At 43.1% G+C, this 144,179-nt stretch overlaps 1 protein-coding gene across 3 annotated transcripts; it reads left to right on the forward strand.

Annotated features, from left to right (window-relative positions):
* Positions 1-6,473: 6,473 nt before the first annotated feature.
* FAM135A (family with sequence similarity 135 member A) lies at positions 6,474-110,891 on the forward strand. Of its 3 annotated transcripts, XM_073675508.1 has the most exons (23): positions 6,474-6,626; positions 29,379-29,452; positions 35,565-35,670; positions 44,841-44,920; positions 57,796-57,935; positions 58,020-58,090; positions 61,578-61,751; positions 63,658-63,784; positions 64,293-64,446; positions 66,756-66,833; positions 73,435-73,484; positions 73,636-73,791; positions 76,447-76,520; positions 76,871-77,025; positions 82,354-82,482; positions 82,936-84,664; positions 92,105-92,265; positions 92,632-92,723; positions 94,166-94,263; positions 103,753-103,904; positions 106,622-106,732; positions 107,608-107,721; positions 110,599-110,891. In XM_073675508.1, exons 2-23 carry the CDS (start codon positions 29,422-29,424, stop codon positions 110,802-110,804), a joined length of 4,188 nt encoding a protein of 1,395 aa, XP_073531609.1. In that variant the 5' UTR covers positions 6,474-6,626; positions 29,379-29,421; the 3' UTR covers positions 110,805-110,891. The 3 variants fall into 3 exon arrangements, with proteins under 3 accessions (XP_073531609.1, XP_073531607.1, XP_073531608.1); XM_073675506.1 differs by having other exon boundaries at positions 82,354-84,664; XM_073675507.1 differs by lacking the exon at positions 66,756-66,833 and having other exon boundaries at positions 82,354-84,664.
* The last annotated feature ends 33,288 nt before the right edge of the window (positions 110,892-144,179 follow it).

The raw sequence follows: 144,179 nt of genomic DNA on the forward strand, positions 1-144,179 counted from the left end.
ATAATAAAAGTTACTTTTTGTACTATGCAGAGGGAATTGGGGACTTACAGCTTACAAGAATGCTGTAAAGAGGCCTTAAAGGTGGTAGCTGTACTTTATACTGGGTAAACCTGGTGACCTGAAACCCGACCACCACTGATCAAGACACAAGTTGAAATGTCAAGACTGAGCCAAGAAATATGTGAAGACAGATTTTTCAAAGGTTTTATGGACTGATGAGATGAGGGTGACTCTTAATGGACCAGATGGATAGGCTCGTGGCTGGATTAGTAACAGACACAAACCTCCACTTCGATTTAGACGCCTGCACGGTTGAGGTAGGATACTGATATAGGCTGGTATTATTAAGGATGAGCTAGTTGGACCTTTTAGGGTTCAAGATGAACTTAAAATCAACTCCTAAAATACTGCTAGGTTTTAAAAAATACTTTCTTCAAGCAGTGGTACAGGAAAAAGTCTGCATCTTTCAAGAAAACCATGAAAAATTGAAACATTTTGGCGCAAATCAGAGTTGTGTAAAATTTTGTACCTTTTTCGTTTTCACACCAATTTCTCCCAGTTACGTCAAAATGGGAGAAGCTGGGGTGTGACACCACAGCTTGTCTAATTCATCACGAGAAGTGGAGTTACTTATGCTACTTATAGCGGCTGGTGTAAAATTTCTTTTGTGGAGCATAGAGGCGCCCACCACTCGTTAGACGCTTTTGATTTATGAACAGGCTTGCACCTTTTCATAAATCAAGAGCATCTAACTCCACCATGGCCTCTCATGAAGACCGACGAGAAAATCGACAGTCTTGATGAATCAGGGCCTTTTAGTTTTTTCGTTATTAACAGATGAAAATAAGTTATTGAGAAAATTTACGCTATTTAATTAGTTGCATAATAATTCTGCACACTAATAGTTGCCCAATAATTATGCACATACAGTTGAAACCAGAAGTTTACATACGCTATATAAAAAGACACATATACATGTTTTTTTCAATATCTGACATGCAATCAGGATAAACCTTTCCCGTTTTAGGTCAATTAGGATTACAATAATTTTTAATATTTGCCAAATGCCAGAATAATGAGAGAGAATGTTTAAAGGAATTTTTACTACATACTGCAAAGTCAAAAGTTTACATATACTAAGATTACTATGCCTTTAAAGCACACCTGTCAGCAGGATTGTGCTTAGTAAACCACATGCACTGTCAGGTGGGCGACATTACACTGTGTAAAATGATACCTTTGTTGATGAAATCCGTCCAGTGGTTCTTTCATAATCTTTATTTTCAGTTCTGCCATAATGAGATGCTCGTGCTCTGGGGCGGGACTTTACGGAGGGGCTGTAACTGGTGCTCTCATTATGTATTCCTATCTCTGGCCTCTGACAGGTCACTGTGCTTTCAGTGACCACCCTACTATTTTAAATATTGCCTGTGTAATTTCTGTGGCAAAGTGAAAATTTACATCCCACAAAATGGCCGCCGCCCGCGCATACACAGTAGCATCTTTCGGTTGCCAAAAGATGCTACTTGGCATGCGCCATTTTGATTTTGGAAAAAGAATTTGGGTGCAGCAATATGGCGCCGCGCATCTCCTGTGTATAATGCTCCTGCACTGTGTGCCAACTCCTGTGTATAATTCTCCTGCACTGTGTGCCATCTTCTGTATATAAAGCCCATGCATTTTGTGGGTGCCACCTCCTGTGTATAATGCCCCTGAACTGTATGCCACCTCCTGTATATGACACTGCACTGTGTGTTTGCGTCAGATCCTGTATATCTTCCCCTGCACTGTGTGCCAGTTCCTGTGTATAATGCTCCTGCACTGTCTGCCACCTCCTGTGTATAATGCAATAGCACTGTGTGCCACCACCTGTGTATAATGCCCTGGCACAGTGTGCTACAATCTTTGTATAAGACTCCTGCATTGTGTGCCACCTTCTGTGTATTATGCCCCTGCACTGTGTGCCACCTACTGTATACAATGCCCATGCACTTTATACCACCTGCTATGTGTAATGTCCCTGCACTGTGTTCCATCTCCTGTGTATAATGCCCCTGAACTGTGTGCCACCACCAGTATATAATGCCCTTGCACTGCGTGACACCTTCTTTGTATAATGCCCCTGCACTATGTGCCATTTCCTGTGTACAATGCTCCGGCACTGTGTGCCACCTTCTTTGTATAATGCCTCTGCGCTATGTGCCACCTCCTGTGCATCATGCCCCTGCACTGTTTGCCACCTCCAGTGCATGCCACTGCACGGTGTGCCACCTTCTTTGTCTAATGCCCCTGCACTGGGTGCCAAATCCTATATGTAATTCCCTGCACTGTGTACCACCTCTTACGTATAATGCCCCTGCACTGTGTGTGTGCGCCAGATCATGTATGTAGTGCCTCTGCACTGTGTGCCACCTCCTGTGTATAATGCTCCTACACTGTCTGCCACCTTCTGTGTATAATGCCCCTTCACTGTGTGCCACAATCTTTGTATAATGCCCCTGTACTGTCTGCCACCTTCTGTGTATAATGCCCCTGCACTGTGTGCCACCTACTGTGTACAATGTCACTGCACTTTGTGTCACCTACTGTGTACTGTGTATAATGCCCCTGCACTGTGTGTGCCACCTGTATATAATGCCCATGCACTGTATACCACCTATGTGTAATGCCCCTTAACTGTATGCCACCTCCTGTGAGTAATTCCCCTGCACTGTATGCCACCTCCTGTGTGTAATTCCCCTGCACCGTGTGCCACCTCTTACATATAATGTCCCTGCACTGTGTGTGCCACATCACGTAATCCCTCCACAGAGTGCCACCTCTAGTATATAAAGCCCCTGCACTATGTGTGTGCCAAATTCGGTATATAAAGCCCTGCAATTTGTGTGTGCCACCTTCTTTGTATCATGCCCCTGCACTGTGTGTTGCATCTCCTGTGTATAATGCCCCTGAACTGTATACCACCTCCTATGTATAATACCCTGCACTGTGTGCCACCTACTGTGCATAATGTCCCTGCAGTATGTGCCACCTCCTGTGTATAATGCTCCTGCACTATGTGCCACCTCCTGTGTATAATGCCCCTGTACTGTATACCACCTTCTGTGTATAGTGCCCCTGCACTGTATACCACCTCCTGTGTATAATGCCCCTGCACTGTATACAACCTCCTGTGTATAATGCCCCTGCACTGTATACCACCTCCTGTGTATAATGCCCCTGCACTGTATACCACCTCCTGTGTATAGTGCCCCTGCACCGTATACAACCTCCTGTGTATAATGCCTCTGCACCGTATACCACCTCCTGTGTATAATACCACTGCACCGTATACCACCTCTTTTGTATAATGCCCCTGCACCGTATACCACCTCCTGTGTATAGTGCCCCTGCACCGTATACCACCTCCTGTGTATAGTGCCTCTGCACCGTATACCACCTCCTGTGTATAATACCACTGCACCGTATACCACCTCCTGTGTATAATGCCCCTGCACCGTATACCACCTCCTGTGTATAATGCCCCTGCACCGTATACCACCTCCTGTGTATAATGCCCCTGCACCGTATACAACCTCCTGTGTATAATGCCCCTGCACCGTATACCACCTCCTGTGTATAATGCCCCTGCACCGTATACCACCTCCTGTGTATAATGCCCCTGCACCGTATACCACCTCCTGTGTATAATGCCCCTGCACCGTATACCACCTCCTGTGTATAATGCCCCTGCACAGTATACCACCTCCTGTGTATAATGCCCCTGCACCGTATACCACCTCCTGTGTATAATGCCCCTGCACCGTATACCACCTCCTGTGTATAGTGCCTCTGCACCGTATACCACCTCCTGTGTATAGTGCCCCTGCACCGTATACCACCTCCTGTGTATAATGCCTCTGCACCGTATACCACCTCCTGTGTATAATGCCACTGCACCGTATACCACCTCCTGTGTATAATGCCCCTGCACCGTACACCACCTCCTGTGTATAATGCCCCAGCACCGTATACCACCTCCTGTGTATAGTGCCCCTGCACCGTATACCACCTCCTGTGTATAATGCCCCTGCACCGTATACCACCTCCTGTGTATAATGCCCCTGCACCGTATACAACCTCCTGTGTATAATGTCCCTGCACCGTATACCACCTCCTGTGTATAATGCCCCTGCACCGTATACCACCTCCTGTGTATAATGCCCCTGCACCGTATACCACCTCCTGTGTATAATGCCCCTACACCGTATACCACCTCCTGTGTATAGTGCCCCTGCACCGTATACCACCTCCTGTGTATAATGCCCCTACACCGTATACCACCTCCTGTGTATAATGCCCCTGCACCGTATACCACCTTCTGTGTATAGTGCCCCTGCACCGTATACCACCTCCTGTGTATAATGCCCCTGCACTGTATACAACCTCCTGTGTATAATGCCCCTGCACTGTATACCACCTCCTGTGTATAATGCCCCTGCACTGTATACCACCTCCTGTGTATAATGCCCCTGCACCGTACACCACCTTCTGTGTATAATGCCCCTGCACCGTATACCACCTCCTGTGTATAATGCCCCTGCACCGTATACCACCTCCTGTGTATAATGCCCCTGCACCGTATACCACCTCCTGTGTATAGTGCCCCTGCACCGTATACCACCTCCTGTGTATAATGCCTCTGCACCGTATACCACCTCCTGTGTATAATACCACTGCACCGTATACCACCTCCTGTGTATAATGCCCCTGCACCGTATACCACCTCCTGTGTATAATGCCCCTGCACTGTATACCACCTCCTGTGTATAATGCCCCTGCACTGTATACCACCTCCTGTGTATAGTGCCCCTGCACTGTATACCACCTCCTGTGTATAATGCACCTGCACTGTATACCACCTCCTGTGTATAGTGCCCCTGCACTGTATACCACCTCCTGTGTATAATGCCCCTGCACTGTATACCACCTCCTGTGTATAATGCCCCTGCACTGTATACCACCTCCAGTGTATAATGCCCCTGCACTGTGTACCACCTCCAGTGTATAATGCCCCTGCACTGTGTACCACCTCCTGTGTATAATGCCCCTGCACTGTGTACCACCTCCTGTGTATAATGCCCCTGCACAGTGTACCACCTCCAGTGTATAGTTCCCCTGCACCGTATACCACCTCCAGTGTATAATGCCCCTGCACTGTGTACCACCTCCTGTGTATAATGCCCCTGCACCGTATACCACCTCCTGTGTATAATGCCCCTGCACCGTATACCACCTCCTGTGTATAATGCCCCTGCACCGTATACCACCTCCTGTGTATAATGCCCCTGCACCGTATACCACCTCCAGTGTATAATGCCCCTGCACTGTGTACCACCTCCTGTGTATAATGCCCCTGCACCGTATACCACCTCCTGTGTATAATGCCCCTGCACTGTATACCACCTCCAGTGTATAATGCCCCTGCACTGTGTACCACCTCCTGTGTATAATGCCCCTGCACTGTGTACCACCTCCTGTGTATAATGCCCCTGTACTGTATACCACCTCCTGTGTATAATGCCCCTGCACTGTGTACCACCTCCTGTGTATAATGCCCCTGTACTGTATACCACCTCCTGTGTATAATGCCCCTGCACTGTGTACCACCTCCTGTGTATAATGCCCCTGTACTGTATACCACCTCCTGTGTATAATGCCCCTGCACTGTATACCACCTCCTGTGTATAATGCCCCTGTACTGTATACCACCTCCTGTGTATAATGCCCCTGCACTGTATACCACCTCCAGTGTATAATGCCCCTGCACTGTATACCACCTCCAGTGTATAATGCCCCTGCACTGTATACCACCTCCTGTGTATAATGCCCCTGCACCGTATACCACCTCCAGTGTATAATGCCCCTGCACTGTGTACCACCTCCTGTGTATAATGCCCCTGCACTGTATACCACCTCCAGTGTATAATGCCCCTGCACTGTGTACCACCTCCTGTGTATAATGCCCCTGCACTGTATACCACCTCCTGTGTATAATGCCCCTGCACTGTATACCACCTCCAGTGTATAATGCCCCTGCACTGTATACCACCTCCAGTGTATAATGCCCCTGCACTGTGTACCACCTCCTGTGTATAATGCCCCTGCACTGTATACCACCTCCAGTGTATAATGCCCCTGCACTGTATACCACCTCCAGTGTATAATGCCCCTGCACTGTGTACCACCTCCTGTGTATAATGCCCCTGCACTGTATACCACCTCCAGTGTATAATGCCCCTGCACTGTGTACCACCTCCAGTGTATAATGCCCCTGCACTGTGTACCACCTCCTGTGTATAGTGCCCCTGCACTGTATACCACCTCCAGTGTATAATGCCCCTGCACTGTGTACCACCTCCTGTGTATAATACCCCTGCACAGTGTGGGCGCCTGTGTCTCCGGTGACAGCTCCGGTGCGGGTCACTGTGGCGCTGTCCCCTCCTCCCGGCTGTCATTCAGAGGCGGAGCTCGGCGCTTCTCTCCTCCCCTCCGTGTGTCCGTGGCCGGCCGGATGGCTGTCCTACTCCAGGCCGGGGCTTTGGCCGGGTGTCAGCGGCTGGTGTATTCCTCCTCAGCGGCGGCCGGTAAGGGCGGTGTGTGCGGGTGTATGAGGCTGCGGCTCAGCAGGCCCCTACCAGGCCCAGCGGGACGGACGTAGCTGTGCGGTGTGTGCAGGGTGTGACAGTGTGCCCTGTGCCAGCAGTCTGTGTGCCTGGGTGTCAGCCCTGTGTGCCTGGCACGGGTCTGTGAGGGGTGTGTGGGTATATTCTGCTGTGTGGTGCCCCATTGTACCCTCCGCTTTGGTAAGCGATGTAGGACAGTGGCCATTGTGGCAGAGGGTGGTGAATTGTCGGGTGTAAGCATGACTTAGTGTAGGAGTGGTGCCCACCTGAAAGAGAAGGGGCAGTGCCGGGCACAGAGCTCCAGTGGTGGCACCTGCTCACATGGAGAGAAAAAAATCTTTCTTATTATAGCATCTGAATACCCAGCACCTGAGCGTGTGGGAGACATCCAACTCTTCCAGGGCCCGGAATGGCGTATAGGAGCTAAGACTGTCTCAGCTTATAGGTAGTGCAGGAGTCCTGTCCTTGTAACTTGTCACTGATAATGGGTAACCATAGTAATAATGGATCACTGACAGTGGGTAACCAGAGTAATAATGGATCACTGACAGTGGGTAACCAGAGTAATAATGGATCACTGACAGTGGGTAACCATAGTAATAATAAATCACTGACAGTGGGTAACCATAGTAATAATGGATCACTGACAGTGGGTAACCATAGTAGTAATAATGGATCACTGACCGTGGGTAACCATAGTAATAATAAATCACTCACAGTGGGTAACCATAGTAATAATAGATCACTGACAGTGGGTAACCATAGTAATAATGGATCACTGATAGGGGGTAACTATAGTAATAATAGATCACTGACCGTGGATAACCATAGTAATAATAAATCACTGACAGTGGGTAACTATAGTAATAATGGATACCTGACAGTGGGTAACCATAGTAATAATGGATCACTGACAGTGGGTAACCAGAGCAATAATGGATCACTGACAGTGGGTAACCAGAGTAATAATAGATCACTGACAGTGGGTAACCATAGTAATAATAGATCACTGACAGTGGGTAACCAGAGTAATAATGGATCACTGACAGTGGGTAGCCAGAGTAATAATGGATCACTGACAGTGGGTAACCAGAGTAATAATGGATCACTAACAGTGGGTAGCCAGAGTGATAATGGATCACTGACAGTGGGTAACCAGAGTGATAATGGATCACTGACAGTGGGTAACCAGAGTTATAATGGATCACTGACAGTGGGTAACCAGAGTAATAATGGATCACTGACAGTGGGTAACCAGAGTAATAATGGATCACTGACAGTGGGTAGCCAGAGTGATAATGGATCACTGACAGTCGGTAACCAGAGTGATAATGGATCACTGACAGTGGGTAACCAGAGTGATAATGGATCACTGACAGTGGGTAACCAGAGTGATAATGGATCACTGACAGTGGGTAACCATAGTAATAATGGATCACTGACAGTGGGTAACCAAAGTAATAATAAAAGATCACTAACAATAGGTAATCAAGTTAGTATTAGTAATTGTTATAATAACTACAGATTAATAATAGATCACTAATAATGGTAGTAATAAAAATAGCAGATCACCAATATTGGGTATATCCAAGCAGAAGCGGTCTGTAGGGGCTCGGATCGCTGTACACTCCAGTACTAGCCATCATGTGCTGTGTGGCCTCTTGGAAACATTGCATTGGTGGGTGTCACACGTGCGCTATAGCTCCTTTCACATGGCTACTCGGGAATCCCCCTTTTTCAGGACCCCCAATGATCATACATTGATCACCTATACTGTGGACAGATGATAAATGTTTCTGAGAAAACCCCTTTAAAAATGAATCTCCCCTAAGTTGTGACAATCCTATAGGATGGGTTCCGGATTGATTGTCATGGCTGACAGGGTTATTTGTTATTTGAAGGCAATCTGTCTCCTGGTTTTATGCTGCTTTGTCTGAGGGAAGTGACAGGCGCTCTGAGACGAATAGGAGCTTATTCACAGAGTATTTGGAGTGATCTTTTCCAGTGGATTTTGGAGCAGAACCTATTCACATTAAAAACTATGTGTTATCTTCCCTTAATAAAACCACAGTTCACTAGCGGCAGTGCTGGAGTGCTCACGTGCACACGCTGGAGAGTCCTGGATATTTTGGATCTTTAGTTCTGCCCACTATTGGGCTTCTTCCCTAAGCGCTGTGTAGTGAAAAGCTGTATATCTGCGGCTGGTGGGACTCCACAGCGTACAGCACAAATCCGGGGATACATTCCCCTTAGGCCTGGTACGGACACAGCCATATTTCAGGGTCCATATACTAACCACAATGCCTGGACTGTCTGCAGGTCTGGTCTGAACTCACAACCACTCTATATTCCCATGAGGCTATAAGTTTGGGTCTGGATACCCATGGTCAGGGCATTGTGGTCCATATATGGAGCATGACATAAAACTGTGTGAACATGGCCTTAAAGGTGTTGTCCACTACTTGGACAACCCCTTCTTGATCTAAATATTTAACCCCGATAAAATAAAAAAGCTTATTCTCACCCACCGTGGTGACATCTCTGGAACGACGCCTCCACGGGAGGTGAGTTTAGGCTTTTTTATTTTATCGGGCCAAGCGTGGGGCATGAGAAGAGGTTGTCCTAGTAGTGGAGATCTTCTTTCAGGTGCTAACAGGGCTCAGTCCTTTCTCTTTTTACCTTTCTACATCAATGAGAGCAGAGGGCAGTGTGAGCGGTGAGCCTGCGGTCCTAGTAATATATGTACTCCAGCCTATGGCTTGGTGGACATCTGCTTCTTACTCTATATGACTGATCCTCCTTCCGTGTCGCATTCTTCGGCCACTCTCACATGACAGTATTTGTACCAACATTTTACATCAGTATTTGAAAGCCAAAACCAGGATAAGATAAAAAGCTATATTGCCCAAATGTCTTGGGGTATGTTCACACAATGTCATGATAAGGCAGGTTCCTCCTGAAAAAGCGCTAAAAAACACCAAAAAGAATTAACTTAAGCACAGCATTGTCAAAACGACTTGCATATGTCCTGTCTTTTGTCACTTTTTTAACCGCTTCAGGCCCTCGAAAGCCGTAAAGCGGCAAAAAGAAATGACCTGTCCATCCTTCAGGCGGCTTCTGCATGGTAGCTGCTAATATGTTATATATGAAATAGAAAAGCAAAACTGCCGGTGGCACAACCGCCGCAAAAGTGACGCCGAGGGCCTCAAAGAAGACGCTACAGGAAAAACCACTGGCATTTTCCCGAAGCAACTTCTGTGTCTAAAACAATGTGGATATACCTGGGTCTAAAAGACGTGGTGTGCACATGCTCTTCTGGATCCATAAAAGTGATGGACTGTCTTCAAGAGAGGCAGAGGAAAGGAATTAAAGTAGGTTATGCTGCATCGAACATGTGAATATTTTATAAGACCACACAAAAAGACCCATGGGTCGGTCCCATCGAAAATAAATAGCTTATTATGCTAGGGATAGCCTGCAAGGACTCAGATAAGGAGTTAGCTCCTCTTTGTACTCGATCATAGACGAGATCCTGAGCTGAGGACCCCCTTATGATGTCCATATTCCCTGATAGACTGATTGTATTCATTAAATAATTATTGTAAAGTGCTCTTATTGATACAGATACTTGGGATAAGAATACCTATATATGAGTGCATTTACTATTATATGTACATATACCTATTTATATAGTGCTGTGCAAATTTAGGCAGGGGTGGTAAAAATTCAATTTTGATAAAATCACAGTTTTCTCTGAGCAGATCTAGCAGTTCTCTGAATGCTGAGCTCTGTGTAACCCCGTACACCACTGACTGGCAGCTTTCTATGCACACTGTGTAGAGGCTGAAAGCTGGTAATCAATGGTGGGGTTATAGAGAGCTCATGCATTTGGAGGACTACCTGGCTGAAGGTTTACTAGTCCTCTAGTGATAATCTGATAATTTTATCAATACTACAGTAAGCAGCACGGAAAGTGACACATCACTGTAATCGGGGTATGTACCCCAACATTATACTGCTTTCAGTTTAAGTAGGAAAAAAACTGGTGACAGATTCTCTTTAAGAACTATCTTCAGTGTAACGTACAATGAGTCTTAGAGGTGATGATATGGCCCCCACAGAGCATCAGCATAATCACGATTGTCTGGGATTGCATGAAGTGACAGAAGAATTTGCAAAAGCCTACATCCATAGAAGATCTGTGATTAGCTCTCCAAGATGTCTGGAACAGCCTTCCTGCCAAGCTGCAGTTGATCATGGGCACTGCCATCCCATTCATTCTTAATGGGACCTCCAGAGATAGCGGAACGCTACGCTGGACTGGTCTTCAGCACTCCCATAAGAATGAATGGAGTGGCAGTGCACTTGATCCACTACCACCTCATTTACACTGCCCGGTTCTCGGGATTGGGGCTTCCTTCAACAACTGTCTGCACATGTACCCAGAAGAATTGATGCTGTTTTGAAGGCAAAGGGTGGTCATACCAAATAGTGATTTAGATTACTCTTTTTCTTTCAATTTTGTTAATTGATAAAAAAAACAACTAACACCTCTATTTATGAAAGCATTCTGACTTTGCAGCTTTTTTCCACGCGTGCCTATAACTTTTGCACAGTATTGTATTTATATATACCCACACAAACTTCTGCTGCCACTGATCCATCTGCTGAATGTACAGGCCGTTCCTCCAGACCTGTCACAATGCCGTCACTCACCAGCACCTCCGAGTTATTGTTGGGAAGTCATCCCTGTGTAAGTAGTGAAACTGGATTTGTGGCTTCTATCCCTCAGACGTGAGACAATCTCATAAACCCGTCTCCCATGTGATGTCACCTGTGCACAGTCATCTGTTCAGCATTCTTCTTGGCGTGTTTTGGGGCGTCCATGATCCAGCATGTGTTACCTGACTGACGGGTTGGATCCCGGTAAGACTTTGTAGGATTTGGATGTACCCTTGTTATGTATGATGCACTGCGGACGTTTTCCTGCTACCAGTCATTTCGTTCTTGCGGTCTTCATGGTTAAATACTGTTTATTTTGCTTGCACATATCTTATTACTCAGTGTGTGCACCTTCCTCTGTAACCTGGTGAAATAATAGGTGTCTGGGGGCTTAAAATGGGTAATTCTACCGCCAAGCCTGCAGTTACTGTGACACTAGAGAATACTCGGAGGTTTATATGTCTGTGCAGAGCATGGCTTCCTATAATGTTGGGCTTTGTATACTGTTCAGTTACCGAATCGTAGAATAACAAACCTGCTTTATGCCCTGTTCACACTCTTGTCATGGCTTCCATGTGTAAGATTCTAGAAGGATATGATGATCCATTAGAATACACTTTATACTTGTGAAACAAAGCTGATCTGTATAATATTGGGTCAGGTACGCACCCTGTGCCATTAATTGGCCTTAATTATAGCCATATAAGATGGGCTGAAGTAGATATGCTTTTCTGGCATGCGGACAGGCACAGACACAACATGGTAAATAAGAGGTCTATGGTGGGGAGTGCACTCTCTTTCTGAATACACTTGACTCCTATGTTATGTGGCTTGTCATTTTTCTTTTTTTTCTGGATTAAACATTGCAGCATAGTATACGATATTCTAATAGTCAAATAGCAATGGACGCCTAGCGGGAAAGAACTCCCACAAGTGTGAGCGCAGCATGTGTGAGGCCATGTTCCCACGTAATGATGCATCTTTTTTGCTACTTTTTCTACCCTGATTATTGTGTCTTTGGTGCACATTTGATGCAGCATTTTTTAATGCATTTTTAGTATAAGAACACTGGGATTCTGCACTTAAAAAAAGCCAAATGCGTTTTACATGTGCATTTAAAGGTGCTGCATGACAAAATGCACTAAAATCTTAGAGCTCCCAGCGTTTTTAAATGCACAGACGGAATTAATTTTTATGAAATCACATCCCCTTTACTTGAGCTTTTTTAAATGGCAGCAAGGAGTATTGTAAAGTTTTACAGTTATCACTTATCTGTCAGATGGGGGATGACATCCCGATTGCTGGAGATCCTAACACTGGGACTCGATCCCGAGAACTGAGACTCTGAAGAACCCCATGTGTATAGAGCGATGGTCCATCATGTACATTGCTACTCCATTCATTCATAGCTGAGCACAGCGCCTGACTATCTCCGGCTTTCGCATTGGAGTGGCACTGCGCATTCCCACCACGGTGCCCTTTCAAACTTGAGAATACCCCTTCAGTCTATGTGCTAATATATCTTAAATGTGAATACTCTTAACTCTGCCTCTTAGATTGTATTCACACAATACATTTGTGCAGTTTTTTGCCATGATTTTCCAAAAGCTGAGCTTCAAGAGGTAGTCACCGGAAATGGTCTTCCAACAATCTTGAAGGAGTTCCCAGAGATGCTTAGCACTTGTTGGCCCCTTTGCCTTCACTCTGCGGTCCAGCTCACCCCAAACCATCTTGATTGGGTTCAGGTTTGGTGACTGTGGAGGCCAGGTCATCTGGCGTAGCACCCCATCACTCTCCTTCTTGGTCAAATAGCCCTTACACAGCCTGGAAGTGTGTTTGGGGTCATTGTCCTATTGAAAAATAAATGATGGTCCAACTTAACGCAAACCGGATGGAATAGCATGCCGCTGCAAGATGCTGTGGTAGCCATGCTGGTTCAGTATGCCTTCAATTTTGAATAAATCCTCAACAGTGTCACCAGTAAAGTACTCCCACACCATCACACCTCCTCCTCCATGCTTCACGGTGGGAACCAGGCATGTAGAGTCCATCCGTTCACCTTTTCTGCATCGCACAAAGACACGGTGGTTGGAACCAAAGATCTCAAATTTGGACTCATCAGACCAAAGCACAGATTTCCACTGGTCTAATGTCCATTCCTTGTGTTCTTTAGCCCAAACAAGTCTCTTCTGCTTGTTACCTGTCCTTAGCAGTGGTTTTCTAGCAGCTATTTTACCATGAAGGCCTGCTGCACAAAGTCTCCTCTTAACAGTTGTTGTAGAGATGTGTCTGCTGCTAGAACTCTGTGTGGCATTGACCTGATCTCTAATCTGAGCTGCTGTTAACCTGTGATTTCTGAGGCTGGTGACTTGGATAAACTTATCCTCAGAAGCAGAGGTGACTCTTGGTCTTCCTTTCCTGGGGCGGTCCTCATGTGAGCCAGTTTCTTTGTAGCACTTGATGGTTTTTGCAACTGCACTTGGGGACACATTCAAAGTTTGCCCAATTTTTCGGAGTGACTGACCTTCATTTCTTAAAGTAATGATGGCCACTTATTTTTCTTTACTTAGCTGCTTTTTTCTTGCCACAATACAAATTCTAACAGTCTATTCAGTAGGACTATCAGCTGTGTATCCACCAGACTTCTGCACAACACAACTGATAGTCCCAACCCCATTTATAAGGCAAGAAATCCCACTTATTAAACCTGACAGGGCACACCTGTGAAGTGAAAACCATTTCCGGTGACTACCTCTTGAAGCTCATCAAGAGAATGCCAAGAGTGTGCAAAGCAGTCATCAAAGCAAAAGGTGGCTACTTTGAAGAACCTAGAATATAAGACATATTTTCAGTTGTTTCACACTTTTTTGTTAAGTATATAATTCCACATGTGTTAATTCATAGTTTTGATGCCTTCATTGTGAATGTACAATTTTCAAAGTTATGAAAATACAGAAAAATCTTTAAATGAGAAGGTGTGTCCAAACTTTTGGTCTGTACTGTATGTTAAAATTTATAGGGAAATATTGGCGTTTTCATAGCATGTAGCCTCCGCGCATACACACTTATTGTTGATATTCAGTTTGCCCAATTTTTCTTTCAGCCGGCATTGTATGTTGGGGAGAGCCAAGAGGTGCCATCTACTTGGATTAGTTTGCCCGTCCTGGATGTAGACTAGCTAGCCAGATAAAAGAAACATAGACCTTCGCACTGGAGGGGCATCTGGAGAGAGGGTCTATTCTTATACATTTGAGCGTGTTTAAGGAAGAAGATAAGGAGGGGTCACATCCCTTCTGTGCAGGGTCCCGTGCCCCCGGTCGCTGTGCTCACCCGCTTCCTCTTCCTATTACCGGTATCCTGTGCTCAGTGTCACAGTATTATACCAGTAGCTGACTTAGCATGAATATTTCATTGCCAGATGTGTGACTTCCGGAACTCCGAGGAGGCTGTAGTTTGTATTATTTGTGACTTTAATTATATATATATATATATATATATATATATATATATATATATATATACACACACATATATTTTTTAGCCTCTATAGCAAAAAGTAAAAGAAAAAAATCTGAGCTTGTTATGTGAATCCAGGAGACAATCTGTAATGCACTAACAAGACTGAAATGTGCTGAAATTGGTAGTTGCTGATTCTTAGGAAAGGAAAGCTGCATTTTATACATGTAGGTTACCTACATTCAAGTTTTCTTTGTGCCAACACGTGCGGCTTTCCTCGTGCTAATACATGCTGATACTTTTTGTCCTAATACATGCTGTTATGCTACAATCATAGTTGCAGTTTCTATTAAATTAGAATGTAGTCGTAGGAAGTGATCCAACAACTGTTTCTTTGAAGAAACCACATGATAATACTTCAATAAAAATTCAATTAAAATTGTGGTTTCCCCATTAATGGAAGAACACCACATATAGAATATGCCACTGGTTATAAAAACTGCAGCATGCCCTGAAGAATATGCTGTTTTCAGCCTCACAATAAGAATGAAAATTCCCCAAAATCCCACCCCTAAATGCTGCAAAAATGCTGAAAGAATTGGAAGGCTGCAGTTTTTAAAACAATGCTTTGAAGGTTCAAAGCTGCTATGAAAAAATAAGCACCGTGTACATAAGATTTCAGAAATCTCATTCGCTTTGTTGGTTCTGTAAAATATTGCTTTTTTTTTCCACAGGGAATTGTGGCACCCTTTTGGGGCCTTAGATTGCCAATATACAGTTAGGTCCATATATATTTGGACAGAGACAACATTTTTCTAATTTTGGTTCTAGACATTACCACAATGAATTTTAAACAAAACAATTCAGATGCAGTTGAAGTTCAGACTTTCAGCTTTCATTTGAGGGTATCCACATTAAAATTGGATGAAGGGTTTAGGAGTTTCAGCTCCTTAACATGTGCCACCCTGTTTTTAAAGGGACCAAAAGTAATTGGACAGATTAAATAATTGTAAATAAAATGTTCATTTCTAGTACTTGGTTGAAAACCCTTTGTCGGCAATGACTGCCTGAAGTCTTGAACTCATGGACATCACCAGACGCTGTGTTTCCTCCTTTTTGATGCTCTGCCAGGCCTTCACTGCGGTGGTTTTCAGTTGCTGTTTGTTTGTGGGCCTTTCTGTCTGAAGTTTAGTCTTTAACAAGTGAAATGCATCAATTGGGTTGAGATCAGGTGACTGACTTGGCCATTCAAGAATATTCCACTTCTTTGCTTTAATAAACTCCTGGGTTGCTTTGGCTTTATGTTTTGGGTCATTGTCCATCTGTAGTATGAAACGACGACCAATCAGTTTGGCTGCATTTGGCTGGATCTGAGCACACAGTATGGCTCTGAATACATCAGAATTCATTCGGCTGCTTCTGTCCAGTGTCACATCATCAATAAACACTAGTGACCCAGTGCCACTGGCAGCCATGCATGCCAAAGCCATCACACTGCCTCCGCCGTGTTTTACAGATGATGTGGTATGCTTTGGATCATGAGCTGTACCACGCCTTCGCCATACTTTTCTCTTTCCATCATTCTGGTAGAGGTTGATCTTGGTTTCATCTGTCCAAAGAATGTTCTTCCAGAACTGTGCTGGCTTTTTTAGATGTTTTTTTAGCAAAGTCCAGTCTAGCCTTTTTATTCTTGATGCTTATGAGTGGCTTGCACCGTGCAGTGAACCCTCTGTATTTACTTTCATGCAGTCTTCTCTTTATGGTAGATTTGGATATTGATACGCCTACCTCCTGGATAGTGTTGTTCACTTGGTTGGCTGTTGTGAAGGGGTTTCTCTTCACCATTGAGATTATTCTGCGATCATTCACCACTGTTGTCTTCCGTGGGCGCCCAGGTCTTTTTGCATTGATGAGTTCACCAGTGCTTTCTTTCTTTCTCAGGATGTACCAAACTGTAGATTTTGCCCCTCCTAATATTGTAGCAACTTCTCGGATGGGTTTTTTCTGTTTTTGCAGGTTAAGGATGGCTTGTTTCATCTGCATGGAGAACTCCTTTGACCGCATGTTTACTTCACAGCAAAACCTTCCAAATGCAAGCACCACACCTCAAATCAACTCCAGGCCTTTTATCTGCTTAATTGAGAATGACATAATGAAGGGATTGCCCACACCTGTCCATGAAATAGCCTTGGAGTCAATTGTCCAATTACTTTTGGTCCCTTTAAAAACAGGGTGGCACATGTTAAGGAGCTGAAACTCCTAAACCCTTCATCCAATTTTAATGTGGATACCCTCAAATGAAAGCTGAAAGTCTGAACTTCAACTGCATCTGAATTGTTTTGTTTAAAATTCATTGTGGTAATGTCTAGAACCAAAATTAGAAAAATGTTGTCTCTGTCTAAATATATATGGACCTAACTGTATTACTTAAACTGCTTTGAGAAACCTGCAGAGCTGAGTGATTTGCTTTGGTGGGCATGTGAGCTGTAGTCGTATTGTCACTGCAGCAGCTTGTCACCAGAGATCGTGGCAGCGGTGTACAGGTAGCACTGGAGCGGGGTAACTATATGGGGATTGGTGCAGAGTTATTCCTGGATTTCCACTTTAGGCTATGTGCGCACGTTCAGGAATTGCTTGTAGAAATTTCTGCGTTTCTTCACCTCTTGGCATCAAAAACGCTGCGGATTTTCCCTTCTTTTCCCTTCCTGCCGTACACCCTACAACTGGCCCGTGGTCCAAATCTGGTCTGCAGAGTGGTTTTATTTAGCCCACAACACCAGAACCACCACCCCTATGTGGAGCCCATTATTCTGTATGGAGGACTATGTGGGGCCCATTATTCTGTATGGAGGACTATGTGGGGCCCATTATTCTGTATGGAGGACTATGTGGGGCCCATTATTCTGTATGGAGGACTATGTGGGGCCCATTATTCTGTATGGAGGACTATGTGGGGCCCATTATTCTGTATGGAGGACTATGTGGGGCCCATTATTCTGTATGGAGGACTATGTGGGGCCCATTATTCTGTATGGAGGACTATGTGGGGCCCATTATTCTGTATGGAGGACTATGTGGGGCCCATTATTCTGTATGGAGGACTATGTGGGGCCCATTATTCTGTATGGAGGACTATGTGGGGCCCATTATTCTGTATGGAGGACTATGTGGGGCCCATTATTCTGTATGGAGGGCTATGTGGGGCCCATTATTCTGTATGGAGGGCTATGTGGGGCCCATTATTCTGTATGGAGGACTATGTGGGGCCCATTATTCTGTATGGAGGACTATGTGGGGCCCATTATTCTGTATGGAGGACTATGTGGGGCCCATTATTCTGTATGGAGGACTATGTGGGGCCCATTATTCTGTATGGAGGACTATGTGGGGCCCATTATTCTGTATGGAGGACTATGTGGGGCCCATTATTCTGTATGGAGGACTATGTGGGGCCCATTATTCTGTATGGAGGACTATGTGGGGCCCATTATTCTGTATGGAGGACTATGTGGGGCCCATTATTCTGTATGGAGGACTATGTGGGGCCCATTATTCTGTATGGAGGACTATGTGGGGCCCATTATTCTGTATGGAGGACTATGTGGGGCCCATTATTCTGTATGGAGGACTATGTGGGGCCCATTATTCTGTACGGAGGACTATGTGGGGCCCATTATTCTGTACGGAGGACTATGTGGGGCCCATTATTCTGTACGGAGGACTATGTGGGGCCCATTATTCTGTATGGAGGACTATGTGGGGCCCATTATTCTGTACGGAGGACTATGTGGGGCCCATTATTCTGTACGGAGGACTATGTGGGGCCCATTATTCTGTACGGAGGACTATGTGGGGCCGATTATTCTGTACGGAGGACTATGTGGGGCCCATTATTCTGTACGGAGGACTATGTGGGGCCCATTATTCTGTATGGAGGACTATGTGGAGCCCATTATACTGTATGGAGGACTATGCGGGGCCCATTATACTGTATGGAGGACTATGTGAGGCCCATTATACTGTATACTGATTGGCCCATGACTTTGTCCAAGTTTTTAATTTTGCCCCTCTGTGTTTCAGTTTGACATCCCTGTCCTACAATATTGTTTTATAGGAGAGGATGAGCTGCTGACCAACAATGCCCCCATGCAAGACGTGGTGTATTTCATTGATCTGACTAGTCGGTGGGTAATACATGTAAGGCTGGCTGCAGATTCTCTAGGAATTATTCTCTACTACTGTGCCAGGAGCTGGCAGCCTGTTAGTAGATGTATTGTGTGTGCAGAGGGTTAAGCCGATTGTCACACTGGAGAATACATAGAGGGGACCTATTATATGAGTGGTGATCACATGAATAACAGCATGATCATTTTCTAGAAGGAGTCTTATATAAACAACATATGCTCAGTTTCCTTTCGCTGTCTTGATGTGGTTGAGGCAAGGACTGCGATCACATGCATGAATCGTCCATTACTTCTCACACTAAGGCCTTGTGCAGACAACCGACAAAACATCGGATCACACTCAGACCAATGTTCTACTATGGGGCTGTGCACGTCAGATTTTTTCCCACACACCGAGCCAGTCCAAGGAAAAGAATCACAGCATGGCCATATTTGATCTGATATTCGGATCGCACTCAGCCATGCAAGTGAATGAGTCCATGGAAAACATTGGACTACACTCGGATGACATCTGAGTGCTGTACGAATTCCACAGACTGACAAAAGGGAGAAGATGGAGAACTGACGCTTGCTCGGCTGTTCCCATCAGTCACATAAACTTCTGTATCTTTGACCTTCATTCAAACTCCTACCTCATTGCAGTCCTGAATGAGCAACAGTGGGGTTCAGGACCCCTGATCTAGTAATCAGAGGATCACAGCCGTGCACCCCCCCCAAAAAAAAACTAGATCTTTATCCTCTCTCCTGTTGATAGATGATACATGTCATTACAGTGATTAGTCACTTACTGGGCTGTTTTCTGTACTTTTGATAAAATCAGTGTTTTCTCTGGTGCAGATCTGCCAGTTCCCTGAATGCTGAGCTCTGTATAACCCCGCCTACAACACTGATTAGCAGCTTTTTGTGTACACTGTGCATAGGCAGAAAGCTGCCAGTCAGGGGTGGAGTTGTAGAGAGCTCTTGAATATGTAGGACTACATGGCAGCAGGTTTACTAGTCCTCTAGTGATAATCTCCTGCTGATAAACCATGCTTTTATCAATACTAAAGGCCAGTAAGTGACACATTGCAGGAATCAGATTCTCTGTCGCTACATTATGCTGCTCTCAGATTAGGTGGCAAAAACCTGGTGACACATTCCTTCTTAGCGTAGGCAATGATCATGACCTAGGCAGGACTTGTTAGTAGATATTTGGAGTTATTATAAAATACCAGTCTTGGAACATCTTTTTCTATGACTGAGTTGTGCAGCTCCTCGGTTATTCTTCCTGGAAATGTGTTTCTAAGATGGTGAGCAATTTTCCTTGTTAATTGGCACTATCAACACTTATTGGATGGCATTAGAATATGTAGGGGCACACCCCAACTGGGAACACCCAGCTATAAACGTGTTCATAGATTTCCCGGAGGAAGAACAGAGGAGTGGTGCAATGCAGAGTTAAAAAAGAAAAGGGGGATGCAGAATAATTTCTGGTAGAATAGAAGAATTTAGTACAATAGGCATGTCAGGAGAGCTGACCCTCTGTCATCCAAAATCTGTGAGTGTGAGGAGTTGTAGACTCGCCCGATCCCACCTGTCCATTTGTAATTCTATCTGCGTGCAGTAGAAAGTACATGTGCACGGTACAGAACACAGTGTCCTGCTACATTACATTACAGGTCATAGCGTCCAAAATGCCAGCGTGTCAGCAGTTACTGTTCTGTAAGGTCTTATTCAGACGGCTGAGATTTCTCACATACACAGAAATCAGTGTTTGGGGTCCGTGTCTCATCAGTGTTTGGCCAGTGTCAGTTTTTACCATCTGTGCTACATCAGTATTACAAGAGGGCATGCAAAATAAACGACAAAGCTTCTATAATGCTTATAGTGTTAGAAGCAATCTGAGAGCAGCGTAATGTAGGGGAAGAGACCCTGATTCCAGCAAAATCCCTTCCTGGGCTTCTTGCTTCATTTTTAATAATGTTTTCTCTGCTGCAGATCTACCAGCTCTGTATAACCCCACCAACTGATTGGAAGCTTTCTGTGGACACTGCATAGGCAGAAAGTTGCCAATCAGTGGTGTGGACGGAGTTATACAGAGCTCAACATGTGGAGGATTACAAGGCACTAAGTTTACTAATCCTCCAGTGATAATCGCCTGATAAAACAGTGATTTTATCAAAACTACAGCAAGCAGTCCAGTAAGCGTCAAATCACTGGAATCGGGGTCTCTGTCTCTACATTGTGTGGGCTCAGATTTGGTGGCAGATTCACTTTATTCACAGATACCATGCAGATTTTACACTGATGCAATCCGTGTGCTGTCTGCGATTTCACAGTCCTATAGTATGGGTAAATATGATTCATTACTATGGACGTGTCTGTGCTTTTTTTTACAGTCACAGTTCACAAAAAAACACAGCCCTGTGAATAGCACTATATATCATAATGGGTACATGTTTTATCCTTGGAAAACACGGATAGAACACGTACATGAAAACTGGATGTCTGAATGAGGCCTAATGAGGCGTAGAACAGAGCTATATGGGATAGGCAGGAAACAGAAGAAAGCTAACGCGAGATTTTCTGGATTCGGAAACGTGTCCAGGCGCATTTTGTTGTTAAAAAAAAAAAAAAAAACCTTTTCTTTACTCACCGGGGCCTCTGATTTTTGCAGCACTGATGTCACTTCCATAGTTCTGCACCCAATGACTGAGCTCAGCTGTTCATGCTGTCTACTCAGGAAGAAGCTCTGGACTCCCTAATTGGCTGCAGCGCTGTTGCTGTAACTTCAGCGCTGCGGACAAACTGAAATTAGAGCAGCGAACGAGACCCTGTACTGGACCTGATGATGGTGACTGAAGAAAAGTTTTATTTTATTTTTTTGTGTCTGGGGACACAACTTCTGGACAATCCCTTTTAGAAAACAAAACCTGTTTACCAGCCTTCTGTAAATCTGTGGGGCTTTACATCTTGACTTACAGACTGGACAAGGTTGGTTTAGGCAATGTTCTGCCACTTTCAATACATTTTCTTACGCAAACAAGCCTGATGGATGCCGTTCAGCCGATGGCGGACATCTGTTGGTAAACTGATCTGCAGTGTTGGGATTTTTCATCCGGATGCTGTTGTTGCAAAGTGGTTCATGCCAAATGGCAGATCTGTATCCCAACAGTGGGAGCTGAGCGTAGGCAAAGACTACAGCAGAGACTGACCGGTCACTATCTCTGCACTCTGCCTCAACCTACACAACCTTCAGGCTATGTTCACATGAGGAATATTTGCTGAGTTTTTGGTGTTGCAGATTTTTGAAAAAATACAAGTAACCTATTTTACCTAATGGGTGCAGAAAACATCAAAAGCTCATTGTGGGAACGTAGCCTTACACTTCCATGAGTACGGACTGAACACTACAGCTGGCGAAAAACAAGCCCTCATACAGCCCTATGGACGGAAAAGAAAACACTTCTGGGTCTCAGATAATTAACACAGAAACTGTTTTTTTCACCTCTAAAATATATATTAAAAAACTATCCAAGTTTGGTATTGCCTTAATTGTACTGACTTGAATCATGTTACCAGTTGAGCTTCTTAAAAATGAGACCCAAAAAAAACGTATTGCCTTTTCACTATTTCACCCCAATTTGATTTTGTTTCCCGTTTCTCAGTACATTATATGGTAAAATGAATGGCGTCATTCACACTACAATTCGTCCCACAAGAAGCATGGCAATGGAACATGTAAAAAAGTTAATGACCCTTGGAAGAGGAGGAGGTTAAAAGCAAATGCACAAAAATGAAAAATGGCCCCGTCAGGAAGGGGTTTAACCTCTTGACGCCAAGGGCCGTACACTTACATCCTATTGCTGCTCCCTGAATTTAATGTGGGTTCATAATACAAGCCCACGTCTTTCCCGGCAGACTATGGCTGTGATATTCAGCCATCAACTGCCTTTAACAGCCGCGGGTGGAGCACAGCATTGGCATTTAACAAGTTCAACTGTTAACCTGTTAAATGCCATTGTCAATCTCAAACAGCGGCATTAACAGCGCAACATGCTGTTCTAATATCCCATCAGTGACGTCGTTGCGGGGAGCCAATAGGCTGCTGAAGAAACCCCTACCTGTCATGACTCCTGTGAACAGCAGATTCTGGTTGGTGTTCATAGGAGACCATGATTTTTGCTGCACATATAGGAATAATGCGGTTTTGCTGTGTACAGTACAAGTGATCGAATGATCGCAGGTTCACGTCCCCTTGAAATTAATTAACCCGATCTGTAAACTCTGTAATGACAAAAAATATCAAATGCCAGAATTGCTGTTTTTTGGCTACTGCAATGTCACAAAAAAATGCAATAAGAGGCGATCAAAACATCGTATCAATCTCAAAATGGTAGGCTCACATAGCTCCAGCGACTGACAATTGAAAATGTTACTGGTTTCAGAAGATGTTGACACAAGAAAATAAATTTTCACCACTTAAATAAAAGATGCGTTTTTGGTGTCCCTGTTACCGTACTAACCTGGAGAATCCTATTGGCAGGCAACTTTTACCGTTTAATGAATGCTGTAAATAAAAACCCCCACTTGCACTTGTTTTGCCGCACTTGGAGGTTTTTTCCCGCTTTCCAGGACATCACATAAAGTGAAAGATGTCATTCAAAAGGACACCTCTTCTCACAAAAACCAAGCCCTCATACGGCTATGTTGGTGGAAAGATAAAAAAAACAACTAAGTTATGGCTCTTAGAAGGAGAGGAAAAAATGAGAACGCAAAAAATGGAAAATAGCCATGACATGAAGATATTAAAGCTGGACTCTGTATATTTCTTCTGACTTCACCCCAAACTAGGTCTGACTCCGAGGCCATTGCCATGTATACAATAGCAGGATTGTGTAATAGGACCTTCTCTTATTCCTCATTTAGACGTCCATGATTATTCTCGTATGCAAAAAAAAACCAGTCTGTTTTGGATTTGAGTGTTAACAGCGCTTGGTCCGCGTGCCATCAGCGCTTGGTCCGCGTGCCATCAGCGCTCGGGCCGTGTGTCAGATTTTACCATCAATGATTTTCATGTATCCAAAATTAAACGAGGAGAAACGTTACCCCTTAGACCTCAGTCCACAGCCTCTCACCTAGCCAAATCCAATCTCATACTTTGCACTGATGAGAGGCAATAACCCGAAACACCGTGTCAGCAAATTGAGATTCTGAATTAGCTTTTATCCGACGTCATATTACACGACTCGTTAAAGGGTCGATAGTGGCTTGTAGGATTGCTGCTTCCAACAGGTGGCGCTATAGAGTTCTAGTCCTTTTCATCTCCGAAGAAGAAAACTGCAAAGCTTCTATCCACTGCAGTTTAATCACGGCCTGCGCACTGATGCCATCTCTGATTTTCACAGACCCATACAATTATACGGGTAATTTTGATCTGTAACTCCTATCAAATACGGACATGTTTCTGTGATTTTATTTCTTGCTGACACTCAGAACACAGAGCTATGAATATCACTATAGACTTTAATGGGTAAGTGTTGTATCCATGAAAAACACAAAGGGCACACGTCCATGAAGTCCAGGCGTCTGATGAGGCCTTAGTTGCACTCTGGCTGTTCATTAGCGCTGCCTGTAGCAGATTGTGTGCGGTACACTGGAATTACCTCTGTTTTCAGAGGAGTCATTTCCAGTCATACAACACATAATTTATCCGGCACAGTTACCATTTCTAGCCTTGTTTCACAGTCTGCTTTGCCTTGACAGCTGCATAGATTATAATAATTGTGTTGGCAAATTGAGTGCGCCTGGCTTCATCAGAGGAGCTTTAAATACTTCTCCATTCTTCCATTTGTCACATATTCCAAGCTGAAATGCCGGCGTTGTGTTTTCAGTGAAGCGCATGTGTTTGTAGCTCCTGTAAATACATGTACTGTCCAGACTGCTCGCTTGTGGTGCACTCCACCGTCTACACTAACACACTGACCACACAACGCGTTTCACTGCTGCAGTGTGTAATATGAAAGAGCGGCCAGATGTTACAGGTAAAGCACTGGGGAATATCCCTTCCCTTTCTGGCCATGTAGCTGTGCGCTATGCAATATTGAGATCTTGCGGCATTGTCTTGACTTTGTGCAGATGTGCATTTTATACGCTAGAAAGAATTATTAAGCTTTTTTCTTTTTTAGAATAGTTTTTGGACATAACACATTTTCAGCAAAATAACCCTGAGAAATAAAAAAAAAAAAAGCAAGGGCGATAATTTCATACTGATTCTTACTCATTTTAGATGACAGATAGCTGGAGGGTTTGTGCTGTAGTGATTCATTGGGAAAGGGTTGCAAAATCTCAAATACTGTTTGCCTCTTGGTTAGGCCACATTCACACATCAGTATGTGGTCAGTATTTTACATCGGTATTTGTAATTCAAAATCAGGAGTGGGACAATCAGAGGAAAAGTATAATAGAATCACTTCACCGTATTTTTTACCCATTTCCGCTGCCCGCCTCAGCTAAGTGTAGACGTCTGAAAACGATGTACGACAGAGCACACAGTGACCTCATCATTATAGTCAATGGCCCCATCAGCGCATACGCCCGAAATCCATTTTGCGAGGGTTTGGACATAAGCCCCCCCGATGGAGCCACCGAAATAGAGGCAAACATGATATGAATCCTGCCTTACTTTACAGTTACTATATATTAATGAGCCCTAAATTTCTGTGTGTGTCTATATATGTATGTATGTATGTATGTATGTGTGTGTGTGTGTGTGTGTGTGTGTGTGTATATATATTTCTGTATCTAAATAAACACACATTATAACAGTCTGCCTAGTATTGTTAGTAAGTGCTGACTAATTGTATGTTCATTGGTCATGTGCTTACAAAACCCACAGGTATGTACCGTAGGTGCGTGTGTGACTAATTCTCATGAAATGCCTGAGCAGCTCCTTAATTTTTATTTTTTTTAGCTGAGCTTCATAAGAAAACCAGCTGGTGAATGCTATAGCTGTAATTACACCATGCATAGAAAATAACTTTTTAGAAGGTCTACTGTGAGTATTTCTACATGAGCTAATGCATGTTGCTAGGTTCTGTAAGGTGAACATTTAATCTTAAAGAAGCACTCCTCCCATCAAAGTTTTTACCCTATTAATATTTTGCAGTCATCATGTTATACAGCACTGTTTACTTACAATTCCTCATTTTGCCTTTCTACCCAGCTAATTCTTCTCTTTTCCATTAGGTCTATGACGTCACGTGATTAAAAACTGAGTAGATGAATCCTTCTAAGCTCTATGTAGAAACAGGAGGTCAGTTTTCTCTATATGAGTCGCTACAAAAGTCCCTGGCGGGGGGAAGGAGGGACGTCAGGAGTTGAAGAGGGGAATGATTTCTGCAGGGAAAAGAGACTTCCTGTTTCTACATGGAAAAGAGAAGAATTTGCTGGGTAGAAAGGCAAAATGAGCAATTGTAAGTACACAGTGCTATATAATATGATGACTGCAATATATTAAAAGGGTAAAAACTTTGATGGGAGGTGTGCTTCTCTAACTTCTTTGTTAGATGTTTTTGCTTTTCTCATAATGTTCTTTGAATGTGGATGAGATTGGTAATTGAATCTGTCATCAAAATGCAACTATAGGTGCAATGTGGTCCACAGGATAGGTGAAACATATCTGATCGCCAGCAGTCCCACCTCTGGGACCCACACCAATCACTGCACAAAGGGGACCAATTCCCAGTTTATCTTCACTGCAGTCAGAATTGAATAGACACTGTTGGTCATATATATGAGCGCTGCCACTCCATTCAGTGTCCATGGGACAGATTGAGCAATTTGCATTAGTGGAAAGGCCCTTTGAAAAAATTGAAAATTAATATTTTCAGAATTGCTTTCCTTGTGGTCCTCTAACAGTCTACATGTCCTTGCCCAGTTTTGATTGACAGTTCTGATTGTCTGCTGTAATACATTCGATGAGAAAAAACTCCAACCTCAGGTGTGCAGTGCACTTCTTAGATGCAGTCCTGCTGTAATACTTATGATGAGATAAAGCTCCAACCTCAGGTGTGCACCTCGTAGGCCACGTCCCCACTATCAGTATTTGGTCAGTATTCGGTCAGTATTTTTTCTCAGGAGTCAGAGCCAAAACCAGGTGAGGAACAATCAGAGAAAAGGTATAATAGAAACAAGTCACCAATTCTGCCTTTATCACCCACTCCTGGTTTTGGCTCCCACTCCTGAGAAAAAATATTGACCAAATACTGATGGTGGGGTCGTGACCTTAGATGGATTCCTGCTGTAATACTTATGATGAGATAAAGCTCCCGACTCGGGTGTGCACCTGTTAGATGGGGTTCTGCTGTAATATCTGCGATCAGTGAAAGCTCCAGCCTCGGGTGTGTACCTCTTAGGCTGTGGGCCCACGATGCGTTTTTTAAGCTTTTCTGCAGCAGCAAAAACGCTGCAGAAACGCTTAAAAAACGCATGGTAGAAGGCCTGCCATGTTCCCCAATGATAATCCGCATGTGCTGTGCACATGCTGCTTAAATTTCTGGTGCGGGTTATCATTGCGGAAAAAAACGCAGCACTACCAATTATTTTGCGGAAGTGCTGCGTTTTCGCCGCCATTGACTTGCATTGGAACGCATGGATTACGCATCACTGAATCTGTACATGCGGAATCCATGCGGTTCAATGTGCAAATGATACCCGGGTGTGGAGGACAGGAGACTCTCCTCCAGACCCGGGTACCATAGAACCTGTAAAAAAAAGAATAAAATAAATATTATACTTACCTTCTGATGGCCCCCGATGCGCTTGTCTTCGCTTGCCGGCAGATCGCGGTGGACTGAAGGACCTGCGCTGACGTCATTTAGTAATGTGACGGCGGGTCCTTCAGTGTAGTGTACCGCGAGCTGCCAGCAAGCCAGGACGGAGCGAATAAAGACTCCGGGGGCCATCAGAAAGTAAGTATAGATTTATTTTTTATTTTTTACCATTCTTACGGTCACAGTATATAAATGCATGCCAGTTGCATGGATTTATATAGTGTGACCAAGTTGTCAAGCACTCTCCAAGTGATGCTAAAATCGCTTGGAAAGCGCTTCTCAACCCGCATGCAGAAATGCATGTGAAGAACGCTTCACTTCCGCATGTCCCTGGCAGGAAAAACACATGTACAATCCGCATGTACAATCCGCATGCGTTTTTTCTGCCAGGGAGATGCAGAAACGCTCAGGAAAAAATCCGGAGCATTTCTGCATCGTGGGCACATAGCCTTAGATGGGGTTCTGCTGTAATATCTGCACCTCTTAGATTTCGGGGCCAATAATGTGTCCGGCATCTAATGAGGTTGCCAGGAGTAGATGGCCATCTCTGCCAGTTCATCTGCACTGAGCTCTGACCCTATGTTAAGTCTATTGTGTGTAAAGTATGTCATCTTAAGGGCTGATTACAGGCAGTCTATGATTTGCATTTCCATATGTCAATGACTTTTATCCGTCTCCTTATTTTAACTTTCGCTAAAGTAAATTTCAGATTTTGGCACCTCTTAAGGAGTTTGTCGTGTCTTACATTGACTTCTTTTCAAGACTGGTCAAGAAACATAAGAAATGCCAGTTTTGATGACTCAAGCCCTAAAGAGTTTTCTCAAGATCAATCTTCAGGAAAAAAACTCTCCCTTGCCAGCTAGCGTCCTTCTTACCAGCATTCTTAAGTTCCTGAAGATTGACAGTTCTCGCTGGCGGCATAGTTGAGCTGCTGGTCTGAACTATGTGCTTTCCAATGCCGCTAGCATAAGCAGTTTTTCCTCTGCAGCAGGAGAAAAGCATCGGTACTGAAGATGTCTGGATTCGGACAGATTCAGACCAGCAGTTGCAAGCGTTGCGCTCCTTGTCTAGGAGATTGACCACCGCTAGTAGACTGCAGAGTAGACCGTTAACCTAGGCAATGAGCAATAAAGTCTAGTAAGTGAACGGAGAGAATTTTTGATAAAAGGTAAATTGGAAAGTTTCTTGTTCTTACAAGCAGTTTTGTAATTTTGACTTTTTATCATTGAGACAATCCGTTTAATTCCTACCTAATGGAATACTATATCTCTGAGTGTTTTGTGCAGAAAAGTGAACATTCTCCTTAACACTACTACTAGCAATAAATCTTTCATGGTCTCGGGGGTTTCGGTCATTTGGGGCTGTTTGGAGCGTATATTATAGACACAGATCACTTAGTGAACCTCGAGTGCCCGGGTGGGAATGGCAGGAAGCAAAAGCTTTTAGTGTTCATTGATTAGTGTGTGTGCATGCGTCCTTACAGGAGCACAGAGGGAATGAAATATTAATAGTAAGGAATTCCTGTTTTTCTTTCAAAGGTGCAGACAATGTGCTTATGACAGCGAGCATGGATAATTGGAAATGAGCTCCAATGGAAACTCCTTCGTCAGAGGTAAGGCCTGCTTAATAATGTAGATTTTGTGTGACTTCCATGAGCTTGAAGGACTGCATCCATGCGGTTCAACAATGATTCATACAATTTATTAATGAAGTCATCAGGAATAGCAGAGAATGCAGTCTTACATGCCAGAGTTCATCTAGATTCTTTGGTTTTGTCTTCCAAGCTTCCTCTTTCATCCTACCCCCACATGTTCAATGATGTTCATGTCTGGTGACTGGGCTGGCCAGTCCTTGAGCACCTTGATCTTTTTTGCCTGGAGGAACTTTGTTGTAGAGATGGATGTATGAGATGGAGCACCATCCTGCTGCAGAATTTGACCCCTTTTATGATTTGGAATGTAAGAGGTAGCTAATACTTCTTTATATTTTAGGCTATTGATATTGCCTTCCACCTTGCAAATGTTTCGCACACCCCCATAGTGAATGTAACCCCAGACCATGATCTTTCCACCACCAAATGTAACTGTTTTCTGGGTGTATTTTGGATCCATTCGGGCTCCAGTAGGTCTCCTGCAGTATTTGCGGCGGCTGTGGTGTGATTCTACTGAAGATTCATCAGAGAAATCCACCTTCTGCCACTTTTCCAGCGGCCATCTGTTTAGCAGGCTGTGGGACTTTGCAAATGCCACACTTTTTTTATTTGCCTTTTGTTTAGTGCTCACTTCTGGGCACTGATTCGACCATGGAGGCCATTTCAAGACAGAATCCTACAAACTGTTCTAGTTGACACAGGGACTTGAGGTGACCAGGCCTGTTGGGGCTCTTCTGCAGTGGAAGAGGGGCTTGCTTTGGATTTTCTAACAAACAAACGTTCCTCCTGAGCAGTTGTCTTGGGGGTCTGCCGGACCTGGGCTTGTCAAACATCTCCAGTGTCTTCAAATCTTTTTTTAATTCTTTGTACTTGACGCTGAGACACATTAAAGGTGCCAGCCACCTCTGCAGTGGATCTGGTCTTCAGCCTCTTGGTAATCAAGGCTTTGGTCGCAGGGTGGATTTTTGGCATGTTGTCAGAGCTCAAGTTGCAGTTCAAGTGAAGGTCTGGGGTGCTGGGTTTCTTTTTATACACACCCACTAATTAACCGATCATTTACTGAGCACTGGTGAGGATGTAAACTAGGATTGGGTGCATTATATGACCAGGCGACAAAACTTTCGTCTTGCCAAAATCTGACCATTCTGTGTTCATTAAATGATCAATATTTCAGCATTGATGCCAATTTATTTTCTTAACCTAAACCAAATTTGGGAGGGTTTCAGCTTTCAAAAGAGTAATTTATAAAACCAATGGATGAATTTAACGTCAGGTTATAAGCTTTCATTTACATAACATGGATAAGCGACATAACTTCTGTCAGGGAGTGTAAGACTAGTGCTCAGAGATAAAAATGATAATTAACTATATTATCTTTTTTCTTTTTTACTATATATTTTTTTACAAAGTCAGCTCTTTACCCTGAGATAGTATAAGAAGCCCAATTTGCAAATCACATTGCAAAACTTGAGCAAGGCTATATATAAATATAAATAAATATAAGTATATCTATCTTAGTAATTTTATAAAAATGTATCTCAGACTATATTATGAAAAGAGTATATCCTATATGTTTTAATACATTTATATGTTTTGTTCTTGTTTTCTTCATTGAAATAAACAGCAGTTTTACAAGGATTTCTTCTGAGAATTAAATGCAGTCCTACAAATCCTTTAGGGTAGACTATTAGTAAAAATTGACCATTGGTATATCCGCAGAATTACAAAGACGCAGCAGTTTTTCCTTACATCTGGCTGTGCCTGGTTCTGTAACTCAGCCCAATTTACCTGCTGATAAGCGATCATAAAGTATGTCTGTTAGTTTATACAATGAATTGCCACCTTTTTATGCTTTATGAAGGCCTGAAGCAACACAATAGAGCTATCAATTATCAAGTTTCCATCCTTCTGATGAAAAAGAAATTACTCTGCCACCTACACCAGTCTATACAGCAAGGCTAAAAAGTGAGCTACAGGAAATGTAAGCTTATTGTGTATGCTCCAGTAGTGAGTGTGATAATATATTGAAAATAAAATCAGGAGTTACATAGTTAATAACTTTTTTTCATAACTCATCAGTACAAATGAAGATAAGAAATTGTGTAATATATCTTTGTGGAGAAATATCCTTTTTTCGCCACTTATCAGTCACTTTTTTCCTTCCCTGCACTGATCATTCTCACTCAAAAACTGCACAAATCTGTCAACGGATCTGTCTTCAGTGAGGGATCAAATTACACCCGCTGTCTAAAGTCTATGGAGAGGAATCAAGCTGAAGTTTGAAACAGGTGACGCGCCCCCTGGGCCAGTGTTGTTTGGGGGATACCCGGAGCCGGATCAGATGGGGGTTGTAGTCTCCGAGTGGCGGTGACCCGGTCCGTGCCCAGGGTGTCAAGCTCAGTGTGTGGCAGTCCTACAGATGTTACTGGATGTTCTTTAGTGTCGACTACGCCACCCGTTGATTTGCGGTCACTACGGCCGCCGCTGCAGCAGGGTCCGCTGAGGCTGGTGGTGTGTGTGCAGCTCAGGTAGTATAACCCCCAACGGGAGGGGTATAGCCTCAGGGGGTCAGTTGCAGAGGATGGTGGTTGTGGAGGTGCAGTGAGGATGGTAATGAAACTCAGAGTCGGGCTGTGCAGTTCAGGGTTTTTACTTACTGCTTTTGTGTTGGTCACTCCGGCCTTGAGTGACCACCCGAGCCGTGTTGCGTCCACCAGGTCCTGGACTCGGCCAACCCCCAGGTGATTCTGGAGCGTGTTCCTGAGCTCCCTTTCTGACTTGTCCTTCTCTCTGGCCTTCCCCACCAGGGATCCACCTAAGTCCGGCTCCCTCGGGCCTCTTGTTGGTAAAACCCTTGTCTCTGGGTTCCCTGACCCTATTCTTGGTTTGCCTTCCGGGTGGATTTAGTGGGTGGTCGTGGCAGATCCTGCCCACGACCTCCGGTCTCTGGCTAAGGATTAGTGCCCTCCACCAGCTTGGGATCCGGTACCCTTGTGCCAACTCTTCACCCTCTGGTCTAATTTTGGGTTCTTGGAGTTCCCTCTTCTCCCCCTCTGGGTCCTTCTTTTCTCCTCTCTCTCACTCTCTTGGCCTTGGAGCTGGCTGAGCTGCTCTGCTTGTCTGACCAAACCTCTACAAAAGACCCTGTTCTAAGATGGTTCCCACCTTATATACTCCCTCTATGTGTGAGCTCAGGTGACCAGCACCCAATGAGCTCCTAGCATTACCCAGACTGCTCCCCCTATCTGCCCCTACACTACTGGGATGTTCCACCCCCCTCCCACTCCAGCCAGGGACAGACGCTGTCGTACCTGCACATTTCTCTAGTGGGAGTACCATTGGTCTGTCCCCCGGAAATAGGATGTATGTAGTGCATGCAGCCTACTGAGCTCAGGTCCACACTCCATCCTTACCCGGGAGTGGAATACCACACCTCTGGCTTGAGGTGTAATACCCCTGTAGCAGCCGAATCCTCAGGGTGCTACACAGGCAAAGACCCAAAGAGAAACCGCTGAGGCTTCTAGTGCCCAGAGGCTGCAGGCACAGAGTGAAGAACTGCTAAAAAATGTAGATATCGTATAATGACTAGAAACAGTGTAATTCTTCATGTGCACACCCTAAGGCCATGTTCACATGTTCAGTATTTGGTCAGTATTTTACATCGGTATTTGTAAGCCAAAATCAGGAGTGGAACAATCAGAGGAAAAGTATAATAGAAACACGTCACCACTTCTGTATTTATCACCCACTCCTGGTTTTGGTTTACAAATACTGATGTAAAATACTGACAAAATACTGAACGTGTGAACGTGATCTTATACTGAAAAGTTACTTGAAATGGCAATTATACATTAAGTAATGTATTGTTTTTGGGGGCACATAACTAGTGATGAGCACAAGTGCTCGTTACTTGAGTTTGCTTGCCTAGGGTGCTCGGGTATACACCGGGTATCGCGGGTGCTCGAGTGACACGCTCAAATCCCCGCGGCCACATGTTTCAAATAGCGAGCAAGCGCTCATCACTACACACTACCATTAAACTAAAATAAGTGTTTTAGAATTGTTTTTGTGAGTTTTTCAAAATTTCAAATAATTAGTACAACTTTTATACTCATTCATGAAGAAAAAAAATACATTTAGACTATACTGACATGAGAGGGGGGTGATATAAAAGCCCCTTTCCTTCCTGGCATATTCATCACTACATGAAGGAAAGCTGGTCCATGCAGGCGGCTGCCAGCTGGTGAGTGATCCTTCAGGTTCCATAATGGAGAGCAGAGTGTTTAGCTTCTGCTTGTACACTTATGTGTTAGACTTGTGTTTGTTAACCAGAAGGGTGCAAATTAGCTTCTTTGATCCTGGGGAGGATTCCAGATACATATTTTAATTGCTGTGGTTTATTAAAGTCGACAGTAATGGTAATCTACATGCATGGTTTGTTTCTGCGTGTGGTTGGAGCATAATTAGGATTTTATTCTTTTAGTTTCTTTGGCACAAAATATGGTTAAAAGCCACATTGCTTCAGGTTAAGTACAAATGTGCACTGAGGAATTTGGATGAAGTCACATGTGGTGGATTTTCGCAGGTAAAATCCACAGCTAACATACAGTACAGGCAAATGAATGAAATCGTATAAATGTCATTCACAAGTTGTGAACTTTTTCCAAGTGAGCAAAATAGCACATTTGGGATCTTTAAATCCTTTTCATGCTCAGTCTGTTGCAGAAATGCTTTGGAGTTCAGTTTAGCAAAATCTGTATTTAAGCCATTTCAGGATTTAACTTCCATTCTGCTTTGGATGCCACAATCAAAACAACAAAAATGGGCATGGGAATCCATCAGAGAATCCAACTATCTGACAGATGCCTGATCAGACAAGGCTTGGTGTGCAAGTTCAGGTAGAGCAGTGCTGTAGGTAGTTGTCTTACTGCCAGAGGCCGGTGTGATCTAAGGTTTGTCAGTGGGAGATCATCCCTTACTGTGCATAGAATAATTATGTATTTATTTTTACAGTTTTGATTGATAAGGGAGGAGAATTCAGTTCTGTATATTTTTCACATATCCAACCTCTTAAATTTGATGGGTGTGACTTTAGGAACCTTGGTGTGTTAAAAAACTGTGATGCCTGTTGAGCTCTGCAGCCTCTTCAATGTGTTCTTTAGGTGCAGGCTGGTTTGTACTCGCATGCGCCATCCAGTTCTAGTGTTGGGGCATGGAACTGCATCATTGGTATAGTGCTGCACTACCTAGCACTACCACTGGAAGTATCAGACTACAACCCGACCTGAACCATAAAGGGGCCACAACGCTTGCACAAGCGCCTTTCTAAAATGGTTGGAGATTTTATGATTGATGCGAATACTATAGTGCTTTATTATTGATAAAGGGCTATTATGAAGATAAGGCACATTGCTAGGACATGGCATCTCATGCTGATGTGTGGGCCAAAAGAACAAAGTTGTGTCCCTCTTGCACTTTGCACAGTGATGTTCTGGACCAGGCAATGTGCAGGGAACTAGTAGAGCCAACATCAGGTACGTAGTGCTGAGCAGGGACGAAGTCTGAGTAGGCGCTTTATTCTAATGCTTGGTGGAGGTCACAGCGGTTGGGCCCATATCGTTGATGAATGTCATAGCATTTCCTAATGGTATGCAATATCTACAGATAGTCTGAATAAGGCAGGGTCCACATCACTATTTTGATCTCCACTTATTGTGAATGATGGTAAAAGCTTGTAAACTTACCCATAGGCCTTAGTCAGCCTGAAGAAGGTTATTTTGGTCTCCATCTGGCCAATATAAGTTGATATAATGCATATATAAAAAGGTATGTAGACTTCTGTAGTTCTTATAAAGGTACCCAGTAAAGAAAACTTTGTCCACTTTGTATATTTTTTAAATGAGACCCTATAGGTGGCGGATGACACAGTATATGGGCGTCTAAGTATACACCAGGAAGCTTTTGCAGCATAAATGTCACATAGAGGCCATAAATGTCACGTGCACATAGGCTTAGATTTTCATGGTATTCTAGTCTTATTCATTTCTATTTTCTCGCTTTCCTTCCTGTTTAGTAAATAGTGAATCTTCATCTGGAATCAAAATGAGTGATGTTCAGGCAACTGTGGAATTTTCAGTGGAGCTCCAGAAGTTTTACAATGTGGACCTCTTCCAGCGAGGGTGAGTGTCACATTCTGCCGTGTGCTATTTCCTTCCAGTGATTCTTTGTGTTGCTTTAGTTGTCCTGTTGACCTAGCGGTAGACAGCGGCCTTCCTCCAGAGTGTCATGGTGCTTCTAATAATATTGTGTAAGGTTAAGTTCCCACAATGAATTTCTGGTGAGTTTTTGACGCTGCTGAGCCAAAAAAAAACCTGCTGCATCTTAAGCTATGTTCACACATCATGTTTTTTTCAGCTTTTTTTGCTGCAGATTTTTATACAAATTTTCTGCTGCCTTTTGCAGTACCAGCAAAGTCTATGAGAAATCAGAATTCTCTGTTCACACATCAACACACAAAAATTTGCATCAGTGTTCTTGATGGCAAAATAGAATGGGGATCTTTTTTTTCCACAAAACTTTTATGTACATGCATAAATAGAGACAAAAGGACAGTGGAAAAAACGCACCAAAATTGCACGAAAAATACTGAAAAAAATGCCCCTGAAGATAAAGTTTTGCTGCAGATTTGTGACGCAAAAAAAACCATGTGACGATAATGTATGTAAAGCGCTGCGGAATATGTTAGCGCTATATAAAAATAAAGATGATTATTATTATTATGTGTGAACATAGCCTTACAGTTCTGACATTGTGCTTTTTTTTTTACACTTAATGAACTGACCCGCGGTGCGTTTTTAAATCCACAACATCCAAATAACAAGAAGTATCAAAAACAAAGTAGCTTTATTTAAAACGTGACATGCCGAAAAGAGGTATGAAAACACAACGAACATGCATGTAAAAAATTGCAATGAGAAACAAGTAACCTAATTTAGCCCTTGGGTGCAGAAATGCTGCATAAAATCTGTGACCTCAAATAGTCATTGTGGTAACACAGCCTACAACTGAACTGTGTGTGCTACCAGCGGGGGGAGATTGTGGCCCCTCACATATGTACTGATGGAAGGCATGGTGCCACTAGTACAACTTGGGACTGTTGCTGCCACTGATCGGTTTCAGTAGCCATCTGGTCCCCGCTGAAGTGCCCGTGCTCGACCACCGGGGAATAAAATGAATGAGTAGGTCTTCTTCTGTTTTATAACATCTACTGCTTTAGAAAAATACTGTCAAGGATGTAAAACCCCTTTATTTGGCTAGAGAGAAATGATTGCCCATACTAGCATCATACCGTCATACTGTGATATTTATAGCAAATGCTGTACTCCATGTCTGTCATAATATGTATATACTCTGTCGGATTATCACTATAGTACATTTATCACCCTATCAGAACTATATAGGCACAAATATGGCTTTATTTATTGGACTGTCCTTTAGTGACTTGATTGTGCTCAATGCCAACAGCATCATTAGTATGATTATATTGTGGTATTCATAGTGATATTACCTGATCTTTAAAAGGGTATTCCCATCTCCAAGATCCTATCCCAATATGTAGTAGGTGTAATAATAATAATATTAGCAAATACCTCCAATTAGAAATGTAGTATAGGTTTTCTGATTCGCTATGTCTCTTTCCTCATGTGCAGGCATTGCAGGACCTTAAGTATCCATGGTAACGACCACTAGCAACTAACTGTCACTATATCAGTGGTCATAACCATGGATACCTATGGGGCTGCAGTGCCTGCACATAAGGAAAGAGACATAGTGAATCAGACAAACTATACTACATTTCTAATTGGAGATATTTGCTAATATTATTATTATTACACCTACTACATATTGGGGGATAGGATCTTGGAGATGGGAATACCCCTTTAATGCTAGATTTAGATTTCAGTGTGTATATGTTATTATGTGGGTTTGTAAGCATTGATTTATACTTTTGTGTAGGAATTAAAATTATCTTAAAGGGGTTTTCCCACAAACAAAGTACATTTGAATCAATAGATCTTGGAATAAAAATAATTTCCACAAGTGAATGTGTTAAAAAAAATATGCTCCTGTGCTGAGATAATCTTATACATGTGCCCCTGCTGTGTACTGTGTAATGACTGTGTCTCACCATGCAGGAACATGGTCTGATCATACCACATCTCCTGGCAGGGGAGGATGCAAAAGAGTATACAGACAGGACAGCAGGGAATCACAACTGCTGGTTTCTGCAAGAAAAAACACTTCCTCCCTATTTAAGAACTTGTTTTGCCTCACAAAAAGAATCAGCTGTGATCCCGTGCTGTAATATCTGTATAGTCTTTAGCTTCCTCCCTGCCCAGGAGATGTGGTATGATCAGACCATGTTCCTGTATGGTCAGACACAGCCATTACACAGGGGAACATTTATAAGATTCTCGGGACAGGAACATTTTTTTAACACCTGGAACTTATTATATCAAGATCTATTAATTAAAATGAACTTTGTTCCTGGGACACCCCCCTTTAAGGCATTTCCTGGGATTTTCTTAAATATGGCATAGAGTAGGGCATGTTCTAAATGATAAAACTAGCTATTACTTACCAATTTAATCTCCTGATTATGATTAAGATCCTGATTACTGGGCTGCTTGGTGCAGTTTTTATATAATCTCTATTTTCTCTGCTATAATTGTAACAGTGGTCACATTGCTAAACTGTGTATAACCCCACCCACACCCCTGATTGGCAGCTTCCTGTGTACACTGTATATTGTCATCAAGCTGCTAATCAGTGATGGGGGCGGGGTTACAGAGATTAACCTGACTGGCCCACATGTGAGGCCTAGTCCTGTAATGATAATCTCCTGCTGATTAAACACTGATTGTATTGATGCTACAATACACAACTTAATAAGTGACACATCCCTAGAGTCATGGTCTCTGCCCCCACCTCATTCTGCTCTCAGATTAAATAGCAAAAACCTGCAGCCAGATTCCCTTTAAGTGACCGATATGACTTATCTCTGACCCTTACGGTGACGTTTGTCTGCACAACATAGACTGCTGCAGCCAGTGATTGGCTGCAGTGGTCTTCTGAATGATACATCATGGCTCTCTTGGACCACTGGGAGGTGGTACTGGAGCACAAGCGAATTCAATAGGTAAGTAATGTTTTTTCTTAACTTAATCACATTCTCTACTCTAGGAGACTGCTTAAAATCTTAAGTGTTCATAAAAAATAGAAACCCCAAATGGACCGGATGTGCCTTGTTCCTTTATTTCCAAATCAGTACAAGTTCCTCATACAAGTGAAAATGAAATCTGCAGTTTGTTAACTTGACTTCTGGGGAGAAAATCTTTGTTACAGCAGAAGGACAAATGCAGTTTCCCATTGCGTTTTAATCCTTTCCCGGACTTGTCCCGCAGACAGCCATGTATACATTTGTTTAATTCTTCCTTTGTAAGATATTGACTTTATTTAGTAACTGGAAAATATAATGAGCCATATATAGTACAGTCTAAATGGGGAAAACCTCCCGCAGCTCACCGCACCGCTGTGCTTGTTTCTCGGCTTCCCTTTTTTCTTTTCTACTTTTTGTATATACACATTTTATATAATTCCATAAAACATCCTGGATATTACCAATTACTAATGGTAACAATACTCCAGATAATTGTCTCGGAATACACTGTAGGATTGCAGAAGATAATTATTGTAATATTCTTTGAATACTTTTTCCTAATAATAAGTTTTTCCCTTGCAGTAATAGAATGAAGTGAGCAGCGTTAGGTCGGGTCCACACAGTGGCAATTTGTCTAAAAGTATACTCTTCCTTACCATTTTCCTGACATTTTCCAGCTACTATGTCTCACTACGGATTTTCCCTGAGCAAATTGGCACAGAAAAGCAGCAGCGTTTCCGTCCTGTGTGAACCTACCCTTAGGCCATGTTCCCACGTGCAAAAAAAACATTTCATACATTGCACTTTTCTGCAGATCTTTGCAGCAAACGGTGCAATAGAACTCTGCCCTGAGTACTCAGTTTTTCTGATACAATTTTCCTTTTTTTTATGCTTTGATTGTGCAGATGTCACACAGCTGGGTTTTTTGGGGGGGTTTTTTAACGCAAAAATAATGGGATTCTACAATTAAAAACGCACTTGTATTCTTTTACATGCATTTTTCCAGGCTCATTATTGGAAAGAAATGCACTAAAAACCACGTAGTTCTTTAAAAACACACAATAGACATTATTTTTCAGAAATCCCATCCACTTTGTTTGAACTATTAAAGGCAGCAGATTTCTGCAAAAAAATGCAGGGTTTACATGATCGGATGGATCTACAGCTATCCTCCATGCTAGAACAGTGTATGTAGTGGATCAGGTTACATTTTAGACAAGGTGTGAAGAAGGTGAGATACATGGTGTCCTTAGTGACTTTCCATGAATGTGCCCAACATAGATGGAGTAAGCTGCCGCTGTGTAGCTGGCAGAAGTCAGGGAGGTTGGTTACTATGCCTGAGCTCTCATGGCTTCCTGCAATCTGTTCTTTTATTCTTCCATTTAATAGGACAAGCGGTTTTAGTTCAGTTCTGCTAATTCAGAAGGTTTATTTTACTAAGTAAATACCAATGTGTGATCACAAGCAAACCATCTGCATCCTCTAGCAAACAGTGTGCTAGAAAGTGTCTGAGAGCCGTCCGGAATGCACAAAACTTTTATTTTTCAGCAGTATTCCATCCCCCCATCCTCAAAGTTTGATAGTAACTGAGCCATGTAAAAGTATTGCAATACCTTTACGTGGCCAGTCCGATCCCCATTTACTGAGAGGTCAGTGTTTGAATTGAAATGCAAATGAGGCTGAAGAGCTATGGTAGATCTGAAGGCTCGGTCACTCCAGCTCTATTCCCTGCCCAGAAACGCTTTCTCTTGCTTGACTGACAGCTTGTTTGCCTGAAGTCACACAACATAGGTGTTGTCACTCAAGCAGGAGGAAGCGGTGCTGGGTGTTAAGTAGACCTGGAGTGACAGAGGCTTCAGATCTACCATAGCTTTTCAGCCACACGTTTTATCCACATGTTCAAAAATTTGCTTGGAATCTGTGCATAAATTCACTTGTGGTGCACATTTTTGACACTGATTTCACCTTTTGCCATTCGCAAAAAGAAATATTTTTATCTTAAGGCTAAGTGCCCACGATGCAGAAATGCTGCAGATTTTTTCCTCTTCTCCCTGGCAGGAAAAACGCATGCTTATTTTACTTGCGTTTTTCCTGCCAGGTAGAAGCGTTTGTCAAGCGTTTTTGCATGCATTTCTGCATGCGGGTTATGAAGCGCTTTTAGCATCACTTGGAAAAGTGCTTGACCACTTGGTCACACTATATAAATCCATGCAACCGGCATGGATTTATATAGTGTGACCAAGTTAATAGTTAAAAAAAGAATAAAAATGGTAAAAAACAAACAAACAACCATTATACTCACCTTCCAATGGCCTTTTCTCCGGTGCGTCCGGTCTCTTGTATGGCTCGCGGTGGTGTAAAAGGACATTTCATGACTTCATTTAGTCATGTGACAGGTCACGCGACCGCCGACGTCAGCAGTCGCGTGACCTGTCACATGACTAAATGACGTCATGGAAGGTCCTTTTATACCATTGTGAGCCACCGGGGAGCCAGGACACATCATACAGGAGACCGGGGGACATCAAAAGGTAAGTATAATGTTTATTTTTTATTTTAAATTCTCTTTTTTTCAGGTACTATTGTACCCGGGTATGGATGAGAGTCTCCTCTTCTCCAGACCCGGGTACCATCCGCACATAGAATCGCTTAATATCCGGATGTGCACATGTAGTCATGCGGATATTAAGCGATTCAATGCAAGTCAATGGCGGCGATTACGCTGCGTGTCCGCAAAATTAATGGACATGCTGCGGATTTTTCTGCAGTGATAATCCGCTGCGGAAATTTCCGCAGCATGTGCATAGCACACGCGGATTATCATTGGGGACCATGGGGCACGTATTACCAAGCGTTTTTTTTAAGCGTTTTCGCTGCTGAAATTCCACGTTAAAGACGCTTGAAAAATGCATAGTGGGCACGCAGACTAAGTCATATTGCAAGGCTCGTTAAAGGGTTGATATAGACTTTTAGGATTGCTCCTTCCAGTAGGTGGCGCTAGAGTTCTAGTCCTCTTCCAATTTGCATACTATGTATTCACAAGATGAAGATCTGCAGTTTTTTTTTACAGATAATATAAGTCATGGACTGTACCTAACTAGAACAGTAGTAATTGGTATCCAAACCCTCAATATGTCACCTGAAAAAAATGAAAATGAAGTAGATAGCTCATACAGATAAAGTAGTACTTTCATATAACGCTTGGATATGTATGCTGTGCGCTGTAAATGACTTTTTACGGAGAGGAGCTTCTGACCTCCAGTTTTAAAGCCCCAGGTGACCCCCTGTAAATCTGACCGAGCCCAAACAGTTGTCCGTGAAGTCATTTTCAGCAGATTGTTTCCGGCTGTTACTTCAGCTACTAATTGTAAATGATGAAACAACTGTTAAATGTCAGGAGAGGTGTAATGTTACAGAGCAGCTTCATTCTACATATCATGTGGGAGCTGGAAAGACTCTTGGCAATGATCGCTATTTGTCTTCTTGTCGTATCCGCTTTCATCTTAACAGGCTGCACGCTATGTTGTGCCGTTTTATTTGGTCTGGAAGGAAAAGATAGAATTACAGATAAAATTTATAATTCAGTCGTTCAACATTTGTCGTGGACGTAAATGAAAAATCATCTGATAGAAATCCTGCAGCTTAATATTTTGCGTACAGACAAATATGGTCGACAAATATCTAATTCTTCACTTTGTAAACTGAGTATAATCATGGTAAGAAAGCCTTCACTACGCCCCTCTTCCCTTGTGAGAAGGAATACCTAATAATTAAAGGGGTTATCCAAGATTTCATTATTTTTCTATGGAGCTAAGCACTTAGCGGCCGGCAGTTGCTTACTTTCTGCCTTTTCTGCCGTGCGACGATCTCTCCTGTCTCAGAGCGGTCACGGACCCCTCTTGGCGGGGATTCCCCTGTTTCCTGTGACGACATCATGTCGACAAAGCAGTTCCTTCTTTTCCTGTTCTGCTCAGTCAACGGGCGTCACTGCCGACATCAGGTTGATTGACAGCCGGCTCCCCGCTGTGTTAGGCTGAGCCAGCTGTCAATCAACATGACATCGGCAGTGACATCAGGAAAAATGACATTTTTAAATTGAGAACATTTAAAAAAAATAAGAAAAACCTGCTCCTGTTATGTTGCTTGCCCCCTGATTCCCCCTGAAACGTTCAGCTAATGTGTCCAGTGACAGTGGTAACCAGCTGGTACACAGGTGCCATACTGATAGTGGTATTCCCACAATTTCCCTGCGCTGAATGGTATGCTAATTTCCACCATTTTTCTGTGTCTCTTATTCCTTAGGCAATCCATATATCTATTGACTGACTGAGGTGCCAAGAGCCCACCAGTAACCAACTCCAGGGCCACACTTTCCAGCTAAATGCAAATGTGATCCTCAATCACAGATTTATATAACAATAAACTGGGTAGATTGTTAGATGAATAAGATGCTGCCTCTGTCTGTACATAGTGATTCAAGTATATTGTGCCAAGTACTGCTCATATAAGAGGGTGTTTTTTTTCTGCAGCCAAAACCTGCTCACTCAGCATTCAAAACACCCGTTTTTGTAGCATTTTTTTGCAGCGGTTTTTTGGTTGCGGATTACATGTGCTTTGTCATACATGTTTTAATAAGGTTAGCTTTACTCACCAAAAATGCTACAAGAACGCAGCAAAAACATTTGCTGTTTTTTTTTTTCCAATGTTTTTTCAGTTTATCATAGTTTTCTATGTGTTAACAAATGCTGCGAAAATGCTGAAAGAATTGACATGCCGCAGTTTTCAAATTTGGGTACATGAAATTTCTGTAATCTCATAGGTTTTGCTGGTACTGTATAAAGCAATTTTTAAATTTCATAAAAACACTGTGCAAAAAATGCATTGTATGAACACAGCCTTACAGTATACTCTGGTTGTAATATTTCTCTCTCGATTAGTTTTGCTAATAAAACAGTGCATAATAGATAAATGCTGTCTACTGTACTGGTTCCTGCTTTCTGGTGTGTATCATCCCGGTCCCATATATTGGCGGTGCATGGGAATAGTCGCCTCCCTGCATCCGCACGTTCCCTGCCTGTGGCCTCTTGTGCCGAAACTCTTCACTTAGCAAAAATCTGTCTAGTGAATGTTGTATACTGTTTTTTTTCTAGTTTATTTTCTAGTAACTTGATATATTAAAATATGATTAGTGTGGAGGCAGTAAAGATGTCATTTATTGGACCCACTGATCTCTTCAATAACCAACGTATTTTTCTAAGCTTACATTACTGCTATAAGCAGCTAATATGTGCTACGTGACGGTGCCATTATCACCATAGGTGCCTACTGCTATGGGCATGACGTGCATCAGTAACATTAGTTGTCACATGTATATTAGAGAATCTGCCTCCAGTTCTATGGTAAATGTATAAGTACGCAGGCTAGTTTGTGAATGCAGCCATGGTGCACATGTTGTCTCATTCACTTCTATGAGACTGACGGCAGGCTACTCTCTGCTGAGTGTGCATGGGTTCTTAAAGGTAGAGACCTCATTCAGACATGCATTTTTCACATACATGTTCTATCTCTGTTTTTCACAGATAGAACATATACCTTATGTGTTTAGGGCTGTTCCCATGTCTGTGAGCTTTTTATTTTGTGTACAGTATGTCCACCAAAAAATCACAAAGACATCCATTTTGATCCAAGGATCCGTGAAAATCACAGGAATCACACGGATGCCATCCTTGTGCCGTCCGTTTTTAACATTGTAATTTAAATATTCCTTTTTTTTTTGGCATGCTGGAAAATCACTGATGGTAAAAACGGACTCACTGGACAAACAGTGATGAAATCGGCTCCAGTACACTGATGAAAATGGTTCCGTCTTTTTCACAGAAGTGGAAATGGATGACTGAATGAGTCATCAGGAGTTCAGGTGGTTCTGTGGGGCGGTCTGTCGCTGGGCTTAGTGATTGGCTGCAGCAGTCACAGCTCTGTAGTCACGATGTCACTCTTGCAGCCTGTCAACACAAAGGCTTTGCTGCAGAGGGCAAGTGACTCTGATTTGATTATTTGTCTCTAGCTCAAGTTAACAAGCATAAAAAATGTAAACTCTTGACCCCTTTTAACCTTTTTGTCTTCTTATAGATTCTACCAGCTCCGAGCATCTATGAAAATTCCACCACGAATTCCACACAAAATCGAAGCAAGTCTTCTGCGTGTCACAGGTTCGGACATGTTACGCTATGTACTAATTCTTCAGCATTTCTGCTATTTACCTGTGTTAATGTCAAACATAATAAGTGCTTATAGCATTCCTGATGATCAGAGTCGAGCCTGTTATCTACGTTACTGCTGTAAAGGTGAAGATCTGAGCTTGTGGGTTGTAATAGTCACCCAGGCAGGTTAACTATGCAACAATATTTTATTCCTTACATCAAGGTTTTACAACAACTCCAGGTAAAATGGCCAAAATACAATGCTCTCAGTCCACAAGTTCCCCAACCTGAGATCGGTAGTTCCACTGCCCCTGTACCAGGCGATACTCACTGGCTTCCAACTTTTGATTTGCCCACAGATTTCATATCTCCCGCCAGTGTAGTCTGTAGCCAAAGTCCACGCTCCTCCAGACGACAGATAACACGACTGAAGCTCATGTATCCTGCAGCAATAGTCCTTAAGAAAGTTCATCAAATCCAGACAATAGATCCCACAATTGTAGCACGTGTGTCCAGCCCAGTCAGCAACCGATTTCCAAATTCCATAGGCCATCCAACCATGGCTCCGGGACCTCAGCCTAGATCCTCTCCCTTCAACTTCACTCTCCCAAATCCTTGACTAAAATATTTGGCTTCTTCCTCCCTCCCTTGGATCAGCTCCCTGAATGGGCAGAAGTGTTCACACCCTCCCCCTCAACCAATTGCTTTTAGCTCAAAGAATGAAGAATATTCCAGAAGCCCATCACCTGGGATTGCATGTGAGACCCCGTGTGGTGATGGCTCCCCTGGGTCTACTATCCCCATACACACAATGAGCCTAGTGGCTTGGAGAACAATGGCTTGTGGCCCCTGAGATATTGATGAGATTAAATGGCATGATTTCTTTACTTACATTTAGCAATCTCCTGTCTGGCCTTATGTATACATAAGATCCAGCCTGCACATCTTCCTCTGCTTACTGTCACTGAATGGAAACATTGATTCCTGAGGCTGAACTGACCAGAAAGCGAATGTCTAATAAAGCACAGCAATCAGATTGACGTAAGCGGTGCTCCATGCTGGAAAAAGTCTGCATCCTTTAGAGCCGCGGATTTCGCTCTACGTTCATTTGTCCAATCTTTAGAACAAGGCCATCTCCTCATATATATGCTAACATGAGTTAGCGTAGATAGCACTGAGCTTTTTTAAAGACTAAGGACACATTTACACATCCAGTTTCTATCTAGTCAGAACAATATCTATTTAAATTGATGTGGAAACAGCTACTTGGTCTGATTGAAATTTGTCTCATCTGCCAAAAAAACGATCTGATGTGCTTTAGGGTATGGCCAAAAGGTGCGGCGGTAAGGCAGCTGATAACCTGATGAGTTTGTGCACATGGCCGGTTGCACCGTCTGGCTGTACCCTTAAAGTGCTGTACCCTTAAAGTCGGTCTAACAATTACGACTATTGCAGTGTGTAAACTGCATCTGAGAAAAGTCCTCTTCATTATGAGGAACAGGTCAATTCAGTGTTAGGTCTTGGGGTCCATGCACATGTTGCAGTTTTGTTGTGCTTTTTTTTTTTTCGCACATATTTGTCAATAACCCTGAAGGATTTCCTAGTGCCACTACAGTGAATGAGAATCATGAAGCCTAATGCACACATTGCTTATTTGCGACCTGCAGATTTGGTGCGGATTTAAATCTGCACCATGTCAATCCTTTCAGCGTTTTTGCTGCAGAAAAATATTCAAAAAAAACGTGACAAAGACGTGCCTATTTTACAGTGTTTTTTCTGCAAGAAATGCAGAAATGATGTAGAAATTTCTGCTGCGAATATTTAACTTGTGCACATACCCTTACATCATGACAAACTCCCTGTAATGAGCGACAATCAGCGCTCATTTAATTCACTTTTAATATAACATTGATGGTGAGAAGATTCATACAAACGATCGTTACTCCCCATCACTTCCATTATGGACTTAGTGTGAATGCTGCAGCCTATTTGCGGCCACCGATTGGCTGCAGCGTTCACGTGACACTTCCGCCAGATGTTGATTCCAGGAAACCTGTGGAGAAGACAACGCTAAATATTTTTTTTCACCTTCCAGGGCCCAATAAAAAGTTGGTTGGACCAGCCCTTTAAGAACAGAATTAAATCTATGTTAACAACATATCTGTCGCTGGAAATGAATTAACTCCAATTTCCCCTTAACTTATCTACAGTTTACTCCTGTATTTCTGCATGATCTGTCACAGGAGGTACAGATAAGCTTCATAAAGTACAATTGTTGAGTTCAATTCTAAATTGATGTAAAAACATAGGCAGCTTTGTCCCAGATTAAGGAGTAACTAAATGGAGTTGTTTGCTCACAAAGGATCTTTATACAATACGAGAGGTGTTTTTTTGGCAGTGGGTACATGTAATGGCACAGTTTGTATGCGGCATACAATCACCTTACATTTAGCTAGTCTATTATGAAACCCATTTTTTCTGTAAAATTGGATAACAGCTATTTGTTCTATTTGTCTCTTGCTGCTTAGAATCGGTTTATAATATCTTTATACAGTTCCCCGACCTAGTAAAAGATTACATATACAATGCCGCAGGGCTGCAGGATTGTTAGTCACTCCAAGCATTAACCAACTTTATCTCCCAGTAACCGTGGAGCTTTTTGCTTGCCATTGTGAGTGCAAAGATTGTTTTTCCATAGCTGATTTATTTTTTTAAATGAAAGTGTCCCATGTCATTTTGGCTATATACAAATACAGTACCCATCTGTTTACTGTAAGGTATATAGCAGAAAATATTGTATCTCTTATTATCCCCGTGTACCTAAAGGGAACAGAAATCTCTACTCCAACAAATATATTGATATGTATACAATATATGTTGTTTAGTAAGTTGCTGTTTTACCGCATATGAATATCGCTGGTCCCCATGGCACACACTAAAGATTCTGCCGACATAACACCTTTCTGAATGAGTTAATGTTACACTGTTGTATAAAATAAGATGCATTCACATTTTTAGGTTAGAAAAGGCTAACAAAACAATTTTAATAATCTCTGGATATATCTATTGTTTAATGAGTTCAGGACCAGGCTATTTACCCCTTTTCTTGACCTGGCACATCATTTTGTGGTTTCACCGTACATGCGCTTTTAATGGAATTAAATAATTTAGTGTCCTTTTTTTCGCGATACTTGGGGTTTCATTTTTGTGTCAATTCTCGATTACTTTTTTTTTAAATAAACTTTTACAGACATTGGTGGAAAATGTAGACAAAGATCAAATGTGTGTTCTTGTCACATATAATATATAACATATGTGACAAACACATATATATAACACACATGTACGTGTACGGTGGTGGTGGTGTCTTAAATTTGTATGTGTGTGTGTATGGCAGTGTCTCATTGATTTATTTTGTTTAATTTTCATTTGATTTTCGCTTTTACGGTGTTTTTTCTTGCTCTCTTTATTTATTCATTTATATCACACATTGTGCCCCACCAGGTCTTTTTTTACATATTAATACATTCTTTTTATTACTGATGTCTCCTGTAACTGGGTTTGGTATATTGGCCCCAGTTACAGGGGAAATTAAGGCACTTGGCTGCATAGCAGAGCTGACTGTGTCTCCCTCTCTACACCCAGCAATCACTTGACCGTTGGATCTGGAAGAGGAAGCTCAATCAGTGCCTCCTTGTCTATATATACAGTACAGACCAAAAGTTTGGACACACCTTCTCATTTAAAGATTTTTCTGTATTTTCATGACTATGAAAATTGTACATTCACACTGAAGGCATCAAAACTATGAATTAACATATGTGGAATTATATACTTAACAAAAAAGTGTGAAACAACTGAAAATATGTCTTATATTCTAGGTTCTTCAAAGTAGCCACCTTTTGCTTTGATGACTGCTTTGCACACTCTTGGCATTCTCTTGATGAGCTTCAAGAGGTAGTCACCGGAAATGGTCTTCCAACAATCCTGAAGGAGTTACCAGAGATGCTTAACACTTGTTGGCCCTTTTGCCTTCACTCTGCGGTCCAGCTCACCCCAAACCATCTCGATTGGGTTCTGGTCTGGTGACTGTGGAGGACAGGTCATCTGGCGTAGCACCCCATCACTCTTCTTCTTGGTCAAATATCCCTTACACAGCCTGGAGGTGTGTTTTGGGTCATTGTCCTGTTGAAAAATAAATGATGGTCCAACTAAACGCAAAGCGGATGGAATAGCATGTCGCTGCAAGATGCTGTGGTAGCCATGCTGGTTCAGTATGCCTTCAATTTTGAATAAATCCCCAACAGTGTCACCAGCAAAGCACCCCCACACCATCACCCCTCCTCCTCCATGCTTCACGGTGGGAACCAGGCATGTAGAGTCCATCCGTTCACCTTTTCTGCGTCGCACAAAGACACGGTGGTTGGAACCAAAGATCTCAAATTTGGACTCATCAGACCAAAGCACAGATTTCCACTGATCTAATGTTCATTCCTTGTGTTCTTTAGCCCAAACAAGTCTCTTCTGCTTGTTGCCTGTCCTTAGCAGTGGTTTCCTAGCAGCTATTTTACCATGAAGGCCTGCTGCACAAAGTCTCCTCTTAACAGTTGTTGTAGAGATGTGTCTCCTGCTAGAACTCTGTGTGGCATTGACCTGGTCTCTAATCTGAGCTGCTGTTAACCTGCGATTTCTGAGGCTGGTGACTTGGATAAACTTATCCTCAGAAGCAGAGGTGACTCTTGGTCTTCCTTTCCTGGGGCGATCCTCATGTGAGCCAGTTTCTTTGTAGCGCTTGATGGTTTTTCCAACTGCACTTGGGGACACTTTAAAAGTTTTCCCAATTTTTTGCACTGACTGACCTTCATTTCATAAGGTAATGATGGCCACTTGTTTTTCTTTACTTAGCTGCTTTTTTCTTGCCATAATACAAATTATAACAGTCTATTCAGTAGGACTATCAGCTGTGTATCCACCTGACTAATGCACAACACAACTGATGGTCCCAACCCCATTTATAAGGCAAGAAATCCCACTTATTAAACCTGACAGGGCACACCTGTGAAGTGAAAACCATTTCCGGTGACTACCACTTGAAGCTCATCAAGAGAATGCCAAGAGTGTGCAAAGCAGTCATCAAAGCAAAAGGTGGCTACTTTGAAGAACCTAGAATATAAGACAAATTTTCAGTTGTTTCACACTTTTTTGTTAAGTATATAATTCCACAGGTGTTAATTCATAGTTTTGATGCCTTCAGTGTGAATGTACAATTTTCAAAGTCATGAAAATACAGAAAAATCTTTAAATGAGAAGGTGTGTCCAAACTTTTGGTCTGTACTGTATACAGTGCTGGGTATACAGCAATCCAGAAGGTAGAGATGGCTGTGTCTGTGTCGATGTGCCGTGTAGAACACTAGTGCAGACCGATATTACATATAAAGTCTATGAGCGGTGCAGACCTAGTTTTCTGCTCTGGGAGAAACCAACCTTTAGAACTGCACACTCACATTTCCCCCACTTAGTTGTATCTTCCAGCTTCTATGTGTCTTATTTAAGCTGATGGTGTATTTTAGTGAGTCCATATTAGGCCCCAAAATCCCAAAAATCATTGTAGCTAAGCTATAGGGACGAAATAATAATTGTGTTCTAGAAAAATCTAGAACTACTATATAACCACAGTGCTATTGGACCTAACATGTTTTTTATGCATGATCTTTAAAAGTCTTTCTGACAGGGGTCGGCCGCATTTGGCTATTATGTTGGGTTTTACGTGCATCCTCTCTTCCTTGACAAGGCTATGCTAATATTGTGCTAGATTGGCGCCAAGCAAATGTGGTACCAATATTCAAAAAGGGGTCTAAAAGTGACCCTGGGAACTATAGACCAGTCAGCTTAACGTCTGTTGTGGGTAAATTGTTTGAAGGATTTCTTAGAGATGCTATTGTACAATATCTTAATGATAATAACTATCTAACTCCATATCAACATGGATTCATGAGGGATCGCTCCTGCCAAACAAACCTGATCGCCTTCTACGAGGAGGTGAGCTCACAGCTGGACCGGGGAGAGTCAGTGGATGTTGTATACCTTGACTTCTCCAAAGCGTTTGATACCGTGCCACACAAAAGGTTGGTATATAAAATGAGAATGCTTGGTCTGGGGGATAATGTGTGCAAGTGGGTAAATAGCTGGCTGAGTGATAGAAAGCAGAGGGTGGTTATCAATGGAGTAAGCTCAGGGTGTGTCAGGGTTACTAGCGGGGTGCTTCAAGGGTCTGTCTTGGGCCCTATATTATTTAATATATTTATTAATGATCTAGTGGAAGGGTTGCATAGTAAAATAGCAATATTTGCAGATGATACTAAACTTTGTAAAGTAGTTAATACAGATGAGGATATGGCACAGCTATAGGAGGATTTAGATAAATTGGGGAGTTGGGCCAAAAAATGGCAAATAGGGTTCAATGTCGATAAATGTAAGGTCATGCACATGGGAAAGAAAAACAGCAGTCACCCATACATATTAAATGGGAAACCGTTGGGGAAATCTGACATGGAGAAGGACCTGGGCGTCTTGGTTAACAGCAAATTAAATTGGAGTGCCCAGTGTCAGGCAGCTGCTGCGAAGGCAAATAGAGTCATGGCATGCATCAGAAGAGGAATAGGGGCATATGATGAGAACATTGTTCTTCCTCTGTATAAAGCGCTGGTAAGGCTGCACTTAGAATATTGTGCACAGTTCTGGGCTCCGGGGCTTAGGAAAGACATATTGGAGCTAGAGAGGGTACAAAGGAGGGCGACTAAGGTAATAAAGGGAATGGAGGGACTAGAATATCCAGAGAGGTTGTCAAAATTAGGCCTATTTACGTTGGAAAAGAGAAGGCTTAGGGGAGACCTCATAAACATGTATAAATACATCAGGGGGCAGTACAGAGATCTCTCCCATGACCTGTTTATACCAAGGATGGTGACAAAGACGAGGGGGCACACTATGCGTCTGGAGGAAAGGAGGTTCCTGCACCAGCATAGAAGGGGATTCTTTACGGTCAGAGCCGTGAGACTCTGGAACTCTCTGGGAGAGGAAGTGGTGATGTCCAGCTCACTTAATGAGTTCAAGAGAGGCCTGGACGCCTTTCTTGACAACAATAAAATTACATTTTAAGCCTAGTGATAGTTAGTTAATCCAGGGATTTAATCTGACTGCCAGATTGGAGTCGGGAAGTGAATTTTTTCCTCAATGATGTAAATTGGCCTTTACCGCATGGTTTTTTTTTGCCTTCCCCTGGATCAACGCTGCGGAATAGCTGCAGTGCACAAGAAATAGGCTGAACTGGATGGATTCTTGTCTTTTTTCGGCCTTATAAACTATGTAACTATGTAAATTGGGGATCTGTTACAGGTTTGGCATGGAAGTAAGATTGTGTTTCCTAAAACTAGTCCATGCTTTTATTTCGAATATGTATGAGCGTTAATGTGCAGCTTGGGATCACCCAGGAGCACTAAGCATGTACACGTCAAATATAAGCGGGTTTGCCTAGATTTGATTATTATTGATGCTGAATGATTCTGGCCTGGTTCATTGCTTTGTCAGAACCCAAGGCTTTTCTATTATAAATACTAATAATAATCACATGAGGGAATTACGGGAATATAGACAGCACATGCCTTGCAGCTGCAGTAGCTCTACTCTTTGAAATGCGGCCTCCCAGCCAACCAAGCATAAAAAATATATATTCAGGATGCCTGCGCGCTGCTCTGTGCAAGCAATACGTTCTTATGTTCTGCATCTTGGCATCAAATATGCAGTGTTATGCGTTCAGCTTAGGAGACAACTAAAACTTGCTTAGTACAGGGTATTGCATCTTGCTATAAAAAATATAGCGTAATGGGACAATATTTTATTGTCAATTTATTTATTTTTGCTGTTTGCTACATGTATACATGAAATAATGAGGACAAGTGCAGATTGTGTGCAGATTGTGTGCAGATTGTGTGCAGATTGTTAGCGGACTGTTAGCGGACTGTTAGCGGACTGTTAGCGGACTGTTAGCGGACTGTTGGCTAGCAGACTGTTAACAAATGTTTAATGGCTTTGTGTGAATAGCCGTCCTAGCATTTGCTGAGTGTATATAAAGTACAGGCAAAGAGATTTTTTGTATTAGATTGGAATATATCTTGCTGATGGTTTCAAGCTAGAACTTGGCATCATTCACACATTTCACACATCCATTTTGTCACATATCTATGCTATCTATTTTTTCTTTTTGAACTAACATGTTATATAGTCTGTCAGGGATTCCAACACAGGGACGACACCGGGGAGATCACGCAATATCTCGCCGTTGCTGTCAAGCTGTCCGTATTTCGTCCGGAGTCGCGAGCACATGATCCAGACTACTTGCTGCGTAGGTATCGCTAAGCGACCAGTGAGCGTATGGCATCACACCTCTGGGTTCCAAAGCCTGGAATCCGTGGTTACTCCCTCCGTACTGCCACTGTCAGGTTCATGATAGCCCAATTATTATTATTCTCTGCCACCACCGGCCGAGTTTGAAATATAATACAGGTTTGGCCGGACGCCTGCGTTTTGGTAGAGTATTTGGCTTCGGGGGAGGGAACGATTACAGGACAAAAGAAACGGCTATTAAATTTTATATTTAATCCAAAAGGGAGGCAGTGTTTAGGAAAAATATATACAAGGATGTTACAAAGGAGACATTAAAATACATAAGCAATTACATAAAATAAACAGGATAAAAGAAGACAACTTACACTATACAGTTCACTGGGACGAATCAGCATAGGTGGAGGAGGGGCTCCCCAGTTGATTTAAGCGTTATCGAACACGACCCATTGCATATAATCCTTATACCCCTCTGGCAATGAGAGCTCCTATATTCTCCATGGGTTCTCCTATACCTAAGAGGAGATCTTTCCACACGCCCCTTGTGGTGACATCATGTGGGCCGGTCTCCAGCCTGTACTTTTTTATTAAAAACGCTAACTTCTGCAGTAACTCATCGCTCGTTGATCGCAGAAGCTTGCAAACGACACCATTTTTTCCCTTATGATTTTATCTTCAGTTAGAGACCACACATTGCATAGCTGCAGTCTGCTATTCTGGTGTTTTAGCGCTACCGCTCTCCAGAAGGGCCTACGACTATGAAAAACTGAGCATATATTCCGGGGCTGACTTGAACACTAGAAATATGGGTCCCTTTTATTGTCAGACGCATGGAACATATAATATTTCATATTTTGTTTCAGAGTCGGCACGGCTGGAAATTTCTGTTAAACTCTCTTTAAGCAGGCTTTCCCAGTTTCACACAAATTAGTACAATCCTGCCAGTAGTTGCCCCCCTGCTGTGCCAGGGACAAGAGCTTGCTTCCTAACGAAGTTATAACACTCCTTGGCTGGCATTTGTTTGTGTAAGCTATTTCTCAAGCGTGTTTTAATTGGGGCTTTTGTGCTTAGCAAAAGGGGAATAAGGGAGGAGGGTGAACATCTATGTCAAGCAAATATGGAAGAACATTTTCCTGACATTAATATTTCCCTGACAGTCTACTTGCCTTTTCATATGTCTGCAGTTTTTAGGGACCTTATGATCCTCAAATAAAGGGCACAGACATGTCTGAGTTTGGTACAATTTCCGCCGCAAACTTCGCAATTGTAACAATAGTCATGGTTCACATTGGCAGCACTCTGATGCCATCTGTGCTGCATCCATGTAAAAGGTGTGAATTTTTCTGTATGTTGTCACATGGAGTTCTCTGTGGCTTTGTGTCCTGCCATGTGATGCTCTGTATAGCGCCTTATTACCTCTGCAACATGGCACTTTCATTTTTTTTTTTCCCTTGCCAAATTTTCGAGCAGTCCAAAAAAATGTATGCTACTGATTCATTTAGACTAGGCCAAACCTATATATATTGTAAAACCAAAGGGTTAAGCCATTTAAGGCCTACTTCTTCTCACAAAGCTGTTCTTCTGTAACCTCTTTGAAATGTGGACTCGCCACTCAAACTCCATGTCTTCTTCTATCGAAACCTGGATTAACACAGGTCAATCAAGAAGAACCCTTGTTAGAGACTTGGCGTGTCACAGTAGAAACAGGATTATTCTTCTGCACTGCTTTAATTAAAGGCATAACATTTAAATATTTTAGGTTCCGTTTAAAAATTCAGGAACCAGGAGTGGAATCATCGCCATGGGGCTTTCATGGATATCATTTACCCTTTGCTTTAAAATAAACTTAATATACCTATGACGTGTAAAAATGTCCCTCACAAAGTCCTGTCTTTTTTTTTTTATTAAAGCACCTCTCTGTACAGCACACTTGCCTATATCACATTCATCCATTTAGTAAATATATATATATTTAATAAATATATATATATTTATATTATATACCTCTATATATATATATATATATATATATATATATATATATATATATATATATATATAATATACACACACACACTGTATACACAGTGGGGGAAATAAGTCTTTGATCCCTTGCTGTTTTTGTAAATTTCCCCACTGACAGAGACATGAACTGTCTATAATTTTAAGGGTTGGTTAATTTTACCATTGAGAGATAGAATATCCCCCAAAAAATCAAGAAAATCACATTGTATAAATTAGATAAATTTTTTTTGCATTTTGCAGTGAGAAATAAGTATTTGATTCCTCTGGCAAACAACACTTAATACTTAAGCAGTCAGACGTTTTTTGTAGTTGATGATGAGGTTTGCGCACATGTCAGGAGGAATTTTGGTCCACTCCTTTTTGCAGATCATCTCTAATTCATTCAGATTTTGAGGCTGTCGCTTGGCAACTCGGAGCTTCAACTCCCACCATAAGTTTTCTATGGGATTAAGGTCTGGAGACTGGCTAGGCCTCTCCATGACCTTACTGTGCTTCTTTTTGAGCCACTCCTTTGTTGCGTTGGCTGTATGTTTTGGGTCATTGTCTTGCTGGAAGACCCAGCCACGACCCATCTTCAATGCTCTTACTGAGGGAAGGAGGTTGTTGGCCAAAATCTCGTGATACATGGCTCCATCCATCTTCCCTTCAGTACGGTGCAGTTTTCATGTCCCCTTTGCAGAAAAGCACCTCCAAAGTATAATGGTTCCCCCACCATGCTTCACGGTTGGGACAATGTTCTTGGAGGTGTACGTACTCCTCCTTCTTCTTCCTCCAAACACGGCGAGTTGAGTTAATGCCAAAGAGCTCAATTTTTGTCTCATCTGACCACAGCACCTTCTCCCAATAACTCACAAAATCATCCAGGTGTTCATTGGCAAACTTCAGACGGGCCTGCACATGTGCCTTCTTGAGCAGGGGGACCTTGCGGGCACTGCAGGATTTTAAACCTTTAAGGCATAATGTGTTACCAATGGTTTTCTTGGTGACTGTGTTCCCAGCTGCCTGGAGATCATTAACAAGTTCCCCCCCCCATGTAGTTTTAGGCTGATCTCTCATCTTCCTCATGATCAGGGATACCCCACGAGGTGAGATTTTGCATGGTGCCCCAGATCAATGTCGAATGACAGTCATTTCGTATTTCTTCCATTTTCTTACTATTGCACCAACAGTTGTCTCCTTCTCACCCAGCGTCTTACTTACGGTTTTGTAGCCCATTCCAGCTTTGTGCAGGTCTATGATCTTGTCCCTGACAGCCTTAGAAAGCTCTTTGGTCTTTCCCATGTTGTAGAGGTTAGAGTCTGACTGATTAATTGAGTCTGTGGACAGGAGACTTTCATACAGGTGACTTTATAAGACAGCTGTCTTTACTGCAGGTAACGAGTTGATTAGGAGCGTCTAACTGGTCTGCAGGAGCCACAACTCATAATGGTTTGTAGGGGATTACATACTTATTTCTCACTTTAAAATGCAAAAAAAATTATCTAATTTATACAATGTGGTTTTCTAGATTTTTTTTTTTTTTGATATTCTATCTCTCAAGGTTAAAATGAACCTACCCTTAAAATTATAGACTATTCATGTCTTTGTCAGTGGGCAAACTTACAAAAACAGCAAGGGATCAAATACTTATTTCCCCCACTGTATGAGTGTGTGTGTGTGTGTGTGTGTATATATATATATATATATATATATATATATATATATATATGTACACACACACACACATTATATACCCTTCTGTATGTGCTGTGACCTATAACGTTCCATTACACATCCCTTTACTCCCTTCTACTACTGTTGTAGTTCTGTAATGTACCTTGTACAGTGGATCTCACAACAATATCTGATAGACCTCACTGGCATGTCATCAGATTTCACAATACAAACCGTATACATTACTTTATAGCTCTTATAGACCTGATGAGGCTGGTGTTCTTACTTAGAAAATCTATGTCAGAATGGCTGAATACTCCATACTGAAAGTTCCCTTTTGAAAGCTCTAGGTGGACTCCTAAAATGCGTGTTTTAGCATTAGGATTATACACCCATTCTGACTTGGATATTCCAAGTAAGTACACTAGTCTCACCAGGTCTATATAATAGTGATGCAGTCTGTACTGGTGACAGACCCACTCCAACAGAACCTCCAACAGCAGTGTGAACTTAGCCTTTGAGACATTTTGATAGAGAATGAAAAAGTTTCAGGTACAGTGTTTTTTTTTTCTTTTGTTTATTATAAATCTATAGACCTTTTATATCTCCTTTTGTCATAATGTCCTTGAGTTGTATATAAAATAGGCCATGTAACCAGCCTGAAATGGCTACAAGACCCGTCAGGATGAGATCGTATCTGTTTACATGTAAAAACTGACATGTTCTGTTTCTTTTGCACATTTTGATTGCTTTTTTAAAGTCTACTTTAATATTTTAACTAAAAATGTTTTACTGTTACTTTTAAGGTGATGACTTGGCCTTTCCAGCATCTGTGCAAGATACTGTCATCTGCAGTAAAATTTTCCAAATTCTGTACAAAAACGAGGAGGTAGCAGTCAATGATGTGATGAACTTCAAGGTGAAGATGCTTCTGGATGAAAGGAAGGTAAGTCCCATATTATGTGAAGAACATTAAGAATGGATACATCTGTGTGGCCGCATTCTTCTAATGAAACCTACCTGTCCACAGATTGAGGAGACGTTGAATGAGCTGGTGTTTCAACTTTCCGTTGACCTGTATTTCACAGACACAGACTATTCGTAAGTACAAACCTGAAGCTACAGGAACCAGGAGTGTTCTCAAGATGTCTTAAGGCCCCCACACCCATTATTGTCAGCCATTACTGCAGTGGGAGATAAACCGGCAGAGCCATCTGGCATCGGCTTACCCGCCTCTCATCATAGTGCAAAATTGGCTGTGTAGGGGCAGTCAGGAGAGGTACATATTGACTGATCGCTGTCTAATGTATATGAGCACCTACACCCTGAAAAATATCATTTTCCAAGAATGAGACAGAAACAGTAGTGATGTAACCTTTATATTCTTAAGAGTCTATTTTTCAGAATGGTAGATTTTATGTTTGTGCTCAAAGGAGTTTACAAAGGTGTTCCCTGGTATCTGCTGGATTTTATACTTGTTAAAACTCGTGAGCCCTTGAGAGTTTATATTAACATAAGATATGCAAGTTTCATACATCTAGTACCTTATAATAAAAGTTACACCCATGTGCTTCCTATACTCAGTGGTTTACGTACACAGTTTTAACCCGATAACAACCACATAGCTTAATTTACAGCATATGGTCATGGCGGGTATATGGAGCCGGCTCAGGTACTGAGCCCGCACCATACCAGGCAGATTCCAGCTGTGTTAAATAGCCGGCATCTGTCTGTAATGGCAACAGATAACCCAGGAGCATATTGGTTGTGGACCTAAAGCACCAAAGGTAAGTGCAGTAAACCACAAAAGACCACTCCAAAAATAGATATATAAGACAAGAGGAACTGGAGTATAATGGTACAAAATATTAAAGTTATTTTATTAAGAAAACACACTTGAACCTGTAATTAAAATCAGGTAAACAGGACAGACAGATTTGACAGCAGTGAGTCATCTGTAGTTAGTAATGCCTTATAAGCAAATAACAGTACAAAATAATCAAAAACATATAGTGCTTAGGAGGAACCGTTAAGCCGAAATGCTGGGAGATGTTTTGAAGTGTCAAGAAATATGTACATATCAATAAATCTCATACCATAGGATCAATGCCATGTCTCGCACCTAGTGGCAGTGCTGTATGTGTGTGTGTGTATATATAAGTATGGCACATCTTACCCAGGTATGGCTCAGGCTGGCAATGACTGGATATAAAACAATCCCTGACGCGCGTTTCGCGTGGTTGTAGTCCTTGCTTTTTCAAGGGGAGGTTGTGTAAATGATGCCCAACAGGACCTTTTATATCCATAGTAACCGGTTCCATTGTATTCCATGTGACCTTAAGCTAACCAATAGCGCTGCGTGCCATGCCGACCGCATCCCTTGGTCACTGTCAACATGCAATTGTGGGGAACCGTTGGGTTCTTATGGCACCCATAGGCTGGGCTTCCTTCTGTGAAGCCCAATCTGTGGCTGAACTCAATGGAGAACAGGAAGTTCACTATTTACTAGAATACTTCAAAGTATAAGCAACCAAACAATCGCAAGTTCAAGTCCCCTAAGGAGACTAAAAAAGAAAAAGTTTTAAAATGAAAAAATAGTATAATAAAGTTTAAATCACCCCTCTTTTCCCATTTTTTTTAAAAAAGAAAGAAAAAATAAACATATTTGGTATCCCTTCACCCTTAAAAGTTCCATCTATGAAGATACAAATTTTTTAAAACTGCGCTTTTTCAGTCGCTAAATTACCCACAAAAAATTCAATAAAGTAGGTCAAAATGTCGCATATACACCAAAATGGTATCAATAAAAATGTAAGCTCTGCACACAAAAAAATAAGCCTGAACACGGGTCCATTGGCGGAAAAATAAAAAGTTATGGGTTCCAGAAATTGGTGACACGAGCCAAATGTTATTTTTTACAGTGTTCTGAATTTTTTTTACCACTAAAATATATATAGAAAAACTCCCTTAAGTTTGACATTGCCAAACCCCTAATAACCTTAACCCCTTCACCACCTTGCGATTTTTTTTTTTATTTTTTTTTGTGCTTTCATTTTTGCTCCCCTTCTTCCCAGAGCCTAAACTTTTTTATTTTTCCGTCAATATGGCCATGTGATGGCTTGTTTTTTTGTGGGACGAGTTTTACTATTTAGTGACCATATTGATTTTACTTTTAAGTGTACTGAAAAACGGGAAAGAAATTGTAAGTGTGGGGAAATTGCAAAAGAAAGTGCAATTTCACCATTTATTTATTTATTTATTTTTACCATGTTCATTAAATGCTAAAACTGACCTGTCATTATGATTCTCCCGGTCAGTACGAGTTCACAGATACCAAACATGTATAGGTTCTTTATCTAAGTGGTGAAATTTTTTTTTTATTTTTTGCTCCCTGAGCTGTCGTTTTTTACTGATACCATTTTGGGTGGATGCAATGTTTTGATCGCCTCTTATTGCATTTTATTGCAATATTGCGGCTAAAAAAAAAAAGACATACTACTGGCGTTTAAATTTTTTTTCTTGTTGCTCCATTTACCGATCGGATTAATTTACTTTTATATTTCGATAGATCAGATATTTCTGAATGCGGCGATACCAAATATGTGTATTTATTTATTTAATTGCTTTATTTTGAGTGGGGCAAAAGGGGGGTGATTTTAACTTTTATGGGGTTTTTTTTTACATTTTTTAAAACTTTTTTTTTACTTTTTACTTGCTTCAGTAGTCTCCTTAGGAGACTTGAAGCTGCAATCATCCAATCATCTGTGCTACACATAGCATAGCCCTGCTGTGTTTAGTGTAAATAATAGTCTCCTATGAATGCCGACCTCGGGTTATGTACTGTGTAACGGCTGTGTCTGACCGTGCAGGAACATGGTCTGATCATACCACAGCTCCTGGACAGGGGAGGAGGCAAAAGAGTATACAGACAGGACAGCATGGGCAGTGAAATGTTTTACCTCACAAAAAGAATCACCTGCTGTCCTGTCTGTATACTCTTTTGCCTCCTCCCCTGCCCAGGAGATGTGGTATGATCAGACCATGTTCCTGCACGGTCAGGCACAGCCATTACACAGTACACAGCAGGGGCACATTTTATTTTTTAACACATCCAATTAATTTTCGTTCAAGATCTTTTAATTAAAATATACTATGTTCGTGAAAAAAAACCTTTAAGAACGATACTTCCAGCACATTTTTATCATATAATGTATGCTGTAAAAATAAAACTTAAAGAGCGATGGAGGAATTGCTGATCTTTTTTTTAACCATGTCCCCGCATTTGTAATTTTTCTCTCTCCATTTTTCAGTACACTACAAGGTAAAATGAATGGCGACGTTAAAAACGGCAGCTAACTACTAAAGTTATTGCACCATATATTGCTTCTTAAAGAATCTCTCTTTAGAGTTTTAGCTGTGTGTAATGTAAAAGATATTATATTTTTAATTATTCGAAAGTATAGTCAGTATATAAGTAGATCAGTATTAGAAGATAAGAGAAAATACTTTGATGAAGCAGGAGATTGTTTCTAGACACAGAAATCGTAACAATCTGATAAAGTAATAAAATTTCTTTTCTATTTTTCAGACCAAATGACCCTAACGCCTTGCAACTAATTAGCAATCGAAATTTAAAGTTGCACTTTAACCTACATAGAGGCCTTCATCACCACATCAATGTAATGTTCGATTACTTTCACCTCTCAGTCATATCTATCGTAGTCCATGGCTCCTTGGTTGCGTTGCATCAGCCGCTCATCAGGTGAATGTGTGACCCATTTTATATGTGTAAAAGCATAAAAGGACATTCAGATGGAGGTTAAGAAGATATTGAGGGCTGTATGTCAATATAAGCGACGTTATTTGACATGTATTGAAGAAATCATGATCATGTAAGACTTTTTTTTCAGTTCCCACTTACATTAAGGAAAATTATTCCCTTCTCTCCACTATATATGAGTTACCGGCAGACTGCTTTCTACAAGATGCATATTTGTGCCCTACTTTGCCTGCAGTTTTGTGACTTAAAGGGAATCGATCCCCAGGTTTTTGCTACCTAATCTGAGAACTGCATAGTATGGAGACAGAGTCTTTAATTGCAGCAATGTATCACTTACTGAGCTGTTTGCTGTAGTTTCCATAAAATCACTGCTTTATCCGAAGGATGTTATCAGCAGAGGACTTATAAACCAGGTAGTCCAAACATGCTCTCACCACTGATTGTCAGTTTTCTGCCTATGCACAGTGTACACTGAAAGCTGCCCATCAGTCGTGTGGGCGGGGTTATACAGAACTCAGTATTTAGATAACTGCTAGATCTGCAGCTGAGAGAACAGTTTTTATTCAAAGCTGCAGCTCCCATCAAAGTAAGTGATACATCGCTGATTTCAGGGTCTCTGTGTCTACATCATGCTGTTCTCAAATTGAGTAGAAAAAACTCTGGTGGCAGATTCTCTTTAAATCATCCTGCTTGTCTGTAAATATAGATGGATCGGTCTTAACAACAGATGGTGAACTGCAAGATGCTCAGAAGGGAGATGCCCAGTGATCATAACTTCAATATCTAATGTGTATGGCAGCCACCCAGTTCTCCCTGATAATGTTGGCAAGGAATTTAAAGGGAATCTGTCACCAGGTTTTTGCCATCTAAACTGAGAGCAGCATAATGTAGAGACCGAGGCCCTGATTCCTGTGATGTGTCACTTACTGGTTTGCTTGCTGTAGTTTTGATTAAATCGCTGTTGTATCTGCAAGAGATTATCATTAGAGGACTAGTAAACCTGCTGCCATGTAGTCCTCCATATTCATGAGTTCTGTATAACCCCGTCCCCATCACTGATTGGCAGCTTTCTGCCTATGCACAGTATACACATAAAGCTGCCAATCAGTGGTGTGGGCGGAGTTATACAGAGCTCAGCATTCAGAGAACTGATAGATCTGCAGCAGATAAAACAGTTTTTAATCAAAACTACTGCGACCAGCAAAGTAAGTGACACATTGCTGGAATCAGGGTCTCTGTATATTAATAATGCTGCTCTTGGAAGGAGTAGCAAAAACTAGTGACATATTCCCTTCAAATGCCCGTACCTTTTGTTCTCCCAGGGATAAGCTGGCTCCAGAGCTGTATCAGTGTTTAATTGACTCTTCCAATACAGAACACCAGTTAATAGGTCAGGACAAATATATTTTGGTCTTGTGAGCTTTCGTTTATCTGTGTATAGCCACCTTTTAGAAGACTTGACATAAAGATAAAAATTCACTGAATAGATTTTAGCAAGCGGGAACACTTACTTCCAGAAACTGGCAACAAATCTAGCCATTAAAAGTGGTGAATAGTAATTACAAAAAAAAATTAGTTTTTCTCATTATACAATAATTAGGCTGTATTTACATAAAACTAGAAAACCTCCTTTGAAATTCGCAAGAAGCAGCTGTTCCTTGGCATTTCCAGATAACACCCTTTATGTGGAGGTAAAGTGAGCTGAAAAATAGTAATGCTAGATTAACGAGCTGCTGCCTGTGAATTAGGATTATTCTTTGATCTTTGTATTTCTTGTTCAGATTATGAGCAATCTTTCCTTATAGTCTTAGGCGTCTTTTTACTGTATTATATAACTCTTATTTGTAGTATAGGAGAGCTAATACATAATTTATGGCTTGTGCTCCAGCTTTCACCGTGCAATGAAGAACACTTGGCTAAATAGGAACGCTCCAGCCCAGAACAAGGAGTCGGCGGTCCCAACACTGGAAAGTGTGGTGTTCGGCAGTAACTTCACAAAGCAGCTCTCTGCAGATGTAAGAAAGGCGATTGCTTCACCTCCCATGATTGTACTGTACGCATGCCAGGAATAGGGCACGGGACATACTGGTTACTACTTACTTTTTAATGGTGGTGTCATTTTATGAAGGAAAACACTGTAACAGATGAATAATGATGCAGGTATTGAGTATAACAGTCAGATATGTCTTATTTCTAAAGTATGTTGAATTTAAAGGGAATCTGTCAGTAGCATTAACCCTCCTAAGCCGTCTATATGAGCATGCAGGTCAGAAAGTTGAATAAAATGATATCTTGATATCTGCTATCTGATGTCTTTTTCCAGAGAAATCCACATTTTTCTTAATATGTAAATGAGCTGTTAAGATCTATGGGCTGGACATAGATCTCCCTGAGAATCTGCCTCCAGAGTTTAGGAGGTGTTACTTAATTACCTGTAAAATGGAAACACATTGCTGTCCCATTGCCTTGTCTGCATGTAACCTTTTTTAGTCTTTTTAGAGTAGTTTTTTCTGTATATTTCAGGGTAACAGCTTTGTGGTCCAAGAATGTTTCCTCCAACATGCCTACACCTTCCACTACACACTCTGTGCCTGTTTGCTGTCGTCATTTAAGGGATTATACAGTTACTTCATGGCTGTGACCAAGGAGCTGCCCTCCTCTCTGAAGCTGGAGTTGGGTAAGTATGACGAGGACCTACTTTTTGCTACTTCTGTCTTCTTTATTTATCTGCTTTGCTTTGATTTCTTGCATCAGTCAGTATCTCTCTACACCAAATTATAAGCCAACTTTTCTCCTTCTCATTTCACTCACTCGTGCAATAGTATGATTGTTAGTAGATCTAATTAGCTAATACATTGATTGCATTTTATTTGTGCTGTTTTTGAGTTGTGTGATTGATAAACATATAGTGTGGTGGAAGAAAGTTTGTGAACCTTTTAGGACTTTCTGAAAATCTGTATACATTTTGGCTTAAATGTAATTAAATGGTATGGGGTTTTTTTTTTCATGCCAAAAATAACCACTATTAATTGTTTCTAGGATTTGACCATTGCAGTCAATGGAAGTAAGGTTGGCCATTTACATTAGGTATCTCTTGGCTGAACGTTCATTTAGCCTTCCCCATACACATGCATACTTGGCTCATCTGAACTAAAGGATTGGGCATGTGGATATCCATCTGCCCAATCCTTGTCTCCTATAATACCTGCTATCATGCTAGAGTCGGAAGGCCCTTATATACACTAGATGATCATCCAGTCTACCTAAATTAGCGGGTTCAGTTAACATGGATCATATATGTATAACCAGCTTTACAGAAGCTACATTGTAACAAATATCTGTCTGCCGCTGAAATTCAGCAAAATGAGTGTCTTATATCATAAACTTCACTCTAAAGATAAACGTTAGTCTACAGAAGAATGACTAAAGTATAAGATATTTGGTAGAGTCCTGATGCTTATCACCAATCCCCACCTATCGCCTTTCCACTATTAGGACTTCCATCGTTAACAGTAATAGGGGTTCTGATTCCCCCATTCAAATGAAGTCACAGCTAACAGTCACAAGCTCTCAATGCAAGTCTATACGACTTTTGCTCTGGCTCTCATAGACTTACATTGAGAAGTGACTTCATGTACACCCAGCAAACACTGGAGCGATCCAGCAGGTCACAACTAGCAGAACAGAACTGGAGCAGCACTGAGAACAGCAGAAGACTGCAGCCGGTAAGTATTCTACTACATGCAGGGAACATACATTGGTGATACCTTTCCAGCAATGGCAGCATTGTGCTACACACAAGTCAGACTGGCTCACCATGAAAAGACCTATCTTCTATATCTAATGCAAAAAATATATAGGTGCTACACAGCATAAAGTATATACATATATTAAGCTGATATTCCAAAACCAGGATTAATACAAAATACTATATCAGGCAATAAAGTGTATCTGTGCAAAAAATAGATGTCTTATAAGATCTGAGACTTTAAGTAAAGTAGGGGGCTGTATGTCCCCACACGTATCGCCACATGTGGCTTCCTCAGCTTTGACACCTCCAGCAATCAGCCACTTACCATCTGTCCCATGGGTAGCTGCAATGTAGGTAAAAGTCCCTGTAGTTAAATAACAGTGTAGCAATTTGGTTGTTTTTTTTTACATTTAGTTTAGAATGAATGTCTGTATCAAGTATTGATTGAGTTTGTTCATTACTCCATATAATTTATGCAGAATTTCAAACAGTCCTCAAGGGTTCACAACTTTTCCAGTACCCGTGTATATCCTTATAATCACATTATTGCATTGTATTAGCTTGATAGTAGACATTTGCTTATCTCATAATGTTGCTTGGATATTTTTTAGGATAGAGCTGAGAATAACCTCTGGTTTGGGAACATTGGTGCCTTCATTTACACTAATTACTAACAGTGCTCTGAGTTAAACACCGGTGGTTGGGTGCCCCCCTACTGAAGCCCATAGAGAGAACACTACTGAGCTTTTACTGTCACTTTTTAGGAAATGTTCGTGTTCTCAGCCAGTGTAGCACAGGTTATACTTCTCACAGTTCTGTCCTTTTTCCTGTAGTGTTAGTTTATCGGTATCTCTTTTTTTCCCCTTTTTTCCCTTGCTTAATTATGATGTACATTCGTCTTTCCATGTCGTGTAACCCTCTCACAATACAACATGAAAAGATATAACTGATATGTGTTGCTGTGCCTTTGTTGTACATGGCCCTGCATTAACCTTCTAAAATGATATTGCATTGTGTATTCACCCCTTACTACACGGTCTGGTTGGAGTGTACTAAATACAGCAGCTCTTCAATGTACATCATAGAAAAGCGGCTAAACCTACTAGCTCTTTGTGCTTTACTTGACAACTTTCTTTCACTTGCTGCCCTACTTCTCACTAACACAAAGCTAAGTCATAAAGCACAGATATGACAGGAATGTAATTAGTACATATGTGTGCCATCCTTACAATCAGCCAAGCCCCGCATGCAGGTCCTATATGAACGTCTTCTCAGAAGAAAATATCCGTGGCCCCCAAGGGACGACGCTCTGGGTATGTTGAAAAGGACACAGATGTATGATGGATCTGTAACACTTTTGAAATTGTATATTCATGTTTTTTTATGGATACTGAGCTCACAGCAGCACTCGTTTTGCCATCTAATTAATGCAAAATTTTACGTAACCATACAACAGCGAAAGAAAATAGGGTTTCCTCTTCAATACTTGGCTGGCTGCATTTGTTATGGATTTTATCAGTATTAAGATACACAATTTCTTTTGTACACGTTCCCAGTTCCTCCTCTCATTGCGTTCATGTGTTCCATCTTTTCCCTATCTTTTGCTGTAAGCATCAACAGTTGCCCCAAATTTCATTTAGAAAGTCCCCTAATCAGTTTAAAAAAATGCTTAGAATGAATGGTTGTCCCATATCGTACACATTTGGCATCTCCACAGGACAATAAATAACTGCATGATAGATGCTGGTGCCACCACAAGGGTCTCCACTAACTAGAGAACAGGGTCACGCTGCTGTCAGTGGAGAGATATTCCTGGATGCGTGTTTTTTTCCATTTATTCATATGAGTTTGATGATCAAGCTTCCTTGAAAATTTCCTGCAATTTTTGGAAGTCTCCTACAACCCCTGGCAAAAATTATGGAATCACTGGGCTCGGAGGATGTTCATTCAGTTGTTTAATTTTGTTGAAAAAAAAGCAGATCACAGACATGGCACAAAACTAAAGTAATTTCAAATGGCAACTTTAGGGCTTTAAGAAACACTAAAAGAAATCAAGATTAAAAATGTGGTACTCAGTAAGGGTAATTTTTTTCAGACCAAGCAGAGGAGAAAAATTATGGAATCACTCAATTATGAGGAAAAAAATATGGAATCACCCTGCAAATTTTCATTTCCAAAACTAACACCTGCATCAAATTAGATCTGCTCGTTAGTCTGCATCTAAAAAGGAGTGATCACACCTTGGAGAACTGTTGCACCAAGTGGACTGACATGAATCATGACTCCAACACGAGAGATGTCAATTGAAAACAAAGGAGAGGATTATGAAACTCTTAAAATAAGGTAAATCATCACGCAATGTTTCAAAAGATGTTGGTTGTTCACAGTCAGCTGTGTCTAAAATCTGGACCAAATACAAACAACATGGGAAGGTTGTTAAAGGCAAACATACTGGTAGACCAAGGAAGACATCAAAGCGTCAAGACCGGAAACTTAAAGCAATATGTCTCCAAAACAGGAAATGCACAAAACAAATGAAGAACGAATAGGAGGAAACTGGAGTCAATGTCTGTGACCGAACTGTAAGAAACCGCCTAAAGGAAATGGGATTTACATACAGAAACGCTAAACATAAGCCATCATTAATACCTAAACAGAAAAAAACAAGGTTATAATGAGCTAAGGAAAAGCAATCGTGGACTGTGAATGACTGGATGAAAGTCATATTCAGTGATAAATCGCGAATCTGCATTGGGCAAGGTGATGATGCTGGAACTTTTGTTTGGTGCTGTTCCAATGAGATTTATAAAGATGACTGCATGAAGAGAACATGCAAATTTCCACAGTCATTGATGATATGGGGCTGCATGTCAGGTAAAGGCACTGGAGAGATGGCTGTCATTACATCTTCAATAAATGCCCAAGTTTACATTGATATTTTGGACAGTTTTCTTATCCCATCAATTGAAAGGATGTTTGGGGATGATGACATCATTTTTCAAGATGATAATGCATCCTGCCATAGAGCAAAAACTGTGAATACATTCCTTGAAAGAAGACACATAAGGTCAATGTCATGGCCTGCAAATAGTCTGGATCTCAATCCAATTGAAAATCTTTGGTGGAAGTTGAAGAAAATGGTTCATGACAAGGCTCCAACCTGCAAAGCTGATCTGGCAACAGCAATCAGAGAAAGTTGGAGCCAGATTGATGAAGAGTACTGTTTGTCACTCATTAAGTCCATGTCTCAGAGACTGCAAGCTGTTATTAAAGCCAGAGGTGATGCAACAAAATACTAGTGATGTATTGGAGTGTTCTTTTGTGCGTTTGTTTTTCATGATTCCATAATTTTTTCCTCGGAATTGAGTGATTCCATAATTTTTTCCCTCTGCTTGGTCTGAAAAAAATTACCGTTACGGAGTACCACATTTTTAATCTTGATTTCTTTTAGTGTTTCTTAAAGCCGTAAAGTTGCCATTTGAAATGACTTTAGTTTTGTGCCATGTCTGTGATCTGCTTTTTTTCAACAACATTAAACAACTGAATGAACATCCTCCGAGCCCGGTGATTCCATTTTTGCCAGGGGCTGTACAAATGAATGGATGCCATGCATGTGTGCCCACCTCTGCACTGGCAATGAGACACATTGGGGCTTGTTCTCAAGTGTATAATAGATGCAGGTTTTACTATCTTGAACACATGACCCACTCATTTATTATACATTTATGGAGCATTCTGTGGATATGCTAGAGGAAATAACTACAACATGGAAAAAAACATGTATACATTGCAGAATCACGATTTATTGAGAAGTATTTTCTAGAATGCTTCCATACACAACCACATTCAAGCTACACATATCATCAGGGAATACTTTCTTTCCGTGACTGTCATACAGCTCAAATTCACCCCACACAAAATAAAAACATGGTCCGTAGTTGTGTCTGAAACATTGAGCAGCAAGATCCCACAGCGGGATTAAGAAATGTATTTCTCTTTTTTTATCAATGGCCTTTTTCTAGTACAATGACTTTTCGGTCTAGTTTTGAAGGTGGTGGCTCCTTTGGTTCTAATATAAAGGTAAATATTGAAATTCTTATTTATGACATCTAGTGACAACTGATAGGGAAGGAGTTGCCTACAGCAAAAAACATCGGTTTCTCTGCTTTAAATTAATAGCAGTTGTAAACATTAAACAGTTTTTACCCGAATTCTGGCGTTAACTGTTTCAAATGTCACAAACTTTTGGTATTTTTACTCCAGCTTTACCAACATGGGGACAGCTTAGCTGGTAGGATGCCTCACCTTGCTCAGCTGGCTTCTACCATCCCTCCTCGGGATGGTCCCTGACCAGGACAAAATTTTCTTAGAGGTGCCACAGCATTTCAGAGTAAACCATGCACAGTTGCAATAACGCAGCCGGTGTCTGCTTCATGCATCCCTTAAGGGATTATCAGATAGTGATGATGACCACATACAGGGGTCTACATAAGGGGCATCAGTGAGCCCTCTCCCACAATCCTATAATATTCATTTGTATTTATGTTTATATTGAAGCATTTGTGGCATTTATTAGTTCCTCCATGTAGTAAACCTTATACATGACTCCATTATCTGCTACTAGTCATGTTCCTTATATTGCTCATGTGACCACACATAGTGGTTTTGAAATGTCCAGTGAAAAAGTGAAGAATAGTAATGTTATACTGATTTACTGTAGCTATGATACCAAATCTGTTCCCAAGCCAAAAAGGACATTACATTTCTTCCTTCTGACACGTGAGTGATGTTATTTATTGTAAAGTTACAGGACACATACAGCGGGTGAAATACAGTGCATTGTGAAAGTATTTGGCCCCCTTGAACTTTTCTACCTTTTGCCACATTTCTGGCTTCAAACATAAAGATATAAAATTCTAATTTTTTGGGGAAGAATCAACAACAAGTGGGACACAATCGTGAAGTGGAACGAAATTTATTGGATATTTTAAACTTTTTTAACAAATTTAAAAAATGAAAAGTGAGGCGTGCAATATTATTCGGCCCCCTTCACTTAATACTTTGTAGCGCCACCTTTTGCTGCGATTACAGCTGCAAGTCACTTGGGGTATGTCTCTATCAGTTTTGCACATCGAGAGGCTGAAATTCTTGCCCATTCTTCCTTGCAAAACAGCTCGAGCTCATTGAGGTTGGATGGAGGGCGTTTGTGAACAGCAGTTTTCAGCTCTTTCCACAGATTCTCGATTGGATTCAGGTCTGGACTTTGACTTGGCCATTCTAACACCTGGATACGTTTATTTTTGAACGATGCCATTATAGATTTTGCTTTATGTTTGGGATCATTGTTTTGTTGGAAGATAAAACTCCGTCCCAGTCTCAGGTCTTTTGCAGACTCCAACAGGTTTTCTTCCAGAATGGTCCTGTATTTGGCTCTGTCCATCTTCCCATCAATTTTATCCATCTTCCCTGTCCCTGCTGAAGAAAAGCAGGCCCAAACCATGATGCTGCCACCACCATGTTTGACATATTGTTTTGCATTGTGGCGGCCAAAAAGTTTAATTTTGGTTTCATCTGACCAGAGCACCTTATTCCTCATGTTTGGTGTGTCTCCCAGGTGGCTTGTGGCAAACTTCAAGCCAGACTTTTTATGGATATCTTTGAGAAATGGCTTTCTTCTTGTCACTCTTCCATAAAGGCCAGATTTGTGCGGTGTACGACTGATTGTTGTCCTATGGACAGACTCTCCCATCTCAGCTGTAGATCTCTGCAGTTCATCCAGAGTGATCATGGGCCTTTTGGCTGCATCTCTGATCAGTCTTCTCCTTGTTCGATATGAAAGTTTAGAGGGACGGCCGGGTCTTGGTAGATTTGCAGTGGTCTTATATCCTTCCATTTCAATATGATCGCTTGCACAGTGCTCCTTGAGATGTTTAAAACTTGGGAAATCTTTTTGTATCCAAATCCGCTTTAAACTTCGCCACAACAGTATCTCGGACCTGCCTGGTGTGTTCCTTGGTCTTCATGATGCTCTCTGCACTTGAAACAGAACCCTGAGACTATCACAGAGCAGGTGCATTTATACGGAGACTTGATTACACACAGGTGGATTCTACTTATCATTGCCAGTTATTTAGGACAACATTGGATCATTCAGAGATCCTCACTGAACTTCTGGAGTGAGTTTGCTGCACTGAAAGTAAAGGGGCCGAATAATATTGCACGCCCCACTTTTCAGTTTTTAATTTGTTAAAAAAGTTTAAAATAGCCAATAAATTTCGTTCTACTTCACAATTGTGTCCCACTTGTTGATTCTATCCCAAAAAAATTAGAATTTTATATCTTTATGTTTGAAGCCAGAAATGTGTCAAAAGGTAGAAAAGTTCAAGGGGGGCAAATACTTTCACAATGCACTGTAAGTATTAAAGATGTCACCAGTTTTCTAAATATATTTGTAAAGGTGCTATTGACTTGAAACTCTCACCAGATGTCAGTAACAACCCATCCAATCCACACAGGCTAAGAAATCAAACCATAGATGTCCATAAATTAAGTTATGTGTAATAATGAGACATAATACAGGAGAACACATGAAGAAAGAGCCATGGAAAGTCATGACACCAGCTGAAATCTATTAGTAATTCGAAAGCAATGTTGCCACTTAGTGACCTGCAGGTTTTAGTAAAAATTTGTAACGCCGCTAATTAACAATTCTGTATTATGGTGTTCCGCTGATATTCATCCTTTAATAAATTGACAACTGGGTGTTACCATTCTCTCTTTCAATGAGGCAGTCCCTGTATATACTGACCCCTCGGTCACACACAACAGCTGTAAAGCTCAGGATCCCTGAGCCGCTCAAGTATATTAACAGATCCTTACACAGTCAATTAATTTAGTAGATAATAGCTGTTTCACTTGCAAAAACATGTGTCCGATTGTGTCAGCCGCACGGTTTTGCTCGTCAAACAGCTGTTTCCTGGCAACATTAGTTGAGTGTTAAGAGACCCCAGCGGCTCAGGCCTGCTGATTTTTTGGCTTTGAGCATGGTCACTGTGTGTGCACACAGCCTAACACTATCCATCTGAGACTGTATAGGGACATTCCCTGTGGATAAGGGAAATTTTAACGCCCATTTGACAGTTTGCTAGTACTTTTACAAAAGAACAACTTAATGCAGATCTGTAGAAGAAATACCTCCCTGCTGTATTGTTCCAGGACATTCAGTATTCCAGGGAGATGCGCATTGGCATGTAAATGTCTGACAGCGCTTCCCAAAATGTTTCAAAAGTTATCACTTTTATTATGTAGTTACGTTTCATAGTCTCTGCTGAGAATTTAAGGCACATGTCCTTTTACCTTTTCCGCTTGTCTATTTATCTTTTCCATTGGACTATTCTAGACTAAACGGAATTGGCATCCTTGGCCAAATGGAAGCAAAGTGACCCTTTGATTTATACGGGGTCTGTCTGCTTGCCATTTGCTGTTTATTTTTTAGAACAGAACTGAAAGTTCTGCATGTGGGACTTATTTTTTTCCCTTTTCTAGAATTAAGATACAGAAAGCAGACGTCTCCCATACAAATCATTGTCCTCTCTGCTTCCGGTTAACACAGTAATGCCCAGAAAACTGAACAGACAATCAGAAAAGAACATTTGACATGTGAATTGGATAGCTTGTTTACACAAATGGGGTGTGACATGTAAAAAAGGGGGCTTTGATTAAAATTTACAATATTGTGCCAAAAATCGGGAGCAGATATGGTCTAAAACAAGCTACATAAGAAGTGGCGTAAAGTTAGACAGTAGTTCTCAGGAATCACTAAGTTTATCTTCCAACATGAAGCAATCTAGTTCTAAGCTGTCTAAATATAAGATTTTATTAAGAAATCACGCCTACTTTATTTTATTTCCTCAGAAAAAATCGATGTGGACGCCCGTCTCGCAGAACTGTGTGAAGATGTTAAGGTATATACATATGTGATTATGAGATTACACCAGTATTATCGTATAGTCCTCCTGCGTACATCACTGCAGCTCACATGATAACTGCTATAGTCTGTCCCTCCAGCCTAATAAATACATGGTGGTAATAATTATGTATCCTGTCTTCCATTAGAAGATTGATAATCCTGACGAACTGGCAGAACTCATCAACATGAACCTTGCACAGCTCTGCTCCCTGCTGATGGCACTGTGGGGACAGTTTCTGGAAGTTATCGTTCTGCAGGATGAAATCACCGGCATTGTTGCCCAGGAACATCACATGCTGAGAGTGAGCAGCGTCCTCTACACCCTTCCACTGACAACATGTTGTACAATATATATTTTATCCCTTTATTAAATGTTCCTACTTTCTTCTGTTTATACCGTTTCTAAAGCCAATCTTTGTCATTTATTACCATGGTATTAGAGCAAGCAAGTTCTATCAGCTAGAAAGCTAGTCAGTTTTTCCCTGTGGCAGTGTAGTAATCATAGTAAAAGGTAGCTGCTTTCATACAAACTGACTCTGGAGTGGGACGTCATCAGATGAGCCTCAGATCCCATTCCAGTCTCCTGGCCTTTTGATCTTGCCGTGCTAGATCCACAGAGGTTAGTCATTGAACTTGCCTCATTTTATTATTTTAAATCATCCATGATGCTTTGGGGAAAAATTTTTTTAGAGGTTGGACAACCCCTTTAAAGGAAACCTGTCACGTGAAAAATGTTTCTAACCTGTAGATATGGGGTTAATCTGCAGATTAATAGTGTTCAGAACCTGCCTGACGCCCGCATTTAGAGCCCCGCTACCAGGAGGAAATTAACTTTATTCCTCCCAGCAGTGTTCGGATTTCATTCATGGGGGTGGTGCTGGCGCGGGTTCAGCCACAGCTCTGTGTATAGAGCAGGGCTGTGGAGTCGGAGTCATAAAGTCAGAGTCGATGTCCATTTTGGTGGAATCGGAGTCAGTATAGAATGGACCGACTCCAGCTCCTAAAATATATAATAAATTGGGTAAAGTAGTTCAATGCAGTTTGTGGGGAATATTTATTTCATAAGAATTTGGGAAAGTTATGAAATGTCCTATAAATGTCTGTCCTATTCCTGATCTAAGGGTCCAGACTTTTAGCTGAGATTAATCTGTGCCCAGGCGCTGACTGACAGCCGGCCTTATGCCTAGCGAGCTGTCAGCTGTCAAGTATGGTTGTACTTGTATAGTACTTATACCGTTTTTTTTTTGTAGGGAGTGAAAAAAATTCTCAAATTTTGTAAAAAAAAAAAAATGTTATTGCATTTCTTCAGGAAGGTGAGGGAATTAAAAAAATCTCAAATCTGCATTTTAATTTTTTGTTTTATGGCATTTACCATCCGGGTTACTTAATGTCATATTTTGATAGATCTGACGTTTACAGAAACTGCCATACCAAATTTGTTATATTTTTTTAGTTCTTTAATTTTATACTGGGAAAAGGTAGGGTGACTCTTTTTTTTCCACTTTTTAAGTAACCTTAGGGACTACAGTATGGGAGTATATAGAAAATATAATGTTCTCCTATGAAGCCATGCCACAGGCTGGATTTCATTGGAGGACCAAGATAGCATGCCATGACAACCCATATCTTCAATCAATTCAATAAAGTGTCACTGCCAAAGATTAACTGTGGCATTTAAATGGTTAGACAGCAGCAATTGAAACTATCTCCAGGCACTATTGTTACAGACAGATGTCAGCTGTGTGTAGGGAATGGTGCAGGCTCGGCTCCTGAACCTGTTCAGTACATGCAGACCCCCAACGTAGAACATACTATGTCAGGAAGGGGTTTAATACATGAAAATTGTGGAAAAAAATAACAAAATACCTTATTACATAATATTTCTAGTCAGATGTTTTCCCATCTTGTATTATAGCACGGAATTATTAAAAAATCCCAAGGAAAAAAAAATCTTTTTTACAAGGTATTTTATTACTAAAATAAAGAAAAAAAAACACTACACATTAGTAGTTTATATAGTATAAAGGTTAGAGGTTATTTATCTTGCAAGTTTAATGCTGTAAAACCAAACCCTAAAATGGAAGAATTGTTTCCCCTTTCTCCTTAAATAAAAGAATAATCAGTTATTCAGCAAATGATGTCTGACCCCAAATAAAGCCATTATAAATACTCATTCCGATAAATAAGTGCTCATACGGTGATGAGGATGAGAAATGACTTTTGTAATGTTGAAATGAAAAAAAAAAAAACTGCTCGGTGCTTTAAAGAGGTTGTCCACTACTTTAACATTGATGATCTATCCTTAGGATAGGTTATCAATGTCTCATAGGTGGGTGTGCGACACCCAGTACCCCCGCTAATCCGCTGTTCTCGGTGCCGGTGGCGGCCGGAAGTACTCGGTTACGGAGCTGCTCTGTCTACTGATAGCAGCCATGACCGGGTACTGCACATCTGCTCCCTATTCAAATCAATATGGGGCTTATGTGCAGAACCTGGCCGTGGCCACGATCAGTAGACAGAGCAGCTCTGTAACTGAGCACTTCCAGCTGGCACCGATAACGGCTGATCGGCAAGGTGTGCTGGGTGTCGCACCCCCACCGATCACACATTGGGGACCTATCCTAAGGATAGACCATCAGTGTTAAATTAGTGGACAACCTAATTAAGGGAAATGTGTCATCAAAACCTTCCTGTTTAAATCAGGTTTTTATATTAACACATTTTTTAAGAATGATCAGTGGTCATTCAAACTCCTCCACTTTGTTGTAGTACAGTGAGGAAGAATAAGGGGCTCCATAATTTAGTGGGGACCCCCAGCTCTCTGATATTAAATGTTAGTTGTGTAGCAACTTCTTTAAGGCCCAAACTAGACCACGTCCTCAAGGGTTTAAGGTAGGAGGAGGTAAACATGAAAAACTTGCAATGTTTTCACTACTTGTCTCCTTGTCTGATTTTAGGTACGTAGATTTGCTGAAGCTTTCTTTTGCCTTGAGCATCCTAGACAAGCAGCCCTGGCGTACCAAGAACTGCAGTGAGTATGCAAATTATGCATGTAATCACTCGCCATTTTTTAGACATTGTCAACTTGGAAACCAAGCAGTTCTGAATATATAATACCTGAAGAGAGTTATGGGAAAATGATTAATCACATATAATGAATCTGATTCTGTATAAATAGATTCCAGCATACCTAGAATGCAGTGTCAGATTTCGCAGTGCTAAAGGGCTTTAAGCTCTCCGTCACAGTCTTCGCCTTCCAGTGTTTTGACATTCCAAAGAGAGATTTGAAGTAAATTAAATTTGTTAATGACTAAGCCTATGTGATTTCTTCTATCTTTCTTATAATGTTCCAATCACTTTGGTTGCTATTTCTCTGCACAGTGCCCAAAGTCATCTCCAAATGTCAACGGCTATAAAGAATTCCACCTACTTCAGTTCCCTACCACCTCTGCCCATAGAGTGCTGTGAGCTGGACGGAGACTTTAACTCCTTGCCTATTATTTTTGAAGATCGGTATTTAGATTACATTACAGAAGGTATGTATGGGTAATGCGAGCATACAGAAACATGTCTTACTCCTTGTGTCTGACTGTCGGGCAGGCTGTCCTGACCTACATGTTCCCAGTCAAAGTGTGCGACATGCAGAAAAATATCCTTCAGGCTGCTTGTAAGGAGGACAAGCTCGTACAGTAGATGTTCCATTCTTAACCTTCACACTGCAGACGACAGATCTGTACAGCCAGAGGCAGAAGAGTACTAAACATGCTGATACCTTTCAACTGTATATTACAGATGTATTATTTTCTAGATTTGGCTACTTGTAGTTGCAGTAAAGCTCATTGGCAGTTTTGATGGCATGGTTAAATATACAGGCCATATTTGTGAACACATACCCTATTTTTTTTATTTATACCAAGCACTTTTTAGTAAGATAAAAATCTTACTAAAAAGTGTGTCTTATAGTCCAGTGCCAGCGTCCTTTGATTGAGGAGATCAGACACAACGTCCTTCCCAATCACTGAGAGAAGTACGGGAGACTCTGGCCTCCTGCCTCACACTGATCTATCTGATCGGTGCAGGACACGAGAGGAAGCTACAAGGACCTGCACATCACTAGAGCTGCACAGATGCTGCAGATCCTGTGTAGCCAAAAGACCTTTCCGGTCATGTAATCTAGCTGTGTGTGTGTGTTTTGTTGTAGCTAAGCTGTTTGTCTGTTTTATTTTGTTTGTTTTTTTTATAATCAAGAAACTTTTATTTAAACCACAAGTCAGAGTTAATTGTAAAAAAACAAACAAAAGCATTGTCATATTACATCACAGACCTATATAATACAAACAAGTCGTTGTATTTTCCATACCAAAAAAATCCTTATATTAACACTAGATATCCCCCCTCCCTACCCCAACAACCAACAGAACCCCCATCCCCTCTTTTCTGGTGTTCAGCCCATCACTAACTCTGGTTTTATTATAATATTAATAAATTAATATAGTTAATTTACACCTTCCTTTCCATAAATAGTGCATTGTTCAAGTATCATGTAATTTCATCTATCAAAGGAGGATTGTTTGCTAACCAGTATTTGGCTATGGCTTTCCTAACGTGATACATTATTTTGTTAATGGCCATCTGAATTGGTTTCTGACCTATACATGTCTTATTGTTAAGTAACATTTCATGACCTTAGACTTCCATGACTAATTTTCCAATCTTTTCCCATAACTCAGCCGGCCTATGGCAAGACCAGCACATATGCATTAAGTTCGCTCCTTCCTCCCTGCATCTCGGACAAGCGTCGTCACTTCTAAGGCCCATATATAGTTCTTTGGGGGTCCTTTAGACTCTGTAAACAAGCAATAATTGAGACCTCATCTGGGTCGTATTGATCGAGACCTTCCCTGTCAATTCAAGGACATCTTCCCATCCTCCATCAAAATGTTTCCCACATCTCTCTCTCTCATCTATCTTTAACTGAGGTTATGGGATCTCCCAAGATTTTCATCAGCACAGAATTATATAATAATGAAATCAATCCCTTGGTAACTTTAGTACATGCCACATAATCAGTTATCCCATTAAATCAGACCGTGAGGTCTGTGATATTTTCCTGCGATCTAATCGCGTGCTTTAGTTGTAAATATTTAAAAAATTCTGAACTATTCAGATTAAACTCTTGTTTCAAATGAACAAAAACACCTATCTGCATATAGTTGGTTACACATATTTCAACCCTTGTCGTTTCCAATTCCCAAACTCTTCCAAATGCATAAGTTCCTTCAAACAGGTTATCCCATATCAGAGTATATTTCGAGCAGACTTTCATTCCCAGCAAACTCTTGCAGGTCCACCAAATTTTGTTTATAAGGAATAAAGTAGGAAACCGCCTTGAGTTACCTTTGAACTTATGAGATTCCAAAAGCTCTAGTAAGTTTTCATTTCTCCCCAAGTACTTTAATACCGATGTCCGAGCCTCACATGTCCCTTCCAAGGCCCATCCTCTAAAGTGCTGCAATTAAGAGGCAAGGAAATATCCCCAAATATGTGGCAACGCTAGACCCTGCTGATCCTTGGATAACTGCAATTTCTCCAGTTTGATTCTGGGAATACCCCTTTTCCATACCAAGTTGCTGAAAATGTGTATTCTGTGAAACCAGTATTTGGGAATCCACACTCAGGGGTTATTCAGAATATATAGCACACCGGGCATAAGACTCATTTTGTTTAGATTTGTTCTACCTAGTGCGGACAATGGTAGTTTCCTCTAGGCATTAACTTTACTCTTCATCTTAATTACTATGGGATCAAGATTTAAAGGAATATAACCCTGCATTTTTCTTGTAATATATATACTTAGATATTTAAATTCCTGAACTACTGGAATATTTGAAGTAATTTCAAGAGCAAAGGGAATATAGCGGACTTCAACCAGTTAATATTCAGACCCGAGATTAATCCAAATCTCTCTATAATTTCCATAATGATGGGGAGTGAAGTATTAAAATGATTTAACAAACAAAAGTAGGTCATCAGCATGAAGAGCAATCTATTCTTCCTTACCCCCATATTTAAAACCCTCTATCCCAGGGTGCTTCCTGATAATACAGGCTAAGGGTTCAATCACTAAAACAAAAAGTTGTGATGACAAACGACATCTCTGTCCTCCTGTGTAGCTCCAACTATCTGAGCTTTTTCTATTAGCCCTTATTCTGGCCGTTGGGGCCCTATAAATTAACTCTACCCATGTAATGAAGTTAGGGCCAAAGCCCATCTCTTCTAACACCATCCATATCCCCACTCCACACTATCAAAGGCCTTAGTGGCATCTAAGGAAAGAACAGCTCTATATCTCTGGTCCACCTGGGACACTTGTATGTTTAGGAATAACCTGCTTGGATAATTGCTGTAGACTTAGAAGGCATAAAGGCAGCCTGATCAGAATGTATTACTGAGGTTATGACATTATTTATTCTTGTTGCAAGGATTTTAGCCAAGATCTTGACATCTGATGATGTCAGCAATGAGATAGGCCTATAGCAGTCTGGTAATTCCTTATCTTTGCCCTATTTAGGTAGAACCAAAATCACCACTTCAAATAAAGATCTTGGGAGATCCCCAGACTGAAATGCATAATTGATCATTTCCAAGTATTGCTGTAGTAGTTCCCCTTCAAAGAGTCTATAGATTTCTAATGGAAGGCCAACTGATCTGGGGGCCTTATCATTAGACATTGACCCCACTGCTTGTTGAATTTCTTCCAGCGAAATCGGCAAATCTAGATGATCCCTATCTTTAGAGAAGGGAGGCCAATCCCTACCAAATATTCCGAGAGATCTTCCTGAGTATTATTAACTCTGGATGAGTATAGCCTAGCATGGAATCTGTGAAGAATCTGCAATATTTTGTGGATTTGGGTACTACCATTTCCCTCTGCATCCCTTAGTTTATAAATTAAGGCATTCTCTCTCTGTGTCTGTGCCAATTGGGAGGAAAATGGAGTCAGAGTTGCTGCAGCAGGAGGCCGGCGGCTGGAGTGGGGCGATGCTGCTGGCCCCGTGCTGGGGGGAGGGGGTGTCCCGGCGGTGCAAGGCTTCTGGCCCTGGGCTTTCATAAAATGTTGGCTGTGAGCGGAGTCCCCTTTCCATTGATTTCCCTGTGGTGGGGTTCAGGAAAATGGCCGCCGGAGGCAGCGCATGCACAGATTTGAAAATACAAGCTGCTTATGTTATTAAGAAGAGCAGTTATATCTGCTGAGGCTGGTGTACTAACTTTGAAAATCCATGTCATGACAGCGGTATAATCCTTTTTCAAAGTTTTCCTTCTAGATATTAAAATGGTGCATTTTATGAATCATCCTATAGCTGGATTCATAAAACGCCTATTTTAATATCAAGATTATACATCCATTCGGAAGTGGATGTTCAAAGTAAGCACAGGAGCCCCATCAGGGCTAAGAGATCTATTTAATAATATATTTTGTTTTTATTGGAAATCTAGTGACAGATGCACTTTAAATGATACTTCGCTGAAAACGCTTAATAATTGAGTGAAAATTTTAAAAGAAAGATAAAGTGGTGACGCTATACTTAATGAATATTTAGAGGGAACCTGTCACCAGTTTTTTCTGATATAACCTACAGCCACCACCTTTCAGCACCTTGTGAGAGCATTCTATAATGCTGCACTTATGTCTGCAATTCGTCCTGTAAGGCAAAAAAAAACAACCTTTTATTATATTCGCCTACGGGGCGGCCCAGTGCCTCCTCTCTTCTTGCGATGCTGTCCTCCTGTGCTTCGTGTGGGTGATGTGTCCTACGTCATCCACACAGAGTTCTCCTTTGCGCTCCTGTGCAGGGGTGCTTCTCTCTGCCTTCAAGTAAAGCATTTCAGTGCGCATGTGTCGGGAAAGGTCAAAGAGCACCGGCACATGCGCACTGCAGTACTTTCCTCTGGCCTCGGTAGGGCAGAGAGAAGTGCGCAGAAGCGTGAAGGGGAACACTGAGTGGATGATTTAGGACGTGTCATCCACACGAAGCACAGAAGGAGGATGGCTATTATAAGAAGAGAAGAGGCTCCGGACCAAGACCAGCGATGCCCATCGGACCAGACCGCCCCGTAGGTGAGTATAATAAATGCTCTTTTTTTTGCCTTGCAGGGCGAATTGGAGTCATGTGTGCAGTATTATAGAATGGTGTCACATGAGGCTGAAAGGTGGTGGCCGTAGGTTTTATCGGAAAAAACTGGTGACAGCTTCCCTTTAATAAACTTAGCATCGATAGTAGCTCTAATATAGTGTCGGAAGGGCAAAGTATTCATGTGATATGCATTACACTGGCGGACAAAGACAGAAAAGGGCTCTTGTGCATATGGGCCCTTTGCAGCCCAAGAACTCCTAAAAATGCAAAATTACACATGCTTTGGAGGTAGAAATGGGCCCCCTTACTTCTTGGGCTCCTGTGCGGCCGCACAGGATGCACCAATGATACTTCTGCCCCTGATGCATTACATAAAATGACATACCATCATCATGTGCCTGCCTTTTGTTAGTCTCCCAATGTGCCTTACTCGTAAAAAATGTGGTAACCTGTGTAACGACTTTGTAATAGCAAATTTTAACCCAATTATGTTGCTGATTAAAGGCAATATGGATAGATCTAATTAGGGAAAGCCCATTTCTTCTTGCTACTAGACCCTCCAAATTGCTCTGTTAAAGGATATATAAAATTGTGTGAGTAGGACTTCTTATTGTACACGACACATCTATGTTGCTCAGGGCCATTGTATTGATTATCATAATTTCTTTTAAATATTTTTTGTGGAAAGATGCTGGAAAAATGTCATTGTTCTTTTTTTTCACCCTGTAGACTTGGATGGGCCTTGGCTGGGCGTGAATACCCTGCAAAAATCTGATTCTAATAAAATGGAGAAGGCTGACAACGAAGATGGATATGTTTATGGTCCTATCAGCCCAGAGCTAAAAGTCGCAGCTGAAGGTATCTCTGCTCCACTTTGGTGTCTTGAAGGGGAAAAGCAGCAAACTAAAATGTTAAAATCTAAAAATGAAGATGATAATAAGTTAAAATCTAAAAATAAACTGATGAGAACAATGAAACCTGAGAATCCAAAAAAGATAGTAAAGCAGAACTCTAAAGACTCTGTGGTTTTAGTAAGCTACAAATGTCTAAAAGCTGCTACAGCCGAGGTTATGTCTAAACCTTTTGAAGGCAGGCCTTCACATTGCCCCAAGGATGGACTTTATTCTACTCAAGGGTTTCCAACAGGTGACGCCAAATCGTCTGGGTTGCATACATGGCAAAAGGGACATCACTCTCTGGCTTTAAACCCTGTCGCAAACAAACCACTTTCTGTAAGTGGCGAGAGCTCCAAGGGAAGCCGGAGTATCACCTTGGATTCTGGTAATCTAATCCCTTTCTCCACTGTTTCAGGTGCTGCCAACACACAACAGTCAAATACTGTGCATACGCAAATGGACAGTGTGTCTCAACCAGGAGAAAGGTGTCATGTCGGTCAGTACACAGGACCTTCTGGAGTGAGGACAATAGAGGTCAAACCAAGTACCAAGAACGCCTATGAAGGTGAAAAAGTAACCGTTATATTTGCCTCCAAGCCAGAAGTATCTAGAGATGTGACGATTAAGGATGGAATACAGGGACAAGGGTTGTCTACTGTGCCTGGTGGAGTAACACCATTATTAGAGACTGGTTCAGTGTTTGAAAAAGATGTTGCGGTGGAGACTAATGTAAAATTACCTGGAATTGGAGACTCGCTCCTCAAGTTAAAAAATCCACCACATCTTACCTCGAAGGAGGTCCACATTGTAGTGAGTGGGGATACAATAAAGTTACCTGATCTTAGCATTACCTGTGCATCTTCCAGATTTTCTGATTCTGGTGTAGAAAGTGAACCTAGCTCTTTTGCAACTCACTCAAATCCAGAATGTTCTTTGGAAAATGTGATCGAGCCTGACAAGGTTTCAAATGAGAAAGGATATTCACAGCTATTGCTAAAACCAGAATCTACTCTGAAAACTGCTGTTGAGAGCCACTGCACAGAAAGCACCAGTGCCCTGAGTGAAATCCAGTCATCGTTGACATCGATTAATTCTCTGCCTTCCGATGATGATGAACTTTCACCAGATGAAAGTTCAAAGATTTCTGTAGTACCTGAAAGTCAGGTTAAAGATAGTAAAACTGTCCTAGACTTGGGAACTGTCCTTGTGCCAAAGTTTGATCCTAAACTATCCCACATTCTCACACAGCCTCAGTGCGTTGTGTTTTCAGAAAGAGACACTGTCCCACTGCATTCCTCCCTTTCGAGTATCAGAGACCTTTTCCAGTTTGCAATTTCTGATGAGGAAACTCCGAATGAAGTGAAGAGTATTCCGGTTCCACCACCAGGCTCTGTAACCACTTTTAGAGAACCTCAGATTCCCGAAACTGTTCCTCATAGTCCCCATGTTGCACTCAATCCAGAAGTTATTGTAGTGGGAGAACAATCTGTAGTTTCAGGTTCAGTCGTTCTGGATGATGAGGTGACACTACAAAAGGAAGAAAATACTGGCATGGAACCCAAAGAAACCAACCTGGACTTATGTGAGGCTGTGAGTAGTCCTGCTGCTGCTATACTTACTTCTACAAACAGCACCGACATTGTAAAACAAGGTTTGGTTGAAAACTACTTTGGCTCTCAAAGTAGCACTGATATTTCGGACATCAGTCCTGCAGATGACTTTAGATATGTTACTCCTGAAAGAGAACTTTCAAAGCTGCAGGTAACGGGCCCGCTTCTGCAGGATGAAGAGGAGGAGGAACAGGACGAAGAAATGATTGAAAATGGCTATTATGAGGAAACAGACGGCCCAATATACAAGTTAGAAGATCCTGAATGTGAAGTTATCCATGATTCAGCAAATGACAAGTACTTACGATCTGAACACATTAGTTCTGAATATTTTAAAGATGCCATAACAATGCCAGGCGTCTGCACGACCAGCTGTCTTTCTTTTTCCTATACCTTAAAAGACTCCCCTTGTGGCACTGCATTTACTCCAAGGAACGCATCTGACACTATTACAAAGCAACCAAGTGGTGCCATGTTTGAATCCTCAACATCTCTTGCCTGGTATGAAAGCTCTCCGAAACCATTAATGATAGCGTGAGTATTATCACCACCTGCTTTCATGGTTTGACATGTGTCTGGTATGATATTTCTGCCTTTTCATTCTGTCTTTTCAGTCCCCAAACTGTCAAATCTTTTACATTAAAGTGGACCAGACAGCTGATACATGCTGCCTAAGGATCGGCCAGAATGTATCAGTCATTGGCTGTATGATCTCAGCCAGGTATGTTTGACTCTGAAACACTGCGGCGTTTCAGAGATAAAGATACTTTAATAGCTGCCAGGGACAGATAAGTGCTGGAGAGTAGTCGGACAGGAGGGGCCCTGGCAGCTTCTGCTTGCCCGCTGTGCTCGATTGGCAGGTGTGTTCTTACGTACACGTATAGTAAGAGATCTGTCACACCAGGTCAGTGGGTGAGGAGAAGCCGTTGGGATCCTACCTATATGGCTAGTCTCAAGTGCGGCTTTTAAAGTATGTTTTACTCTGAAACAATGCAGTGTTTGAGTCAAACATACCAGGCTGAGCTCATACCGCCATTGTCTCATACAGCATGTAATTGGCAGCATTCATCAACTGTCAGGTTCACTTTAAGGTCAATATATTGGCTTATCTAATAGAGGGAGAGCAGTAGCAACTATTAATGCAGTAGTCCATTGGATAAAACGTATTCTGAAAGGGCTCACACTGTTATAAAGAAATAAAAGAAGTGCTGCTTACCCTCACTGATTGCCCACAGCTACCGTATTAGCACTTACCCACTGGTCTTTACGTACTGGTCCTGCAGGCAGTCCCTGTCATGTCCTTTTATATTGTGGGAGCCGAGAACATTTCTGAAAAGGAGCTGCGGGCATCCGGGAAGATGAGTATCCCTTTTTTTTTTTTTAAATGCCAATCTAAACCCTTTTAAAAAATCATTTTCATTCACGAGACGACACCTTTAAATGGAATCTGTAGCCCGATTCATGCGGCCCAAACCACAGGAAGCATGAATCAGTCTGGATGCATGATTGCACCCAGGAATATATTTCTCTGAAACGTTTCGGCATTTCAGAGAAGATATATAGTTTAAAGATCTGGGCGTGGACCATAGACAGAGACGAGACTAGTCCAGCACTGTCCCCATCCGGTTTCTCACCGCACCGCTCTAGGTGATTGATAGACAAGTCTCTTCAATAGTGAGAGATCTATCACCTGCAGCAGTGCTGCGAAAAGCGGGGGTTGCCTGGACTAGTCTCTTCTCTCCCTATAGTCCTCTGCCAGATCTTCAAATTATATTACACTCCAGAGTTTCAGAGAAAAATATACCTGTCTGCAATTGTGCTGGCTCTGATTCATGCTGGGAAATATGCATCAGGTGAAAGGTTCCCTTTGACCACAGTTGGCAAAATGATACAGAGAGGTCAAGAACAAAATTGTCTGGTACTGCTGCAGTGGTTGAAAAGTAAGAATCAGTTAAAGGGAACCTGTAATGTCCTGTCTACTATGTAAACTGCCCCCATTGCATTGTTAGTGATGCAATGTGCATCACTAACACGCTTTTTTCATTAAAATCGGTGCTGAAACCATGAGTATATAGCATTTTATAAACTTATATCATACCTGCTCATAGAAATTTATACGCACCAACCATCGTTCCAGGAAAACTTTGCAGCAGAATATATGTGTCTGACTCTACCTCCTCCTAAATTTTAAAAGTACTGTTAGGCTGTGTGCCCACGATGCGTTTTTTAAGCGTTTCCGCAGTGTCAGAAACGCTTAAAAAACGCATGGTAGAAGGCCTGCCATGTTCCCCAATGATAATCCGCATGTGCTGTGCACATGCTGCGGAAATTTCCGCTGCGGATTATCATTGCGGAAAAAAACGCAGCATTGCCAATTATTTTTCGGAAGCGCTGCGTTTTCACCGCCATTGACTTGAATTAGAACGCATGGATTCCGCTTCACTAGATAAGCACATGCGGAATACATGCATTCAATGTGCGGATGGTACCCAGGTGTGGAGGACAGGAGACTCTCCTCCGGACACGGGTACCATAGAAAACTGTAAAAAAAAAGAAAATTAAAAATAAATATGATATTTACCTTCTGGCGGCCCCTGGTGCGCTCCTCCTCTCATGCCGGCAGATCGCGATGGACTGGAGGACCTGCGCTGACGTCATAGTCATGTGACAGGTCACGCGACGCTGACGTCGGCAGGTCCTTCAGTGTACCGCGATCTGCCGGCAGTGAGGACCAAGCGAAGCAAGACACCGGGGGCCATCAGAAGGTAAGTATAGATTTATTTTTGATTTTTTGACATTCTTTGTGGTCACAGTATATAAATCCATGCCGGTTGCATGGATTTATATAGTGTGACCAAGTTGTCAAGCACTTTCCAAGTGATGCTAAAATCGCTTGGAAAGCGCTTGTCAACCTGCATGCAGAAATGCATGTGAAGAACGCTTCACATCCGCATGTCCCTGGCAGGAAAAACACATGTACAATCCACATGTACAATCCGCATGCGTTTTTTTCTGCCAGGGAGATGCAGAAACGCTCAGGAAAAATCCGGAGCATTTCTGCATCGTGGGCACATAGCCTTATCTCCTATTTCAGTAATGGAAAAATCTGTCTTCACTGAATACAGATTTTACCCAAGAATTGAGAGTGAAAGATCAGTCCCAGATGAGAAAGAAGCAGATTTCCCTGATAACATATATTTTAAAGTTCTTATTTTCATGAATAAAACTTAAAACGACAGTTACGCTAAGCTTTGGTATTTTTATTAATTTTACAAAAATATGCTTTAAATGTATGTTTTGTAGTATTTTTGAAAGGTTTTCTTAGCTCCTATGAAGCGACACTCCAGTCTAGGCAAGTTTTCTTCTGTTGCGCGCCTCTCTTTTCTTCTGTTGCGCGCCTCTCTTTTCTTCTGTTGCGCACCTCTCTTTTCTTCTGTTGCGCGCCTCTCTTTTCTTCTGTTGCGCGCCTCTCTTTTCTTCTGTTGCGCGCCTCTCTTTTCTTCTGTTGCGCGCCTCTCTTTTCTTCTGTTGGGCGCCTCTTTTCTTCTGTTGGGCGCCTCTCTTTTCTTCTGTTGTGCCTCTCTTTTCCTCTGTTGGGCGCCTCTTTTCCTCTGTTGGGTGCCTCTTTTCTTCTGTTGCACCTCTTTTCTTCTGTTGCACCTCTTTTCTTCTGTTGCGCCTCTTTTCTTCTGTTGCGCGCCTCTTTTCTTCTGTTGCGCGACTCTCTTTTTTTCTGTTGCGCGACTCTCTTTTTTTCTGTTGCGCGACTATTTTCTTCTGTTGCGCGACTATTTTCTTCTGTTGCGCGACTCTTTTCTTCTGTTGCGCGACTCTTTTCTTCTGTTGCGCGCCTCTCTTTTCTTCTGTTGCGCGCCTCTCTTTTCTTCTGTTGCGCCCCTCTTTTCTTCTGTTGCGCGCCTCTTTTCTTCTGTTGCGCGCCTCTTTTCTTCTGTTGCGCGCCTCTTTTCTTCTGTTGCGCGCCTCTTTTCTTCTGTTGCGCGCCTCTTTTCTTCTCTTGCGCGCGCCTCTTTTCTTCTGTTGCGCGCCTCTTTTCTTCTGTTGCGTGCCCCTCTTTTCTTCTGTTGCGTGCCTCTTTTCTTCTGTTGCGCGCCTCTTTTCTTCTGTTGCGCGCCTCTCTTTTCTTCTGTTGCGCGCCTCTTTTCTTCTGTTGCGCGACTCTTTTCTTCTGTTGCGCGACTTTTCTTCTGTTGCGCGACTCTTTTCTTCTGTTGCGCGACTCTTTTCTTCTGTTGCGCGACTCTTTTCTTCTGTTGCGCGCCTCTCTTTTCTTCTGTTGCACGCCTCTTTTCTTCTGTTGCGCGCCCCTCTTTTCTTCTGTTGCGTGCCTCTTTTCTTCTGTTGCGCGCCTCTTTTCTTCTGTTGCGCGCCTCTCTTTTCTTCTGTTGCGCGCCTCTTTTCTTCTGTTGCGTGACTCTTTTCTTCTGTTGCGCGCCTCTTTTCTTCTGTTGCGTGACTCTTTTCTTCTGTTGCGCGACTCTTTTCTTCTGTTGCGCGACTCTCTTTTCTTCTGTTGCGCGACTCTCTTTTCTTCTGTTGCGCGACTCTTTTCTTCTGTTGCGCGACTCTTTTCTTCTGTTGCGCGACTCTTTTCTTCTGTTGGGCGCCTCTTTTCTTCTGTTGCGCGACTCTTTTCTTCTGTTGCGCGACTCTTTTCTTCTGTTGCGCGACTCTTTTCTTCTGTTGGGCGCCTCTTTTCTTCTGTTGCGCGCCTCTTTTCTTCTGTTGCGCGCCCCTCTTTTCTTCTGTTGCGTGCCTCTTTTCTTCTGTTGCGCGCCTCTTTTCTTCTGTTGCGCGCCTCTCTTTTCTTCTGTTGCGCACCTCTCTTTTCTTCTGTTGCGCGCCTCTCTTTTCTTCTGTTGCGCGCCTCTCTTTTCTTCTGTTGCGCGCCTCTCTTTTCTTCTGTTGCGCGCCTCTCTTTTCTTCTGTTGGGCGCCTCTTTTCTTCTGTTGGGCGCCTCTCTTTTCTTCTGTTGTGCCTCTCTTTTCCTCTGTTGCGCGCCTCTTTTCTTCTGTTGCGCGCCTCTTTTCTTCTCTTGCGCGCGCCTCTTTTCTTCTGTTGCGCGCCTCTTTTCTTCTGTTGCGTGCCCCTCTTTTCTTCTGTTGCGTGCCTCTTTTCTTCTGTTGCGCGCCTCTTTTCTTCTGTTGCGCGCCTCTCTTTTCTTCTGTTGCGCGCCTCTTTTCTTCTGTTGCGCGACTCTTTTCTTCTGTTGCGCGACTCTTTTCTTCTGTTGCGCGACTTTTCTTCTGTTGCGCGACTCTTTTCTTCTGTTGCGCGACTCTTTTCTTCTGTTGCGCGCCTCTCTTTTCTTCTGTTGCACGCCTCTTTTCTTCTGTTGCGCGCCCCTCTTTTCTTCTGTTGCGTGCCTCTTTTCTTCTGTTGCGCGCCTCTTTTCTTCTGTTGCGCGCCTCTCTTTTCTTCTGTTGCGCGCCTCTTTTCTTCTGTTGCGTGACTCTTTTCTTCTGTTGCGCGACTCTTTTCTTCTGTTGCGCGACTCTCTTTTCTTCTGTTGCGCGACTCTCTTTTCTTCTGTTGCGCGACTCTTTTCTTCTGTTGCGCGACTCTTTTCTTCTGTTGCGCGACTCTTTTCTTCTGTTGGGCGCCTCTTTTCTTCTGTTGCGCGACTCTTTTCTTCTGTTGCGCGACTCTTTTCTTCTGTTGCGCGACTCTTTTCTTCTGTTGGGCGCCTCTTTTCTTCTGTTGCGCGCCTCTTTTCTTCTGTTGCGCGCCCCTCTTTTCTTCTGTTGCGTGCCTCTTTTCTTCTGTTGCGCGCCTCTTTTCTTCTGTTGCGCGCCTCTTTTCTTCTGTTGCGCGCCCCTCTTTTCTTCTGTTGCGCGCCCCTCTTTTCTTCTGTTGCGCGCCTCTTTTCTTCTGTTGCGCGCCTCTTTTCTTCTGTTGCGCGCCTCTCTTTTCTTCTGTTGCGCGACTCTTTTCTTCTGTTGCGCGACTCTTTTCTTCTGTTGCGCGACTCTTTTCTTCTGTTGCGCGACTCTTTTCTTCTGTTGCGCGACTCTCTTTTCTTCTGTTGCGCGACTCTCTTTTCTTCTGTTGCGCGACTCTCTTTTCTTCTGTTGCGCGACTCTCTTTTCTTCTGTTGCGCGACTCTTTTCTTCTGTTGGGCGACTCTTTTCTTCTGTTGGGCGACTCTTTTCTTCTGTTGGGCGACTCTTTTCTTCTGTTGGGCGACTCTTTTCTTCTGTTGGGCGCCTCTTTTCTTCTGTTGGGCGCCTCTTTTCTTCTGTTGCGTGACTCTTTTCTTCTGTTGCGTGACTCTTTTCTTCTGTTGCGTGACTCTTTTCTTCTGTTGCGTGACTCTTTTCTTCTGTTGCGCGACTCTTTTCTTCTGTTGCGCGACTCTTTTCTTTTGTTGCGCGACTCTTTTCTTTTGTTGCGCGACTCTTTTCTTTTGTTGCGCGCCTCTTTTCTTTTGTTGCGCGCCTCTTTTCTTTTGTTGCGCGCCTCTCTTTTCTTCTGTTGCGCGCCTCTCTTTTCTTCTGTTGCGCGCCTCTCTTTTCTTCTGTTGGGCGCCTCTTTTTTCTTCTGTTGGGCGCCTCTCTTTTCTTCTGTTGGGCGCCTCTCTTTTCTTCTGTTGGGCGCCTCTCTTTTCTTCTGTTGGGCGCCTCTCTTTTCTTCTGTTGGGCGCCTCTCTTTTCTTCTGTTGGGCGCCTCTCTTTTCTTCTGTTGGGCGCCTCTCTTTTCTTCTGTTGGGCGCCTCTCTTTTCTTCTGTTGGGCGCCTCTCTTTTCTTCTGTTGGGCGCCTCTTTTCTTCTGTTGGGCGACTCTCTTTTCTTCTGTTGGGCGACTCTCTTTTCTTCTGTTGGGCGACTCTTTTCTTCTGTTGCGCGACTCTTTTCTTCTGTTGGGCGCCTCTTTTCTTCTGTTGGGCGCCTCTTTTCTTCTGTTGCGCGACTCTTTTCTTCTGTTGCGCGACTCTTTTCTTTTGTTGCGCGACTCTTTTCTTTTGTTGCGCGACTCTTTTCTTTTGTTGCGCGCCTCTTTTCTTTTGTTGCGCGCCTCTTTTCTTTTGTTGCGCGACTCTCTTTTCTTCTGTTGCGCGCCTCTCTTTTCTTCTGTTGCGCGCCTCTCTTTTCTTCTGTTGCGCGCCTCTCTTTTCTTCTGTTGCGCGCCTCTCTTTTCTTCTGTTGGGCGCCTCTCTTTTCTTCTGTTGGGCGCCTCTCTTTTCTTCTGTTGGGCGCCTCTCTTTTCTTCTGTTGGGCGCCTCTCTTTTCTTCTGTTGGGCGCCTCTCTTTTCTTCTGTTGGGCGACTCTCTTTTCTTCTGTTGGGCGACTCTCTTTTCTTCTGTTGGGCGACTCTTTTCTTCTGTTGGGCGACTCTCTTTTCTTCTGTTGGGCGACTCTCTTTTGTTCTGTTGGGCGACTCTCTTTTCTTCTGTTGCGCGACTCTCTTTTCTTCTGTTGCGCGACTCTCTTTTCTTCTGTTGCGCGACTCTCTTTTCTTCTGTTGCGCGACTCTCTTTTCTTCTGTTGCGCGACTCTCCTTTCTGCAGCAACTCTCTGGCCCACGTTTTTTCTATCACGAGGCACTACATGCCAATGAGTGGTGATTGATACAATCCTCCTTCTCAAAGTATATTGTGCTAAATATGAACCCCACAATAGGAGCCCAGATTTCGCACCAACTGTTCTAAAACTTCCAGATACAAACTACTTCCATTACTGAATGATACAAAGCTGTCCCCCTGTTCTGAAAGGGGTCCCATAGCAACAATACATCTTCTTTAGAACGGTAGGCCGACTTTGCACTTTTGCCATAGTATACACAGGCTGAAAGATGAACCAAGCCCCTTGTCTTATTCTTCCAACCTTCTGTGTTACCCTTAATATCCCTCTATACTTTCATATTTTGGTTTTTACTTTGTAAAGATGTTTACGACCTCACATATATATGTATATATAATGAATGTTTATGTATGTGTGCAATATGTGTATTTGTAGATTCCTTCAGGCCAAAGAAGAGCTGAAGCAGTTGAGGCTCCCGGGTTTTTTGTACAGCGATGTGCCTCACTTGGCTTCCACCGTTCCATACTTTAGCATGGAGGAAGATGAAGTGTCTGATGAGGGAATCCATCTGATTGTCTGTGTTCATGGACTAGATGGTAAGTACTATCTATTAGTCTATTTTATGTTAGAAATAGTGTTTTTAGAAAATAAAATGTCACTTGTTTGAGGATAAAGGAGAATATTTCCTCTAGCCCATAACAATCTTCGTCAGCCCCAGTCCTCGTATGTTCACTCCTAGGCGTGCTGTTATCTGGAAGTAGGCCAATAAGAAGGGTGAATAGAACAGGATGGTGCCCAAAACTGATTGCTCTCTGATTTTCTGTAATTTTGTGAAATAAATGGGCTTTGCAAATTACCTTGTTTGCCTCCTCTGATGCATGATGTGCAGAACCATTCAGGTGAAACAAAATGTACAAGAAAATTGATTTTGCTCTTTCTATTTCAATCTATTTGTATTGCAGGTAATAGCGCTGACCTTCGGCTGGTAAGAACATACATAGAACTTGGACTTCCCGGTGGGCGAAAAGATTTCCTTATGTCGGAGAGGAACCAGGTGCAGCTCGAAACCTTCACCTTGTTTATGGATAATTTATACAAAATTCATAAAACTGCTGAGAATGTTTTTTTTTTTTTTTATTAACAATGCAGCTTCTATTTTGCCAAATATAGATGAAGCATAGGTATAATGAGTCACAGTGCTAGGAACTATTGTATTAAATGGGCACAAACTACACTTGATCGCTCAAACCACAGACCAGTGTATGCACAATATGTTCATGATGGAGCTTGGAGCTTCAGCCCTGAGGTTTGAGTGATTGGCTGGCATTTTTGAAACTGGACTCCCAGTGATAGGCAGGGGTTATAAAGGAATTTGTCACTAGGTTTTTGCTACCCCATCGGAGTGTTGCTTGATGTAAGGGCTAAAACCCTGATTTCCAGCGATGTGTAACTTACTGGGCTGCTTTATGTAGTTTTGATAAAATCACTGTTTTACCAGCTGCAGATCTACCAGTTCTCGATGAGCTCTATATAATCCCGTCCACACCACTGATTGGCAGCTTTCTGTGTGCACTGTGCATAGGCCGAAAGCCAATCAGTGGTGGGGGCGGGTTATACAGAACTCATGATTATGGAGGACTACATGGCAGCAGGTTTACTTGTCCTCTAAAGATAATGTCCTGCTAATAAAACAGTGATTTTAGCCATGCTTTTGCAAGCAGCCCAGTAAGTGACACATTGCAGGAATCAGAGTCTCTGTCTACATTATGCTGCTCTCAGATTAGGTGGAAAATGGTGACAGATTCCTTTTAAGTAACTCTCCACAACTGTTTATTTTATAAAAAATGAGCCCAAAATGGTTACTAACTTACTGATCCCCCGTTATTCCTTCAGTACGGCTGCACAAGTTCTCCACTGTTATCCTGACTTGTTCTTCTTGTATGTGACCACTGCAGCCAATCGGTAGTTACTGTGGCCAATGACTGGCTGTAGTTGTCACATGTCTATGTAACCAAAGCGGCATGTTAATAGAACACCCATCACTATGCTGGGTCTATTTAAAAAAAAATTAGTCGTGGACAACCCCTTTGTCATTTTTTCTATAGACTAGTATTGATATGTCAAATATTTATGACAATCATATAAATACAGTATATACACAATCTTGATAAATAGTAAAAGTTCCAATAAATTGATTTCTTTTCACATCGACATCAAGGTTCCCTTCTGTTGGGTTCTTGTTTCTTTTCAGAAGAACAGTGTATCTGCTATTCTGCCCAGTAAAATGTATACAATTCAATGGGATACATTATAAAATGTGTCTGTCATAGATACTGTAAAAATGGACACCTTAGTGGTAGTGTGAACAGAACTGAAACTTTTGTGTAATATTATATCCAAGCATGATTATAAGACCCAGATAAACACCAGTGGACGAATCATTGGACCCTAAGCTGAAAAGAGAAAATGTCCATGAATCTTCTGTTTTCTCTACAGAATGATACATTTGCTGACTTTGATTCAATGACAGATCGTCTCCTAGATGAAATTATACAGTATATCCAGATCTACAATCTAGCCATTTCCAGGATCAGGTAAGAGGCAAGATGTAGTCAAGATTATATCACAATAATTATGCCGCTGTGTTCAATTGCTTGACTTAGAGGGAACAGTGGCCATGTACTGCCAGGCTCACTGGCTACAAAGGCTTAGAGAGAACAATAGCCAGGTACTGCCAGACTCACTGGCTACAAAGGCTTAGAGAGAACAATAGCCAGGTACTGCCAGACTCACTAGCTACAAAGGCATAGAGAGAACAATAGCCAGGTACTGCCAGGCTCACTAGCTACAAAGGCATAGAGAGAACAATAGCCAGGTACTGCCAGGCTCACTAGCTACAAAGGCATAGAGAGAACAATAGCCAGGTACTGCCAGACTCACTGGCTACAAAGGCTTAGAGAGAACAATAGCCAGGTACTGCCAGACTCACTGGCTACAAAGGCTTAGAGAGAACAATAGCCAGGTACTGCCAGGCTCACTAGCTACAAAGGCATAGAGAGAACAATAGCCAGGTACTGCCAGGCTCACTAGCTACAAAGGCTTAGAGAGAACAATAGCCAGGTACTGCCAGGCTCACTAGCTACAAAGGCATAGAGGGAACAATAGCCAGGTACTGCCAGGCTCACTAGCTACAAAGGCTTAGAGAGAACAATAGCCAGGTACTGTCAGGCTCACTAGCTACAAAGGCATAGAGAGAACAATAGCCAGGTACTGCCAGGCTCACTAGCTACAAAGGCTTAGAGAGAACAATAGCCAGGTACTGTCAGGCTCACTAGCTACAAAGGCATAGAGAGAACAATAGCCAGGTACTGCCAGGCTCACTAGCTACAAAGGCATAGAGAGAACAATAGCCAGGTATTGCCAGGCTCACTAGCTACAAAGGCATAGAGAGAACAATAGCCAGGTACTGCCAGGCTCACTAGCTACAAAGGCATAGAGAGAACAATAGCCAGGTACTGCCAGGCTCACTAGCTACAAAGGCATAGAGAGAACAATAGCCAGGTACTGCCAGGCTCACTAGCTACAAAGGCATAGAGAGAACAATAGCCAGGTACTGCCAGACTCACTGGCTACAAAGGCTTAGAGAGAACAATAGCCAGGTACTGTCAGGCTCACTAGCTACAAAGGCATAGAGAGAACAATAGCCAGGTACTGCCAGGCTCACTAGCTACAAAGGCATAGAGAGAACAATAGCCAGGTACTGCCAGACTCACTAGCTACAAAGGCTTAGAGAGAACAATAGCCAGGTACTGCCAGGCTCACTAGCTACAAAGGCATAGAGAGAACAATAGCCAGGTACTGCCAGGCTCACTAGCTACAAAGGCTTAGAGAGAACAATAGCCAGGTACTGCCAGGCTCACTAGCTACAAAGGCATAGAGAGAACAATAGCCAGGTACTGCCAGGCTCACTAGCTACAAAGGCTTAGAGAGAACAATAGCCAGGTACTGTCAGGCTCACTAGCTACAAAGGCATAGAGAGAACAATAGCCAGGTACTGCCAGGCTCACTAGCTACAAAGGCATAGAGAGAACAATAGCCAGGTACTGCCAGGCTCACTAGCTACAAAGGCATAGAGAGAACAATAGCCAGGTACTGCCAGGCTCACTAGCTACAAAGGCATAGCGAGAACAATAGCCAGGTACTGCCAGGCACACTAGCTACAAAGGCATAGAGAGAACAATAGCCAGGTACTGCCAGGCTCACTAGCTACAAAGGCATAGAGAGAACAATAGCCAGGTACTGCCAGGCTCACTAGCTACAAAGGCATAGAGAGAACAATAGCCAGGTACTGCCAGGCTCACTAGCTACAAAGGCATAGAGAGAACAATAGCCAGGTACTGTCAGGCTCACTAGCTACAAAGGCATAGAGAGAACAATAGCCAGGTACTGCCAGGCTCACTAGCTACAAAGGCATAGAGAGAACAATAGCCAGGTACTGCCAGGCTCACTAGCTACAAAGGCATAGAGAGAACAATAGCCAGGTACTGCCAGGCTCACTAGCTACAAAGGCATAGAGAGAACAATAGCCAGGTACTGCCAGGCTCACTAGCTACAAAGGCTTAGAGAGAACAATAGCCAGGTACTGTCAGGCTCACTAGCTACAAAGGCATAGAGAGAACAATAGCCAGGTATTGCCAGGCTCACTAGCTACAAAGGCATAGAGAGAACAATAGCCAGGTACTGCCAGGCTCACTAGCTACAAAGGCATAGAGAGAACAATAGCCAGGTACTGCCAGGCTCACTAGCTACAAAGGCATAGAGAGAACAATAGCCAGGTACTGCCAGGCTCACTAGCTACAAAGGCTTAGAGAGAACAATAGCCAGGTACTGTCAGGCTCACTAGCTACAAAGGCATAGAGAGAACAATAGCCAGGTACTGCCAGGCTCACTAGCTACAAAGGCATAGAGAGAACAATAGCCAGGTACTGCCAGGCTCACTAGCTACAAAGGCATAGAGAGAACAATAGCCAGGTACTGCCAGGCTCACTAGCTACAAAGGCATAGAGAGAACAATAGCCAGGTACTGCCAGGCTCACTAGCTACAAAGGCATAGAGAGAACAATAGCCAGGTACTGCCAGGCTCACTAGCTACAAAGGCATAGAGAGAACAATAGCCAGGTACTGCCAGGCTCACTAGCTACAAAGGCTTAGAGAGAACAATAGCCAGGTACTGCCAGACTCACTGGCTACAAAGGCATAGAGAGAACAATAGCCAGGTACTGCCAGACTCACTGGCTACAAAGGCATAGAGAGAACAATAGCCAGGTACTGCCAGGCTCACTAGCTACAAAGGCTTAGAGAGAACAATAGCCAGGTACTGCCAGGCTCACTAGCTACAAAGGCATAGAGAGAACAATAGCCAGGTACTGCCAGGCTCACTAGCTACAAAGGCTTAGAGAGAACAATAGCCAGGTACTGTCAGGCTCACTAGCTACAAAGGCATAGAGAGAACAATAGCCAGGTACTGCCAGGCTCACTAGCTACAAAGGCATAGAGAGAACAATAGCCAGGTATTGCCAGGCTCACTAGCTACAAAGGCATAGAGAGAACAATAGCCAGGTACTGCCAGGCTCACTAGCTACAAAGGCATAGAGAGAACAATAGCCAGGTACTGCCAGGCTCACTAGCTACAAAGGCATAGAGAGAACAATAGCCAGGTACTGCCAGGCTCACTAGCTACAAAGGCTTAGAGAGAACAATAGCCAGGTACTGTCAGGCTCACTAGCTACAAAGGCATAGAGAGAACAATAGCCAGGTACTGCCAGGCTCACTAGCTACAAAGGCATAGAGAGAACAATAGCCAGGTATTGCCAGGCTCACTAGCTACAAAGGCATAGAGAGAACAATAGCCAGGTACTGCCAGGCTCACTAGCTACAAAGGCATAGAGAGAACAATAGCCAGGTACTGCCAGGCTCACTAGCTACAAAGGCATAGCGAGAACAATAGCCAGGTACTGCCAGGCACACTAGCTACAAAGGCATAGAGAGAACAATAGCCAGGTACTGCCAGACTCACTAGCTACAAAGGCATAGAGAGAACAATAGCCAGGTACTGCCAGACTCACTAGCTACAAAGGCTTAGAGAGAACAATAGCCAGTTACTGCCAGACTCACTAGCTACAAAGGCTTAGAGAGAACAATAGCCAGGTACTGCCAGACTCACTGGCTACAAAGGCATAGAGAGAACAAGAGCCAGGTACTGCCAGACTCACTAGCTACAAAGGCATAGAGAGAACAATAGCCAGGTACTGCCAGGCTCACTAGCTACAAAGGCTTAGAGAGAACAATAGCCAGGTACTGCCAGGCTCACTAGCTACAAAGGCATAGAGAGAACAATAGCCAGGTACTGCCAGGCTCACTAGCTACAAAGGCTTAGAGAGAACAATAGCCAGGTACTGTCAGGCTCACTAGCTACAAAGGCATAGAGAGAACAATAGCCAGGTACTGCCAGGCTCACTAGCTACAAAGGCATAGAGAGAACAATAGCCAGGTACTGCCAGGCTCACTAGCTACAAAGGCATAGAGAGAACAATAGCCAGGTACTGCCAGGCTCACTAGCTACAAAGGCATAGAGAGAACAATAGCCAGGTACTGCCAGGCTCACTAGCTACAAAGGCATAGCGAGAACAATAGCCAGGTACTGCCAGGCACACTAGCTACAAAGGCATAGAGAGAACAATAGCCAGGTACTGCCAGACTCACTAGCTACAAAGGCATAGAGAGAACAATAGCCAGGTACTGCCAGGCTCACTAGCTACAAAGGCATAGAGAGAACAATAGCCAGGTACTGCCAGGCTCACTAGCTACAAAGGCATAGAGAGAACAATAGCCAGGTACTGCCAGGCTCACTAGCTACAAAGGCTTAGAGAGAACAATAGCCAGGTACTGCCAGGCTCACTAGCTACAAAGGCATAGAGAGAACAATAGCCAGGTACTGCCAGGCTCACTAGCTACAAAGGCTTAGAGAGAACAATAGCCAGGTACTGTCAGGCTCACTAGCTACAAAGGCATAGAGAGAACAATAGCCAGGTACTGCCAGGCTCACTAGCTACAAAGGCATAGAGAGAACAATAGCCAGGTATTGCCAGGCTCACTAGCTACAAAGGCATAGAGAGAACAATAGCCAGGTACTGCCAGGCTCACTAGCTACAAAGGCATAGAGAGAACAATAGCCAGGTACTGCCAGGCTCACTAGCTACAAAGGCATAGCGAGAACAATAGCCAGGTACTGCCAGGCACACTAGCTACAAAGGCATAGAGAGAACAATAGCCAGGTACTGTCAGGCTCACTAGCTACAAAGGCATACAGAGAACAATAGCCAGGTACTGCCAGGCTCACTAGCTACAAAGGCATAGAGAGAACAATAGCCAGGTATTGCCAGGCTCACTGGCTACAAAGGCATAGAGAGAACAATAGCCAGGTACTGCCAGGCTCACTGGCTACAAAGGCATAGAGAGAACAATAGCCAGGTACTGCCAGGCTCACTAGCTACAAAGGCATAGCGAGAACAATAGCCAGGTACTGCCAGGCACACTAGCTACAAAGGCATAGAGAGAACAATAGCCAGGTACTGCCAGACTCACTAGCTACAAAGGCATAGAGAGAACAATAGCCAGGTACTGCCAGGCTCACTAGCTACAAAGGCATAGAGAGAACAATAGCCAGGTACTGCCAGGCTCACTAGCTACAAAGGCATAGAGAGAACAATAGCCAGGTACTGCCAGGCTCACTAGCTACAAAGGCTTAGAGAGAACAATAGCCAGGTACTGCCAGGCTCACTAGCTACAAAGGCATAGAGAGAACAATAGCCAGGTACTGCCAGGCTCACTAGCTACAAAGGCTTAGAGAGAACAATAGCCAGGTACTGTCAGGCTCACTAGCTACAAAGGCATAGAGAGAACAATAGCCAGGTACTGCCAGGCTCACTAGCTACAAAGGCATAGAGAGAACAATAGCCAGGTATTGCCAGGCTCACTAGCTACAAAGGCATAGAGAGAACAATAGCCAGGTACTGCCAGGCTCACTAGCTTCAAAGGCATAGAGAGAACAATAGCCAGGTACTGCCAGGCTCACTAGCTACAAAGGCATAGCGAGAACAATAGCCAGGTACTGCCAGGCACACTAGCTACAAAGGCATAGAGAGAACAATAGCCAGGTACTGCCAGACTCACTAGCTACAAAGGCTTAGAGAGAACAATAGCCAGGTACTGCCAGACTCACTAGCTACAAAGGCTTAGAGAGAACAATAGCCAGGTACTGCCAGACTCACTGGCTACAAAGGCATAGAGAGAACAATAGCCAGGTACTGCCAGACTCACTAGCTACAAAGGCATAGAGAGAACAATAGCCAGGTACTGCCAGGCTCACTAGCTACAAAGGCTTAGAGAGAACAATAGCCAGGTACTGCCAGGCTCACTAGCTACAAAGGCATAGAGAGAACAATAGCCAGGTACTGCCAGGCTCACTAGCTACAAAGGCATAGAGAGAACAATAGCCAGGTACTGTCAGGCTCACTAGCTACAAAGGCATAGAGAGAACAATAGCCAGGTACTGCCAGGCTCACTAGCTACAAAGGCATAGAGAGAACAATAGCCAGGTATTGCCAGGCTCACTAGCTACAAAGGCATAGAGAGAACAATAGCCAGGTACTGCCAGGCTCACTAGCTACAAAGGCATAGAGAGAACAATAGCCAGGTACTGCCAGGCTCACTAGCTACAAAGGCATAGAGAGAACAATAGCCAGGTACTGCCAGGCTCACTAGCTACAAAGGCTTAGAGAGAACAATAGCCAGGTACTGTCAGGCTCACTAGCTACAAAGGCATAGAGAGAACAATAGCCAGGTACTGCCAGGCTCACTAGCTACAAAGGCATAGAGAGAACAATAGCCAGGTATTGCCAGGCTCACTAGCTACAAAGGCATAGAGAGAACAATAGCCAGGTACTGCCAGGCTCACTAGCTACAAAGGCATAGAGAGAACAATAGCCAGGTACTGCCAGGCTCACTAGCTACAAAGGCATAGCGAGAACAATAGCCAGGTACTGCCAGGCACACTAGCTACAAAGGCATAGAGAGAACAATAGCCAGGTACTGCCAGACTCACTAGCTACAAAGGCTTAGAGAGAACAATAGCCAGGTACTGCCAGACTCACTAGCTACAAAGGCTTAGAGAGAACAATAGCCAGGTACTGCCAGACTCACTGGCTACAAAGGCATAGAGAGAACAATAGCCAGGTACTGCCAGACTCACTAGCTACAAAGGCATAGAGAGAACAATAGCCAGGTACTGCCAGGCTCACTAGCTACAAAGGCTTAGAGAGAACAATAGCCAGGTACTGCCAGGCTCACTAGCTACAAAGGCATAGAGAGAACAATAGCCAGGTACTGCCAGGCTCACTAGCTACAAAGGCTTAGAGAGAACAATAGCCAGGTACTGTCAGGCTCACTAGCTACAAAGGCATAGAGAGAACAATAGCCAGGTACTGCCAGGCTCACTAGCTACAAAGGCATAGAGAGAACAATAGCCAGGTATTGCCAGGCTCACTAGCTACAAAGGCATAGAGAGAACAATAGCCAGGTACTGCCAGGCTCACTAGCTACAAAGGCATAGAGAGAACAATAGCCAGGTACTGCCAGGCTCACTAGCTACAAAGGCATAGCGAGAACAATAGCCAGGTACTGCCAGGCACACTAGCTACAAAGGCATAGAGAGAACAATAGCCAGGTACTGCCAGACTCACTAGCTACAAAGGCATAGAGAGAACAATAGCCAGGTACTGCCAGGCTCACTAGCTACAAAGGCATAGAGAGAACAATAGCCAGGTACTGCCAGGCTCACTAGCTACAAAGGCATAGAGAGAACAATAGCCAGGTATTGCCAGGCTCACTAGCTACAAAGGCATAGAGAGAACAATAGCCAGGTACTGCCAGGCTCACTAGCTACAAAGGCATAGAGAGAACAATAGCCAGGTACTGCCAGGCTCACTAGCTACAAAGGCATAGCGAGAACAATAGCCAGGTACTGCCAGGCACACTAGCTACAAAGGCATAGAGAGAACAATAGCCAGGTACTGCCAGGCTCACTAGCTACAAAGGCTTAGAGAGAACAATAGCCAGGTACTGTCAGGCTCACTAGCTACAAAGGCATAGAGAGAACAATAGCCAGGTACTGCCAGGCTCACTAGCTACAAAGGCATAGAGAGAACAATAGCCAGGTATTGCCAGGCTCACTAGCTACAAAGGCATAGAGAGAACAATAGCCAGGTACTGCCAGGCTCACTAGCTACAAAGGCATAGAGAGAACAATAGCCAGGTACTGCCAGGCTCACTAGCTACAAAGGCATAGCGAGAACAATAGCCAGGTACTGCCAGGCACACTAGCTACAAAGGCATAGAGAGAACAATAGCCAGGTACTGCCAGACTCACTAGCTACAAAGGCTTAGAGAGAACAATAGCCAGGTACTGCCAGACTCACTAGCTACAAAGGCTTAGAGAGAACAATAGCCAGGTACTGCCAGACTCACTGGCTACAAAGGCATAGAAAGAACAATAGCCAGGTACTGCCAGACTCACTAGCTACAAAGGCATAGAGAGAACAATAGCCAGGTACTGCCAGGCTCACTAGCTACAAAGGCTTAGAGAGAACAATAGCCAGGTACTGCCAGGCTCACTAGCTACAAAGGCATAGAGAGAACAATAGCCAGGTACTGCCAGGCTCACTAGCTACAAAGGCTTAGAGAGAACAATAGCCAGGTACTGTCAGGCTCACTAGCTACAAAGGCATAGAGAGAACAATAGCCAGGTACTGCCAGGCTCACTAGCTACAAAGGCATAGAGAGAACAATAGCCAGGTATTGCCAGGCTCACTAGCTACAAAGGCATAGAGAGAACAATAGCCAGGTACTGCCAGGCTCACTAGCTACAAAGGCATAGAGAGAACAATAGCCAGGTACTGCCAGGCTCACTAGCTACAAAGGCATAGCGAGAACAATAGCCAGGTACTGCCAGGCACACTAGCTACAAAGGCATAGAGAGAACAATAGCCAGGTACTGCCAGACTCACTAGCTACAAAGGCATAGAGAGAACAATAGCCAGGTACTGCCAGGCTCACTAGCTACAAAGGCATAGAGAGAACAATAGCCAGGTACTGCCAGGCTCACTAGCTACAAAGGCATAGAGAGAACAATAGCCAGGTATTGCCAGGCTCACTAGCTACAAAGGCATAGAGAGAACAATAGCCAGGTACTGCCAGGCTCACTAGCTACAAAGGCATAGAGAGAACAATAGCCAGGTACTGCCAGGCTCACTAGCTACAAAGGCATAGCGAGAACAATAGCCAGGTACTGCCAGGCACACTAGCTACAAAGGCATAGAGAGAACAATAGCCAGGTACTGCCAGACTCACTAGCTACAAAGGCTTAGAGAGAACAATAGCCAGGTACTGCCAGACTCACTAGCTACAAAGGCTTAGAGAGAACAATAGCCAGGTACTGCCAGACTCACTGGCTACAAAGGCATAGAGAGAACAATAGCCAGGTACTGCCAGACTCACTAGCTACAAAGGCATAGAGAGAACAATAGCCAGGTACTGCCAGACTCACTGGCTACAAAGGCATAGAGAGAACAATAGCCAGGTACTGCCAGACTCACTAGCTACAAAGGCATAGAGAGAACAATAGCCAGGTACTGCCAGACTCACTGGCTACAAAGGCTTAGAGGGAACAGTGGCCAGGTACTGCCAGGTTCACTGGCTGCAACGGATTAGAGGGAACATAAGCCCCATGCTTAAGGGGGTATTCCCATCTTGTGAAGTGATGGCATATCCCCCTTTATGATGGGTGGGGATCTGAAGCCCCTTTACTGTTTTTCCCCTGCATTAAGGAACATGCTGAGGTGCCACTTGCATGGGAAATGTGAAAGGGGACACAGGCTGTGACACATTTATGAGGACACAATTTTTTTTTTCCAAACTGCACATGAGTATGGTTTTTGTGTGTGTAATGATGTTTCTTTGTCGTCTAGTTTTATAGGTCACTCTTTGGGAAACCTAATCATACGGTCGGTTCTTTCAAGACCAAGATTCAAATGCTACCTTGGCAAACTGCACACTTTCCTCTCGTTATCTGGTCCACATTTGGGTACCTTGTACAACAGCAGTGCCCTTGTTAATACAGGTGAGACTAGGCCTGACCACACTGGTATAACAATCCACATCAAATGCACAGATTGTGAAATGTGATAATATCAAGTTGAAAATCGTACAGTTCGGTGACTTTCTCAAAGAATGTTATGGTGAGAGCAACTTACTGTCCCTCTTGCCCCATGAGCTTACTGCCGCTGATGCATCTTTTTCTGTTGCTGTGAGAAACTCTGTAGTTGTACTGTTCATCTGTGTATGTAATAGCTGTGTCAGATGTCAGCTGTGTTATACACCCAGCACTTGCCTTTAATAGCAGCTACGACTCTGACCGCTACTGTTAACTCCTTAAATGCTGTTATCAATCTCTGACAGCTTTATTTTAATAGCATGAACATGGTAGGACACCTATTGCCCTCCACTATGATTAAATCTTGGCCTGCCGATGGGTTGCCAGGGCCCCTTGGGCCTGCAGGATGCCAACATAGTTCTATCTTAGTACTCCTGTGAACTCCAACCACGTGATGAGCTTCATAAAACACCTTATTTTTAACAATGAATTACAATACTAAAGTATTACAGTATATAGAACAAGTGATCAAATAAAATGATTTAGTCCATAGGGTAGACGCAGTAAATAAAAAAAAAAATAAAATAGATAAACTCCAAAATTTCCATTTTTTGATGGCCACACTTTCCCCAAAAATGCTGTATGCAACCCTAAAATTTTGCCCTCAATGTCAGTTCGCCACTCAAAAAACAAGCCCTGATACTGCTGCATCAGCACAGCAGACAAATAAAAAAAGTTATGGGTCATAGAAATTGGCAACTCAGACCAAGTTTTTTTTTTCTTGTTCAAAGTTCAGATTTTTTTTTCACCACTTAAATAATAAAATGACTGTATAAGTTTAGTGTTGCCATATTCATACTGACTTGAAGAATCATGATGCCAGGTCATTTTTACCACACTGGTAAAGAAGTAAAAATAAAACCGTAAAAGCAGTAGTGGAATCCCTTTTTTTTCCCATGTTTCAGTACATTGTATGGTAAAATGAATGCGGTTATTCAAAACTACAACTTTGTCCCTCAAAAAACAAGCCCTCATACGGTTATGTCAGTGAAAAAATAAAAAAGTTGTAACTGAGAATGAGGAGAAAAATGAAATCACAAAAACGAATGTTTCTCAGATATTCATGTAATATACAACTGGTGAAATAAGTATTGAACACGTCACCAATTTTCTAAGTAAATATATTTCTAAAGATGCTATTGACATGAAATTCTCACCAGATGTTGGTAACAACCCGTCCAATCCACAGACCATAGATGTCCATAAATTAAGTTATGTCTAATAATTTAGACATGACACAGGGAAAAGGTTTTGAATACATGAAGCAAGCGAGGTGCAAAAAGCCATGGATGGAAAGTCATGACACCAGCTGAAATCTATCAGTAATTCGAAAGCAATCCTGCCACTTAGTGAAAAATAATATCAGCTGGTTCAACTGATGGCCTATAAAAAGGTGTCTCAATTACCACAGTGCCACACAAGAAACATCTCATGATGGGTAAAACCAGTGAGCTGTCTCAAGACCTTAACAACCTTATTGTTGCAACACATACTGATGGCATTGACAGAAGAATTTTTAAACTACTGAAGTTTCCAGTGAGCACTATTGGGACAATAATCCGGAAGTGGAAAGAACATAATTTCACCTTAAATCATCCATGATCAGGTGCTGCCCGCAAGATTTCAGACAGATGAGTAAAAATAGTTACCAAAGAATTGTTGAAGAGACAAGGACCACCAGTGGAGAGCTACAGAAAGACCTGGAATCAGCAGGTACAATTGTTTCAAAGAAAACTATAAGTAATGCTGAAAGCAAAGCGTGTTCAAGAGCATTTAAAGTTTGCTCAACAACATTTAGACAAGCCTGTGAAATACTGGGAGAATATAGTTTGGTCAGATGAGACAAAAATTCAGCTCTTTAGATGCCATAATACACACCATGTTAAAACACCATACCAACAGTGAAGTTTGGAGGTGGAAACATCATGGTGTGGGCTGTTTTTCAGCATACAGCACTGGCAAACTTCATTTCATTGAAGGAAGGATGAATGGACAAAAGTAAAACATTGTTGATAAAAATTCTGCTGCCATCTATTAGGATGATGAAGATGAAACGAGGTTGGACATATCAGCAAGACAATGATCCCAAACATACAGTCAAGGAAACTCTCAATTGGTTTCAGGGAAAGAAAATAAAGCTGCTAGAATGGCCCTGCCAATCACTTGACCTGAATCCAATAGAAAATTTATGGAAGGAACTAAACCTCAGGGTTCATAGAAGCAGCCCACAGACCTTTCAGGATTTTAAGAGTGTTTGTGTGGAAGAATGGGCCAAAATCGCACCTGAACAATGCATGCGACTAGTTTCTCCATTCAGGAGGCGTCTTGAAGCTGTAATCACCAACAAAGTTATATATAACTTAATTTATGGACACTGATTTCTTTGCCTATGTGGATTGGATGGGTTGTTACCAACATCTGGTGAGAATTTCATGTCAATAGCACCTTTGGAATTATATTTACTTAGAAAATTGGTGAAGTGTTCAATACTTATTTCACCCGCTGTATACGACGAGGGCCATAAAATCTATCTGTCTATACATTTTAACTATAGATTCAATTTAATATTGTTACTAAAAACTTACGCTGAGTTGAGCCACTTTCGTATTTATTTTGTTTTCCAGGCTTATGGTTCATGCAGAAGTGGAAAAAGTCAGGATCACTTTTACAACTAACTTGTAGAGACCACTCTGATCCTCGTCAGACCTTCCTGTACAAGCTTAGCAAGAAACCAGGTACGAAGTGTGCAGAAAATCCTCAGGTCTGGTAATGATAAATTCTTCAGTGTGGTTCTGCATTTAATTGTGTGTAAGAAAGTGAAAACTTGCTGGGAATCACTAACATAAGCCCTTTTCTTTGGGCACCTCTTCTATATAGTGATGTGGGGAGGTGTTCACATAGTATATATGGGTGACTGCTGCACTAAACACGTTATGATAAGAGAATACAGTATTTTGCGGACTATAAGACTCACCCCAAATTTTGAAGAGGAAAATAATTTTTTTAATGTGTGAAATGGAGGTCTGTCTTATAGCCCGAATTTAGCTTACCAAGGGGTGGGGGGTCAGCGGTGCAGAGGGGTCACATGAAGCAGGGTCGCCGCTGCAGGAAGCCAGCACCAGCAGCTGTGAGGCATTGCTGCGGACCGTGGGCTGGGAGGAAGGGGTATTCCGGCGGTGTTCTTCAAAAAGATGTTGGTGGTGCAGGCAGGAGCAGAGTCCCCGCTCTGCACATTGCTTTCCCGGCTGTGGGCTTCTGGAAAATGGCTGCCGGAGGTGGCACATGCACAGATTGAGATCTTAGCTGCCAAGTATTATCACATATAGTGTATGTTTTATCACATCTTAATAATCAGAAGATGTGACCTGGAGTTGGTGCTGTTAGACTTGATTGGTACTGCTTTAGGCAAGGGATCTACTGTGATTTCCCATTTTTGATGCAGATATCCATCTTTCTCCTCTATAGGAATTCTGATGCATATTCTACATGTTTAAATTGAGTTAAGAGGTTTAAGCAATCACTAATATACTGTATTTTACAGTAGTTCTCTTTTCATTCATTGATGCTTCTGCTTACCTCCTTGATTTTTCTGTTTTGTGTTTTTTCTTAGGGCTGGAATACTTCAGAAATGTGGTTCTGGTCAGTTCTTTACAGGATCGATATGTACCTTACCACTCGGCTCGTATTGAAATGTGCAAAACTGCTCTTAAGGATAAACAGTCAGGTATGTAATTCTCGAGAAAGTTTACAAGTCATTGTGGCTGCCAAAGGCTAGGTGCACAATGCGCTGTTGTGGCACGAAATGTAACAAAGAAGGCAGGTCACTGAAGAGTCACAAGGCAGGCTGAGGGGCCGGGGCAAGAGAAGGCCCTACCCCAAGTTCCACCCCTGTGCACTGAAATATTAGACAAAAACTTCAAATCCTGATTAAACCCTTCGCGACCAATGACATGTAGGTGCGTCATCGGTCATGTCCCTGCCTTTGTTGCCGGCTCCGGCGCAGAGCCTACATCTTTCCCTGCACATGATAGCTGATTTGATCAGCTGTCATGTGCCTCTGACAGCCATGGGTGGATTCGAGATTTACCCGTTGCTGTTAACAAGTTAAATGCTGCTGTCAATCTCTGACAGCGGTTTTTAACACGTGCTGGCCGGAAGAGTGTCACAAGACCCACCCATTGGTGCTCCTGTCATGTGATCGCGTGGCGCCAACGGGCTGTCTTGACAGCTGGGGTGGGGGGGCTGCAGAAGACCACCTTGCCTTTCATTGTAAATCTCTTATGAATGCTGGCCCATAGCCGGCGTTCATAAGAGATCATGATTTATGCTACACATAGCAGGACTGAAGCCTTGCTATGTGTAGCATAGGAGATCAATTCATCACAGCTTAACCCCTTAAGGACCCTGGGATTTTCCGTTTTTGCATTTTCGTTTTTTGCTCCCGTTGTTCCCAGAGCCATAGCCTTTTTATTTTTTGGTTAATATGGCCGTGTGAGGGCTTATTTTTTGCGGGACGAGTTGTACTTTTGAATGACATTACTGGTTTTACCATATCATGTACTGGAAAACTGGAAAAAAATTCCAAGTGTGGTGAAATTGCAAAAAAAGTGCAATACCACAGATTTTTATTTTTAATTTTTTTTACCACGTTCACTGAATGCTAAAACTGACCTGCCATTATTATTCTCCAGGTTATTACGAGTTCTTAAACACCAAACATGTATAGTTTCTTTTTTATTTAAGTGGTGGAAAAAAAATCCAAAGTTTGCTAAAAAAAAAAAGAAATGGCACCATTTTCCGAGACCCGTAGCGTTTCCATTTTTCGGGATCTGGGGCCGAGTGAGGGCTTATTTTTGTGCGCCGAGCTGAAGTTTTATTGATACCATTTTGGGGTAGATCCGATGTTTTGGATTGCCCGTTATTGCATTTTATTGCAATGTTGCGGCGACCAAAGAACTTAATTCTGACGTTTAGAATTTTTTTCTTGTTACGCCGTTTACCGATCGGATTAATTCTTTTTTCATATTGATAGATCGGGCGATTCTGAATGCGGCGATACCAAATATGTATATGTGAGTTTTTTTTATTATTGTTTTATTTTGAATGGGGCGAAAGGGGGGTGATTTAAACTTTTTATATTTTTTTAATTTAAAACTTTTTTTTACACTTTTTGCTTGCTTCTATAGTCTCCATAGGAGACTAGAAGCAGCAACTGTCCGATCACCTCTACTACATAGAGATGATCAGCAGATCACCTCTATGTAGCAGAAATGCTCCTGTTCTATGAGCGCCGACCACTAGGTGGCGATCATAGTGTTCAGCACATGACAACCACTGGGGTCTGCTGCAGACCCAGGGTTGTCATGCCCACCCATCAGTGACCCGCGATCACGTGACGGGGTCACCGACGGGCGGGGTAAGTGACGCGCTTCTAGCGCGGCGCTGTTAAATGCCGCTGTCAGAGATTGACAGCGGCATTTAACATGTTAACAGCCGCGGGTGGATCGCGATTCCACCCGCGGCTGTTGCGGGCACATGTCAGCTGTAATAATCAGCTGACATGTGCCCGGTTCAGTGTGGGCCCAGCGCCGGAGCCCGGGGTGAACAGGGGGTGACAGCCTGGTGCGTACGATTACGCCCCAGGCTGTAAAGGGGTTAAAGTCTCCTAAGGAGACTATTGAAGCCAGTAAAATAAATAAGTTTTTAAAAAAACAAGTTCAAATCAGCCCCCTTTTGCCCCATTCAAAATATATCAATTAAAAATAAAATAAAAATTACATAGATTTGGTTTCGCTGCATTCAGTAATGTCTGAACTATCAAAATATAAAGTAAATTAATCCGATCGGTAAACAGTGTAACAAGAAAAAAAAAAAATCTAAACGCCAGAATTAAGTTTTTTTGGCTGATGCAACATTGCAATGATGGGCGATCAAAATATCGTATCTACCCCAAAATGGTATTGATAAAACTCGGCGCTTAATAAATAAACCCTCGCCCAGCCCCATATCCCGAAAAATGGCGATGCTACGGGTCACAGAAAATGGCGACATTTTTTTTTTCTTTGTACAAACTTTGGATTTTTTTTCTCCACTTACCGTAAATAGAAAAGAACCTATACATGTTTGATATCTGCGTACTCGTAACAAACTGGAGAATCATATTGCCAGGTTAGTAATTTGCACTTGGTATTTTTTTCCCATTTTTCAGTACACCATATGGTAAAATCAATGGTGTTTTTCAAAAATACAACTCTTCCCGTAAAAAAAATAAGCCCTCACACTGCCATAGTGACGGAAAAATAAAAAAAGTTATGGTTCTGGGAAGAAGGGGAGCGGAAAAGGAAAATCGCCCAGGGGTGAAGGGGGACCCCAGATCTGACTGTATCACTAAAGGTATCAATTTAATCAATGTAACAGTGCAATTATGGCCATGCCTTTACTTTATATTACTATATCCTGCTCACATGTTCTTAAGATCCGCAGATCTTACCACTAGAGGGGTAAATACATCCCGTAAGAACATGTGCTTCATTCATTCATTCTCGCTCCATCAGACATTATTACTTTGCCTTCTGACTAGTCCTGTTTTTGTGTTTTCCAGGACCAGTTTATGCTGAAATGATCCAAAACATCCTTTTACCAGTTCTGCAGAATAAAGACTGCAATCTAGTGCGATACGACGTGATTCACGCGTTACCTAACACCGCAAACTCTCTCATCGGACGAGCAGCCCACATTGCGGTTCTGGACTCTGAAGTGTTTCTGGAGAAATTCTTTCTGGTTGCTGGCCTCAGATATTTCCAGTAGAGAGAGGACATTGCCAGACATATATGTAATACCTCATTGACAAGAAATCTCAAATGCCGTGGTAATAAAGTGTTAGCTGCCATTGTATTTTGAGCTGTATTTATATGTTTTTGGTTTTCATTTTTTTTTCTCCTAATTTTTTTCCCCTTTTACTGGAAAATAATTTATATCATCCAATTTGTGAGTAAAGATACCGTGTAGATTTGTTATTTATATTTATGGAAAAACTTGCCACCTTCTCAGATTCCTGGGCTTTAATTCCTTTTTTTCAATATGGATTATAATGAAATTTGTAAATCTTCTTAAGCCCTGGTTTTTATGGATTCTTCATGCAGTTTCATCCGCACCATTATCTCGGTGTACTGTTTCTAGCAGTTTAGTTAGAAAGTTGCTTAGTTAAAGACCCTGACAAGTTTGCTAAGAAGATGGTTGAGGTCAGCTGGCCTGACCTCGTCATACCATGTAATGTTGTACATCATTTCCTCCTGCAGTCATGGAATACTGGTTCTAAAGGTTATGGTCTTAAATGATTTCTTTTTGTGAAGTCTACAGATTGATTTTCGGTAGGTAGACCTTCTGGTTGCGTTGATTACGTGATACAGGCCTGGCTGATGAAGACCACTGTATGAGCCACCCTAAATACTGTTCCTCTTCTGCCGGTGTAGAGCTGTCCGTTATGTTCCAAAGTACTTGCTTGCTCTGTAAATAAGGCTTTAAAGACTAGTAATGGTGACCCTTGCATGATTCATGATACCATTTACCTGAGGACATGCTCTACTGAAGACCCCCTTCAGTGACGACGTTGAAAACAGGAGCTCCATTTTTAAAAAGGATCTGTCACCACTCCTGACTTGTCAGTTTCGGTAAATATTTTTGTCCTACTTAAAATACCATTTCGAGAGCACCTTTTCTCATACCCTGTCCTGTACCGTTCCTCTGTTATTCCTCTTAGAAAATTGTTAATAAATTGACAAATGGGTGTCATCATTTCCCCTGTCACAGGGGTGTATCCCTAATATGATTGGACAGTATCAAATGAAGCACGGATACATCCCCAACTGGTAACACCCAGTTGTGAGCTTAGTCATACATTTCTAGTAGAAATAACAGCGGAAAGATGATCCAGAATTCCTTATTTCCTGAAGAATTCATATATTTACTTAAAAAGACATGGGAGGAGAGGTGGCCCTGATTCAGTGATTATTTTACATCTTAGACTTGCTTACATCATTTTCTCAGCTGTGAAGAATATAGTACAAGACTTGTCAGCACCTAATATAGCTTTTATAATGATGTTACCATTGTTGTGAATAGGATATAATATGATCTAAAGGGGTGTGCTCATCTTCTTTCTTCTGGAGCGCTCTGGTCCTCTGCCTCCCGGTTTCCTGCCTTCTGTGGGCGGTGCGCTCCTGAAGATTGACAGTTCAGACCAGAGTCCTAGCCATGCCACTGGTCTGAATTGTGCTCTGTACAATGTTGGTGGCAGTCTGCAGCATGAGAGTAGCACTGGGACACTGAAGCGGGCCAGATCTGTACATATAGCTTTAGCCGTGTATGAATGGGGTTGGCTACTGCTTATTTCCATAGCTAAGCCATGCTCCTTCTACGTAACGGCTGATGTAATCACAGAGTAGGGGGCTGGTTTTGTTTTTGAAGAAGGCTGCCAGACCCCTCCCTTACCGCCACAATACCAAGTACCAAGAACATGAAGCCAAGCTGCTGGGATTGGGGGGGCGCCTGGCCCAGTATAACTATATTAGTTATAAAGTAGCATTTAAAGCTGAGTGTTTTTGCCTGGAAAACCCTTTAAGAAAAGAGTTATGACAACACCTACTGTAAATATTCATTTTTTATTGCATTGGTGATTCACTAATTTTGCTAGAAAGGTGATGCAAGACTGGAATATATCCTTGTTGGTCATGGCTCCCAGAAACTTGGGATTCGCTGTAGTATTTCCGTAAAGACTGAGCTGGGAAATAATTGCTACTTAGTGATATCATATAACTAGGATTATCCCGCACCTCCAATTTATGCCATCATTACTTCTGATGGAAATTGAGATTCTCCTGTTTATCTCTTATTAGCAGTCTGAGTGCAGTAATAATATGGGTGGTATCGTCCATCCTCATGGTAGTGTCGCATTGCCAGTCTTCTCCATATCATTCCCCGAGATGTTGTGGACATTTCCATTCTTTAGACCTAGTGAATATTTCCCTTCTATCCACTACAGTCCTTTATGTGTTTTCATCCACTTGGTCTTTTTGGTACATTTATATATGCTATACAATCTATTTCTAGGCTGAGTACTGGTACTAATATTAAAGGAGTCCTCTGACAGATGCCTTTATGGTGGTTTTTGCAAGTGAAGTGTAATAATTTGTTTTTGAACCTGAAACTGGAAACGCTGGTTGCTGCATTCTCGGTGATCCGTGACACTCCGAAGTGATCACTGTCATATCCCTGTCTTGTAAGACATGTTGCTCCTTTGTGTGCTTTTATAATTGGGGTAAATGTTGACTCTAGGGTGCACTATGTTTCTTCATCACTTTTTGGTATTAAAGGACAGCCGGAAACACTCAATAACTGCCTCCTTTGAAGACTGTGTAGACAGCACTCTCAGTACTGGAACTTTAGACATTTTTGTTTTTCTTCTGATTTCTGCCTTGTCGACCATCAGCACCATCAGACGGCCCATTCCTCCTCTTCACCATCCAGAAGATGAACATTACCGCAATACTCTTATGGGCTCGTCCAGAACCAGTTGTATGACTCCTGTGGCATTGTAAATACTAAGAATGTGCAGAACAATAATACCTTGTTTGGTTACTTGGATAAAATGTCTTTTTTTCATATTGAAGAATGTTATCGGTCTGTTGACTTACTATTGGTGCTTAATAGCATTGGAGAACAATATTTTCATGCTAGTGTTTTGAGAATTAATGCACTGAGGATGGGAGCTGTGTACTTAGGAATTGTAATTATGGGACTTTTTGTCTAAATATGAATATGTGTACTAAAATTCTTGCATGTTTAGAAGTATTGTTCTGTTCCCCAACATGGTCTTAATGGATACACCCATTACTTCACTTTAAACTGCTGCTTTTTGTCCAATTTTTTTTAAGTATTTTTACATTGTACTCACAAAACAAAGTTGAAACGTGCACATACCAAATCACCATGATATGATTTGATCACATCCAGTACGGATCCCAATGCACAAGGAAGATTCCGTCTGCAGAATATCCTTACAACCATTTGCCAAAGGCTTTAACAATAAGGAATAGGAACAATAGAAAGTTGCTGCAATTACATTGCGTGTTAGAATCCTTTACCTCTTCTGTATGCAAGTCTCACAATGGGGGGGACATAGTATATGATCTAGAAAGCTGTAGATTTTAGCACATTTCTTATGTGGGAGCGGTGGAAATTTTGCCATTGTCTAATTTCTGTTTAACATTGTTTTGTAATTTAATTGCATTTGTATGTTTTTTGTTTTTTTTTCAATTTTGAAGCTGATTTTTTTTTTTTAATTGAGCGTAGCGGTATAATCCTTTTATGGTTTACTGTGATCAAAAAAGTGAAATCATTATTTGTTTTAACATCCTACTAGAGATTTGATCATCCCAATAAAATACTTCACTCTTTTTTTTTTTATCTACATTATTGTTTTTATTACCACGTCTGATATTTGTGTAAAAATATAATCTGAATGCTGAATTTGACGGACTAAGTTGTTGAGATCAAGTCCCACCAAAATAGTGGTCTTAAATTAATGTAAAAATCACCTGTTTAAATCAAGCTTTTATGTTAAAGGGGTTGTCCAATACTAGACACCCCTTTATAATGCCGCCAGTGAGCTGAATAAAATAAGAAAAAAGCAGCACCAGTCCTGGTGATAAGTATACTTTTCTTATTTTATTAACAAACTGGGTCGTTCAAAATGGGTTGGAAAAAAACCTTTAACCCCGTAGTGACCGAGCCAATTTTGACCTTAATGACCAGGCCAAATTTTTGAAATTTGACCAATTGCACTTTATGTTGGAAAAACTCTGGACCACTTCAACAGATCCCACTGATTCTGAGATTTTTTCTTGTGACATATTGTACTTCATGATTGTGGTAAAATTTGTTCAATATGACTTGCGTTTATTTGTGAAAATATCGAAAATTTGATGAAAATTTAGAAAATTTCACAATTTTCAAACTTTTAATTCGTATTCCCTTAAATCAGAGAGTTATGTCACACAAAATACACTGCTCGAAAAAATGAAGGGAACACTCAAATAACACATCCTAGATCTGAATGAATGAAATATTCTCATTGAATACTTTGTTCTGTACAAAGTTGAATGTGCTGACAACAAAATCACACAAAAATCATCAATGGAAATCAAATGTATTAACCAATGGAGGCCTGGATTTGGAGTCACCCCAAAATTAAAGTGGAAAAACACACTACAGGCTGATCCAACTTTGATGTAATGTCCTTAAAACAAGTCAAAATGAGGCTCAGTATTGTGTGTGGCCTCCACGTGCCTGTATGACCTCCCTACAACGCCTGGGCATGCTCCTGATGAGGTTACGGATGGTCTCCTGTGGGATCTCCTCCCAGACCTGGACTAAAGCACCCGCCAACTCCTGGACAGTCTGTGGTGCAACGTGACGTTGGTGGATGGAGCGAGACATGATATCCCAGATGTGCTCAATTGGATTCAGGTCTGGGGAACGGGTGGGCCTGTCCTTAGCTTCAATGCCTTCATCTTGCAGGAACTGCTGACACACTCCAGCCACATGAGGTCTGGCATTGTCCTGCATTAGGAGGAACCCAGGGCCAACCTCACCAGCATATGGTCTCACAAAGGGTCGAAGGATCTCATCGCGGTACCTAATGGCTTTCAGTCTACCTCTGGCGAGCATATGGAGGGCTGTGCGGCCCTCCAAAGAAATGCCACCCCACACCATTAATGACCCACTGCCAAACCAGTCATGCTGAAGGATGTTGCAGGCAGCAGATCACTCTCCACGGCGTCTCCAGACTCTGTAATGTCTGTCACATGTGCTCAGTGTGAACCTGCTTTCATCTGTGAAGAGCACAGGGCACCAGTGGCGACTTTGCCAATCCTGGTGTTCTGTGGCAAAAATGCCAAGTGTCCTGCACAGTGTTGGGCTGTGAGCACAACCCCCGTCTGTGGACGTCTGGCCCTCATACCACCCTCATGGAGTCGGTTTCTAATCATTTGTGCAGACACATTCACATTTGTGGCCTGCTGGAGGTCATTTTGCAGGGCCCTGGCTGTGCTCCTATTGCTCCTTGCACAAAGGCGGAGGTAGCGGTCCTGCTGCTGGGTTATTGCCCACCTACGGCCCCCTCTACGTCTCCTGGTGTACTGGCTTGTCTCCTGGTAGCGCCTCTAGCCTCTGGACACTACGCTGACAGACACCGCAAACCTTCTTGCCATAGCTCGCATTGATGTGCCATCCTGGATGAGCTGCACTACCTGAGCAACTTCTGTGGGTTGTAGAGTCCTTCTCATGTTACCACGAGTGTGAAAGCACAACCAACATTCAAAAGTGACTAAAACATCAGCCAGAAAGCATTGGTACTGAGATGTGGTCTGTGGTCCCCACCTGCAGAACCACTCCTTTATTGAGTGTGTCTTGATAATTACCAATAATTTCCATCTATTGTCTATTCCATTTGCACAACAGCATGTGAAATTGATTGTCAATCAGTGTTGCTTCCTAAGTGGACAGTTTGATTTCAGAGACGTGTGATTTACTTGTAGTTATTTTCTGTTGTTGAAGTGTTCCCTTTATTTTTTTGAGCAGTGTAATTAATAACATTTCCCACATGTCTAATTTACATCTGCATAATTTTTTAAACATTTTTTTTGTTAGGAAGTTATAAGGGTTAAAAGTTGACCAGCATTTTCTCATTTTTCCAACAAAATTTACAAAAACATTTTTTTAGGAACCACATCACATTTGAAGTGACTTTGGGGGGCCTATATAACAGAAAATGTCCAAAAGTGACACCATTCTAAAAACTGCACCCCTCAAGGTGCTCAAAACCACATTCAAGAAGTTCATTAACTCTTCTGTTGCTTCACAGGAACTAAAGCAATGTGGAAGGAAAAATTAACATTTTACTTTTTTCACAAAATTTTACTTTAGCCCAAATTTTTTATTTTCACAAAGGTAACAGGAGAAAATGGACCATAAAATTTGTTATGCAATTTCTCCTGAGTATGCTGATACTCCATATGTGGGGTAAAACTACTGTTTGGGCGCACAACAAGGCTCGGAAGGGAAGGAGCACCGTTTGACTTGTGAATGCAGAAATAGCTGGAATCTAGAGCATGTTGGGTTTGGGGAGCCCCTGATGTGCCTAAACAGTGGAAACCTCCCACAAGTGACCCCATTTTGGAAAAGACATATCAAGGAATGTATCTAGATGTGTGGTGAGCACCTTTAACCCCCGGGTACTTCACAGAAGTTTATAACATAAATAAAAAATCATATTTTTTTCCATAAAAGTATTTTTAGCCCCAATTTTTTTATTTTCACAAGGGTAACAGGAGAAAATGGACCCCAATGTTTGTTGTGCAATTGCTCCTGAGTACACCAATACCCCATATAAAGGGGAAAAATATTGTTTGGGTGCGCGGCAGTGCTCAGAAAGGAAGGAGTGATGTTTTGGAACGCAGACTTTGATGGAATGGTCTGTGGGCGTCATGTTGTGTTTGGAGAGCCCCTGATGTGCCTAAACAGGAACCCCCCCACACACACACACACTCACACACGTTATCCCACTTTGGAAACTACACCCCTCAAGAATTTTATCCGGTGGTATAATAGGAGAAAACGGACCCCATAATTGGCTAAGCGATTTCTCCCGAACATGATGATACCCCATATGTGGTCAAAAACATCTGTTTGGGCACATGGCAGGACTAGGAAAGGAAAGAGAGCTACTTGTCTGGAATAGATTGTGAATGCCATGTCGCATTTGGAGAGCCCCTTAAATGCGAAAACAGCAGAACCCCCCAATAAGTGACCCCATTTTGCGACCTCTCAAGGAATTCATCTAGGGCTGTACTGAGCATTTTTAACCTACAAGTGATTCACAAAACTTTTTAACTTCTAGATGTGAGAACAAAAAAATAATTTTTTTCCACTAAAATACTGTTTTAGCAACAAATTTATAATTTACACAAAGGGTAATAGGAGAAAATAGACCCCATAATTTGTTGTACAATTTTTACTGAACATAGTGATACCCCATATATGGTTGTACACTACTGTTTGAGCACACAGCAGGGATCGGATGGGAAGGAGCCCTCCTTGGCTTTTAGAACGCAGATTCCGTTTGAATAGTTTGTGGGCTCCATTAGCCGAGTCCCTGAGCTGCCAGAACAGCAGAACAACTCCCCCCATCCTCCAGGTGACCCCATATTGGAAATTCCACTGCCTAAGGAATTCATTTAGGGGTGTAGTGAGTATTTTGAACCCATAGGTGCCTCACAGAATTTTATAACATTGGGATGTGGAAATATGACATTTTTATGGTAGAAATGTAATTTTTGTATTTTATGCAAACTTGTCAGGTATACAATGTTAATAAGTGAAACTGGATACCATAATTGATTGTGCAATGTCTCCCGAAGGTAGTAATGCCCCATATTTCGTCAGAAATTACTGTTAGGCTGTGTGCCCACGATGCGTTTTATAAGCGTTTTCGCAGCGGCAGAAACGCTGCAGAAACGCTTTAAAAACGCTTGATAGAAGGCCTGCCATGTTCCCCAATGATAATCCACATGTGCTGTGCACATGCTGTGGAAATTTCCACTGCGGATTATCATTGCGGAAAAAAACGAAGCACTACCAATTATTTTGCGGAAGCGCTGCGTTTTCGCCGCCATTGACTTCCATTGGAACGCATGGATTCCGCATCACTGCATCTGTATTTGTGGATTACATGTGTTTCAATGTGCGGATGGTACCAGGGTTTGGAGAAGAGGAGACTCTCTTCTCCAGACCCAGGTACCATAGTACCTGTAGAAAAAAAGAATAAAATAAAAAATAAATATTATATTTACCTTCTGATGGCCCACGGTCTCCTTGTCTTCGCTTGCCGGCAGATCGCGGTGGACTGAAGGACCTACGCTGACGTCATTCGGGTCACGCGAAGCTGACGTCGGCAGGTCCTTCAGTGTAACGCAAACTGCCGGCAAGCCAGGACGGAGCGAAGCAAGACTCCGCGGGCCGTCAGAAGGTAAGTATAGATTTATTTTTTACCATTCTTTCGGTCACACTATATAAATCCATGCTGTTTGCATGGATTTATATAGTGTGACCAAGTTGTCAAGCACTTTCCAAGTGATGCTAAAATCGCTTGGAAAGCGCTTGAGAACCCGCATGCGGAAATGCATGTGAAGAACGCTTCACATCCGCATGTCCCTGGCAGGAAAAACACATGTACAATCCGCATGCGATTTTTCTGCCAGGGAGATGCAGACTCGCTCAGGAAAAATCCGGAGCATTTCTGTATCGTGGAAATTTAGCCTTTGGCTGCGTGCCCACTATGCGTTTTTCAAGCGTTTTTGCCGCGGAATTTCCACAGCGAAAACTCTTTAAAAAACGATTGGTAATACGTGCCCCATGATTCCCAATGATAATCCACATGTGCTGTGCACATGCTGCGGAAATTTCCGCTGCGGATTGTCATTGCAGAAAAATACGCAGCATGTCCATTAATTTTACGGACACGCAGCGTAATTGCCGCCATTGACTTGCATTGAAACGCATATTATCCGTGTCAGCACATTTGCACACACGGATATTAAGCGATTCTATGTGCGGATAGTACCCAGGTTTGGAGAAGAGGAGACTCTCCTCCAGACCCGGGTACCATAGAACCTGTTAAAAGAATTTAAAATAACAAAGATTATACTTACCTTCTGATGGCCCCTGGTCTCCTCAGCGATGCATCCGGTCTGTTGTATGGGTCGCGGTGGTGTGAGTACCTGCCATGACGTAATTTAGTCATGTGACAGGTCACGCGACCGCTGACGTCGGCCATCGTGTGACCTGTCACATGACTCAATGACGTCATGGCAGGTCCTTCACACCACCGCGACCGATACAACAGACCGGACGGAGCGCAGAAAATACTAGGGTCCATCAGAAGATGAGTATAATCTTTAACTTTTACCATTCTTATTCTTTTTTTTTTAAACTATTACTTGGCCACACTGTATAAATCCATGCCGGTTGCATGGATTTATATAGTGTGACCAAGTGGTCAAGCACTTTTCCAAGTGATGCTAAATTCGCTTGGAAAAGTGCTTGATAACCCGCATGCAGAAATGCATGCAAAAACGCTTGACAAACGCTTCTACCTGGCGGGAAAAACGCATGTAAAAACCGCATGCGTTTTTCCTGCCAGGGGGGAGCGGAAAAAATATGCAGCATTTCTGCATCGTGGACACATAGCCTTAGGCCCCACGTCAGAGATGAGAAGAAAGGAGCACTATTTGGCTTTTGGAGCACAGATTTTTGGAGAATAGTTTGCGAGCGACATTTGCGGAGCCCCTAAGTTGCCAGAACAGCAGAAACCCCCCCCAAATGACCCCACTGTAGAAATTGCACCTCTCAATTAATATACGGCTGCAGTGACTATTTTGTAACATCCACACCAGGCTTTTTTTCTGGAGAATTGCAAATATGCCAGTTTAGTGCCCATACATTGTGCCCCCATATATTATTGCGCCCCCATACATTGTATCCAGCTTGTGCTTCTGGAGACATGCACCCCGTAAATTGTTAAGTGCTCTTTCCCCACTACAGTGATGCCAAACATGTGGCCGTTTACTGTGGTTTAGGCACAGTGGGACTCAGAAGGAGGGGGCATTTGGATTTGGGAGCGCAGAATTCACTGGATTTTATCTGAGGGGACGGGAGTCATGTTGCATTTCCAGGGGCCTTGTTCTACCAGTAATGTGGGACCCCCTATAGTTCCAGGTAAAGATGACGGACCTGAGTGGGGGCTGGTTTTGTGTGGGATAAATTTGGGTTTTTATTGGTAACATTTTGGGGTACATAATATTTTTCGATTGCTTCCAGAATAAGGCTGGGATCACATTCTTGTGTTCTATGCTGAGCACTTACATCAGAGTTTCTGTGTAAATGCCACAAAAATACGATTCAGATGAAACTCCCAGCAGGACCACCCACCATAATGAGGCAGATGGAGACACTTCGTACTCCATTTGGTGTCTGCTCCGGTAGTGTCCATCTTTGTAGGCGTGCACAGATCTGTGGTCGCCCACACTTGTGCGCTAAAAAGATGCCTAAAATGATGGGACACTGCTGGAACAGTGTCGGACCAATCCAAAGTCACTCCATCTGCCTAAAAAGTGAGAGGTTCAGTCTGGGGTTTTGTCTGAATCGCAGTTTTGGACATTTTACCCCGAAACCCGGACATAAGAGCTCAGCTGACAGCGCAGAATATGCAAGTGCTTCTCACTAAATTAGAATATCATCAAAAAGTTAATTTATTTCAGTTCTTCAATACAAAAAGTGAAACTCATATATAGTGTCATAACAAGCAGAGTGATCTATTTCAAGCGTTTATTTCTGTTAATATTGATGATTATGGCTTACAGCCAATGAAAACACAAAAGTCATTATCTCAGTAAATTTGAATAATTAATAAAAAACACCTGCAAAGGCTTCCTACGTGTTTAAAAAGGTCCCTTAGTCTGTTTCAGTAGGCTCCACAATCATGGGGAAGACTTCTGACTTGACAGATGTCCAGAAGGCAGTCATTGACACACTCCACAAGGAAGGTAAGCCGCAAAAGGTCATTACTAAAGAAGCTGGCTGTTCACACAGTGCTGTATCCAAGCATATTAATGGAAAGTTGAGTGGAAGGAAAAAGTGTGGTAGAAAAAGGTGTACAAGCAACCGGGATAACCGCAGCCTTGAAAGGATTTTAAGAAAAGGCCATTCAAAAACTTGGGGGAGATTCACAAGGAGTGGACTGCTGCTGGAGTCATTGCTTCAAGAGCCACCACACACAGACGTATCAAGGACATGGGCTACAAGTGTCACATTCCTTGTGTCAAGTCACTCATGACCAATAGACAACGTCAGAAGTGTCTTACCTGGGCCAAGGAGAAAAAGACCTGGACTGTTGCTCAGTGGTCCAAGATGTTGTTTTCAGATTAAAGCAAATTTAAATAGAATCTATTATAGAGAATCTATGGGGTCTTGTCAAGAGGAAGATGAGAGACGCCAGACCCAACAATGCAGACGAGCTGAAGGCTGGTATCAAAGCAACCTGGGCTTCCATAACACCTCAGCAATGCCACAGGCTGATCGCCTCCATGCCACGCCGCATTGATGCAGTAATTGATGCAAAAGGAGCCCCGACCAAGTAATGAGTGCATTTACTGAACATACATTTCAGTAGGCCAACATTTTGGATTTTAAAATCATTTTTCAAGCTGTTGTTATAAAGTATTCTAATTTACTGAGATAATGACTTTTGTGTTTTCATTGGCTGTAAGCCATAATCATCAACATTAACAGAAATAAACACTTGAAATAGATCACTCTGCTTGTAATGACTCTATATAATATATGAGTTTCACTTTTTGTATTGAAGAACTGAAATAAATTCACTTTTTGATGATATTCTAATTTAGTGAGAAGCACTTGTATGTGAGCTATGCCTTATTCTGATTTTTGGAAGGTAGAATGAACAAATAGACAGCAGTACAAGAATAGTTCTTATTTTTATTTTTACGCAGTTCACCGTGAGGTATAAGTGATAAGGCGGATTTATTCTTTGGGTCGTTGCGATACCAGATTTATATAGGGTTTTGCTGCTATCACACAGTAAAAATTCTTGTTTATAAAAACTAGTTATTTTGTAGCAATATTCTGAGAGCTGTAACTTTTTTATTTTTTGGTGAACAGAGCGGTATGATGGCTTATTGTTTGCAGGACGAGTTGCAGATTTTTTTGGTACGATTTTGGGGCACATAATAATTTTGATTCCTTTTTATTCAGATTTTTCAGACACAGAATGAACAAAACCCAGCAATTCAGTTACTGTTTTTAACTTTTTGCTCTGTTTACCATGCGGTAAAAGTGATCAGACCGATTTGTTCGTCGGGTCAATATGATTTCAACGATACCACATTTAAATAGTTTTTTTTATGGTTTGCTATTTTTACAGACTAAAAAGAATATTTTACAAAAATTAATTTGTTTTTGCATCGTCATATTCTGAGAGCTGTAACATTTTTATTTTTTTGCAAAACGAGCCATATTACGGCATGTTTTTTGCAGGACGGTTTGGCGTTTTTATTTATACAATTTTTTTAACGTACGACTTTTTGATCACTTTTTATTCACTTTTTTGTGAGTCAGTATGATGAAATAGCAACATTTTTGGCGTGTTTTTTATTTATTTTTTTACAGAGTTTGCCATATGGAATAAATAACATGTCTGTTTTATAGGGTGAGTCGTTCCAGATGCGGAGATACCAATTATGTGTGTTTTTTGTTTTGTTTTGTTTTATCAAACGCTGCGTTTTGTGTAGTGAAACAGATTTTAGTGATTTGTGTGCACTTTTTTTGTGTTTGTTTTACTTTTTTACATATTTTATGTCACTTTTTTCTTTTTTTTTACTTTTTCACGAAGTTCCACTGTGGGACATGTATAATTTTCACTTTGATCACTGATCTCATACACTGTAGTACTCATGAGACTGTCAGTGAGTCATATAGCTGGATCTCACAGAACACCGTACCCTGAGGTCATCACATGACCTCAGGGTACCATGATAACCATCGGCACCTGCGATTCTCATCGCGGGGGTCCGAGGGTTACTAAGGGGTTCTTGTAACCCCCTTGTAACAACTTAAATATTGCTGTCAAAACCAGCTGGGGCCGATACAGCAGGGTGTCAGCTGTCATATACAGCTGACACCCGCCGGAAATTCGGCCACGGGGCGGCGCTGTACTATTATTCCTCAGCGCCGTTAAAAAGCGGTGCTGAAGAATAAGTACCCTTAACGACAGCCGTTAAAAGGCGTATCGGCGGTCGTTAAGGGGTTAAACATAGTTTTAAGAATGTTTGTTGATTTTGTTTTTACATTTTTCATATCATTATTAGATCTATACTTAATAACACCCTAGAATCTTGCTCTTTGTACTCTGGCCACTGAGCCTAATATTAAGATAAACTTTTGTACAGATTTTTCAGCAGTGATTTCATTATCGTCACAGACAGAATTACACTAAATGGTATCAATTATATTTAGATATCAAAGCTGATGATCACAATACATGATGTTCACAGCTCGCTTTCACTTTGCAGAGTACCTTTTGCACAGGTCACAAAGCTCATCTAGAAAACCTTTGCATAAAAGTCAATAAACCTCTCCAATCTATTGTATTCTCTGATCCACGTGGCAGTAAAGCATATATTTAAATGGTGTTAACAGCATAATCATGTACAGAAAATAGAATAAAAAAATACAACAAAATAAGTATAATTTTTCTGTAGACTGCAGAATGTATGGAACTGGACAACTTCTGATGTCCTGCAGCTCCTTATATCAGAGTTTGCACTATCCAGCACCAGATTTTTTTTTTTTTTAATGAAGGTCTATAAACTTTAATGAAGGTCTATGTTCTTTGACCTGACATATTGGTATCCGGCACCTGTATACGAAACTTTCCTGGCGAACACAGACAGAAGAAGAGGGTCCCTGTCCAAGAACAATATGTGGGCCCTTAGCAATCCAGTAGCTCATCATAATGGATAATTCCACCTGCTTTGGAGATGTAAATGGGTCCCCTTACCTCTTGGGCTCCTCTGTGGCTGAACAGGTTGCTCTAATGATATGTCCGCCCCTGCTTAACCTCCTCAGAATGCATGAATTGCTTAGCGAGGTCTTTCTATTTGCCTTTGCACATAGTACAGAATATTGCCAGGGTCTTCAAAATCGTGTGAAAGAGCGCATGAACAATTAGTCAGAAGTTTCCTTTTAACCATGTAACAAAAATACATTATATACAGTACAGGTCAAAAGTATGGATAAGGATATTCATGTTATTACAATGTTCACATTGTAGATTTAGACTGAAGTCAGCAAAACCACTAAGAAACGTGTTAAAAAACTGTTAAACCTTTGAGGAATCTAAGTAGCCCCCCCCCCCTTTTACCTTGACAGCTTTACATACCCTTGGCATTCTCTCAAGCAGTTCATCAGGTAGTCACGAGTGGCTTTCCTACAGTGTTAGCGCTGCTTCACAGGTCAATGTTTCCAGCACTTGTGGAACAGTTTTCCCACGTACTGAAGACACTTACACACACACACATTATAATCTATGGGGCTGCGCACATTTCCATGTGTTCTCACGTGGACAAATGTCCGTTTCTTTCCAGCAGCACATACAGTGAAGGAAATAAGTATTTGATCCTTTGCTGTTTTTGTAAGTTTGCCCACTGACAAAGACATGAACAGTCTATCATTTTAAGGATAGGTTAATTTTAACATTGAGAGATAGAATAGCCCCCCCCCCGCAAAAAAAAAAATCAAGAAAATCACGTTGTATGAATTAGATAAATTTATTTCCATTTCGCAGTGAGAAATAAGTATTTGATCCCCTACAAACCATTATGAGTTCTGGCTCCTACAGACCAGTTAGACACTCCTAATCAACTCGTTACCTGCATTAAAGACAGCTGTCTTACATAGTCACCCGTATAAAAGACTCCTGTCCACAGACTCAATTAATCAGTCGGACTCTAACCTCTACAACATGGGCAAGACCAAAGAGCTTTCTAAGGATGTCAGGGACAAGATCATAGACCTGCACAATGCTGGAATGGGCTACAAAACCATAAGTAAGATGCTGGGTGAGAAGGAGACAACTGTTGGTGCAATAGTAAAAAAAATGGAAGAAATACAAAATGACTGTCAATCGACATCGATCTGGGGCACCATCGTGGGGTATCCTTGTTCATGAGGAAGGTTAGAGACCAGCCTAAATCTACATGGGGGGGGGACTTGTTTATGATTTCAAGGCAGCTGGGACCACAGTCACCAAGAAAACCATTGGTAACACATTATGCCTTAAACGTTTAAAATCCTGCAGTGCCCGCAAGGCCCCCCTGCTCAAGGAGGCACATGTGCAGGCCCGTCTGAAGTTTGCCAATGGATGATTCTGTCAGTTATTGGGAGAAAGTGCTGTGGTCTGATGAGACAAAAATTTAGATCTTTGGCATTAACTCAACTCACAGTGTTTGGAGGAAGAGAAATGCTGCATACGACCCAAAGAACACCCTCCCCACTGTCAAGCATGGAGGTGGAAACATTATGTTTAGGGGTCTTTCTCTGCTAAGGGCACAGGACTACTTCACCGCATCAATGGGAGAATGGATGGGGCCATGTACCGTAAAATCCTGAGTGACAGCCTCCTTCCCCCCGCCAGGACATTAAAAATGGGTCGTGGCTGGGTCTTCCAGCAAGACAATGACTCAAAACATACTGCCAAGGCAACAAAGGTCTCAAAAAGAAGCACATTAAGGTCATGGAGTGGCTTAGCCAGTCTCTGGACCTTAATCCCATAGAAAACTTATGGAGGGAGTTGAAGCTCCGAGTTGCCAAGCGACGGCCTCAAAATCTGAATGATTTAGAGATGATCTGCAATGAGGAGTGGACCAAAATTCCTCCTGACATGTGCACAAATCTATTCATCAACTAAACAACGTCTGACTGCTGTGCTTGCCAACAAGGGTTTTGCCACCAAGTATTAAGTGTTGTTTGCCAGAGGAATCAAATACTTATTTCTCACTCCAAAATGCAAATAAATGTATCTAATTTATATAATGTGATTTTCTTGATTTTTTTTTCGATATTCTGTCTCTCAATGTTAAAATTAACCTACCCTTAAAATTATAGACTGTTCATGACTTTGTCAGTGGGCAAACTTACAAAAACAGCAAGGGATCAAATACTTATTTCCTTCACTGTAGGTCAGTCCACACACATGCACACGGATGACATAAAGTGTGCCGTCCATGTGACATGTACTGGAATAGAATGCAGAGGAGAAATGACAGATGTTTAGGTGTTAGATGTGCAGAGATAGAGATCATAGGCGGATTATAATGAGGGCAATCCGGGCGACCGCCCGGGGCCTCGAGCCGGCAGGGGGCCCGCGGCTCCAGGCGGGGTGTCTAATGCCGGATTGCCCTCATTATATGTGCGGGTCGCCGCGGCACATAGCAGTAGCAGGGGGGGGCCCGGACCGCTCCCCCAGCAGCGGCAGCCGCTACTTCTTCATCCGCAGGGCCAGCACTGCAGCAGTTAACTTCCCTGTGCTGGCCCGGCCGCGTCACTGCTAGGAGACACGGCCCTGTGCGGTGCTGCACCGGAAAAGAGACAGAGCAGGCAGGAGGAATGGAGCCGGGGGATGGTGAGTGTGTGTGTGTGGGCAGGTGTGTGTGTTTGTGGGCAGGTGTCTTGTGTGGGCAGGTGTGTGTGTGTGTGGGCAGGTGTGTGTGTGTGGGCAGGTGTGTGTGTGTGTGTGTGGGCAGGTGTGTGTGTGTGTGTTTTTGGGCAGGTGTGTGTGTATATGTGTGTGGGCAGGTGTGTGTGTGTGTGTGGGCAGGTGTGTGTGTGAGCAGGTGTGTGTGTGTGTGTGGGCAGGTGTGTGTATATATATATATGTGTGTGTGTGTGTGGGCAGGTGTGTGTGTGTGTGTGGGCGGGCAGGTGTGTGTGTGTGTGGGCGGGCAGGTGTGTGTGTGTGTGTGGGCAGGTGTGTGTGTGTGTGTGTGTGTGGGCAGGTGTGTGTGTGTGTGTGTGTGGGCAGGTGTGTGTGTGTATATGTGTGTGTGTGTGTGTGGGCAGGTGTGTGTGTGGGCAGGTGTGTGTGTGGGCAGGTGTGTGTATATATATGTGTGTGTGTGTGTGTGTGTGTGTGTGGGCAGGTTAGAAAGTCTTGCCCTGTTGAACACTACACCTCACTTGAGGCCACCACCTCTTGGTTGTCCAATGTTCTTGCTTCTCTAGGGCTCTTCTCAGATATTCATTATACCAGCTCCCCAGAATACCAAAGCTAGGGTGGGTGACCGCGAGCCCTGGTGGTGGTCATAACTGCGGCCACCCAGGGGCAATACTCCATAACAACAATCCCCTGAGGTGGTGTAGGATGTAAGGACCCATTCACACTACATTCAGCGCTGCATTCAGGTCTTTACACAAGGCTTACAACTGAATCCCTGAAATTCAGGATTGTGCTGTCTGAAATGAGACATCTGAAAGCAGAGCAAATGGAGCCTAAAGATTCAGACTTTAGCCTCGGTTTGCCTTTGTTCAAATCAATGGCTATGTCGAGGCCCATCTGAATGCCATTTTTCAGGGATTTAGATAGAAGCCTGGAAAGAGGAGATGAATGCATTGCAAAATTCAGTGTGAATAGGCCCTTATATCTGGAGTCTTGATATTGATGCCACATGCATTTTACTTGTTTTTAACTTAAAAAAAATACACACACACAAATTATACACACACACACTATACATACACACACATTATGCACACTATACATACACACACTATACATATACACACACTATACATACACACACATTATACACACACACACACACACACACTAGACATACACACACACAGATGTGTGTGTGGGCAGGTGTGTGTGTGGGCAGGTGTGTGTGTGTGTGGGCAGGAGTGTGTGTGTGTGATGTCTGTCTGTTTGTGTGTGTGTGGGCAGATGTCATTGTGTGATGTCTGTCTGTATGTATTTTTGTGTTTCAAATGTGTTTATGCGTGTCTGTATATGTTTGTGTGTGTGTATGACTGCATGCCGCCTCCTGCTGAGTATAGTTGGCGCCGTGCGGCCTCCTGATGTCTCTGGGGGGGGCGCCGTGCGGCCTCCCGCTGTGTATAGATGGCTACGTGCGGCCCCCCGCTGTGTATAGATGGCTACGTGCGGCCCCCCGCTGTGTATAGATGGCGCCATGCGGCCCCCCGCTGTGTATAGATGGCTACGTGCGCCCCCCGCTGTGTATAGATGGGTACGTGCGGCCCCCCGCTGAGTATAGATGTCGCCGTGTGGCCTCCTGCTGTGTATAGATGGCTACGTGCGGTCTCCCGCTGAGTATAGATGGCACTGTGCGGCCTCCTGCTGTCTCTGGGGGGAGCGCCGTGCGGCATCTATACTCAGCAGGAGGCCGCACGTAGCCATCTATACACGTATACTCAGCAGGAGGCCGCACGTAGCCATCTATACGGTGCCATCTATACACAGCGGGAGGCCGCACGGCGCCATCTATACACAGCGGGAGGCCGCATGGCGCCATCTATACACAGCGGGAGGCCGCACGGCGCCATCTATACACAGCGGGAGGCCGCACGGCGCCATCTATACACTGCGGGAGTCTCAGTGCTTTGCAACAGCAGTCAATAAATTCTGCTTGACTAATTCTGAGCACCATAAAGTCTGGTTCGCTTCTAACCTGCTGTCTTCATTTTCAGCTTGCTGAATTCTAACTCATTTACTGTCATTAGAGACGATGCCTCTGCTGGTCTCTTTCACCTTGAATACCTGTAAGTGCTCCACTTAATGTCATATTTTTGATTCTGTTCTTCTTCATCTTTTGGCATGTGCAATTGTATGAGCAAGTATTCATATGAATTTATGACCTACTTAAACCTTGGAGGACCTTAAATTTTATTCAATCAAATTTTTTTCCAGTTTAAAACTATGGGACATATATGTGCCTTGGTCCTCAAAGGGTTTTTAAAGGGGCTGCAAACATAAATACGAAAAAAATAATTCAATTAGTGCTTTTTGTGTTCATTTAATTTTTATTTGAAGTCCATTTTTTTTTATATACCTTGAAATTAAGCCCTACCCCATGGAATGAAGCCCTACCTACATGACATCTGAGAGCTACATGGATCCCGCTTGTGAGGTGCCTGTCCGTCACTACTATTCAGTTTTAGGGTCCACTCACTAAGCCATATATTCTCTCATGCAAGAGAATAGGGCCAATTATGCTAATGACACTCGGCTCAAACTCTGTCAGAGCTTCAACTGAGTGTGATCCGATTGTCTCGCAGCACAGATATAGAGAAGATGGAGAACTTAATTTCTCCATCTTCTCCATAGTCTCTGTGAGTGTTCATCGGACTGCACTTGGATGACATCCGAGTGCAGTCCAATGTTTTACGTGCACCCGTAGACTTGTATGGGTGCACATGGTCCGAATATCAAATGAGATTATTTTCTCATGCCAATAATCGCAGATCTGCACTGTCCCATAGTATAACATAGGGCCGAGTCCTATCCGATAAAACATCACATAGCATTCGGCCGTGTTATACGACAGTGTGAGTGAGCCCTTAGAGTCAAGGAATATTTACATGCAGATGATGATATTACTCTCCAAGTGTATATTTTTTTAGGCGAGTTCATAGTAAATGCTTTGCCTTTTTGACATGTGATCAACTAAAGAACAAGAAAGATTTAGGACCTCCCCTATACAGAAACGGAAAATAGTTTGGAGGACTTGCATGTCCTTTTTTATTTATTATGAGAAAATCATAAAAGATCCCGTTTTTTAACCATGCTGTGACTTTCTGCTGAGGAAGAGGGAGAGAGCTGCCCTATTCAGAGTCTGTAATAAGACCTGCTGACAAATGTGTTGAAGATACAGTCTAATGTGAATTAACAATGAAAAAAAGTTAATTTCACAAATGGCTTGTATTTTTTTTAATACAAACTTTTTTTGTCTTTACAGCTCCTTTAAAGGGAATCTGTCATCAGGTTTTTGCCACCTAATCTGAGAGCAGCATAATGTAGGGTTAGAGGCACTGATTCCAGTAATGTGTCACTTACTGGGCTGCTTAGTGTTGTTTTGATAAAATCATTGATTTGTCAGAAGGTAATTGACTAGTAAGTTCTGTAGGACCCCACTCCCATCACTGATCAGTAGATTTCTGTGTACACTGAGCATGGGCAGAAAGCTGCCAATCAGTGGTGTGGGCGGGGCTATACAGAGCGCAGCATTCAGAGAGCTGCTAGATCTGCAGCAGATAAAACGGTGATTTTCTCAAAATGACAACAAGCAGCTGAAAAAGTGACACATCGCTGTAATCAGGGTATCTGCCCCTATATTGAGCTGCTCTCAGATGGGGCAGCACAATTAATATTGTGCCAAATTAATTTCCCGTGAACTATCACATGATCTATCACAGGGGATCATGTGACATGTCACGTGATAAATCAGGTGTGTGGGGGGGGGGCGCCTTCTAAACTGCCCGGGGACCTTGCTACTCTTAATCCACCCCTGATAGAGATAGATATGGTTTAGATAGATAGAGAGATATCTGTGAGACATATAATTAGTGCCCTGCATGTGTAGCTTTCTGTACTTGTATTTGGATAATAAATGAAAAAAATGACGTGGGGTTCCCCCTATTTTTGATTGCTATCTGCTTTTCCTTGGCTAGTTAAGGATTTTATTATCAGGCTGGGAATGTCCTTGGTTATTAGTAGAGATGAGCGGTGTTCGACTCGAACTGTTCGCCAATCTCAAATTCGAGCTGTTTTGGGCGGTGTTCGAATCGTTCGATGAACGCGAATGATTTGCAAAAAATTCGGCTGTTCGAGGTTATGTTCGATAACTGTTCGTGCACCAAAAGCGTAACTGGATTTTTTCACATCATGCAGGGATTGTCTGCCACTCACTGTAATGCCACAGCCATGGTGGTTGTGGCATTACAGTGATTGCCCAAATCGATGGGAACAGTGCTCACAGTGAAACATGAAAAGCCGGCAATTCAGCAGCGGCATACACCGATACCCGACAATTTAGAACAGAAAGAATGGAGCATCACACATAGATTAGATAGACAGAAACATGTCAGTCACATATATAATAAGTACAGTGACAGTGTTGGTTACTGTACTTGTCATATAGTGTTAAAGGATTTATTAAAAAAAATAATAGTGTTTTCATGCACAGTCTCTTTAAAAAAGCCGGCCGGCAATTCAGCATTGGTACCCGACAATTTAGAATGGAAAGAATAGAGAATCACACATAGATTAGATAGATAGAAACATGTCAGTCACATATATAATAAGTAAAGTGATAGTGTGGTTACTGTACTTGTCATTTAGTGTTAAAATAAAGGATTTATTAAAAAAAAAATTGGCGTGGGGTTCCCCGTAATTTTAGTCTCTAGCGGAGGTTAAGCAGACAGCTGGGGCAGATGTTTGAAGCCTGGGAAGGGGGTAATACCCACGGAGCTTCCCAGGCTACTAATATCAGCCCCCAGCTGAATACCTAGCCTTTACTAGCTATTAAAATGGGGGACCCCCCAAAAAATGACATGGGGTCCCCCTATTTTAATAGCTAGCAGAGGCTAGGCAGACAGCTGGGGGCTGATATTAATAGCCCAGGAAGGGCGCCATGAATATTGGCCCCCTCCCAGGCTAGAAACACCAGCCGTCAGCCGCCCCAGAAATGGCGCATCCATAGGATGCGCCAATTCTGGCACTTAGCCTCGCTCTTCCCACTGCCCTGTAGCGGTGGCAGTTGGGTAATAAGGCTGGAGTTGATGTCAGCTTATAATGCCAGCTGACATCAAGCCCAGGTTAGTAATGGAGAGGCATCTATAAGACACCCCCATTACTAACCCCATAGTCAAAGTTAAAAAAAAAAAAAACACAAACACCCAGAATAAAGTCCTTTAATTGAAATAAACACACAATTCTTTATTGTTCTAAATTAAACCATACTTACCATCACGCCCATTCCAGCTGAAGCCAATGTCTTCTGCAATAAAAGTAAAATAATAAAGCAACCTCATCCTTACCTTTCCATGGTTCCCAGGACAGCTTCAGCTCTGCTACATTCAGATGACAGGCTGGATCGCAGCCGAAAGCTGCCATCCAGCTTGCCATGCCGCAGACACTGAGAAGCGCAGGTATGTTTGCGCTCCTCAGTGTCTGGCTGGGACAGCATCCAGATGAGCCGAGTTCATGTCCAATGAACTCAGCTCACCTCATGCATGTCACTGACAGCCTGGGAGAATTCACCTGTTCATGCAGTGAGCGTGAGAGAATTCTCCTGCGCTCACGGAAAGCGCAAGCGCAGGAGAATTTTCCCACACTGACAGCGTGGGAAAATTCTCCTGTGCTCACGACAAGTGCACGAGAATTTTCCCACGCTGTCAGTGACGTGCATGAGGTGAGCTGAGTTCTTTGGACATGATCTCGGCTCATCTGGATGCCGTCACAGCCAGACACAGAGGAGTGCAAGCATGCCTGCGCTTCTCAGTGTCTGCTGCATGGCAAGCTGGATGGCAGCTTTCAGCTGCGATCCAGCCTGTCATGTGAATGTAGCAGAGATGGAGCCGTCCTGGGAACCATGGAAAGGTAAGGATGAGGTTGGTTTATTATTTTACTTTTATTGCATGAAATAATTTTAAAAAAATTGACGTCCGGCTTCGCCCTCTTTTTGTGTCCAGCCAGGTACAGCAGGCAGGAACGGGCTGCCCCCATCCCCCAGATGCCTATTTGTACCTGGCCGGACACAACAATATAGGGAAGCCCTTTTTTTTTAAATTATTTCATGAATTTCATGACATAATTAAAAAAAAAAATAAGTGGGACTTCGTCCTATTTTTGTGTCCAGCCAGGTACAACTAGGCAGCTGGGGGATGGAATCCACAGCGCAGGGAGGCCCAAGCTTTCTGGGCTCCCCCCCGCTGCAAATTGCAGTCTGCGCTGTACCCAACTCATCCAGGGCCCTGGTGCGGTGGCTCACTGGGTAATAAAGGGGTTAGGGCCAGCTTGGTATTATCAGCTGGCCCTAAGCCCGAAATTCATGGGGCCACGCCAATATTAGACATGACCGCCATGAATTTCTAGTAAGTATTTAAAAGAAAAACACAACACCCAGAATAAAGTCCTTTAATTGAAATAAACACACAATTTTTTAATGTTCTAAATTAACCATACTTACCATCACGCCCATTCCAGCTGACGCCAACGATCTCCTGCAATAAAAGTAATATAATAAACCAACATCATCCTTACCTTTCCATGGTTCCCAGGACGGCTTCAGCTCTGCTACATTCACATGACAGGCTGGATCGCAGGCGAAAGCTGCCATCCAGCTTGCCATGCCGCAGACACTGAGAAGCGCAGGCATGCTTGCGCTCCTCAGTGTCTGGCTGTGACGGCATCCAGATGAGCCGAGTTCATGTCCAATGAACTCAGCTCACCTCATGCACGTCACTGACAGCGTGGGAAAATTCTCCTGCACTTGCCGTGAGCTTGAGAGAATTCTCCTGCGCTCGCGGCAAGCGCAGGAGAATTCTCCCACGCTGTCAGTGACGTGAATGAGGTGAGCCGAGTTCATTGGACATTAACTTGACTCATCTGGATGCCGTCACAGCCAGACACTGAGGAGCGCAAGCATGCCTGCGCTCCTCAGTGTCTGCGGCATGGCAAGCTGGTTGGCAGCTTTCGGCTGCGATCCAGCCTGTCATGTGAATGTAGCAGAGCTGGAGCCATCCTGGGAACCATGGAAAGGTAAGGATGAGGTTGGTTTATTATTTTATTTTTATTGCAGGAGATCGTTGGCTTCAGCTGGAATGGGCGTGATGGTAAGTATGGTTTAATTTAGAACATTAAAGAATTGTGTGTTTATTTCAATTAAAGGACTTTATTCTGGGTGTTTGTGGTTTTTTTTTAACTTTGACTATGGGGTTAGTAATGGGGGTGTCTTATAGATGCCTCTCCATTACTAACCTGGGCTTGATGTCAGCTGGCATTATAAGCTGACATCAACCCCAGCCCTATTACCCCACTGCCACCACTACAGGGCAGTGGGAAGAGCGAGGCTAAGTGCCAGAATTGGCGCATCCTATGGATGCGCCATTTCTGGGGCGGCTGACGGCTGGTGTTTCTAGCCTGGGAGGGGGCCAATATTCATGGCACCCTTCCTGGGCTATTAATATCAGCCCCCAGCTGTCTGCCTAGCCTTTGCTAGCTATTAAAATAGGGGGGACCCCACGTCATTTTTTTGAGGGTCCCCCATTTTAATAGTAAAGGCTAGGTATTCAGCTGGGGGCTGATATTAGTAGCCTGGGAAGCTCCGTTTGTATTACCCTCTTCCCAGGCTTCAAACATCTGCCCCAGCCGTCTGCTTAACCTCCGCTACTAAAATTACGGGGAACCCCATGCCAATTTTTTTTTTAATAAATCCTTTATTTTAACACTAAATGACAAGTACAGTAACCAACACTATCGCTGTACTTATTATATATGTGACTGACATGTTTCTATCTATCTAATCGATGTGTGATGCTCTATTCTTTCTGTTCTAAATTGTCGGGTACCGCTGCTGAATTGCCGGCCGGCTTTTTTTAAAGAGAGTGTCTTCTGAGCAGTTTGTCAGCTTTTGGACACCTTTGAAGGTGTTTCCTATGTGTTTTTATTTGCCTCTCATTGGTTTTAACGGTGTTCGACGGTGTTCGACAGTGTTTTAAGGTGTTCGACGAACAGTTCCACGAACATCCCGGTGTTCGACGAACCGAACCGAACCCGAACACTACGGGGGTGGCTCAACACTACTTATTAGGCCCTTCCCAGCCTAAAAATACCAGCCCGCAGCTGTCCCAGAATTGTCACATCCATTGGATGCGCCAATTCTCGCGTTTTTACTGGCTCTTACCGATTGCCCTGGTGCGGTGGCAGCCGGGGTAATGCTATTGGGGATGAGCACAGCTGTGATTTGTCAGACACCCCCATTACTAATCCTGTAATAAAAAAACCTACACACAGAAAAAAACCACTTTATTTGAATAAAGACTCCCCCACACTATCCCTCGTTCACCAATTTATAAAAAAGCAAAAAAATCGCATGCAGGTCCGCCGTAATTCACCGAATCCAAAGTAGTCCAGAAAAGGATATCTCAAAAACATAGAAAGACAAAAATAAACACAAGAGACAGTCTCTCGCTCACCAATTTATTACCCAAACTGTTCCCACAAAGCTCCGCTGTAATCCACGTTCTTCACATTCGGCGAAAGTAAATAGCAGGTTATCAAAAATAGGGGGGACAACACCTAATTTTTTTCATTTATTTATTAATTAAATATATTTACAGTAAACTACACATGCACGGCACTGATATATCTCACAGATATCTATCTTTGCACATCTAACACCTAAACATCTGTCATTTCTATTCTGCATTTTATTCCAGTACGTGGCACACGGATGCCACACATGGACATGGATAGCACCGGTACTGTTTTTTCCGGTACCGAAAATATCAGGACGTATGAAGGGGGCTTAGAGGAATTCCCAGAGGTACTGAGCACTTGTTAACGGCTTTGCTTTCACTCTCCAGCCCAACCCATTACAAACCATCTAAACTTCATTGAGGCCAGGTGATTGTGGAGACCATGTCATTTGACCCTGCACTATATCAATCTGTGTTTTGGTTATATAGCCCTTACATAGCTTGGAGGTGTGTTTTGGGTCATTGTTCTGTTGCAACACAAATATTGGTCCTATTAAGTGCAAACCAGATGGGGGGTGGCATGTAATTGCAGAATGATATGGTAGCCAAGCTGGGTAAGTGTACCTCAAATTTGGAATAATTTGCGAATAGTGTCCTCAACAAAGCACCATCCTACTTCATCCACTATGTTTCACGGTGAGCACCACACTTGTAGAAGCTATCCGCTCAGTTTTTCTATGTTTCATGAAGACATGGCGTTTGATATCTAACATCTCAAATTTATTTCATCAGACCGCAGTACAGATCTCCACTGATCTAATGTGCAGTTCTTGTCTGTCTTTGCTCAAACAAGTCTCTTTTTGTTTGCAGTTCTCAGAAGTGGCATTTTTGCAGCCATTCAACCATAAAGGCCTGCTTCACACAGTCTCCTCTGGACAGTTGATGTTGAGATGTGCCTGCTACTTGATGTCTGTGTATCGTTTATGAGGACTGTTATCTGATGTGCTGTCAATTTGCATTTTCGGTGGCTGGTAACTGATGAACTTCGTTGTCTTCCTTTGCTGAGGTGGTCCTCATAAGAGCCAGTTTCATCATAGCAATTGAGAGTTTTCATCAATGCAAAATTCTAGTGTAGCACCCTGAGGATTCGGCTGCTACAGGGGTATTGCACCTCAACCCAGAGGTGTGGTATTCCACTCCCGGGTAAGGATGGAGTGTGGAACTGAGCTCAGTTAGCTGCATACACTACATACATCCCATTTCCGAGGGACAGACCGATGGTACTCCCACTAGGTATATGTGCAGGTACGACAGTGTCTGTCCCTGGCTGGAGTGGGAGGGGGGTGGAACGTCCCAGTAGTGTAGGGGCAGATAGGGGGAGCAGTCTGGGTAATGCTAGGAGCTCATTGGGTGCTGGTCACCTGAGCTCACACATAGAGGGAGTATATAAGGTGGGAACCATCTTAGATCAGGGTCAGTCTTCTGTAGAGGGTTAGTGAGTCCTGAGAGAGGTCCAGGAGCGCCTGCAGAGAGAAGAGAGAGGAGAAGAGAAGGACCCAGAGGGGGAGAAGAAGGAACCCCAAGAACCTAGTATACAACCAGAAGGGTGAAGGGTTGGCACGCAAGGGAACCGGATCCCAAATTAGTGGAGGAGAGAAACAACCCTCGGCTAAGAACCGGAGGCTGCGGCATTTCATGTGGAGCAGCCCCTCACTAAGTCCACTAAGAAGGCACACCAGGCATAGGGTCAGGGAACCCCGAAGAGGTGCACCCACCAAGAGGCCCGAGGGAGCCGGATATAAGTGGACCCCTGGTGAGAAAGGCCAGTAGAGAGGACAGTCAGAAAGGGAGCTCAGGACCACGCTCCAGAATTGCTTGGGGGTTGGCCGAGTCCAGGACCTGGTGGACGCAGCACGGCTCGGGCGGTCACTCAAGGCCAGAGTGACCAACAGAACAGCAGTAAGTAAAAACTCTGAACTGCACAGCCCGACTCTGAGTCTTCTTATCATCCACACTGCACCACCACTACCACCATCCTCTACACCTGACCCCCTGAGGCTATACCCCTCCCGTTGGGGGTTATACTACCCGAAGCTGCACACATACCACCAGCCTCAGCGGACCCTGCTGCAGCGGCGGCCTTTTGACCGCAAATCAACGGGTGGCGTAGTCGACACAAAGAACAACTAATAACATCTGTAAAGACTGCCACACACTGAGCTTGACACCCTGGGCACGGACCGGGTCACCGCCACTCGGAGACTACAACCCCCATCTGATCCGGCTCTGGGTATCCCCCAAACAACACTGGCCCAGGGGGCGCGTCAACTTTGGCGTAGTCGGCAGGATAAAGTGCCCGCAACAACCGGGTACTGCGTGCCTGAACAAAAGTTCACCGTTACCTCAAAAAGAAGTCTCCCGCCGGTTCCGGAGGGTCCCCGCCAACGGACCCCATCACAGGTCGTTTCCCGCCGGTTGTCCGCCATTTGCAGCTTTTTCCCGCCATCCATGGAGTTTCCCGCCACTGGGAGACGATTCCCGCCATTTCCAAGGATTTCCCGCCTTGGAAGAGCGGACGCCATTATGGGCGTGCCAGAGGGTGACAAGAGACCACCTCCCATCGTGGGCCAGGTCGAAGAATGGCGCCAAAAGCGGAAACCGCGCCCACCAACAGAGACTGTGATGCTGGAAGTGTCCATCAGCGTGAGAGAACTGCCCCTGGAACTGACAATCACTAAGTTGCCCCGGGACCACCCTCAATGTGGGCGGAGACAGAACAAAAGAGCGAAGATGGGTGCAGCCTGGAGGAGTCTGGAGAGAGCGCACCCGGAGACAAGAAGTCTGGAGAGGAGTCCAGAGAAAGCGTACCCGGAGATGGAGGGAGAGACAGGCAGCACCGACCCAGTGGTCAGGAGCCTGCTGCAAGCAACAACCCCACTAGGCTTAGTGGAGATCCTAGCACAGCTCCCCCGAGACCGGGAGTGTGCACAAACCGCGCTGGAGGGCCTCGCACGGAGGATGGCCCAGGTGCAGCAAGACACGCTGACGGAGTGGAGCCGTGAGATGGCCCAGCAGACCGAAACCCGTCAGCGGAGCACGCCGCCCGAGACGAGGAGACAGATCGCCTCTGAGGATGGCGCAGGAGGAATGAAGGCCGGAGACGGCGCCGAGAAGGGAGCTGAACGGACGGAGGCAGGTAAAGGGGACGTCTCTACCCCGAGCCGAGAAACCGTGTACCTGTCCCAGCTCCCCGTCGCAGAGCCCGAAATTCCCCCTGCCGTGCCCGTCGCTGCATCGTCACTGTGCCAGACTAGGCCTCAAGCAGAAGCCGCGGCCGCGACCCCTGTGACGTCACGCGCCTCAACCCTGAGCGCGGCAAAGCAGGAAACACCACCGGCCTGGTCGCAAGGTCTAGTACCTCCGGGCGCCGCAATTCCAACAGCGCCCCCTACCTCCGCGGAGCCACCGGCCTGGTCGCAGGGCCGAGTACCCCCGGGCGCCGCCGTCCTTACGGTGCCCTTTACCTTTAGGGTGCCCCAAGCCTGGTCGCAAGGCCTGGTCCACCCGGGCGCCGCTACCATCAACGCGCCCTCAACATCTAGAGTACCGCACCTGGGTGAAGACTTGTTTGCCCAGCACACTTGCCCGGATGGGCAGCCCTTTATATGGCCACCGGAGTACTATCAGCTGGAACTCCAAAAAGCAAGGCCCTTGTGCGAGCCCCTGATTCCGGCTCCGAAGCCCGTTAAAAGGACCCCGCTCCCGCTGGAAGAAGCGCAGTTCGAGTGGGACCCCACCGGAGGAGACCTCATGGGGTTCACCCAAGAAACGCGGGCAGCCGCAGCTGAACGTGCGGAGTGCTGCCGGCAGCAGTTAGAGGTCTTCGACCGGGAGAGGAGAGAGAGGCGGATCCGAGAGCAGCGGCTGCAGGAACAGAGCGCAGAGCAGAAGAGCCGGACCAGGAGGAACCCCCGTGCAGCCCACGGTCCCCGTGCCACCGGGACTGTAATTAAATTCCAACTGCAGCACGGTTGGGGTTTCATCAGAGACCATCATACCCCCGGCGACGTCTTTGTCACCCGCAGAGACGTTGAAAGTCATCTGCCGGAGGGACACAGAGGTCGTGACCTGTACGTAGGGGACGAGGTCACGTTCACCCGCCACAAGTGTGCCAAAGGACCCTACGCCCTCCATGTGCATCGCCTGACGGAGGAGGAGCTGCGGTGTGAGGAGGAGCAAGAGGACTCGGACGGGTCTGAAGATGAAGAAGGAGCAGGAGGACGCCGTCATTAAAGTACGGTAAAGAGACTGTACATAGTTACCCGTCGGGGTACAGTGAACTGTTACTGCTGCTAGTTAAAATATAGTCCCCGTTGGGACCAGCAAATTGAACTGAAACCCGTGTGTCCCTATTCCCACTGACCGAGGACTGAGAGCGGTCATTCCTTTCCTAATACCTGGCCGAGGACTGAGAGCGGCCATATCTCCCCTTGTACATAGTTGCGCTTTTTAAGGCGCCCCCTACCGGTTTTATAGGAAACTGTTTTTCTTCCAGAAGAGACTGTGGCACTTACCCGGTCACAAGTTGCACCGTGGCCGAAGGAACAAGAAAAAGTTTATGCTGATGATATATATATAATGTTTTATATGTTTATGTTGTTATGAAAATTTGTATGTTTGTGGATGTTTTGTTTTCTTACAGCCCGAGGACGTGCTGTGATTTACCAGGGGGGGAATGTAGCACCCTGAGGATTCGGCTGCTACAGGGGTATTGCACCTCAACCCAGAGGTGTGGTATTCCACTCCCGGGTAAGGATGGAGTGTGGAACTGAGCTCAGTTAGCTGCATACACTACATACATCCCATTTCCGAGGGACAGACCGATGGTACTCCCACTAGGTATATGTGCAGGTACGACAGTGTCTGTCCCTGGCTGGAGTGGGAGGGGGGTGGAACATCCCAGTAGTGTAGGGGCAGATAGGGGGAGCAGTCTGGGTAATGCTAGGAGCTCATTGGGTGCTGGTCACCTGAGCTCACACATAGAGGGAGTATATAAGGTGGGAACCATCTTAGATCAGGGTCAGTCTTCTGTAGAGGGTTAGTGAGTCCTGAGAGAGGTCCAGGAGCGCCTGCAGAGAGAAGAGAGAGGAGAAGAGAAGGACCCAGAGGGGGAGAAGAAGGAACCCCAAGAACCTAGTATACAACCAGAAGGGTGAAGGGTTGGCACGCAAGGGAACCGGATCCCAAATTAGTGGAGGAGAGAAACAACCCTCGGCTAAGAACCGGAGGCTGCGGCATTTCATGTGGAGCAGCCCCTCACTAAGTCCACTAAGAAGGCACACCAGGCATAGGGTCAGGGAACCCCGAAGAGGTGCACCCACCAAGAGGCCCGAGGGAGCCGGATATAAGTGGACCCCTGGTGAGAAAGGCCAGTAGAGAGGACAGTCAGAAAGGGAGCTCAGGACCACGCTCCAGAATTGCTTGGGGGTTGGCCGAGTCCAGGACCTGGTGGACGCAGCACGACTCGGGCGGTCACTCAAGGCCAGAGTGACCAACAGAACAGCAGTAAGTAAAAACCCTGAACTGCACAGCCCGACTCTGAGTCTTCTTATCATCCACACTGCACCACCACTACCACCATCCTCTACACCTGACCCCCTGAGGCTATACCCCTCCCGTTGGGGGTTATACTACCCGAAGCTGCACACATACCACCAGCCTCAGCGGACCCTGCTGCAGCGGCGGCCTTTTGACCGCAAATCAACGGGTGGCGTAGTCGACACAAAGAACAACTAATAACATCTGTAAAGACTGCCACACACTGAGCTTGACACCCTGGGCACGGACCGGGTCACCGCCACTCGGAGACTACAACCCCCATCTGATCCGGCTCCGGGTATCCCCCAAACAACACTGGCCCAGGGGGCGCGTCACTAGCACTATTCCAGATTGATTGACCTTCATGTCTTAGGCCACGTTGACATGTTCAGTATTTATTCAGTATTTTGCATCAATATGTGTAAGCCAAAACCAGAAGTGGGTGAAAAATGTAGAAGGGGTGACGTGTTTCTATGACACTTTTCTTTTGATTGTTCCACTCCTTGTTTTGGCTTACAATTACTGATGTAAAATACTGAACGTATGAACGTGGCCTTAAAGTAATGATGGCTATCGTTTCTCTTTACTTAGTTGACAGTTTCTTGCTGTATTCTGGTTTATAGCCATTGAGGAATAGGGCTTAGAATTGTATGAAACACTGCCACTGCATAATATATCTGATGGTCACAAACCCTTTCATAAGTCCACAAATAAACTCTTGACGAGGCATTCCTGTTCATTGGAAGTCATTCCATTTGATTATGGGGGTACTTTAAATAATCTAGGGTTTAACACATAAACTGGTTTGTTTTTCTCATGTTTCTTTGTGTTCATTTATGGTTTGCTGTCTTCGGTCTGAATCTAAAATCTGCACATTCTAATAAGAACAAGGAATATCACTGAATGAACAGGTGTGTCCAAACTTTTGACCAGTACCGTAGGTCACTGGCATTATACCCAGCCACTGAGGTTTTTACTGTGCAGCACCTATATTTGTCTCCATCTTTCTGAAAAATCTTTAAAGTACTACTCCAGAGGGAGTTTTTTATTTCCTGATCCATTAGTTATTAGTAGCATTTTAAAATATTTACTGGTCACTTGTCTTCTGCTGTCTGCAGCACTGCTTCTGTCCTTCTTCTGTATCGTGTGACTGCAGATTTTTCTTTCCGCATCTCACCGTGAACCATTAGTTCTAAGGTCACAGTCATATGGCCGTATAAATCGGAACGCAGTGCACAGTTAGGGAAGTTGAAGATGAAATGATCTCTAAAAGACCTAAAGTTAAAGATGACACATTTCCTTTGTAGTTTAGGCACAAAAATATATTTTCAACTTTTAAACTTTAAAAATTACAAAAAGGGAAATGGGTCAATGCAAAAGTTTGGGAATCCTGCATTGTTAGTACATAGTAGCACTCCCTTTTGCAAGAATCACAGCTTGTAAAGTAGCCAGCCAAGTGTCTTTCAATTCTTGTTTGAGGGATTTTCATCCATTCTTCCTTGGAAAATTCTTCCAGTTCTATGAGATACCTGGGTCGTCTTGCATGCACTCGTATTTTGAGGTCTAGCCACATATTTCCAATGATGTTGAGATCAGAGGACTGTCAGGGCCATTGTAAAACCTTCAGCTTGCGCCTTTTGAGGTAGTCTAGTGTGGATTTTGACGTTATGGATCATTATCCATTTGTAGAAGCCATCCTCTTTTCAACTTCAGTTTTATTACAGATGGTGTTATGTTCGCATCAAGAACTTGATTAAATTTCATTGAATCCATTCTTCCCTCAACCCGTGAAATCTTCCCCATGCTATTGGCTGCAACACAACCCCAAAGCATGTGTAGCATCGGCGTCTCTGCCCCGTACTAGGCAGAGACGCCGTCCCTCTCACCTCCCCGCTCCTGGAGCGGCGTCCTCCAGCGCTTCTCTCCCCGCTGCTTCTTGCACGCGCTCCTTCCCCGGCAGTGTGCTTAGGGCGCGCGCGCGCTCCCCCTCTCTTAAAGGGACCGCGCGCGCCGTCCTAAGGAGTCCCCGGCCAATTGCCGGAGGACCTCCCATATATAAGGCACCTCCTCCAAAATGGAGGTGCCCGAGCAATGTTGTTGCAAAGACTTCACTCTGCTTCAGCCCTCAGGTCCCGTTGCCAGTGACCTGCCAGTCACCTGCCTGATTCCTGCCTGTTACCTGCCAGTCATCTGCCAGATTCCTGCTTGATACCTGCCTGATATCCGCTTACCAGCTTGCAAGCCTGCGGTCCGACGGTCTGCTCTCCTACACCTGTCAGTCTGTCTATGGACCAGCCTGCCCGCTCACCTGGGAGCGCTCACCTGTTACTTGCCTGCTAGCCTACCTGGAGGCTCTGCCATCACTTGCCGTGACCACCTGCCTGTCCAGAGACTCTTGCCCGCTCACCTGGGAGTGCTCACCTGCTACCTGCCTGCTAGCCTACCTGGAGGCTCTGCCATCACTTGCCGTGACCACCTGCCTGTCCAGAGACTCTTGCCCGCTCACCTGGGAGCGTCCACCCGCTACCTGTCTGCTAGTCTACCTGGAGGTTCTGCCGTCACTTGCCGTGGCCACCTGCCTGTCCAGAGACTCTCGCCCACTCACCTGGGAGCGCTCACCAGCCACCAGCCCGCTGCCCTTCTACCCAGAGACTGTCCCTGTCACTTGCCGTGACT

Source organism: Phyllobates terribilis, unplaced genomic scaffold (assembly GCF_046119375.1).
Source record: "Phyllobates terribilis strain yellow unplaced genomic scaffold, ASM4611937v1 Scaffold_3__8_contigs__length_932513732, whole genome shotgun sequence".
Lineage (NCBI taxonomy): Eukaryota > Metazoa > Chordata > Amphibia > Anura > Dendrobatidae > Phyllobates > Phyllobates terribilis.

Excerpts from the sequence above, each read along its gene's own strand:
- FAM135A (XM_073675506.1), top strand. The coding sequence starts at position 29,422 with ATGAGCTCCAATGGAAACTCCTTCGTCAGAG. Across the intron at positions 77,026-82,353 it reads TTTAGATTACATTACAGAAG|ACTTGGATGGGCCTTGGCTG; the intron begins GTATGTATGGGT and ends TTCACCCTGTAG. Across the intron at positions 84,665-92,104 it reads CCGAAACCATTAATGATAGC|ATTCCTTCAGGCCAAAGAAG; the intron begins GTGAGTATTATC and ends GTGTATTTGTAG.